A 144,179-nucleotide genomic window follows, 5' to 3' on the forward strand; every position below is an offset into this window, starting at 1 on the left:
CTGACATCTCACTTTTTGTAGACGCAAATATATTTCTGTGAAGCATCGTAGCTGACAGGAAGCAATTTCACATGAAGTTACCGAACGCGATGATCATCAGGAGCTTTCTCACCACCCAGACTTCCTTCGGTTGCTCATGCTGGCGCTTGTTTGAGCTGCGTTTACCTGGACCGGCTCCTTCTGGTCTGGGTTTTTATCTCAGACAGTGTTTCGGTCTGACGTTCACACGGCTCACAACAGACGGAAGAAACAGTTTGGTGAACATTACCCATAATATGAGAACCAAACAGGGGGATGCCCACTTTTCACTCAGGCTCCGTTGTGTTTTAACTAGGCCGTGCAGATTTTGTTACTGACCTGTACAGATTTGCTACTGACGTGGACACAAAAGTTCAAAGTTAAGAAGAAGTGGCAAATAAGGAAGCAAACGAATGCTAAAACTAAAAACCCTGGAATCTGTCCAGACCAGTGGTGCTCAAAGTTTTTTGAAAATTATTTCATCATAATTTCTTTTACATTTTTATCTGCTCAGTATTAAACTAAACAGGCAACATTTTAATGAAACAACCAACATTATTAAAAAAGAAGTTCCCTGTTTAAAAAAAGTGATTTTTCTTGATCTGGGACTTTTGTTGCCCTCACATTCTTAATAACAGGACAGGAACTGTGATCAGCCTTTCTTCAAAAACACTTGCTTTATGTGGTCAAGTTTAATGCACCCATGTCTGCTTTTAAATAAGTCACAGGATGTCCATGGTCCTGCTTGCAATGAAATTAAAACGAAGCCAAGACTACACGGCCCATAACATGCACAGTTTTGTGTTGTACCAAACATATTTCATTTTAAGAAGATTTTGACAGCATGTTATTTTGAAACGTTTAACAACAACAACAAAAAAAAAAAAAAAAAAAGGTTTATGCGCCTCAGTCATCTGTGCTGACGGGTCAAATTTGCATCATCTTCAACTGTGGCCACGTGTGACCTCCGGGCTGCTCTCTTGACAATCTGTAAATGAAATAAAAGTTCAGTTTAATACTTTTATTTATAGCCGCTTCAGCTGCTTTTTGTAACCGAGGCATCAAAATGACCTGGGTGTGTTTGGACGAACAAAACTGCTTTTCTTCCTCCAGTGTGTCCGGCGCATATAGTCCTCCTGTATTTAACAGCTTACTAACTAGTGGTTGGCGGCTGACATGTGGGGCTTGAGACACCTGGGCCCAAAGTCCGGATCTACTATTAAACCTCCTGTGATTCATGATGGAAACTGAGTTATCATTCAACCCTCTGGCACAGCGAAGCACGATTGGCGTCTGCGTTTATGAAACAATCTTCTAAGGAGAAGATCATTTTATTAAAGCCGATAAGTGAAAATTTCCTCTGGGTCTACTTGGGGCCGGGCCAGAAGGCGAGGACTCCACAACCACATTTTCCTTAAACAGCATGAGTGTTTCTCTCTGTCCAACTTTTCAGTCAGCTCCCAGAACTCCACACACACACACACACACACACAGCTATGAAAACACAGTACACATTTCACTTCCTTCTCATCAAGAAACATAAACGTTTCATTTATTTATTTATTTATTTTTCTTTCTTTTGTTTGAGTGATTTCTCTGGAGCTGCATAATAATTCTGAGAAACTTGTGAGTGAAAACGCAGGTTATTTGTCTTTTGAAACAACACAGTTCAGTTATTAAACCTTCACTTTTTCAACGTCAGTCTTAATCAGGCAGATTAAAATGACCAGTTCGGTTGTGCTGGTCCATCATGTACCGAGCCGTAAGCCCCTGACTAAAATCAGCACAGCGCCTTAATGTTGATGCTCTTTAGTGGAAATAAATCGCGGCACGCCTCCATCCATCACAAAGGTAATCAGTTCAATAATAGAACATCTGCCTCTCATAATGTTGTGTTCTGCTACTTTAGGAACACAGTGTTCTGCTACTGATTTTTATGTTTAATTTCTCTTGACAAATTAATTTTTGCCAAGGGATAAACGTTTCTCTGCGCATGAATAGGTTTTCTCTCTTAAAAACAGAGGATTAGGGGGAAATAGTGTTTGGAGCTGGATTTATTCAACGAGGATATAAGGTGGATTTTTTTTTTTTTTTCAATTTACAGATACAAAGCTGTTTCTTCCGCTTTTGATTATTTTTTTTTATGCTTCAGATCATTAAGTTAATCCTAGTATCAGGCAAAGATGCTATTTTTTAACTGTCTCTTTTATTTTGTGAGATAATCTCTTGTACTGTTTCAGACAGCTTCACATCCTGAGTTTCCTGCCTGTAATTAGCCTTTGCCACACCCTAATGTTGTCTACCTGACAGTGTCTCACTGTCTTCCTCTGTTTGTCTGTTTATGTTTCACCCTGTTTGCCAGTTTGTTTCTGCCCTTCGTTTCCAGCCTTTCTGCTTTATAATTCCACATTTTGCTGATTCTGGCCCAATTTTCTGCCTCTGTTTTTACCTGTTTTTAAAAGACTGCAGATTCTCTCCATTTTGCACCTCAGACTTTCATTTCTCTCCCTGGTGATAGATTTCAACCAGGTCCTTAATGCAAAAGTAATTACCTCCTTGTTCAGTCATGAATCGAAGGTGACTAATGTTTTTTTTTTTTTTTTGGACCTTGTGAGTGCTGAAGTCCCCCCGCAGAACGAGGGAGTCCCCAGTAGGAGAGCCCTCCAGCAGCCTCTTCAAGGACTCCAAATAGGGTGGGTAATCTGAACTCCTGCTTGGCACGTGAGCCCAAACAAGAGTCAGAACCACAGGCACAGCGGTGCCACCCCACAACTGTTGAAACGCAGTCAAGTGTCGGAGGCACCCGGTGAGATCAGCTTTGAACACTGGCCCCAAATGAAGTGTCATTTTCAGTGTTGCTAGTTTTGCAAAATGAAATATTTCCACAATGGATGAAGAGGAACAAAGATTCAACCAAACTGAGTCAGGGAGTGAAGAAAGGGATGAGATAGTAATGAATGTTAGAATACGATGAGAGTTGCATGCAAAGTTTTGTGTTTCGTGCAATGTTCAAATATGTTCACATTTCACATTTAGTATTTCATTAGTAGGAAATATTACATGTCTGCTGTCCTCCTAAGTGGACATATGAAAAAATCCTTGAATGAACAATTTTTTTAATGTTTTTTTTCCCCCTAAAATTTTTTTAATATCTTAAGAAAATCAAAAAGCCCTTGGAAAATAAACATTGACTGAAATGATCATAATTCATGCATGAAAGCGATATTACTTGAGTTCCCCAATTTTCGCAATAAGAAAATTAAGTCTAAAAAAAAAAGCAATCCAATCCATAAAAATTATACTGAAAAATTACCTTTGGCAGACATCTTTCTTATATGTTTTGCATTAAGCCTTCGAACAATATTGGCTTCCCTAATTTCACAAATTATATGGCAGAAAGTACAAGGTCTTAAATTTAAATGTGGTTGTTTCTGGCACAGGTGAACTTGCTTTTGGCAGAACAAATTGTATTAGTTTGTTTTATGAATACTTTTTTTGCTTTTTTTTTTTTCAGGACATGATGCCTTGGGAACAGAGACGAGCAAAATGAGCTCAGGCTCACTCTGTGTGGGCAGAGAAAGGCTGAGCTTAGGAGGAAAAGGACAAAAAGTCTGAAGGTGGTTTTGTTTGGACCAGTCAACCAGTGTAAATCTTTTCTCTCCAAAAGACCGCTTCTATATCGTCAGCAGAACGAACCGGCCAGACTATCTGTTGTTTGTGATGGGATCTTAGTGCAATAAGCAGATAACATTTCAAAGAAGGACAGGCTTTTTTCTTGCTTTTCCAAATTATTACATGATATGCTTTGTATCAGAAAAGTACTATTTCCATACAAGGACACTGCTCAAGTTCAGCATTGCAGAAGCAAACCAATAAGCCTGGATAGTCATAACTAATATCCAAAAGTTAAATTACAGAGAAAGATTAGACCTTAAAGCAACAATATTACATTCAACAAAGTTGTCCAAAGTAACAAGTGGCAGGGGGATAAAACCCATTCACAAGAAAGCGCATTGCAGAGCTAGGTAATACTGACCTGCAAGTGAAATATGTGAACAATTTCTTGTTAAATTATTTACGCTCTTTCAGCTTTTTCACATTTTGTTACATTACAAGTGCAAACCTTGATGTATTTCTTTAGTACTTTCTTTTTTGTTGGTGAAAATAGCCTAAATTTTGTTGTTTATGACTGATTTATAGAACCCGTTTACCGTTTATTGGTCTAGTTTTCATTACTGATTCACAAAATAGTAACTATATACAGTAACTTCATTTTGTTTCCTTATGTTAGCAACATAATAATGTTTATTTTATGCTAGACTGCTTCCATTTTTGTCTGCCAAAGATTCACCCCAGCAACAGCTAAACAAACAGTAAAGAAACAGTGAAGTTTATATCGCAAAACATCGATTTGGGTGTAACTGCAACTTGAGCTCTGATTTCCGCGATGAGTTAAATGCACACAAAGAGGCAGTCTCTGCCTATTCAGTTGTTTTTAATTGTTCGTTTTAGTACATAAAGGTCACACATACCAAGGACTCTAGGCTTTAGTCCCACTGACAGAGGGTTAAACGGTGTCACATCTAGGATTACAAACTTTTCAAAATGAAAATCCAATACTTCACTCCCCATTTTGTTTGCAGCATGGTTGGTGATAACACATGAAAGCATGAAGGAAAATGCAAAAAGGATTGTGAAAATAAATGCAATTTTTTTTTTATTGTTTTTTACTTTTTGCTATGTAAAATCTTTACATTATGTTTTACATGTTTGTCCCCAATTTGATTCAGAAAATCACAAACGCACACAAGTTATAAGCTTGTCAGACGTGCTCTCCAGACACTGAAAGCAGCACTGAGGGAGCTGTAAGAATTTCTACCAATCACTGCTTGTGTTTTACACGAGGCGACAGGAGTAGAGCTGCAACACAGAAAACACCCAGACTTATTTTATAGCTTTTTTGTTTTTTTGACACAATGCCTTATGGGCTGATAAAACCAAACCTGAACTTTGAGCAACATTTTCAAAAGGTAACTGGAAAAAAAAAAAAAAATCCAACAACACAGAAGTGGCAGCCTCATGACCTAAACTTACATTTATTCACATGGAACAGTTTTGTTTGTTTTTTTTTACTTTCTTTCCTGGTTTGTTTTTGTCAAAGGGCATGAAAATAAAAACAATATGAAAAGCCTTTCAGTTTTAGCCAAATACCCTCATTTACCTCACAGAAAACTGATAGATGAACTGAGACAGCAAAATCATTTTTATAAAGGCACATTGATGCAATTTCATCATCTCACGGTTTTTTTTTTTTTTGTTTGTTTTTTTCATTTTTGTTGTGTCCTATCAACAAATTTGTTTGGTTTCTATAATTTTGTGCAGGAAATTTATTATTACATGACAAAACCTCAGCATGCTCTTTGCAACGTACGCTGGTTGCAACGGGTGGTAACTTGAGCTGCAGTTGCCTTTCTGTCATCTTGAAACAGATTATCTATTCTTCCCTGACATCTGACGTCAGTAAAGCTGTGTTCTCCACAGAACTGCTGCTCACTAGACCATTTCTCTTTTCCACATCACGTTCTGTGAAACCTGAAACAATGGCTGTGCTTGAAATTCCCAGTTGATGAGCACTTTCCTAAATTCTCAGACTAACAGGCCTGGCAGAAAATTAATAAATACATTTCACAATTCATACACACCTAGTCATATTCACAAGAAAATATGAGAAGAAGAGTTTCTGACCAAGTCAGTCAGGCAAGTGGAGAGGTAAGAAAATGTCAAGGAGATGCTGGAAAATTGAGTCTATCAAACACATGATTTGAGACAACCAAATCTGGGGATGCTGGAGTCTTTTGGTATTTTAGTAAGCTAACATCACTGTTGGTTCTGTCCCTTTGCAGGACAGCTGCACCTGACCTTCTCTCGCTCCTGACTGAGCCTCCATCCTGTATCAGAGAGTCTGCTGACAATAGAGCAGCCGAGGTCTGCAATAAGACAAGTTCAGATCCGGACTGAGAGGAAGTGGAACGGTTGCGATTAGACAATAATTGAATGATTCTCACTCAGTTTTCAATAATTAGAGTCAAAAAGGAACGCATGCGTGTGTGTGTGTGTGTTTGCACAAGCAAACCATCTTCAGCATAGACTTCCTAACTTTTGTTGAGCGAATAAAACATGCGGCATCCAGTAACGGATATAAGTGTGCGAGATCACATATCTTTTCTGGATTAAGCTCGTCACTCAAGCTTCGGCCCACGCTAACATTGAATACGGTGGTGTAACAATCCCGGAGCAGATTTTATCTCCATTTCCTGAGGCTACCAGTATTATCTTCGAACAACTACTGAGTGATCTGTCCCCGAGCTTGTTCCTGGCACCCTTCATCACGCATTTCGCTTCTGCGTGTATCATGGAATGCATGCAAGTGTGTGACAGGGATGGATGGGACATTTCTTTTCCATGTAGGAGACCCCTGGGGAACTTCCTGTATTTTCGTAACATGGATGAGAAGCTGTTGATAACATGAGTGTGTGGGCGCTTGCAGGGAAGGTGACATTAGCGACAGCTCAGAGGAAAAGGAAGTCAATCAGCAGAGCGAGTGAGAGGAAGACAATAGTGTGGCATGGTTGCAAAGTCAAGTGGGAAATGTAGGAGTAAACACAATACGCACACACACGCACGCACACACACGCACACATCTGTACACAGGTCAGAGGAAGCGCAGACCCATTTCTTTGCAAGCATCTATTTGGACAGAGCATGTGCCTGCACATTTAATTGTATTTGCATTTGTGTGTGCGTGTGCGCTCGCTTGTGGGAGTACGTGCGTCGAGACACACAGTTGTCTTACTCGCACCTGACAGGGCCAGCAGTGAGTCAGCAGAGGAGTGAGATTGAACTGGTTGTCACACAGCTCAAAGTTGTGTTAACCTTTAAGAGAAAGAGCTGTGACGTCTTCCAGAGATCTGGGGACAAAAACCTTCTGGATGTCTTGTTTTCGTCTTCTGGCAAACAAGAGCATGTGTGAAATAATGTGGTCGAACCGGATTTGGAAACATTTTAATAGGTATAATCAAACGTTAGGGAAACTTCCGTCATTGTTTAGAGCTAAAGTATTTGCTTCCTCACATATTTCTCCTCTTTCTGCTTTTTATGTCAGTGTTTAATGACCAGAAACCAGTGAAGTCATCAAACACATGTTAGCATAAGACAAATATAACCCATGTAAATACATAATTAAGTTCTTTAATCATGATTTCATTTTGTTTCCTGTTTCTTAAGGAAAACCATCATTCCAAAGTATCCTGGTTAAAAATTAAAGGGTCACTTTTTCTTTCTTTTTTTTTTTTTTTTTTTTTTTATAAATGATTTACTGTAATAAACCACCTCTTGTGGTTTCCTAGCCACACTTAGACCTGATTTATGCCTGATCTACAGAATCAAGAAATCAGTTCCGTAGAAACTCTCTGATGCCAAGAAGCAGGCTAGAATATCTCAAAAGCCAACCCATAATTCACCATCTAATGGAAGATGAGAAACAACGTCTGTGGTATCTAAAAGTCTGGAAAAAGGTTTTCAGGCCATTTCTCAGGTTTTGGGACTCCAGTGAACCACAGCGAGAAGGATTAGCCGCGAACGGAGAAATTGTGGAACAGTGGCAATCCTTCTCTGGAGCTGGCTGGCCAACCAAAATGAATACAAGAACTCATCAATTACTCTTTCACTAGGTCGCAAAAGAACCCAACAGCACTGCAGCACTCGCTTGTTTCATTTGAGTCCATTGTGAAATGCTAAAAAACAAAAAGAGAGAGAGAGAAAAAGACTGGGCCAACCGAATGAAGGTGAAAATCACTGGGTGTGCAATCCTGGCACACAAATAACGTTTTGGAAGGATTACATCACGTCTGCAGTCAAACATGATGATTTCACTGTGATGGTCTGGAATGGTAGGAATTTGTATAAAACGACACTACCAAAAAAAACCTTTTCCTTTGTCATCACTGAGGAAAAAATAACTTTTTTGTGTACATTTGGATCACTGACAGTGGTGAGACCAGTAAACAGTGAGGGTTTACTGGTGTGACAGGACTGATCCATTGCTTTGGAAAGACCCCCAAAGCAATAAGGGAATATCGCTCCATTGAAGCACAAAGACCATCTTTAGAACTTAAATTAATATAAATCTATTTGCAGACGTTTTCAATAAATCAGAATATTATTGAAATTGTATTTATTTCAGTATAACAGCACAGACATAATGGCCTTCAAGCCATTATTTCTGTTAACTGTGAGGATTTTCAGCTTACAGTGACAGAAGACTGAGCATTTAACAATAGAACATTACATCAGATCAATAAAAAAAAAAAAAACATTTTTATACTTTAATCTGGGTTTAATGAAAAGTACCTGCTGAAGGTTATGTTTTAAAGGAGTCTTTGTTCTGACATTGATTAGCGATTATGACTGCATATATTTCTGTTTGAAGTTTTCCCATTTTATTAGTTCTCAGTGCATTTTGGTCATTATTATATCAGCACAGCAGTACGTCATGCAAGTCCAACTTATAAAGCAGGACGGACAAAAATCCTCAAGAGAACAACTCCTCTGTCTCAGGTTGATGTCATCCAGACACTGACTTAGTGCTTTTAAAGAACCTGGATTACTTTTGCTCTATTTCACAGCCTAAAATACATACTAACCACTACAAATGACACATATTTACATATATAGCAAAATGCATAACCAAGTTGACAATTTAGATAATTGATTATTTATTTATTTTTTTTTTTTTAAAGGACAACTTGTATTAATGAAAGCCGTTTTTAAGAGAAGATGAAAGCATGCTGTTTACAATTTCAAAAGTATTTACTGTTTTCAATATGACGACACACCTTAATGGTGAAGATTGTGCAGAGATTTGCAGATATCTTGTAGAAGTATGAAGATTTGCACATGAAAGGGTCTCCTCATGCAAGATTACAATGACATTTAAGGTCTCCCTTGAGTTACCACTAGTTAACTTAACTAATGAATTCATTAGTTGATTAATTAAGTTAACTGGTTTCCAGTTGGATGAATATTGGTGTGCCTCAGGGTTCCGTATTGGGCCCTTTTTCATTCATCATTTAAATGCTCCCTCTTGGCTAAATAATTTGCAACTATTATATAATTTTTCGTTGTCATGCAGAGGACACCCAGCTCTCCAAATCTAATTCCTCCCTTCCTCTTGGAATGTCTTATTGAGATTAGAGTTGTGGTTCACCTCTAAGGTAAGAAGTCAGAAAACAAAATTTTCCTAGTTTCTTCTTTATTATTGATGACTCTCATGTTCATCCTTAATCTCAGGTAAAGAGTCTGTGTGTCACACTTGATGGTACTCTTTCTTTCCTCCCCATGCTGCTACCATCCTTGTCCATAATCTTATCACTTCTGCATCGATTATTGCAGGTCTCTTCTTTTTGGTTTCCATAAACTCCAACTCCTGCAGAGCTCTCCAGCCTGGGTCGTACACATGATCCCAGCAGCTTCATGGTTGCCAATAGAAGCTGAGGAATATTGTAAAATTTTAACTCTCGCGTTCAACTGCGTCCACAACCTTTCCCGCCTCTTTTTTCCTGTGACCTGCTGCTCTTTCCCTCTCTCTGAAATCTTCTTCTGCTGCTTATTTTATTGTTCTTTTGTCATCCTGTCACCATGGGGAACAAAGCTTTCTGCCGCTGTTGCTGAATGCTTTGTGTTCCATATTGTCATTAGGTACATAGATTCTCTTTCCTTATTTAAATCACAGGTCAAAACACACCTTCTACTGCAGCTAATGGCAGTGGCCCCAAAGGGAAATATCTGGATTCATTTTTTTTTTTCAATAAAGTAGACCATATGGTTCTCATGGCAACTTGTCTTGAAGTGATTCCTGCTGATAATCTTTAATATGCTTGCTTAAGTCCTCTTTGGCAATCACTTTTCCATGCATTGTACAGTCACTAAATTATACTGAAGATTGTCACATAATTGTCCAGACATTTATGTTCAGCTGTATAGAACACACAGATCTCAATAAAAGACAAATTAAATTAAAAACGCAGAGAGAAGTGTAGGTTGACGTGTGCTGCTGTGCTCTTTCCTCGCATTCTGTTATGTAATCTGGCTAAGTAATCTGCACAGTATGCTGCAAGTTGTTTTGTTTGTAAGGTAAATTTCATCCAGTTAAATGAAGAATTACAATTACAGATCGCAAGCTACAAATGAATGGAATCTAATTGATTTTGTTGTAGTGTGGCCAGTATTTTTAATAGACAGCCAAGTATTGTTAATAAAACCAACTTTTGCTTTTCAGTCATGTGAAATTCTGTTGTCAACCTCATTAAAACAGTAGAAATAAAAGTTAGGTCTGTTATTTGAAAGACAGTATTGAGTCAAAGCACTTGTCTTCACACCACTCATGTCCTCTGACCACAATTTAAAATGCAACTCAAATAATTTCCAGCGCTATCAAATTCACCACATTTTCGTGGCCGTTCGTTTCTGTGAGGGCGAGTGATGATGTAAGCCAGCAAAGCAACACATTTCAACTAACAGAAGATGTAGCTAGAAGGAGCACTATCTTCAAATACGAAGACTAAAAAGTCTTTGTGATGAGATACAGCATGACATACTATCAACGTGACTGAGAGAAAAATGTGACAAAGTTGTCACGAGTGCATTGTTATTTATTCTTTCTTATCTAGTCGGTGAGGTCATCTGGCCGGGATCTTCTTATCTCTGTCACATTGGAGCATCTGTAATCCAACACCTGAAAAGAAGCCTTTCAAACTGGCTCCAAACCACTTAATTTTTCCCCTTTTTGATCTCTGTTGAGTCAGAGAGAGGAAGTAAAAATGTTGTTGCAAGACGAATACATGAAAGGCTTTTCACTTGTTCCAACAGATTCCTTACATGAAGCACTAAGCGATACTTGTGTTTAAAAAAAAAACACGAAAAGCATAAAAACCAAAGTGTAGCTGAGACATAAAGTGTGACTAACTGTGACTATTAAGCAAAAATGTGTGTTTGAACTCTCACAACAGAGAAAATGTTGAGGTTTTCCTTGTGTTTAAAGAGCCATTTATACCTGATGGAGCACGGGTGATTCACCATGTTTGCGTGATTACGTGTTTTTGGGAGTGCTTCGAGCGACATATAGAAGCCTTTAACCCCGGGCTAAACCACAACAGTTTTCCTAAAGCTGAAATAAAATAACCTATAAATAACAAAGATTCTGATTTCCCCTCTTAGAGGTAGTTCAGAAATCTTAAGTAAAGTTTTTTTTTAAAACTTACTTGAAGCGGATAGCTCTCTGAATGTCTTCATTTTTTATGAAACTTGATTTATAGGTTCAGAAAGCTGAAGCTGACAGCTAAGTACAAAACAATCTTAAAACATCACAGCATTTTATCTGAATGTTTTCTCGTGAACCTCTTAACCCTCGTAATCTTTGCCTTGAATGGTGATTAACAAAGAAATTAGTGATGATTTTATGTAGAAATGGCGGTCGGAGGTGGTGCACCGCCAGTGATCTTCATGTGTGAAACATTCTGAGAACGCAACATATAAATTGGTAATAAAAAAAAAAAATAAAGCAATGTCAATAAGATAGTATCTAATTTAATCAATTTGCTTGTTAGTCTTGCTTGAAAATGATTAATATGTTCCATTTTCAGTATTTCTTTAACACAGAAAGATCATTAAAGGACTCATCATCTCATCTTTGTTATAATGCTGTTCTATTTAAATAGTTGCCACACAGTTTTGTTTTTAATCTGCAACATCCAAATCCACCTTTTGGGGGGAAAGTAGAAGCTACAACTTGAATTAACAATGCAACTTCTGTGGAGTTTGGTGTAACAAATGCGACAAATAAATGTGCTTTATAGGTTTTTATTGCTAGGGTGTAATGGAAGACCAGGTAAGGAATATGAGGTAGATTCTGTTTGTTTGATTGGCAATGCTACACATAAAACATGAAGTTTTGACAGATTAAAAGATCCTTTTTAAAATACTAACCTATAAGCAGACATTAAGCAAAAACTTGTTATTGAGCTCACATTTAAAAAAAAAAAAAAGTTTGTTGATATAAGTATCGTGTTTTCATTAAGCTGAAAAAAAAATCATAATTACCAGAAGTGAAGGCTGTTAAACATCCATCTGTGTTTCACACAATGTGCTTTCAATAATATTCTAATTTACTGAATGGGTCTGTATATGATGCCAGCAGTATTAGTTATAATATTAGTTTATAGCCTTTGGCTTTGAGGCCAGCTTTTTGCCCTTTTTGGTACAAGAGCCCTTGAAAAGATCTCAAACATGACCCGGTGCGACTGAGGGGTGTGACCAATCAGCAGATAATGAAAATATATCTGATCTGTGGGTGTGTAGACGTCGATGTTTGACAAAGATAGCAAACTCAAGATGAGTGGAAAGTGGAAGAAACACCCAGCCTGCTACTGTGCCGCACATGTAGCCCTTAATTCCCAGCTACACCCTCTCTCTCTGCTGCCAGTGACGACGGTGCTCACTGCTCAGGGCGAGAAGAGCTCCTGGCTTTGCTTGGCTTGATGCAGGCAGCAGATTTCTGCATTCGATTCTGAAATAACAGAATCCAGGATATCCTGTGGTTAACCACCACGGCACGGATATTCGACTGTCTTACCCAAAGGACAATCCTCAGCTGTAACCCTGTTGACTCTGGCAGATGGAATATGGATGTTTCAGTAGATTTCATAAAAACAAAAGGTGTCTCCAAAAGCCCTTTGTCGGGGGAAATTGTGTGTATAGTTTGATTGGTAAACCTTTTGGCAGTAAGCTCTTCAAGGTCATTTAGGGCAAAAGTGTTTGCCAAACCAAACAATTTTCTGCACAGAATAAGTGTTTATGGACCAGGTGTGTGCATGAGTATGAATGTGTCATGTCTTACAGTGAAACCACCCACGTGACACAGGGTGAAACTTTGGTATCCGCGCCAGCCCAGCCCCGACTACACAATGAAGGCATCCTTGGAGATGGCCTTTGTTTACAGCTGGGTTGTCAGGGAGTCCTCCACATACATGGCAATAAGGAAAAGGATTATTTGCCTTGGCTGTGAAAAACGGCTCTAATCAGATCACCATCATGTGAACTCACTGTTTTCCCTCCCTTGCCACCCATCCCTCCTCATCCTTATGCTTTCCGTTCACCTTTCACCTCCTCATCTCAGGCCTCTCTTGTCATTTCAATGGAGAGAACAGCGCAAAAATGAAATTACTTAAATGTCTTGAAACACATGCTAAAAGCCCTCAGTGGCGGTGAAATCACAACATGGGCAATTGTTTTCTCCCTGGCTTTGGTTCATCTCTTTGCTGGCCAGCATGTAAAAAGAGACAGCATGAGATAAGGGAGATCCCTCAGGTTAGGGGAAATAATACAGCTCCAATGGTGATAAGCTGGTGAGGGTGAAGATTACGTTGCCGTTCGTGGCACAATCTGTCTCTTCATAGCTCTGGGTTTTCCACATGTTCCCTCCAGGAAGTGCAGCAAAGCACATGAGGGCTGGAGGAGGAGGAGGAGGAGGAGAAGGAAGACAGGAGATCTGAGGTAACAGCTCTGAAGGGTGATGAATCTCTGCTCTGCATTGTTCATTGTGCTTCAACATGACCACCCTGTTGTGGGGCTTCTCTCTGGAGTTAAGACTCAACAAAAGATGATTATGTTCTGGCATGGACAGGTTATGTTTCAGCCTGTTGCTGGTTCAGTGCGGGCAGTGTGGGTTTCAGGACAACTTTAGACACCTCCGATGAGTTAAAAGTAGGAAGCACGCCCTTTTGTGGAATTAGATAAACCTGTCTCTCTAATTCAGTAGCCAAACTATAACTTCTTTCCTTCCACGTTCATTGTGCTGCCCTTTAGCGCCCCACCTTGACTTTATCAGGTACTGCAGTATGTACCGTACATTTCTCCCAGCCCCTCCTGTAGTCTTCAGATTTCCTAGACACCTAACTTTTGGTATAGGATCTAAACTATACCAACTTGTGTTAATTTTTAGTCCAAGGTCTATTTTGAATGAAGAAACAATCTGCCACTCAACAGAAACATTTCAAAAAACATGTTTTTTGTTGTTGTTGTTGTTGTTGTTGTTGTGTTTTTTTAATGGCAATACCACTCTACTGTATTCAGTGAGGTAGATTTCCTTTAGAGGCTCTAATGAAGATTTATTTTCCTTGTTGTTACATACAAATATTTCAGATTGTCAAAATAATTCAAATATGACACAAACATATAATGTAAACAAAGAAATGGATAAAGTTGTATTCAAATGTTGATTTTATTAGGAGAAAAAAATTTATGTCTGACCTATTCAATCGCTTCAATAGACCCCATCTGACAATAAAGTAGAAAAAAAGCACTCAAAAAGCAACACACCATCCTCCAATTTAAAGAAAGTAAAAAAAAAAACATACTTGGGATAAAGTAACGTCTGTCAGTCTGGAAAGGGTCACAAAGCCATTTGTAAGGCCGAACTCACCTCAAGGTCAATGTTCGCACTTCAACAATCCGAAATGACTCCATGGTAGAGTTCCTAGGCTGCAACCACTTATGAACCACTTATGACCAAATGGCCTGTTTCACTTTATCTAAAAAACGTTATGATGAACAACAACATTTTTGGAAGCAGAACAGCCTAAACGAGAATGCCTGGTCAAGAGTTCATGACCATATTCTCAATTGCACTTAGGTTTTGCAGAAGGATTATAATCCAAATCAAACCACCAAATCCACTTCTATGTAACCACAAAACTTTAGACACTTTGGAAAAAACCATTAAGGTTCTATTGAAAATGCAACATTTTCTCTGTGAGAGAGATCAGCAATGTTGGTTAAGGTAATTAACAGACTAAATATTACCAAAGCTCATAATCTTTTCTTAAGGATTTTTCCACACTGACTTACTTTTAACAATGCTCTCTTAACCACCAAACTTCAGGAAGGTTATGTGTGCGTGCTGGCTGCAATTGTCTTAGCTATTTTTTAAGTACATTTGAGCGGAGTTGCACAGCCCATCTTAATCAAAATAAATGACATTCTGTCATCTAATGGCTTAATGTGCTGTAGACAAATGGGTCTGGAGCATTCCTCTGCCACTCCAGGGCAAAATAAAGATGGACTTAGTGGTTTAATTAAATAGCAAGCAATAGAGATGGTTTGAATTAGGGTTTGGACTGAGTAATTGGTTTCCCACATGCTTTACAGATTAGGGATTGTTAACAAGGTAAACAATGTTGACTGTAGGAAATGCAACTGAGATGACTCACTCTTATTTTGACAAACGTGACAATTTTATTAGCATATAAAATTGTGTTCCTACAGCAGAGTTGACTTTATTTATATCCTCATTGATGACAATTCTCGTGAACAGTTTATTTACTTGCCTCGTGCAAAAGGACGTCTTTTGTTTTGTCCCTCACAGTTTTCAGGAAGGTCATGATGCCAGACCCACCGGTGCCCCTCTCCTCCAGCGACGTGGGGGCTCTGCTGACCATCTCCCCCTCTGACTCGTGGCTGTTTTTGCGTAGCTGCCGAGCTTTGGCAGCAGGCACAGTGATAAAGCGGCTCACAACATTGATGTGGTAGCTGCGCAAGGCCAACAGTTTTGACACACAGTCATCAAATGCCTTGCTAAGGCCCTGGTTGGCCTGCTGCTGCACAAAACCCCTCAGGGATGGCTGCAAAGAGATGTCTTCGATCAGTTTCCGGTGGGCAGGTGGCATGTAGTTCCTCATGCGTGTCAGAAAGGCACCTGATTAAAAAGACAAGAGCAACACAGCGTATTGTTATTTCTAAACTTATATCGTCGTTTTATAATTGGTTGAGTTATCTTACGACTTTTTTCTTCATGTTTGACTCCTAGTAGTTCATCAAAGCAATGCAGCAGACTACTTTGTGCAGCGCTTCCTCCAGAAAACTTTACTGGTTCTGTCTGGACGCCTTCATAAACAAGGCCCTTCGGCATACATGGGTTGTCCTTCCACCTGAGGACGTACAGACAGATTTATCATTTACAACGCCTTGCAAACGTGTTCCTACTTGTTAAAGCTTTTAACATTTTCTCAGGTTACAAACACAAATCTTGATTTATTTCAATAGGATTCAACGTGACCAACAAGCGCAGAGTAGCAGATAAGGGTGTCATAGAAAGATAAATATGAATTGTTTTCCATACATTTTATGAGTAGAAATCATAAAAAGATGTCATGCACGCTATGAAAACGAACATACAAAGTTACAATGTGGTTCTTCAAGATCAAAACTTATTCATGTGTTAGAGTGGCCCAGTCAAAGTCGAGACCAAAATTTAACTGAATATGTGTGACCATGTAATCTGACTGAACTTGAGCTATTTTGTAAAATCACACCGGCAAAAGTTTTAGTCTCCTAATGTGCAACGCACAAAGACTTTGAGCTCTAATTTCAGTGGAAGATGAAAAACATGTAGGCCTATCATTTTCCTTTTGCTTCAAACTAATATCTACCAACGTAGCACAGAAAATCCCCCAAAAAACTTCAATGTGTGTTTTGGGGATTTAATATGAGACAATATGACAAACTTCGAGGGATATTGACCTGTTTGTAAAGCATCAAAAAGCATGTCTGAAATTTCTAAGAAGTTTTCAGAGAGCAACCGTGCGTAGTAAAATTCAAACAGACTTCTGTACCCAGACAGGAAGATCCTCATAACGCCGTAAAAGACTGACGGGTCCACATACACTGCGGGGGAAACAACATTCATCAAGCTATTTATGTGTGTGGCCAACTTTCATCTTTTTCATTCACTGTACATGTAATTCTCACCGTGCATTAGTTTAAGTGCATCATTCATGTCCTGTATGGACTGGCCAATGTTCTCCAGTGCTTTGGTCACAGCCTCTGAGTCGCTGCACCTGACACCATTGATGACTGTGGGAATGCTCTGTAATACAGTTGCACAACAGCTTTTGTCTGAAACTTCATGGCTTTCAAATGATGCTCAGTGGTGATTTTTTTCAGTCTCCCAGTCAGTCGATCAGTTACGACAGTATTTTTCACGTGTTATTGGAAGCAAGGCATTTGTGAGTCATCTTCACCCTTATTGCAGAAACTCCTGCAAGCTCCACCAGCAGAGTGACCAAGAAGAAACCTTTGACACTGTCACCACCTGGGAGTCTGACCAGCACCTCCAGGTTGCTGTTTTTAATACAAAGAAGCAAAGAAATGTGTAAATGGAAATATTACTGTGGGGCATCAGTAGAGGAAATTTCAAAGGAGAAATACTCACTCCATGTCAAAAGGTCTTGCATGTGAAAGAAACAAAAAGGAGGATTTTATTTTATTTTTTTTATGTTTTATTAATTTGTGTGGAATGTAATTAAAAATATCTGCGGGAAATGTCTTCCCTTACCCCTCTGGATCTTTCTTCCTCCAGTTAGCTAACGCTGCATCTGCATGGGTGAGAATTGATGGAAGTCCTAAGCGCAGTGACACCTCCCAGTAAGGAACAGCGAGGTTTCTTGGCAGCATCTTTAAAGGAGATTATTGAAAAGAATAACCTCACACACCAACCAACTGCAGAAGTGAAGCGAAATGAAACAGGGAAAAGCCGAACTGCATCACCTCCACTGTATCGTTTTCACCTTCTTGCCACACGTAGCCCATGGTTACCATGCCAAGGACCAGGTGGGCAAGCCTTAACTCTCTGTGGCTTTGGAGAAAGTCGGTGCTCAGCAGAGGCATCTGGAGAAGCAGAACAACCCTGAGCAATTGTTGGCTTTATTGCCACTTTATTGGTGGCTTTATTGTCATCTTTTACCTTGTTGACATGGGAGCGCAGGTCATGACTGTGCACAAGCTCTGGCACACGCAGGGCAATTTCCACCCATGGCTGGTAATAAGGGGGAAGGTTTTCCTGCAAACAGGAAAATTTATAATTGGAACAAATACAAATAAATACCAATTAAAATGGTAAAAAAAAAAAGAAAAAAAAAAAAGAAAACACACACTGATAAAATATAAAAACTTTGACATATTTATCTTAAAGCTGATGTTAAATGCTGATGTGCCGCAAGCACAAAGTGAAGAACGTGAGAACATTGAACACACGTGGTTTGCACCTTGGAAGAAAGGTCCATTCAACAAAAATAAAATAAACATGACCAAGATCAACTTCAACTTCTCCATATAAGTCAGTTTCATTTAATACTTGTTCCACATCACAGTCTTCTAACACATAAAAATATAAGCACCGCTTTTTTGTTTATGTGCATAAAAATAAATCAGTAAGAATGAAAGCTTATATTTTAAAGTTTTTTCCTGAACAGGGCTTGTAAGCAGTCATTAAGATCTCGCATTTCCTTGAGACTGTCTGGATAACAATTAAACAGCATGCAGCATAAAAGTTATTCCACCTACCAGCGGGTCTGGAAGCACAAAGCCCAGTTCTTCTGAAACATAGTAGGAGTCCAGCGAAAAAGGAGCTCCACGCTCTGACTCAGCTGAAGCCATAGAGAAGATAAGACAGGAATGAGCCTCTGACTGTCTGAATGGTGCAGGAGACTCCAACCTGACTGGACTGGACTCTGACACAAGCTTGTGTCATGAACGATTAATGCTTACACAACAGTTACCCCTGACATTTACTGTTGCACAATTCCAAGTAAAGCGTAGCAAATCAATAGCTGTCTTCATTTTGTGAATCATTTAGTAAAACTCTTATCAGCCGTCCTGCTGCTCCTTAAACATCCAAAGCTGAGAAGTTAACCGCAAGATCGATCATAATAATGATAATAACAATAATGATGTGGCAGATTAAATGCTTCAGAAGGTGATTATTTTGGAATTCAAAACCACTAATTTGCAAAGGTGAGTTCATTAGATAAGGGTTTAAAGAAAGAATAAGAAATAATACCTTTATGCTCATTTTAAAGTTTATAAAAAAAAGTTATCAAGAGTCCATTAATCACACTTAGAGCAGTTCTTATCAGCAGTGCTTCCTCAGCACAACAGATAAATGACTAAGTATCAAAAAGAACAGAATTCCAAGAACTATTCAGAGAGAATTGTGTATCAAATGTATTAAATAAGACTTAAGCAAAAGTCTGCATTTCCTCACCATTGGCATGAATATCAGAACAACGTTGGGCAGTTAAGACATTTGCGTCACTCTTTTTACAGGGTGCAATATTTATATAGCACATTAAACCTAAACGATTAGCACTGGGCTCCCAACTTTGAACTTCTTGCTGATTTTTTCTAATCCAAACATGGGCGTTGTTATACACGCAGCTTCAATAATACACACACCTCCATGAGTAGATAGACACTCTTTAGCCAGAGAAACCACTGACTTTTTGGAGTCATTAACAAGCTGCTGTTACAGTTCAGAGTGGATCTTTTTATCAGTTTTTCTTATCGTAAATCTGTTCTACTTTAATGTATTGGTTTTCTGACATGAATATGGCTTTTATGTACAGTTTATAATTTTTAAGTGATTGATTGCCAAGGCCTTCCCAGAAGTGTATAGTTAATTTACTTTATCTGTTCAGAAAGTAGTTTTAAGTGTCTGCACAACGGATGAGAGTGGAAACATATTTTAAAACAAAAGTATAAATCACTGTGTTTTTTCAACAGCCAAAGCTACTGTGTGTGTGTGTGTGTGTGTGCGCGCGCGCGTGTGTGTGCATACACGTGTGTGTGTGTGTGTGTGTGTGTGTGTGTGTGTTTATTGATAAAATTAAAATAACATTTTAGAACTAAACTTGTTAATTAAAACCTTTGTTTATTAGGCAGAGGTTTATTATAAAATCAAAGCCAAAATTAATTAACAAAAAACACAATAGCGAAAAGTGTGTCTCTTTTTGATTAGCCTGTGGATTTATTTTAATTGATCAAGTAGATTAATCATTAGTGAACCAACAGTACAACATTGCTGATAGGCTGCCTTGATGTGCCCTGAATACATCCAAAAGCACAAACAAATTACATGCCAAGTCTGAGCTAGACTGATAGAGCCATGCAGGCAGCGCTTGCTAATTTGTTGCAGTCCTGCTGATTTGTCCAAGTGTCGTCACTGACACTCCAGCAAGGAAAACATCAGTAAACTTGGTTCACTTGGCTCCGAACCATCCTACTCTAGCCTTTTTGGATTTTTTCTCCTAAACTTTTTTAGCCCCACCCATTTCTTTCTCTTTTCTTTTTGGCTTGTTGGCAAATTTAACCCTCTCCTCTTTCTTCTTTTGTTATATTTATTTTTTGAAATTTATATAAAAAACGATTTTAACGTGACATGCATCATAAGTAGATATTAGATCACCTACATTTTGCTCTCTATTATCATCGTGAGAGAAGAAAGAAGAAATGTTGAGTTGCAGCCCCACCTAGTGGAATAAATGGACCACCGCAGGACTTTTAGCACTTCATCTAAAAAATTTATAAAAAATAATAATTAAAAAAAAAAAAAGTTAACCATTAGTACTGTTTTGTGCTCCAGGAATTTTTGAACGGGCTGAAATAATGTCACAACATATAAAAATGTTGAAATGTTGTGTTAAAATATTGATCTGTTGAGGGTTTATCAACTGATCCTTGTTGAAATCGGCTTAACGTTGAAGCATTTCTTAACTCAAAATAAATCTGCTCTCACAGGAACATGTTGTGAATGCCCAGGTATAAAGGTCAACTGTAAAATGCTGTACTTGGTGCTGGAACAAGATTAAGATGTGTAAACGCCAGACTTCAGTCAGTCATTGCAACCTGAACGGAGCACAAACAGATGCTGAAGAAAATATCCTTTGCCTTTCAAACTCTCTTTGCTGAGAAAGATCAATTGGTTAGGCTTCTCTCAACTCTGTCAACAATGGCAGGCAGTACCTGTGAGTGGTAAGTTAGTTTTCTATTTATGTTTATGTTATTTTTATTTCTCCAACATATTCATAGGCTTGGATTCTGGAAATGAAAGCAAAGCTACATTAAGTAAAGTGCAGATCTAACTTTAGTAATTCACTAAATGTCAATTTTACATCTGCTGTTTATTGTTTGGTTTATGTGCCTTTCAGGTAGTAAAAATCATTTTTACATAATTTAGTGTGACTTCACCATCTCTTTTTATGCTTATTGTGACAGTTCTTATCATAATAAGTAAAAAACTACAATCTAAAACAGTGTGAGACTTAAACATGTGTGACGTGATTAAAAGGTCAAAATTATTGAGTTAACAACTTTAGTCTCTTATTAGAGTATGAAAAGCTGAATTTGATGGTATCATATTATCATTAGTTCTGAAGGGGACTGTAATTGGATGTAAAACTGATTATATATCTGAACTGACTTAAGCTGAATTTGAAGTGATTAGTATTCTTGTATAATTCTTGTATATCCTTTTTTCAAATGTAATGTAATGGAGATGGAGATGAGAAAGAAAGGGAGATATGTGGGGAAATATTTTTAAAAGGAAAGAGGGATGGAAAGAATATGAGACAACAACCTAGAAGTCTGCTTCTATACCTGCAGAAAGAGACAAAATGAAACCACAAACAACATATGTATATCAGTAACAACTACAACATAAGACAATACAAGATTATTATGGTGTATCTGACAACACCTGGATCTCAATACGTGTGAGTGTATATGTGTTTGTGTGGTGCATTGTAAGGACAATTTTCCTTGTACATGCAACACTGTGGCGACTGATTGGTCCTCATGGGGACCAAAGCCTGCTTCTCACTAGAAGAAGTGTCTTTTTTGGGTTAGGGGTGTGAATTGAGTTTACGCGTGGTTTAAGGTCAGATATGTATTGCTAATGGTTAGGTTAGCAGCAGCCCTGGGTAAGAGTCAGGGTCAGGCTGTAGAAAGGAATGCAAGTCAATATAAAGTCCTAAAGATAGAGAAACACAATGTATGTGTGTCAGTGGGCTTGTGTATATAAGTTTTCTTGATAAGACTGTTTAATAGTGTGTGGAGAGAAACACACTCAGCACCCAGGACCAGAGGCAGACATAAGATAGAACGAGTCACAGAGACCCAGAGACGCCAACACACCAGCAGCGACAAAAGTTGGACATATTCTCAGCTTCACTCGCCCTCGTATGGACGTCTACGTGTAAAAGCTCGAAATTTTGCACTCACAAATTTCGCCCGTCGCTTGGCTGGAGGAGGGTAAGCATTTGTTGAATGGAGACGGAGAGACTTCCCGTATGTTGAGCCCTTAAAGCCAAATGTTAGAATGTACACTCATTGTGCGTTTAAAAATGGCTCAGAAAATATACCTTACAGTTTGTTAAAAAATGAATTAAATAGTTGTAACAGCTGAAAAATGTGGGGTGGACATGTCCCTGTTGTAATGTGTAATGGGCCCTGCCACTGGGTCTGCAGATCCAAAATAAAAGTAAAATTTTTTAGTTTGTACATTAAATGTTTAGTTTGGGAAATAAATATTTAGTTTCCTAACCAAATGCTTAATTTCCAAGCTAAATATTTAGCTTCTAAGCTAAATAATAGTTTGTGAATTAACTATTTAGTTTGGAACTGTGGCAAATGTGAAATTATTACTTTGAAATAAGAACACCCAAATAAACCAGAATATTGCTCTTATTTTTTCATACAGTGTCACTTTTCAAATGGAACCCCAATAGAAACATTTTTCAGAGAATTAACCAGTTTGTTCTGGCGCACCTCTTCTAATGCAGCCCTGGGCAAACGCCCATATAGCCCTTATATATTAAAAAAAAAAAACGTCTCTGCTCGTATCTTGCATGCATCTTTGGACATGCATGTTTGTTTAGACATGCATGTTTGTTTGGACATGCATGTTTGTTTTCTTTGCTAAAGACAGCCTTGCAAGTGTTATGCGTTCTTACACTATTGCCCTGTATCTGATTTAGGGTTCACAGTGTACCGACTCTATCCGGGCTGCTTCAGGACAGAAAAATTAGATTTGTGCGACTTTAAAGTGGATCAGTGTTTTGTAATGATCCCCTCTTTTTTTTTTTCGTCCCTCTGTGCGCCTGCCTATTATTAGCTACGGAGGCCTTACAGTAAGTGCAAGTTGGCTCCATGACGGTCAGAGCTGCAGCTCTGCAAGCAGCGGCACATTTCAGAGCAGCGGTCGGGCTCCTTGCACTGCGGTCGCCTTTATATGCACTGATCCAGAGGGGCTTTTCACCTAAACGTCAGCGCTCGGTCGGCTATTTTCCAAGCCTCGGTCGGATCACCTTGCCCCGAAGATGAAGCAGAACACGAGCAGCCGTCAGGTGCGAGCCGCATCCGATGGAGCCCCGCTTTCCGACTCGCTCATCGACCAACCTAATGCAGCACTTCCTTTTGTTGCGGTAAGGAGGGCTCGTACGGCATTTGGTATGGCAGCGGAATCAAACTGGTTTTAATCCTTTATCATTGGTTTTGCGCTGGAGTCGCACGGAGCCGGATAAACAGGCTCAGGAGTCAGTGACGGGGCGTTACATAACGTGTAATGCAGCAAAGCCTCATGACTAGTTTGTCTCGGTGGTGGAGGGACAGTCCGCTCCTCATGGTAGGAAATCAACTACTTTATTCTCCTAATATCTGGTGGCGGAGGATGCGAACCGAGAGACTATTTGCATTGTGAATTATGTGTAATATCCGACCTTATAAAAATGATTAATTAATTTGAGAGTTGCGCAGTGTAGTGTTTGCTATTGCAGGAAGGGCATGTTGTAGAGCAATATTTCAGGCGGTGGATCTTCACAGAGGCCCACCTTAAGGTCAAATTGTTATGTGTCTGTGTGTTAATACATTTGAGTCAAGCAGGGCTGCAGCTTGTGTTGCTCATAGGGAGCCTGTTTTATGAATGAAACGAGCTAGTGACTTAAATAGCAAGAAAGCAGCCTTCCTTTTAATACTGGAAGTGGGGCATTGCATGCATAAGAAATTTTCAGTTTTTGCTAAAATAAATAAATGCCAGGAATCAGTCTTTGGAATGACCAAGAGTCAGCCCAAAGACCCAAGATGCTTGAAGAAGAGGATTACTCCTGACCCGGAGTCTAGGCAGCTGAGGTAGTATGAGGGGGGACTCACTTCATTCAGAAAATGGCAGTGTGATATATTAAATATTGATGACCTTTGGCTGCTAATTCTCACAGTTTGGCAAAAAAAATTATTCTGAGATTTAACGTTTAAACCAAGGAACCCCTTTACCGTTGGGGGCCGGTGTCTTGCAGATTTTGAAAGTTTCATCTTGTCTGAAATAGATAAATGAGTCGGAAAGCCTGGCTGGGAAAGTAATTGTTCCATTTGATCCAGATGCATTAGAGCAAGGATGCATCTAAAGGAGCTGACGCTTCTCTGTGACATTCTAAATCTAGTGAATTTGGACAGAGGATATTTCTTATAAAGCTGGACGTTTTGCTATGACAGAACTGACATTAAAATGGCATCACTATTTCCTCGATGGATTTACATTTTCAATATTTTCCAATAGTCATGGAATTTGTAGAGAGCTAAAAAAGAGAGAGATTGTTTATGCTTTCCAGCAAAAGTTTCGCTGTGTGTTGCTTTTAAAGACCGGGATAAACAAAGCGTCCTCTCTGTTTGTCTGCCGGTCACTTTAAGAATCAGTGACGGGAAACTTGTGAATGAGCACAGGGAAGTCACGAGACCGTTCATTGATAGCTCTGCAGGCTGACTGAGCAGTGCAGATGAAAAACAGAGTGAGAGCTCCTATACCATGCAGGATGCCATAGACTTCTGGATCTGAAAGCAGTGTTTTGTTTACGGTTTTGTAATTTCCTCAGGTCCCAGTTGACAGATACTGATATGGACTATGAGAGGCCAAACGTTGAAACTATCAAGTGTGTGGTGGTGGGAGACAATGCAGTTGGAAAGACCCGCCTTATCTGCGCCCGGGCCTGCAATGCCACACTCACTCAGTACCAGTTACTCGCTACGCATGTGCCCACAGTTTGGGCAATCGATCAGTACAGAGTATGCCAAGAGGTAAGTAGGAATGATAAACATTGTTGCAAAATAGCACATCGTAAGTGCCTGTTGTGCTTTGTCTAATTTCCAAAAATGTATGAACATTCATGCTTTGTTGCTGCTCAGGTGTTGGAGCGCTCCAGAGATGTAGTGGATGATGTGAGTGTGTCTCTCCGGCTATGGGATACTTTTGGAGATCATCACAAGGACCGGCGTTTTGCATACGGCAGGTGAGGAACTGCTAAAGGCGATGTTGGTGGGACTCATCCATCACAACTAACCAAAATAATTGTGGCATGTTCAGGTCTGATGTTGTGGTGCTGTGCTTCTCCATCGCCAACCCCAACTCTCTGTACCATGTAAAGACCATGTGGTACCCTGAGATCAAGCACTTCTGTCCCCGCGCTCCTGTCATCTTGGTAGGGTGCCAGCTGGACCTGCGCTATGCAGATCTGGAGGCAGTCAACAGGGCACGGAGGCCTTTGGCCAGGTACTGAGACTTAATGTTACAATGTTTCTTTGAATGCAAGCTTTTCCTATCAAAGAGATACAAATGAAACCAGATATGTGCATATACTGCATAAAAAGTCATCTAACCTTATGGCAAACTATTGTTGGGAGTTTGTGGAAAAATGCTCAAAACGTGTGCTCAAAATGTGTAAACTGCAATTCCTGCTTCTGAATTTGAATAGCAAAGTAATAAAAAAGAAACCGTCTTTTTATTCTGACAATTAAACAAAACAGAAATTATCCATGTAATGCTAATTTACCTAAAACAGGAAAAGTTTAATGTCAGATAGTGAGGAAAAACAGTCTTTTTTTGTTTGTTTTATCAGTAAATAAATCCGATTTTGGTTTCCCTCCTCTCCAATGGTCTTTTTCTCCTCATTTTCAGACCTATAAAATCCAACGAGATTCTTCCACCAGAGAGAGGAAGGGAGGTAGCCAAAGAGCTGGGCGTCCCGTATTATGAAACCAGTGTCGTTGCTCAGTTTGGTGTCAAGGACGTCTTTGACAACGCCATCCGAGCTGCTCTCATCTCTCGCCGCCATCTGCAGTTTTGGAAATCTCACCTCAGAAATGTCCAGCGGCCTCTACTCCAAGCGCCCTTCCTCCCCCCGAAGCCTCCCCCGCCTATCATCACTGTGCCACCTCCCCCCTCCACCACAGAAGAGCACCCGGCCAGCCTGCTGGAGGACCCGCACTGTGCTGATGTCATCCTGGTCCTACAGGAGCGACAGAAAATCTTTGCACACAAGATATACTTGGCAACATCCTCCTCAAAGTTTTATGACCTCTTCAGTATGGACACGCAAAATGAGGAGACTGAACGGCCTCCGCGTGGCCCCCTCTCTGGCAGAGAGCTGCTGATGCGTGCTGCTAGCTTCGATGTTTGCGAGAGCAACGACGACGGAGACAGGGCCAACCTACGGGCGTGCACGAGCGACGGCACCTTGAAGGACTCTGAGGGCGCCCGGCGCGGCAGGCTGCTCTCCTCATGGAGTCGAGCCTTCGTCAGCATTCAGGAGGAGCTGGTGGACGACCCTGTGACGTACACCCCCAGATTCATGACCGTCGTCCACATGGACCTGTCCATCCAGCTCGGACCTTTTCGAGCAGTGCTTCGCTACCTGTACACCGGTCAGCTGGACGAGAATGAGAAGGAACTCATGCAGATTGCGCACATCGCTGAGCTGCTGGAGGTCTTTGATCTGCGGATGATGGTGGCGAACATACTTAACAACGAAGCCTTCATGAACCAGGAAATCACCAAAGCCTTCCATGTACGCCGCACAAACAGAGTAAAAGAGTGCTTGGCTAAAGGCACCTTTTCTGGTGAGAGAACTTTGTTATATTTGCTTCCTCACTGCATTTGACACAGTTATGACTAAGGGCTTACCAGTGTTTCCCTATTGATGCTGCAGATGTGGTATTCAAGCTCGACGATGGGACGATCATGGCCCACAAGCCTTTGCTCATCTCTAGTTGTGACTGGATGGCAGCTATGTTTGGTGGACCTTTCGTTGAGAGCTGCACCAAAGAGGTGAGCCAAGGATAGACTGCATATCAGATGTTCTTTAAAGCTAGTAAACACTTTTCTGTTAAGACAAAATGAAATCATTGTTTTTACCGTTCAAATAAATTGCTCTGCTCTTGTGGAGTCCAGATTGTCAGATTTCTGTTAAGAAAGCCTTAGTAAACAAACATGAAAACCAAGATAAGTCAGGAAGAAAGTTGTGAAGAAGTTCAAAGATGGTTTAAGTTATAAAAAAATATCTCAGCACTTTTTAGAACAGTACCCAATCCATAATCTAAAGAGTTAAAAATGGACAAGTTGGGAAAGAAGAGCATTATTTGAGAGCAATTATTAGTTGTGAAGTCCATTAATGACATTAATAGGAAAGTGGGAAGAAGAAAACCAGTGTTGACAGAAAGAGATAAGAAACCCTGTTAATAGTGTGATGCCAACGTTGCAGATGACACAGCAAACATGTGGAAGAAGGGGGTTTGATGAGACTAAAATTTAGCTTACAAAAGACGATGTGTCATAACAGCTAACATTAAACATCACCAACCAAGAAAGATGAGACTAAATATGAGGCTATCCTGGAATGAAGTTTCTGAAAGCTTGCAGCAGTCTTTGTTCTGGTCTGGTTGGAGGACAACAACAGTAAACAAAGAGTCTTCCACAACAGATGAGAGTACATTCATGTGTTAAAATGGTCTAATCAAAGTCTAGAGCACCTGCTTTTCATAGGTGCTTTCCAGTCTGCCTAACTTGAGCTATCTTCCAAACAAGAACAAGTTATTGACTTAGTGGGGGTGGATATGAAATCCACAAAACTCAGAATTTTAATTGGAAGTGAAGTTTCAAATCATGTAATTTTCTTTCGACTTATTGTACACAATTGTATATTGTGTATATTAAAGTTCCAGTAAAATACATTAAGTTTTTAATGCCTTTAAACTTTTTGTAAGATGGCAAAAAGTTTAAAGGATCTACATACTTTTGTAAGGCACGGCAGGCTGACTTTAGCAGCACTCCACTGGGGAGCTGAGGGATAATTCAATTAGGGGACTCTAACTCTGGTTTAATACTATTAAACTGGCTTTGTGATCCAGACATACTGTAAATCTGTGTGGGAGATACAGTGTGTGTTTTCACTCCAAAGTATAGTGATTTACTAAAAGAAGAAGGAAAAACTTCTCAAAACAAAGATTATATTTCTTAAATCTATTTTTAGATGCACTGACCAATAATCAGCTTTAAGACAGTTTAATTAATGGGATACTTCTCATTTTTGCTTGTGTCACTGCTGCTGCAGGTAAATACATTACATAGTTAAACCCAAAATTATTCATACTTGTGGAAGATTTAGATTTACATCAATATTTATTTATTTATTCATTTATTCATTTATTTATTTATTTATTTATTTATTTATTTATTTATTTATTTATTTACCTAGAAGTTTGTATCTGATGGAAAACCAGATATGCATCTCAAATGATAATAAATCAAAGTAAAAGGAGTGTCTGTTTTGAGAATACAATAATAATGGCATGTCAAAAATTATATAAAGCCTTCTAAAAATGGTATGAACAATGTTTGTCCAATCTATAACATAAAAAAGTTGCATTTTTTCCAGCTTAATTACTAAAATGGAAATCAGTCTTTTCATATATTTTCTAGGGATCCTTTATTATCCTTAAGCATATAGACATTTATTTTTGAGGCTAAACTGAAAAAGCTTTGCATATTGCATTGTGTTATTTTTCTTTTTTCTGCATTATTGCATCATCTGTCGCCATTTCCTGTGTGAACCATTATCTTAGCTCCTATTTCTTTAAGCATTACTCCTTGAAAGGGCCAGTTAGATTTCTGCATAGAGTGAGAAAAAGCCTGTTTCTCACTCTTAGTCCGTTTAGAAGAGACAGAATCTCTATAGACATTCTGTCTATAGAGATATTAGGAGAAATAAGTCCTCTCATAGCAGATGAGCTTCTGGAATTTACAAATCGGCAGAAAATCTGAGCTCGTAAGTAACTCCCCGCCCCGTCTTTCTATTTGTAAGGTGCTGCTTCCCAACACGACCCGGAGCTGCATGCGAGCCGTGCTGGAGTATCTCTACATGGGCAGATTCTGCTCTCGGTCGGACTTGGATGCAATGGAGCTCATTGTTCTTGCCAACCGTCTTTGCCTGCCCCACCTGGTCGCTCTCACAGGTATCGCATTTGCTGTTGCTTATTTCCCTGCACTGGATCGTATCAGAAATAAAGCTGCATGCTTTTTAATTGGTCTCAGACTCTGAAGCGTGTTTCTTTTCAGAACTCTACACAGTAACAGTTTTGACGGAGTCGGCGATGATGGGGACGGATATCGATGGCGATGTGCTGATATACTTGGATATGGCCCAGGTGTGCTCAAGAAACTACTACCAAGAAAAAAAGCATTTACTTTACATCAGTTTCATGCAAAAATGGATACAAAATTTAATTAACTACTGAAAGTCTTTCAAGAAGCAGTTCAGATTATCTATAGCACCATATGGAGAAATATGTTGCAACATTCAAGTGTATTTTCAAAATTGAGGATATTTATCCTAATCAGAGGTCAAAAATCTCACAGTTTTTAGCTAGAACATCTGACGCTGCACTAAAATAACAATCTGACTTTGAATGTTGACAGTTCCACGGAGCCCAGCAGCTGACTGGATGGTGCTTGCACCACATCTGCACCAACTACAACAGTGTCTGCCGCAAGTTTCCACGTGAAATGAAGGCAAAGTCCACAGGTGCCACATTTAGACTGTGCTAAGATTCTGCTGTTGTCATTGTTTTTCTCATTCTTAACTTGGATTCTGGCACAAATGACTGCAAAGAATGAAGCTGCTGAGATTAATATCTTATTTTCTAAAGTCCTTCATTAAAACTAAATATTTTTTCAACTTTTAGGATAACTTGAAACCATCTTCTTAAAAAATCGCTCTACTGAAAATGTAAATTATTAATAAAAATGTATTCTGATGCAGAGAACCAAGACTACTTTGAGAAACATCGCTGGCCACCAGTTTGGTACTTGAAGGAAGACGACCACTACCAAAGAGCACGCAAAGAGCGTGAAAAAGAGGATTACCTGTACCAGAGACGGCAATGTAAACGCAAGTGGCTCTTCTGGAACCTTCCTTCCTCCCCAAACTCAAACTCACCCTCTGGATCATCTGCCATTATTTGACCAGGTGGTAAGGGCGGGGTCCAGTCTGGAGTCCATCTGTATGTTTGCAAATTGTAAAGGACACAATAGAAGACAAGCGCTGATAGCTTGGTATACTCCAAACATTCAGGCAGACTGTTTATCCCCCTGCCTCTGTGGGCATACGCTCCAGGTTTGCAAAGTCAGCTCAGAGTTGTGAATAAATTTAAAAGTATTACTCCTTACAATTTCAGACAAACCTCCGTGGTATAAACCGTCTTGACTTATGGCACAGTGGAACAAGTGCGAAGATCAGATCTCGTGGATTGCTAAATATGCCCTTATTAGAATTTTAAGTTTAATAAATACAAATTTGTCGGCACAGAACTTTCAACCTGCGGCTATAAATAAATACCAATAACCTGAGCTGACAACTAAGTGCTGCTTACCAGCTGTGACAACCAGCAATTCAACAGTAACTCAAGTCTCAGAGATAAAACACTTTGCCCTCAAGTGGTTGTACAATCTGTCAGATCGCATGTTGATCCTGATTTCAAACTGGAGATAACAAAAGTACGGCTTGTCTGGAAAGAGCAAACTACAGTAATTAATTTGGAAGTTTCTATGACGATCATGTCTACAAAAAAAACACATACACAAACACTTCTATTCCTGTTATTTTTGTATGTTTGTTTAACTTTGCAGAATTTGTACAATAAGCTTGCACAGCTTAACTTGGTATCTCTTGACACACGTACCACCTACATATGGTGATCTTTTGGTCTGTGGCTTTTTGCCACAAAAAGGGCTTAAGTTCACATGAATGGATACAGTGTCATCTGACACAAAGGCTTCCTGGTTCGAGTTGCTCCGTTCTTTCAATTGCCCCTGAATGCAGCTATCACCACTGCTATTCTAAATGGCTTTGCTCAACGTGGATTAATAGCACACATGTTCAACTACATGTCTCCATAAAATAGTCCTGTCATTTTGACTGCTGTCATCCTAAAAGGCAACAGATAATGTATTAATCATCAGAGCTGAAGTGATTGTATTGTTACTGTATTGTCTGTGGTGGGAACTTGTTTTTAAGAGATTTGCCCCTTTGAAGGTGATTGGTTATTTGAAATCTGTACATGGCAGAGTCAGTGGGTGTCAGTCGTCGTGTTAACTTACTACTGGATGATCTAATCCCTGCCCTTCAACATCACCACAACCTCTTTCTGAACTCCAGAGAGAAACATATGAACTTCCAGCGGCAGCATACTGCTGAGCAGCATTAGACTGTATCATGCTATGTCAAGACAGGCTGCAGAGGAGACAAAACCAAGACATTTAAGGTCGCTCAATTCAGTTTGTGACTATCAAAGCATCTTTCTGGATTTGTTTTGCACACCTTGCTGTATGTCATTTTCAAGATTGTCATCTACTGTTGCTCTTGATTGTATGATGGGCTGCAGAATGTTTCAGATTTGCAGGCATGGTGCTCAGAGAGGATGGGTAGTACTGTAAATTGTATTAAATATCAGATAAACTCTAATGTACTGCTGTTAACCAATATTGTGCACTGCTGGCAGTGAGCAAAATCTTACTGTATTACTCAGTAAAACTGAAAATAGACTTATGGAAATAGTTTTTAGTTACTGTGCAGCTACTTACATGATGTTTGAAATAACTGAATACTTATTGTGCTGACTTCCAGCTACATCTGTTACATACTTTACTGTACATGCAAATTATATAGGCAGGTAAATTTAACAATGGATTATACTGTATGTAAAATAGAGTTTCAAAGTAAAGTAGATATTCACATATATGAATTATATCATGAAAATGTACGTTACATCCTGAAATCATGCTCTGGTTGTACGAAAACAGACTTTTCATTGCAGCATTAGCTTACATAGTGTCAATTTAAAAAAAAAAAAGTTTTCTTTAATATTGTATGCTATTGTTTGTTCTTTTGACTGACTGGACGTGAAGGATCTAGCAAAAGTCTTTGTACCGCTTTCACCTTTTCACATGTCACGTTGCGACAGGCTTTAAGATATTTTATTGGTATTTCATCCGACAGGCAGCATGACAGTGTCTTTGAGGTGGGAAGAAACTGTCAAAATTCTTCACAACAGACTATTTCTTAAAAGTGTGCGTCTGTGTGTTCTCCCCTTATTCAATACCATGTAGAACCACCTTTATCTGCAGGCACAACTGCAAGTTTTTTTTAGGCTATTTCTCTCAAAGCCTTGCAAATTTTTGCCTTGCTAACATTTAAAATTTGCTATGATCTTAACTGTGCTGTTGCAGCTGTTGTAAGTTGAGTTGTCATCATGGAAGATGATCCCATGGGGATGGTGTGTTCAGGGTTATGTGCAGTGTTAGATTTACACAACACACTGCATTGCCATGGAGTTCAAATTCAATGTAAATTGAACTGGAGACCCTTCTACCACATGCTGGTTCAGGTCCCTACATGATGAGGCAAACTGCAAACAGGACCCCTACAGGCCTTATTAATGCATCTCGTCTGTAAAACTTAGATTAGTAAGATGCATTTATAATAGTTGTTCTGCTGACAAATGCTTCCACCTGAGTTGTTGATCTCTGCAGCTTCTTTGGAGTCATCATTGGTCTCTTTGCTGCTTCTTTGATTAATGCCCTCCTTTCTGTTTGTCAGCCATATCTTGATATATGTGAACTTGTTCCACACTGTTTCCATTTTCAGATTTTGGGGGGGAAAAAAAAAAATATATATATATATGTGTGTGGCGTTAGAGTAACGAGAAGGATATAAATGCATTCAAATTTTGAAAAGCATATGCCATTTTTCCTAACACTTAACAGCCCCTGTTATGTTTGTACCTGCTATGTGGTGGAATGTGAAAGAGGTATGAACACTTTTCATGGCGCTGTACATTCAGACCCCCATAAAAAAAACAAAACAAAAAAAAGAGATAATTTACTTAGTAATAAAACCTTGCTTTTATTTACTGCTGACCTTATAAATAAACACCATAGACAGATTGTTAAAACAGAAAACTTGATAGCTTTTAAAATGTAAGAGTTAGATAAGAGGTGAGGTTGGCGCTCTAAGTAGCAACTTTATGTAATTTTCAGGTTAGCTAATGCAAATTTAAAACGTTTCTTTGTATTTTTATTAATGCTAACATATCTTAGCACATGTTTCTTGATTGGAAACAATGTAGAGCTGAACTTTTGGTAATTCTGGATGTTGTAAACATTTTCGGTTATATTTAGTAGGTTAACTGCTGGAAGGTCTATAATTTTATATAATTTGCCTTGACAGTGTGACTGCACATTTTCATCGACATGCATTTCATTCCTCGGTGCATTGCATTTCTCAGTGATTCTTCTGTTGATGTTTTGCATCAACAACACCTCATGCCTTAATGTACAGTGTACTGTAGTGTATGGTAAAGAATGTAACGTCGTGTAACTGTGGTCACCAACTCGTTCGCTGTTATCTTAAGCGGCCTGGTGCTCCTTGGTGTGTATCTGTAAATGTGCACAACCCATAATTTGGATTTAAAGTCTGAAGTTTCATTAGTTACTCGACTTTGAATATTGCAATATTAAAACCAGAAATACAAACCTACTTTAATATCTTTACTCACTAAGGCCAGACTTTGATGACAAATCACCAAATTGTGACACTGACCATGAAATGAATGCAGGGATTTCACATTCATTTCACTGTTTTAAAGTTTCCTTACAAAGCTCCTACCTTTGTGTCTGCGTAGATACAAAATATTAAAAAATATACGGGAAAAGAAATTCAAAATATAAATGTTTGTTCTGGAATTCAAATGTTGCGTACCATAGCTTTTCGCATTAGAGCAATTTAATGCAGTACCTGTTTTGTACTATGCATATAGAAATGCAAACTTGCACTGCTTTGTAGCACAAGTTTTCTTCAAATTGCATTAGGTAAATCAAAATCAGGTAATAAAGAGATCAGATTAGATAAATTACAAAGAGACTGTCAGTCACCGGGGCCCTGTTCTATATGTTTGGGTGCTATATTTCAGCTACAGAAAAGCACAAACCAAAGGGAGCTTTAGGAGCACCAGAAATATGTAGAATATGCTGCACAATCACTACTGCATAGTATACGAGGCCTTGTTGCAAAACGGTAGAAAGGCAAATTTGAAACATGAACAGAAAAAGAAAAGCTACATATATGAATGTGTTCTCAGTGTTTGAAGTCTGGTTGACATTTTATATGATCTCCAGGTGTGTTTTTTGCTGTCGAGCTGTTTTTATGGTTTAGGACAGGGGTGGGCAATCCTGGTCCTCGAGGGCCGGTGTCCTGCAACTCTTAGATGTCTCCCTGATCCAACACACTTGAATCCAACAGCTGAATCACCTCCTAAGTGCAGTCAAGTTATTCAGAGTCCTGCTAAGGACCTCATTATTTGACTCAGCTGTGTTGAAGTTGAGATGCACCTAAAAGTTGCAGGAGACCGGCCCTCAAGGCCTGGAGTTGCCCAACCCTGGTTTAGGAGCTGTAAATCTTTAAAAAGAAGAATAAGAAGAAGTAGAAAAACAAAAAATCTGTAGCATGTGTTCTTGAAAGTGTGTATATAACATTTAAATAAAGAAAAATCTACATGTGCACATGTTCAGTGCGGGCACAGGGAAGTCGTCTGCTTTTTTTTTTTTTTATCTTTTCATCTTGACATCTGAAACTTGTGCAGCTCCATTCCACGTCATGCGCAGAAGCAGCTGCAGCTCAACAGCGTCTGTCGTCTCACTCAGAGAGGGGCAAATCTGCGGACAAACACGACACAACTTTAAAGTGATGGTAATGCTTACAAACATACTAACATGCCTGCTTTAATCCTAATGTGTGTATTTTTAGTTGGCTTACTCACTGTTGTTTGCTTCGCAGACACTTCCTACATTTTTCAGCCTCGAAATGTCAGGTGCGACAACAAGCAAGACAAGTGAAGGCTAAACTAAACATGTCCGAATTTAAGCGTTTATAACAAGGACACCCTTTGGTCAGTGAAGCTAATGTTAAAGCGAAAACTTTAGGTCGGTCATGTTCAGTTGAGTTATGACAAGTAATGACATGAAAGCGAAGTGCGTCCTTTTCACAGAAACAGCGCAAAACACCAATAGCATTCAGCGCGCTGTAGGCTGATTTATGCGCGTTTCACTTTGTTTAGAAGGAACATGAAGCGCTTTATGCATGTTTATTGTGTTGTTGATAAAGTTATGGTCTTCGGGGTTAAGAAGAGCACTTTCAATTATAAAGAGAATAGAATGGGAAGCCCAGAAATGTAAAACATTACTACATATTACACACACTTCATTAGGTACAGCTATCCAATTGATATCACAATCACATGGCAGCGACAAATGTATGCATTTCGGTAGCTAGCGTCGGGGAGGACGACTTGCTTAAGTTCAAAACGAACATCAAAATAGGGAAGCAAAGATCTTAAAGTGACATTAAAGTGGCATTGTTGCCAAATGGGCTAGACTTAGTATTTCAGAAACTGCTGAGGTACTTGGGTTTTTTATTTTTTTTTATCCACAAAAATCACTTACTTACAGAGGATGGTGTAAAAAGAGAAAATATCCAGTAAGAGGCAGTTGTGTATGTGGCATGCTGAAGTCAAAGGTCAGAGGAGCAGACAAGATGAATAATATAAGCAACATTAATTTGAGTGAATAATTTTGTTGCTGTTTTACAAATTTATGTTTTTCTGTAGGCTTTGCTCGCCTTGCTTTTGGGGTTATTTGTCTTCGTTTTGGAACCAGTCCAGGCAGACACAACACACAGCACCCTAGATCCTCTGGATGCTTCTTTTTGTCAGTAAGTACCATCAGATGCCTCCATGAACTCTGACTACAAAGTAATTACCATGATGCTTTTGCTAAATACTGTTTCATTTTTATTTTTGTTCATGTAGTAAATTGTATTTATTTATTTTTATTGTCAATATGTGGCTGACAAGAAACCAAATGTCTTTCTATGAATCTCCCTTTTTTTGCACATTTCATCGAAAAAGTGGCGGGCTGGAAGTAATCTATCCAGAACTGGACATTGACAAATGCCTTATGATTCCAAAGAACAACAAATTGAGAGAGAAAATCGGCACCGTTTGGAAAGCCCCGCAGATCTACTTCTCTGGAGCAGAGAAGGTAAGGATTGTGTGAGTTTCCTAACAGGTTTGAAGAGCATCAAGAGTTAACTAAATTACCCTAGAAGACCTGGGACAGTGGTAGCTTGGGATTGAAAAACCAAACTAAATATAAATTTGTGAAAGATGCTTAAAAAGAGTTTTGTGAGGTTGAAAATTGGAAAAATGATCACAAAGGTACGCTGCTGATTTTGAGTAACAAATGCATGTATTTGGGCTGAGTTTGCTTTAAAAATAAGCTTTGTTTACCCAAAATGGAAATGACATCAATTATGATCACTTCATATGTTTCTAGAAGGACATTTTCACAGCCACAGAACGTCAAGCATAATGGGGATGTTTATTCCAGATCGTAGACAGAGACCAGATCCTGAGGACTCTGGTGGAAATCCCTGGTCTGACACCTGAATGAGGTGGTTGAAATACATCTCATTCATGACATTAAGTGTATTTGTAGGACATGGGACAATGTCCTACAAAGTTTTGCTTACCATCTAATTGCTAGATTCAGGTGTGTTAACAAAAGTTGGAGAAAAGCAGCCCTCAAGGACAGGAATTGGAGACTTCTGATTAGGAGGAGTAATTTCTGTCAGACACTAGGTTTCCTTAGATAGATTAAAAAATAAATTGCCAATTTGAACAATGAGCTTAAATACATTGTATATGCAGAAACAGATTTCCATTCTGTCTGATTGGATTAAATTAAGGTATTTAGTATATGAATGGGATGATTTTTGCAACGTGCATTGAGACGACCTTTGTTGTGAATTAGTGTGATTGAAACTTGATTGAAATTGAAACTTGCATTTAACGTGCAACGTTTGATCACATTTGCAATTATATGTTTTAACCACTAGAGTGCAGCAATACATCAAATAAACAGTATCTACCTCAGCCTCAGATCTACTACTGGTAACCAAGTAAAAATATAAATAAAAATAAAAAAACGTTTCCAATTACTTCCTAAACTGTAGACATGAAATAACATGTGCATCATTTTAAAATTTCAACCAGTCTTCCTGTTTGAACAGCTGATGTTATACAACCTGTTGCACCATGCTCTTCTTGTTGACTGAGTATTGAACTGAATTAACCAGTGTTGACAGAAGGTGGCACTAGCAACTCTTTTTCAAGCTTCCCCTGAACCTTGCGAGTTGAACAAAGGTTACATTGCACACTTGTAGTTTCTGCAGTGAAAAATTTCATGTAATAGAGTTTAATGTTAGTCATTTACTTTAATAGGAACAATTTTATAATTGCAAAGTTAGATAAAAAACAATATTGGTTCCCGCTAACGTTTAAATTTTTAAACAGAAGTACAGACGATGGATAATACCTCTGCTTGTGTTTGTGAATCTTGTTTTGACATAGTTGCCTTAGCAGGTTTGGAAAGTTTAGGAGTTGTTTCTCCAGGCTACTTTTACGTAGCTTGAAGAAAACATCTTGCTTCAACTAAAACTAATTAATGTGTTAGAATTAGGATCAGATTAATGTGTAATTTTCTCAGTCCAGAGATGACATAAAAGAAAGTCGCAGTGCTATCTGCTGATTTTGTTTGTATTAAAAAACACTGAATTAACCATTCGTGCAGCTTATTTATTAAAAACAATTTCATGGGTGGACATGCACTCATGACATATATTCTTAGAAGTTTGGTAAACTATATTTAGTACATTCATTTGATACTTATTTATTTTTTCAGTTTTAGCATTTCTTCTGCTGAGCCTCGTTTTGTGTCCGCTGACTAATAGAGACACTTCTACGTTAACTGAAAGCATGCAGAAAATCCCACATCCCTCAAGTGGAAAAACTTCAATTGGAAGCCATTACGATTTAGGAGCTAGTTTTATGAATTCCAGAGCTAAGCAGTCTGGTCCGAACATGATCTATTGCCCTTCTCCTGCCCAAACTCCATTTGATCTATGGTCGTATTATCTATAATGCTGTCTTACAGGATTCTTTTTTAGAGCCAGAAACCGTGTCAGACAGCAAAACAGATTACATGTTAGATTTAATCAATACAAACTTTATTTACTGGCCTTTGAAATGTGATTCTCCATTTTCCCTGACACTCCTGTAAAGGCGCACTATCTGAAGGTTTGGGTTGTTATTGGTCTTCTTGTCCGCCGCACTTCTCGTCCACACAACATGCTGTTGGTTTCTCTCTGCCACTTAGACCTCGTACCCGGTAGCAGGATTCCAGAATAGTGGCCGCTTAAATCCGCCCACTGTAACACCCACTTCATTACTGGGACAGGATGCGTGCCTGCTGAGTAATTGTAATAAAACACAGTGGGCAGCAGTCCCATAAAACTGCCTCTAAATATGGACATATGACCAAAAGCAAAGGGTTGCAGAAGCTGCACATCTCCGAATCCAAACTTCACAACTGATGCTCAGCACAAGCACTTCTCTGTTTTAGAAGCCTGGTTTGAGCTTATGTAGCTCTTGTTTTTTTTGTTTTTTTTTTGTTGGGTTTTTTCCCCTCAAACGCCTCAAAATTATCTACAGTGCAATGTGAGTGGGATACAACTTGGCTGATGAGACCAAACTACATAAGAATATGGCTTGATTACAGTTTCATAAGCAAAGGTACAATGTGTTAATAAATGGTGGGGACATGCTTGGGATTCGCTGCTAAGAGCTGAGAACATCTAATTTACTTTGATATTTTAGTAGTTATAGATTTGATTAGTTTCATAAATCTTTCTTTAAGAAAACTTATAATTTTTTTTATTTTGGGTGTTTTTTCAACAACCGATTTTCAGGTTGCTGTGTTGCGAGGTCTGACCTACAGATTCTGATTTAGATTAATTCAGTCTTATTTTACCAAGCACTATTTCTTATTTCTCATTAAGAGAACCCATGTGCTGCAGGTTCTTTCATAGAGCTAACAGTTTTGAATCCAGCAGAAAATGAAGGGACTGCAAGATCCCCATTTCTTCTTTTCTTATTTGGATTTTTAATAAAGTCCCAGAAGTGCATCAGATAACTTGCTGTCGTTTGATCTGTTCATAAACTGAAAGTTGTAGCAGTTCTTAGCTTGATGCATTTAATGAACGGAAGACAAAAATCTAATTCTCTTTTTTTGACGTGCCGATAACTGACCAGTTCTAATCCCAGAAAAATTTGCCAATTAATCTTGTCCTGATTGACATTGTCACTCTTGGATAGTGCTGTCAAAGAAAAACCTATTTGTGATTAGAAATATTCCTTACTCTTTTAGATTCAACATTTTTCATGTTTTACTATGATTTTTTTTTTCCACCTCTATCTCATATTTTTTTCATCCTAAGTTCCTTTTTGGATATTCAGATTCACTAGAGAAAATAGACATGAGAGTTCATCATGTAACTAGAGGCTCTTTGGAGAGCAATCAAAGTTGGCTTGTGGACAGAAAAATCTTTAAAATAAAGTCGGGCTGCTGAAAAGAGAAAACGAAACATGAAAGCAAAAAGCTCTTTATAGGAAGTAACAAAAAAAAAAAACATGTTTGTCGATGTCATTCGGATGCCTATGTATTAAGTTCTGTGTTAAATGATTGCTTCTGCAATAAGACGAAAACTATAAAATCCCTGATTGAATTTATTTGAGGTAAAATATATCACTCATTTACATTACAGGTTTAAACCATTTCTGTAGCCATTGCTTGCATGTATAACTTGATTAAATTGTCCTAGAGGTCTAGCTGCAAGCATTGGTTCATGTATTTCACAGCTATGAGTTTAGAGTAATATTAAGTAGGTATCCAGAATGACTTATTTCATTTTAAGTGTGTGCTTTTTCATTTATGTCGTTTGTGTAAATAACACAGACCGCAATCCACCTACCTTTGCCAGATACCTCAAAATTAGAGACGTCTTAGGAGAGTTTTTTTCTTTTTCTGAGGAAGGACTGTAGCCACGGGGCAAATTCTTAGACATGGGGGATTTCAAAGCCTTGTTTTTGGGTAGACACTTTATGCATCTGGTGGATGGAATGAGGGTTTAAACCATTACTGCGATTAGAGCTGCGTCTCTATGATCTCTTGAGCTTGCTTACTGCTGTTAATAGCTGTTTCCTGTCTATTTCCTTCCATCTTTTTCACTTTCTCTCTATTTCTCTCTCTCTCTCTTTCTCTCTCTCCGTGAATGATTTTTATGCTTTGCTAAAACATGTGGGGGCGTTGAGAGAGGATTTAAATGCAACGATCCCCCTCCTCTTTTTTTTTTTTTTGGTGAATCTTAGTGCTCTTCTCTGCAAGCCACTGATGACGACAGGGCAGCTTTAAGCCTGGCAGTGCCCACGGCAGGCTGCCGTCTCAGCGCTGCCCACTCTCCTCTGTGTTGGCATGCCGGAGAAAGCGAGGGTGGGGTTCCTCTCTAACAGACCCTGTCATACCCAGGAAAGCCTACATGTCCACCCATGCAGGATTCCTGACAGGTTCCTCTTGTCAGGGATGTTGGAGCAATCAGGAAAAGGGTTTCATTTCTAGCAGGTGGTAGCCCTCAATCAGCCCAGAGTCGATTTGTCTCTGAAGGGCCTCCGTTCACACCTTTTTGTGCCACCTTGGGTCAAAGAGTAAAAATATTTTCTATAATATCTAATTGCACATTCAGTGTCATCAAGTGGGTGTTTTTGGCTCTGATGGATTAAAGAGGCATGTTTGGCGGGAATTCAGAGTGTTTTTTTTGTTTTTGTTTTTTGTTTTTTTCCCTTAGCTAATGTTGCCCCTTTGTCACTGTAACAGTGTTAAGCTGACCCGTATCCTGCTCCGTTCAATCCTGGCCCTGTTGCTCTTTAATGCATGTGATTTATGGAAGCTTCTGAAGAGGAAAGAATTACAACCTTCTGCTGCAGGAGCACTGGCTTGATTAAACATGTTCATCGCTATGAAGCAATAAACCTCCACCTTATTCTCAGACAGGAAAACAATTATTTGCCTCTTGCAAAGCCTCCGAGTGACGCACAGAGGCTCTCACTTAGTCTGTCACAGATCCGATAAAAAAATATATATATGTGCAAGCGTTTTTTTTTATTTATAGCCAGCATTTTGAACATTCTTATTTTTCTCACTTTTATCATGCTTTCTCCTTTTTTTTTTTTTTTTTTTTTTTTAAACCATACTAATGCATATGCGTCTTCTACAGTCACAATATATTTTATTCGGTGAGTTGGCATAATATTCTTTCTTCTTACCTTTTGACCCTAGAATGTAGACAGCTACACTTTCACTTTGTGCAATTGTTGGCAAAATTAAAAAAAAACAAAAAAAAAACAATTTAATATACATTTGAAACATTTTGTATGAATGGGAGGATAAAGTGGAAAGGCTCAAGGAATGCTTTCTAAATCGCACTAGTTAGTTTGATAACACTATGGGCATTAAAGATTGTGCACTTGCATATTTATTGTTTAGCCTGATGCATTAAAACTGTTGAACTAAGCTGCTGCCATGCTCCCATTTTGTCTAGAAAAAGGGTTTAAAGTGAATACTTACCACTACATCAAGAGAGAGTAAAATACATGGGTCATTATTTCAGTTTTCTTATTACTTTTCTTACTCTTTATCTATAACCTCACGATCTGGGGAATAATAGACAATTCCCTGAAAATAGATTAGCTAGTAGCATTAGCCACACTGTGATTCTTCATCAGTGCAGACAGAGCGTCCGCATATCATAGAATGATAATACTGTTATCGGTTCATTTCTTGAGCGCTACTTGTGTTAATTTCAGAGCCGTGGCACTTATGTGCAGTAAATATGGCAGCTTCGAGTTACTAAGTCTTTTCCATGTCATTGTTTGACATATCTAAAACTCAGATTCAAATTGATCAAACTGTGAATGCTGCTGTGTCAGATGTGTAGAAAGATGGGAGTGTTATTCACAAAAATCTGTATGGTTTTTCATTACTCATACACCAATTAATTACAAAGTCAATTTTTTCTGGCATTTATTAGTCATTTATTAAAAAATCAATATTTTTGTGAAAGAAGCAATTCAATGGATGACAATCATACCATTCATCAATATGATTAAATCTACTTCCATGTGGAATTATAGACATGACGGTTCCTTTAATGAAAATATCGCTGTAAGCTGTGCTTCATGATTATTATTCAGTATCCACGCAGACTCTCTCTTATCAGTTCATATACATTGACTGCATGAACTGTTTAAACAGAGATTCATAATCTGCATGAGAAGTGCTGCTCTGGATACTTAGACAAACACACAAGATTAAATTTCTATTTATATGAGCTACAGCATTCTTTGGTTTGGCAGAGAATCGCTGTGAGATCTGGAGATGACTCTGTCGTACTTTGGCACAGCAAGAAGCCTGCACCTTTTCTTTAATGTTTTCAGCTTGGAGAAATAGAAGTTTGCATTCAACTTTAAGGATTTTTTTTTTTGGTTTACCATCAATTTGACAACTATCTTATCTTCAGACTGTAAAACCTTAGATGCAAGATTTTCTACATTCACAGTGCCGTTGATAAACTATGTCTCTTGAACGTTTTCACAAAAATGTCAGTAAAAATTTCTACATTTCCACTCTAAACCCATGAGTTCACACTTTGTAGAGTCACCTTTCACTGCTCTTCTTAACCGTCTTTCGGTGTACGTCTCTAGCAATTTTGTAACTCTACACTGACATGTTTGCCTGTTTTTCTTTGGACAATTGTCAAAGTATAGTCAAAGAATGGACAGCAACGGTGGACATCAATTTTCTAGTCATATTTTTACTTTATATCTCTTGGTCTGTTTTAGTCATCCTGGATGGCCAACCTGCATCACACTCCCTCGTTTATTTCAGCCTCTAAGACGTTTAGTTGCACAACGTCCTGCTTTTAGATAAACTCATCTGCCCCATCAAATCTGAGCCGTTTTTCAGCATGATGCTGTCACCAATATGTTTCACACATATGCTCTATTCTTGCTTAATTTGTATATTAAGCAGCATCAGAAGGCCCATGGTGGTTTGATTTTTTTTTTTTCTTTTTAAGAGTGAATGAGGTTGTTATTTTCATTTGTAAAACTTGTTGAGGAAGCGGGTGAGCGGGGTGGTTAGTCCTCGCAAAGATTGGAGCATGATAATCACAATTAAATAAATCGATAATTGTGACAGAACAAAGAAGAGGTTTGGAGTTGATTGATACATGGACAGATGAGATTCACCGAGTTAACCCAGTGCGGCCCTCTACCACCATTAACTTGTTGTGTTTTAAAATAATAAAACGTGTTTATTAACGCTTTGGTGCAAAAAACTGATTGAAAATCTATTTATTTACTGCATGTTTATGTCTAAGGCTCAGATGGAACGGCACTGAAAGCAGCCCTTTAAACCATTCAGACTATGAACACAACAGAGACGCAATCAAAACTGTCAGATGACTTATTACCCCACGATAACTCAGAAATAGTCCAAATAGTTTAGATGTATTTTTATTTCTTTCCTACTTACGGAAAGTTTATGTTTATATCATAGGTTTGTTGTGCCTTTCTGTACTAAAGAAAAAGATATAAAACGTCAGATATTTCACAACGAGATATTAACATTCATGGAAAAACCTTACATAAGCTTGTATTAAAGCAGAAATTATGGTGGCTACCGTAAGAAAGGCTTACAGTATTCAATTATGCCGCATGAACTGATCAGTACATTATTGCGAGTGAACGCAAAAGTTTTGCAAGGGAACGCAAAAGAAAAACAAATTCCCCATGTCCCCTGGAGGGCTCCCCAACTTATGTACTTTGATATTTATGCCTGCATTTTTGTTTATGGATGATTCATTACTGGTTTAACGTTTGTATTTGAAGAGTATTTTTAACAATACCCTGTTTGAGTCTGAGTTTCACTGGTAGGTTGTATTGGACTTCATAGCTATACAAAAAATTAATTTCAGTAGTTTTAAAGAGGTAAAATTCAACTTTGTTTGTCTCATCCAAAAAACACCTTATTTTAGAATCAAAGCTGAAACTCGGAAGTGCTTCTACATAAAAGTTTTTTTTTTTGTTTTTTTTTTGTTTTAATTGTTGAGGTTTCATTTGTCCTGAATGGGAATCAAACTCTGCTGAAGTTTACTGACAGGGTTACTGAGGCACTCATGCTGAACGCTGAGGTAACTGACTTTGTTGTCAGTTTCTTTTGCTTTAAAACTAAGTAATCTCAAAGTTATAAGTGATCAAGTGAAGTTTTCTTAAGAACCAGATGCTTGGCTTAGTGGCATTTTGCCCAAAATGTTTTGTGCTCCTCATTTGTGGTCCGGCACAGGGTTTAGTTCCAGTTTTGTCCCAATCCTCTGATTCACCTTCTCTAAGAACAGCTTCAGGGCTTCTCATAATGCTTAGCTCTCTATAATGCCATCCCCCTTCATCTTTATTGTCTTAACTCTGCATGAAGAGACAGAGTTTAAGAAAGAAAAAACAGGTTATTGCGTGTTTTAGTGTGAAAGTAAAGCACATTTTAAATGTAGACCCTGTTGAGTTTGTTTTTTTTGTTTTGTTTTTTTTTTTGAGTACGTTTTTCACCTTGCATGTAAAAGCTTATTCCCTTTTCAGTTAGCATTATTCTTGTTTTATTATGTTTGACAAATATATTCATATTGATATTAAGAGGCAGCTTATGGGAGAAGAGATCAGCTCTATTGATGTGTTAATTGATCTGAGGGGAAGATAAAACTCCTTCCTGTATTAGTTTCCTGATGCTGTAGTTTTGGAAATACCAAAAATGGTATGCAAATTATTTTTTAATCCCTTTACACTATTTGTTTCATTTCGCCCTGACGTTTCACACTCAATTTCTTGCGCAGTAGGCTGACGGGCGGACACCCTCAGATTGCAAATTTTTAGATTAAAGAAACGGGGTCCTCATTTGAAGCTTCTCTTCCTTCGAATGCTCGACATGTGATACCTCAAAGTTTTTTCTTTTTTTCTTTGTGTATTATCAACCAGGCTTCAAACAGAAGATTAACAGAAAGGGAAAAACATTGACCTGTACAGTTAAAGCTATAACATAAGCTAAAGCAGGATAAGACAGCTGAGTCTAAGCTGAGAGAGGAGATGAAATTGTGACCAGTGTTTTATGCTTTTTTTTTTTTATTCTAGTTTTGTTGTCCCAAAGGTTGGTGTTTGAAATAATAAGGAAGAGGTGGGATGGTCTTAGATTCAAGAAGCTTAAAATGCAAAATCTCAAATAAGCCCAGTTTTTTTGAGCCAATCACGTTGCGTTTTGGTGGGTTTGTGTTGATCGTCTCAACTGACTCACACGCCGCCCCTCCCCAAATAAAAACACTGGAGATTTACGTTGCTTTTCAAAAAATGTATCTAGACATTTATCCAGCTTAATCTTCTTAACATATTAAAGTGATTTGCTTCACCCTGAAGTGGCTGAACTTGAGCGCTCAACGCCCCTCATGGCACTAAGACCTGAGAGGCATTGTGGACACCTTCGGCTCGTGAATACGGAAAAGGTGGGCTTCAGTCAACCTGCTACTTAGCTGTGGAGCTATTGCTGTCCTCCCTGTGTGTCCATTTTACTTTTTTTTTGTTCTGTTATTAGTCCAACTGTTGCACTCAGTCAGGGTTCTTAGGCACATGGCTGTGCCAGCGCTGCCCACACTGTGGTGTGGAGGTTTGGAGCTCTCAGCTTTTGAGCTGAACTGAAAGAGCTCTCTCTCCGAGTAGGTGTTGGTATGATGCTTTGTTTCTTTCTGTGAATGTCATGAAAGGTATGGATAATGAGAAAACTGAAGCACAGTGATGGCATGATTTATCTGGGTGCCAACTTTGTGCTCGACTTCAGAATTTGGCATTTTCAGATAGACGATGCGCTTAACCTTTTCCTCGGTCCTGATCTGAGAATCAGTTGTGACAGCTACAGTGTGGTTTTATTTAAAACATCATTTCGCAAGCCGGGGAGCTAAAAGGTCCTGGTCAAACTTGAGTGCTGCAAATGTCCCTATTTGGCATTATGCTCTGTGAATTTACCCCGGGGCATTAGTTTTGCCTGGTTTCATCAGCAGAGCTGTAGATTTACACATGGAGACATTCATTGTAGCTGCTGTTGGTCACCATTTATAATAATTAATGGTAGTTAGTTTAACATCTGTCAATTTACTTTGGAGCTGATGGCTTCATGCACTATTTGGTGGAACCAGAGGCATACAGAACCTTACAGAACCATTTGACCTCTTTCACATTTTGTCATTTTACAGCCTCAAAATATAATGTATTTTTTCAGGATTGAATAAGAACAACCAACAGAAACTACAAAATTATTGTAAAATGGTTTTCAACATTAAGAATACAAATCTTAAAAGTATGGAGTGCATTTGTATTTAAGTCAAGTCATGTTTATTTGTGTAACACATTTCAGTGATGAGTGACTTGCATAAAAACATAACAAAATTAAGAAAAACAAACTAAACATTAACTAAAAATAAGGGGAAGTAATAAGTTTGTAACTCGGACTATAATGGTAGCTCTTCCACAGTCTGTGTCCTTTAATCACTTTGACCAGGGCAGTCTCAGCACTGTGGTGAGCAAGGAAACCAGACCAAAAGATGTTACAGCGGCTTTTTCAGTAATGTTGCTGATGAATGGAACGAGGGACATTGTGTAGTTCTGCAGAAGTGATTGGTCCAGATTGTTTTTGTTTATCAGTGTTTGATAACTGCTGTTTTTAAAAGCTGAGGCACCGGATAAGAAGGATGAGTTCACTATTTGAATCAGATCATAAGGAAAGACTGTACTCCTCCCACACGGTAACAGTGATTAGCAATGACCTGGTGGAAACGCGCATCAGCTGAGCTTAATATACAAATTACTTCTCTACAGCTCCTCCAGAGTTACCAGTGGCCTCTTTACTGCTTCTATGAATAATGCACTCTTTGCCCAGTCTGTCAGACAGCAAACCCTAGTTAGATTTGCAGTTGTGCCATATTCTCTCCTTATTTTGAGATGATGGATCACACAGTGATCCATCATCACAAAATCATCATCATCACATAAGTGTAATAAACTTTACACTTTTCAAATTAGTGTTTGCTAAAATATTTCAAAACAATATATTCCTTCTTTTCACAATTTTACAGTACATTGTTTTTGTCTATCCCATAAAATCCCAGTGAAATACATAGAAGTTAATGGATGTAACATGAAAAAATGTGACTTATAAAAAACATGGTTGTGGATACATACGAATATAAATGTGAGCCACTTGAATTTATTTTTTACAGATAAACATTGCTAACTTCTAGAAATTATCTTTTTGTAGATCAAATTTTCTATCAATCCTCCTATTGTGGTTCCTAAACTGTAATATTGCAAGGTTTCCCCCAGAAAACCTGCTAAGCCTGATGGTTGGGCATTAGGCCAGTCATTCATCCAGCGGCCCGACAGGTTTTTCAATTAAAAATGTTTAAAGTTGACAGGAAATTTGAAAATATCACTTGATAATTATGCGTTATTAAAAGATTGGAAGATTAATACTTGAACGACAACTATAAAGTCTTAAAAAATGCAAACATTTTAAAGAATCTTAAAAAAATAAGTAATGCTTAGCCTGGTGGGGGTACAAGTAAAGCCTGGCAACCCGCCAGGCTTATAATACACTGGGGGAAACCCTGTATTGTATATTTTATTGCACAATGCTCCTGTTTTTATCCGTTTAGTTTTTCTATTACCACATGAAACAGTGTGCTTTATCTGGCTCACCTCCAGCTTTATTTATTTATTTATTTTTTACATTACATGTGGCCACATAAGCAGGTGTGAACCTCACACATTTGAAATGTTTACAGATAATGAGTGCTCACACCTGTTTGGAGAAAAAATACTTGGGTTTTCTTCATATGGTTAGTGATTTGTTTATGTCAGTCCACTAAAGAAAGTAATTAAATTAATTGTCTCAAGTAAGGATCTCTGTTAACATCCAGTCAACATATAGTAATTTACTGTGTTGCATTTAAAATGGGAAAATGGATAATTTCATTTGTCTGCGTTTTGCATGCACTGCAGCACATTTTATAACTATGTACTGTTCCTGTTAGTTCACATCATAAAATGATGTGTAAGTGTTCTGCGCTCTCTTCTCTTACACAAACTGGCAGCTATTTGACCCCTTGTTACTGGGACTGAATGTCTGACAGGTGTGATAATCATACGCGAAGGGAGTCCATACAAAATGCTGTTGAACCCAGCAGAACTCCACACATTCGAGCACTTCAAACAAACTACGAGTGGTTGCTGCTTTTTATACCACACAGAATAGAAGAAATTGATTGGAACTGGGAGGCTTAGCTTTGGGTTTCCTGAAACAATTTTTTTTTTCGTCAACAACTAGAGCTTAAATTTAGATCTCCCCCCCCTCGTTTTTGTATTTCTTATTTTTTTATGTTTTTATTTGTTTGTCCAAATCCTATTGAGTGGTGCTCCAGGTTTTTCCTTGAGTAAATAGTTGATATTATTGTGAGGTTGGAGAAAGGACTTTTTTTTTTTCTTGTGCACAGGAATGTAGATCCCCCCCCTCCCACCCCATGAAATCCTAATTGTGCCTCGGAGGGCTGGTAGGGTATCTGTGCTCAGCTCTGCTCAACAGGATTTGTGTCTGTGTATGTTAGAGTATGTCTCTTAGCTTGAATACGGATATAACCCTTTCATCGCACAAGCTGCTGATTTTTCATATTTGCCAATAGGCTGATCCCGTGCATCTTTATGTGGAACACATCGAAAGTTTTTTTTGTTTTTTTTTTTGTTTTTTTCTCCTTGAAATATTTGATATTTCTTCAGATTTAATAGGGAGTTGTCTGAAGGATGAGCCATATTTGAAAAATCTATCTCGCTAGACCAAGTTTAATCGATATTAAGTGATCAGATGGAGAATTTATAACGGGTCAAACCAGCATCTGTCCTTTCTCCTACTTGAATTATTGCTGTACATTCATCTATGCAAATCCAGTATAAGATCCTTTCTGGCTTCTGGCTGCAGCCGCGTTGCCTCTGGCTTTGATCTGCACGAGTTATCCAGGTTGTTTGACCAAAAAAAGAAAAAAGAATTGCAACAACATCTATATGGAGATTATTTCTGTAGTCATTAATTGCTACTTGAAAAGGGATTGAGGATTAGCGGTCCTTTACACTACTGTCACCTGTCTCTCCTCTCTTCAGTTGTTTTTTTCCCCTTATTTCAGTATCCGTGCAAGTTGGCAAAAAAAGAAAAAAAAATTAAAACAGGGTGATTTATTCAAATGAATCATCAACGCTGGAATTGATTCAATATGTGCCACATTCAGATGGGTGCTATATTATTCCCTAGGGGAGAGGCAAAGATGGAGCTGTGGAGCTGTTTTATTTGTGCTGTCTTGATCAGTGTGTCAGGCAGAGACGCTGAGCTTGTTCTCAATGAATGGACGAGCCCTTGAACCATAAACCTGTACCTCCTCTGATAACAGTTTTTGCATTGTGATGTAAGTGCCATTCTCTGTGATGTCCTCTCTGACAGCACTAAATATATCAACATGCACAAAATGATCTGTCAAAGGAATCATTTGATTTCAGCCTGTTCTCCAAACTAAGGATTTTTTTTTTTGAGCCGTGTTTGTATGCAATGCACCATACTGTGGATTTTGTTGAGGCTTCAAAGTAAAGCCCTGTATTGTGGATGTGTTTGTTCCTATTGTTCAGACTTATACTGTAGTTAAATGACTTTGCTGTGCTTTTGTCATTTATAACAACTATGAGCAATCTTCAAGGACTTCAGTCCCATGAAGAATCCAGTTTAACTGGTTATTCAAGCTGCATAATATCAGGAAAATATTTAGTTGTGGTAATATTGCTAAAAATAACATTTCATCTCAGTCATCCCCTCGGATGACTGAGAATCTACAGCAGCCTGAACATTTTCAGGAACAAGAAAGCACGTGCCCCCCAAACCCCTGCCAGATGTCAGTGTTCCTTGTTAGCAGGCTGCTTGATCCAAAGTTTCCTGTGAAATAGTGTTTGAGCATTGTGACAGCAGATGGGCTCTTTTTCTAGAAGAAAATGCTGAGGAAAAACCTAAACGTTGACAACAGTCTTGTTTAATTCTCAGATGTAAACCAGGAGATTATTTTCATGGTTGAAGAAAACCAAGCGTAATTTTGCGGAAAGGTTTGAGTTACAAACCACAAGGAGGCCTGCCAGCATTTACATCATCATCCCCTCATGACAATAGGACAAAGTGCTGGTTAGGTCCAACCCCTACGCTAGAATCAGCTGCTCCTGGGATGCGCTGTACCTTCCCTTCTGTCACTTTGTCTTAGAGACACATCTGAACAGCACTGCTTCACTCGGGCCATGGTGGTCCCTTTCAGACAGACGGCGGACTCTCGTCCTCTGGGTTTAAAAGTCTGGAGGTTTCTTTGCCGTTAGTGCACACTCAAAAAGGGTTGCTACTAGAAGAATAGCGCACATTAATGATGAGTGAATAAGAAATAAAGAGCATCTTGTTATGCTAACACAACATGGCTCACATTTCAGAAGGATAATGTATCCCAGAATTATAATGTTGCTTGATTTGATGGGATTCAGCATCTTTGGGTACTTTCTCTTAAACCCAAGCCCTCTAATGGGGAACGATTAACCAAATAAAAGTGTACTTTTGGGCAAATTATAAGTTCCTTTATATTGCCCACCCAGTGAGTAAAAGGGAGCATGAAGTTGGCCAATCACAGGAGTTCTTTCTTCTCTCCTCACTGATCTGCAGCTTCAGGAAATTATTTTCTTTTTAGATATAGACAGTTTGTCATTCAATCATACATTTAAAAAAATACAAATTGAAAGAAATTTTGTTGCAAGGCTTCAATAATACTAATTAAATAATAAAGTATTGATGTAAATATATATAATAGAGTAAACTAATGGCAGTTTAGTTTACTTATGGCATGAGGGATGAAACTGTCTTAAACTTAAACACTGTCGAGAATTGCTCTGCACATGCATCTTTTTAAACGCATTTAGTTTTCTCATTGGATAAAATCTTTTTCACTCAATTTCCATGTAATGAACAATCAATTATTAATCTTGACTTGTTTTAATTAAAATGAAATAAAAAGTTAAAACCATCATGATTTATTGTCCAAGTCTCAAACTCTGAGGTTGCATGCCCTTCAGTGCGATTTCTGCTGTTGGGACCTCTGACGTCTGAAATCGCCACATCTCCCTAATCGCTTCTTGAATTACTCAGAACCCGTGATGACATGGCCCCGATTGTCAGACGGGTGGGCTGGTGACACTGGAACACAGACGGTGCTTGTCTGTTTGAAATATTCTTTTTCGAGCTTCCAAGCCCTGGGCTGTCCTCTCTCCCAGTCTCTCAACACCCAGCTTCGCCCACTGAAATAAGACTTCCATACTGGAAAATCCGGCCGTTCAACTGGCAGTCTGGACTAGGTTCAGCCCACACGACAGGGACCCACCACCATCGCCACCACTTCCACCCCTTTAATAGGCACAAGAGTTTGCCACCCCATGTAGATGCCTTTTGGTCGGCTTCCACGGATGGCGTCAATAGCATCTTCCTACACAAAAGTGACTGAACGAAGGGCACACAAGAAAATGTGGGAATAATTTACACTTTCTCACTGTACTACCATCAGAAACCATAATTAATCATGATAGAAAAAAGGTGGAAGCCATCTTGGCTGGTGAAACACGCAGTGCCTGTGAACAGCCCTGACACCTTTAACAGCTCCATTGGCCAAATAGGAATGGGTGTCAGAGTGCTTACAACTGAGCTCCCTCCATGGCAGCATGTTTCCCTTCGTCTTCAGAATTGTGTCTGCTTCATGATGCTTTTCTGCGACAGCTCCGCAAAGTGCAACTGTCGCACTCCTTTATCTATTTTATCCGCACAATGTGAAATCATAGACAGTCTGTCGAAATAAGACCGATAACGTTTTTTTTTCTGTCTTTCACTCTTCAGTAGCTGCCAAAATAAAATGTGACAAACACAACTAGATTCGTTTCACAACACAAGTAATTTTTTATCATTTCCTATCTAAACTTGACGTTTTCAAATGCACATTTGCTGAAGCGAGTGGATATTTATTAACTTTGCATGCGTCTACTAAAAACCTCTCAGAAACTTGATTCCTAGATATGTTGCAGAAAAAGTGAGAATGTGCTCACACTTGAACTTTTACAGCCGTCTTGGTGGTAAAATAACAGAAAAATAGCAGATCTTTGACTCCTGGTGTGTGACATGGCTGACAGATTAATTATGGATATGAATCCAGAGCTGCAATTTGCCCTGTTTGACTTTGTGTTCTCAGCAGTCAAACTACACAACAAAAATATTTCCCTTTTGCCTCATTTAGCACAGACGGAGGCTCACTTTTCCGGCACCTGGCCACTTGCTACTTCGGTGTACCTGTTAGTGGTAGTTACTGTGTCTGAGCATGTGCATTTTGCAGAAATGCTTTCACAGTAGTGAGTAGGTGTATGTGTGTAAAGCCACCACTAGAAAGTGTTGAAAGCCTCAGCTAGCAAGATCGCATCCAGGGTGACTAATAAGCTTAACATGAGCACGGCTGTGTTCGCAAACATGGTGCGCTGAAAGAAGTCTTCAATGTTGAGAGAAATGCAGAAACGATTCCTCAGGCTGCTACTAATTCCTTCACCCCCCTCAAGCTTCAATCAGACTGTGAACCATCTTTCTGTTAGCAGTGGATTTATTGCAGTTACAAACTGCAGATCAGAAGTGCAAGACTTAAAAAACAAAGTTCAGGAGAGACTGCCTTTAACTGTTAGTTTATCGAGGAGCTGTGCATTTATTTATTTATTTTAAGGTTAGGGGCAAAATCGAATTTACTTTGAGTGGGAAACAACACAGTTGTACTGTAGGCCATGAAATGTATTTCATTGTCTCATCTTTCCTTCTGTCATGTGTTAATTTGATTAAAATACAGCATATTTGCATATTTCTATGATCAAAAGGAAAACAAGATTATGCTATTATGTAAACTTGTGTTTGTATTCTGCTCTGATTTCTCTTGAACTGCTGCCTCTTCATAGCTCATCCGCTCTTTCTGTTTGGCTACCGAGCAGAAATCTAGTAGCTGTGTGGCCCTAGAATATGCAGTTGTATCCACACGTGACTTTCCTCTGACCATGTGGCTCCTCAAAGTGTGGATTTATAAGCCACTTCACACTCCATCCCTGTGTGGGAGGACGCTGCGTTTAAAAATAGGCAGGTTTGGAGGTAGTGAGCGGCGCACACTACCATCTAAAGCGCTTGGTACAAAACACTGAACTATCTCTACACTCTGTGTATGTCATTATTTTGTGTCTTGTTGATCATCAATGATTAATCAGGGTCTGCAGCTGAGATTGACTGTTGTGAAATGTTTCCATTACCATGCAAAAGTTTTCATACTCATTAAAGTTTGACCAATTTTGTCGCATTACAACCACAAACTTAATTTTTATTTTTGGGGGATTTATTCTGAAAAGTGTGGCATGCATTTATATTAGCCACCCTGAGTCAGTTATACTGCTGCAAACAATGCAAGTGTTTTGGGGTATGGCTCTATAGTGGTGAACATTTAGGGACTTAAATCTGTTCTTCTTTACAAAGTAATTTAAGCTCATTCAGATTAGATGGACATCAATCTTTAGGTTGTGCAACAGATTCAGGTTCAATTTGTGTCTGGACATAAATGGGTCAATCCATTGTAACTACTAAATTATCAATACTCTTATCACAATTTGATGTTCTATTAGAAAACTTGTGGACTTTACTTTATATGACAGCCAATCTAAATAAATATGAATTTATTAACCACTTTAAATTACGCAGTGGTTGATCGGTGCACACTAGGCTTTCTCCACTGCAGTTGAACATCATAAATGAGTTTTATATCGCACTGTTCATCACATTATCTGACAGTTGTCTTCTTGGCAAAACCATATATTCACTCTGTGTGTTAAAATGCAGAAAACTGAGGTATTAATACTGCTTGTACTGAGCAGCAATAAGGTTCCTAAGGTGCTACAGATGAGTTGCGGGGGATGTGCTGTTATTAATGGCAATGAGGACCTTCACACCTGGAAGGTTGGTGACCTACAGGTGAGTGCCACAGCCTCCCTAGATTTGCCGTCTCATCTCTGTAGTCCTTTAGTCTCTTCTCTGGATTCAATTACTGCTACCAGGCTGACCTCTGACCCCCCTTTACCACGTTTAACCTCATCTTCTGACCCCAACAGTGTTAATGGCAGTAAACTTCCTCTGTGAGCATCCATTTTTGTTTCACTCATTTGTCTCCTGCTTCTAAATCAACACATTTTGTCAACAATGTCTTGTTTTATTTTGGATCATAGCTGATTGAGAAATTAAGTTACTGTAATACAGGTATATCTCAATTAACGAATTAACAAATTTATTTTGGTTATTCAATTGAGAAAACAAAACTCATACTTTCACTGAGTAATATACATAAGTGGGTTTTTTTCTGTTAAATTAAATGATTTAAATGTAAAGGAAGTTCCTTAGAAGGTTTGAATATTTCAAAAGACCAATAAGAGAAACTTACAGAAATAATACTCTACTTGAAGGAATCAATGAACAGGCCCGTTTTCTTGCCTAATTTATAGATGAGCAGCTATGTGAAAAAAATCTTTCAATTTTTGTATTGAATTACTTGCATAAACTAACTTTTCAATTATAGTTAAACTTTCTGAGATCAGACTGTTATCCTGCAAAAACAGAAACTGTTGCTTATATTATCCTTCCTCAGACAAATCTACTTCAGCTTTTGCTTCAAAGCTCCCATTTTTCTGTTTCTGCAGATTGATCCTTCACCTCACTCTAAGCTGCAGTCGATGGTTGTTAAGCCATGGCCGTCTCTTAATCACAACACAGATACCTGTTAATTACCAAATGAGTTCAAGTATTTTTGCTACTTAAACAGGGATTTGGGATCAATGCATTGCTTTGCTCTGGTTTCAGCACTGAGAACAGTTGATCATCAAGTTGCACATGGTTTGCTCTGCATGCAATGGCTAAAGCAGACACGGGGCAAAGCAATAGGCATATTAATGGACTTCTGCACAGATGACATAGTTTGGTGGTGGGTCATGGATAAAGTATAAACTTGTAAACTCACAGAGGGGCCTCTTCCTTCTCCCTCCCTCTCACTAACTCACCCTCACCCTTCGTAGTGTCATCAGTTTGCAGATCTTCTCTACGAGAGCAGTGATTAGCCATCTCTCTCACTCTCATCCCCAGCAGAGTTCACACAGAGGTAATCAAGTAGATTTTCATCCTTGGAGGCTCTGGTTTCCCCATGCCTTTGTTCTTTGGTATCTCCTTTTTAGCCAAAGTCCTATCTGTTTGATTATATTGTCATGGAGTATTGTAAATACATTTTTTGATACATAAATTTCTTTCGGTTACATTTAAATTACTTCAAGGCTCTTATTGAAGGCAGGTCCTTTTTTTTTCTTTCTTTCTACCACCAACCAGTGCCAGTGTCAGAGATTCCCAGTCTGCAGGGTTGATTTGAGCCGGCGGCGTCTGAGGTGTGGTCTTAGTGGACCGTTTTGCTGTGATCACAGCAGGCAGTGGGAGGTTAATCCCAAGAGAATGGAGGCTCAATCTTCCCCCGCCTCCAGTTTTTACCCAAGGCTCTCACATCCCCTGCTGCATAATGGCCCGGCAGAGTTCTGTGATACCTGAACAGATTTCTATTCTGCTTCAGATTCTCATTATTATGACATTTAGCCATTTGGGAGCTGACCCCCAGCCTTTCTGTAAACATGTAAATTAAATCTGGGATGTGCAGCAAAGTGAACAAAGATATTTTGTATTCAGTGTCTTGAAAAAGTCTTCACTCCCATTTGAAATTGTGCACAATTGGTCCATTACAACCACAGACATTACTGTGTTTTATGGAAATTTCATGTGATAAACCAACACAAGATTATATCTAATTAATTTAATTATAACCTTGAAGATTTGCAATTTTTTTTAAACTGTCATTCTGAGAAGTGTGGCATGCATTTAAATTCTGGCACTTTTACTCTAATATCCCTAAATAAAATTCAGTGCAACTACGTGCTTTCAGAAGTCACCTAATTAGTAATGAGGGCATCTGTATATGGTTATATACAGTTAATGCATGTGTAGTATATGTAGAGCTGTGAGGTAAGAAAAGGAATTTATTCTGATTTGGAAGAACAGTGTAAGATTACAAAACTTGACAAAAAGGAAGTGCTGTGAATAACTTCATATATTTATCATTGATACTGATCATATGAAAATAGAGTAAAGGAAAACTGGTAACTTACCAAAACATGGCTGTCCACCAAAACTGACAAGACAGTCGAGGGAACCACAAAACTGACATTTTTGGAAAAGTGTGAATAAAAAAGCCATTCAGTTTATATTTTGTCACAAATAATATAGAGTCTACAAAGAACACGGCTTTGTATGCAAAATACCATGTGTTGAGGAAAAATAACTACACATCAGCATGAAAATACCTTCCCCACTGTGAAGCCTGGTAGTGGTAGCATAGTGCTGTGGGGAGGCTTCAGTAAGGACTGAGAAGCTGGTCAGACAGTTGATGGAATAGATTTTGGGTGATCCTGGAAGAAAAAAGGTTTAACAATGGCGCCGATGTTCACCTATCCACAATGGTTTTGATAAAAGTATATTTATATGGCAGAATGGCCCAGTCAAAGTCAAAAACCAGTGTTTTTGCAAAGTATTAATTCATGTGGACTGAATCCAAAAGCACTGAGAATATTTTGAGGGAAAAAAAATCTATCATTTTCTTCCCACTACTTTGTGGTTGTAATCGGACAAAATAAGTTTTAGGGATATGAATACCTTTGCTAGACACCAAGTATTTAAGTGCTAGTTAATCCTAAATATTCGATTTAAATAGCTGCAGCGTAGGTTAATTTTACATAATCATCAAGGTGAAAATCTTAATGAGTAACTTAATGATCCCGAGGAGTAAGACAGCAAAACAAGCTCTGCATTTTAAGGGAAATTGTGTCCCTTCCAGGACGGAGCGTTTTGATATACATTTAGTTTGCTCTAGCCCTGAGAAATTATTTCAGATGGCAGAGTATGCATCTGTTTTTCCCTGGAGTCTTTCACACATATCTGTGTGTAATTAATGTGAATTTTGACAGATGGAGGGAAAAAAAATGTCCGCATAAGAGAGAAGGGTACATGCCACAATGTGTGAAGTGCAAGCTTGATGGGAGCTTCTTGTATTATATTCGCTGTCCATGCCAGCTGGACTAGCAGCTAGAGAAATGTTACAGGTAGAAATTCAAGCTTTAAATATATGCGGAAATCACAGAAATTCAACGGCCACCATAAATAGGTTGGTGTTTTTTTGTTTGTTTTTTTCTCTTGTTACTGATGGAAATTAATGTGAAGCACTTTTAGTATTGTACTAAATTTAGCTTCATAAAAATCTAAACATATCCTATATCATGTATCTGCATGCAGGGTAATTTTCATGAAATATCCAAGAAAGCGCAATTTTGTTCAATAGTAATTGTGACTGGAGGTCATTTTTTAAATTAAAAGCTTAATTTGCCTTTTAGGCTGTGTGTGCGTGCGCTGTTGTTTGAAACCGTGCTATTTCTGAAAGCATCGGGGTCTGACTTAGATATTAGTATAACTACATTATCACACTTTTTTTTTTCCTGCCTGGTAGCAAACATGTAAAAATGAGGATTACAACTCTGGAGAAGGCAACAGGTCATGGTTGGTAAGCTGCCCGGGGGGGTCACTGATATAGAGTCACTTTTGACAGGCTGTGGAGGAGGCTCTATTGTTACTGGTGTGTCTGGATGTTACCTGCAGGCACTATCACTGAGACTACAGTATTATCCTATTATTAGGCTTAGTTGTTTACGCATATTACTGCTTGTCAGGTAGGCAGAGAATCCTTCTGAAAATGAGCATCTGCAGAAAAAATACATGACTACTTCTTTATCTCATTCAAGTACATCGGCTTAGGATAATTTTCAGAGGCCTGTAAGAATGTCTTCATAGGACAAAACAAACATAAATTTAAGATTTCTGTTTACAGGGAAGCATTTGATCCTTTGAAAATGTTTTACCACACCGCCAACAGTGTTATTTGGCAGTCGGCATTAGAACGTAAGAAAAGCGGCACCTGTTTTTTTATGTGTTCGTGCTGATATCATTATGGTCTCTGCTTCAATTGAAAGTGCATATACTGTAAGAGGGACACTGTGTCGCTGTTTGTAGAGGAAGTGAACAAAATAAAAAAAGCCCATCATATGGTCTGGCAGATTTTGGGCACCAGACCAGGGATGACAAATGTGCTCTTGCAATAATTCAATCTGCTCTCATAATTCTCTAACTTTTAGGGACAGACAGAATGAAGATCTTTTTTTTTCCGGCAATTAAGCCGCCAAATCATCGTCCAATAACTGTGATCAAGTGTTAGTTAAGATGCTTTTTCTCTCCATTGACAGATTGAGGGGTATAAAGATACTTGGTGAGTGGCAGAAAGTTACTGTGAATATGTTAACGAGACGATTCTGGTGTCGCATCCAAAATGTTGTCATTTTGTTTATGTCACAGGGAAGATATTAAGTTTAAGTAATGACAGAAGGGACGGCGCTTGTTTGAGAAAAGAATAAGATGATCAGCTACAGTTGATGTTCTCACATATTTCTCACTTTTAAAATAGTTTTTTCATGTTAAGCCAATATTTTAGGCTTGACAGTTAAATTTGATAGTGAAAGAAAAGTCCTAAATCTTATTTTGGGAGGTTGTTGGAGAGATGCACTGATCTTGCTTTTCCTGGCTGATATCGATTCTGAGAATTTTCTCTCAGGCCAATAAACACCTAATGGAGGGAATAAATTTCTGCAGGTTTCTAGACAGAGGTGGCAGTTTTGAAGCGAACAGAAAATGAAGCAGTTACAGGATTTTCCATATTTGTGCATCAAAACATGCGTCCCTAACCTTTCATTACAAAACTCACAAAAGTAAATCAAAGTGCCTTCTGTTAGTTAATGTTTTCTTAGACTAAAGATGGTGGCATTTCTTAATTTTGATGCATTATTACGAATCAGTACCTCTGCTTTGATTGGTTGATTGATGAACCTCAAACTTATTAAAAAAAAGTTAATGACACGAGAAGAAACTCAACTGAATCAAAAAATAACTATAAACAGCACACTTAAGGCAATTATTAGAACCGGTTTTGAAGCCAATAAAACCATGCCTGCCTGTGTTTAAAAAGTAATAATGTGTAAATGTTTGTATGTTTACATGTAGAAAAAGATGTACGTCCTGGTGATGGTTGATCCTGATGCTCCCAGACGCTCCCAGCACCCTTCTTACTGGAGACACTGGCTGCTTGTGAACATAGAGGTACAGTAAGTCTCCCAGAACTTCTGCTCCTTCACCTCTTTGGTTTTGCCGATGGTGATACAGGCGGTGCTTTTTATTGGATTAGAAAGTCATACAGTATCATCGAAATTTACAAAGTTGTGTTTGGTTGCTTGCTTTTTTTTTTTTTTTTTTTTTTTTTTCCTCAAAGTGTGCATTTTCATAATCTCATGGTCTCATTTGGCACATCTCATGTTTACATCTGCATCAGGGCCGATCGTAAAGCCGAAAAATTATGAATGGTTTTTTAAGCCGAACTAGGTTACAAAAAAACGGTGCCAAGTTTGAAAATGTTAATTTTTCATATCATGTATCTTGTGCAATAAATGCCTGTGACAAAAGTGTGGGAGTAAGTCTTTCTAAATGGCTGTGAAAGTTTGCAAGGCCCTGTCAGCAGCAATTTCCCTCTGCTGCGCAGTGCCTGGGACGTGTCAATGCGAGCGTGTGAGACTGAGATTGGGGAGAGCAGCATGCGAGGCGCACACTTTTCCTCCCATAGTGCTCCAGTCCCTCAGCTCCCCCTTCAGTGGAGAGATCTTGGCAGAGTGTCCTCCCTTCATCTGTTCCCCCAGGCAGAGCAGCTCCCCCAATGATCCACACTTCTCCATATTTTACACCCCCGAAATGGGCACGGCTCCGATCCCCTTATTTCTCTTCGTATTTCACTCCTTTTTATCCATTCGCTTGTGTTTTCGCATTCTTGCATTCTAACGCCAAATGCATGTTGAGTTGTTGATTGCCTCAAATATTTTGAGGTTTGCAGACATTTTTTATAATCCCTTGGGAACTGGGAGATCAACCCAGTAGATTAGAAACTAGGGGTCTGAAAAGCAAGATCACAAAGCTGCTTCAGAGATGTATCGCTGCTCCCTTTAATTTTTTTTAAAAGACTTGGTTTTTAAACTGAGTGCCACATCGATTCAAAGATCCAAAAGTGTTGAATTTGCGAAGAGCTCACAACAGGTTTAAAATTAGCGTTTTTTGATTTGTTCTGCATAAAATTGCTCTCAGGAAATCATTTTTGCAGCCGTGCTGGCAAGCGCATTAAAGATCCAATGGTGTTTTTTTTCTCTCTCTCTCTCTCTCTAACTTATGTATATTAACAATAAAATCCCAGGTATGGATTCCCAGTATATCACAAAAATAAAGTTTTCAAAAAAACACTGAAGGAAAACAAGATGCTATATTTGCTTTTTTTTTAATACGAGTTGATAATATCACAGGTGGCACTATTAAATACTATGGTGCATGAGTGTGTATTTACATAAAAAAACACACACAACCCTCTTTCCTCACTGTCTTGTACATTAAATCAGATTAACCATGTTAGGGCAGTTAGTATTATCAAACTAAATCCAATTTGATAAATGTAAGAATAATAAATGTTTTTTTTTTTAATTAAATTTAGAACTTATTTTTTCTAAAATAGCTGGTAGAATTGCCTTTGACTTGGATCACACATTTTGAGCATCCTTCTACAGACGGTCAGAAGTTTAATGTGGCCCTTTCCTTCTGACAAAACTGGAGTCTCTGAGGTAGGTCTCAGGCCGTCCTGCTCACACACCCCGTCAGCTCTACTAATAAATAGTTGATGGTAAAGCAGAGTTCTGAATTTGTTGTCCTGATGCCACATTGCAACCGGCTTGCTTGTTTGCTTTGAGATGCTGTTTATTTGGAAAACTCATTTGAGCTAAAGTTAAGTGTTTGTCTCAAGTTTGAGATCTGAGTCCATTATTACACCTAGATCTCATCATAATGTATCATCTTCATAATTATGATAACTAATATTATTAATTGTTCTGACCTGAGCTATCTGGGACGTGTAGATAATACTTAAGAGGGGCCCAAGTTGTAACCTTGGGGTACCTCGAATGGGATTTTTGTCTGGTCCGATGAAAAGAAGAAGCCCGAGTTCTTTAGAAAAGACTCAAATGAGTAAAGCACTTTACCTGCAAATTCAACCCAGCTCTCCAGTTGCTTCAAAAATATGTCATGGTCTATAGTGTCAAATGCTTCTCTGATTCAACAGAACCAACATTGTGGTTCTTTATTTATGTGGAGGTCGTTGAACACTTTGAGGGCCGTCTCCATACTGTGGTGAGCACATTTATTTAGGTGTTGAAACACACCTTTTGCCATTATTTTACTGACGAATTTAAGGTTTGAGATTGGCTTGTAATTCTGTAAAATAAATTTTAGTAGCTAGTTCTTTCCTTGTGATTTCATCAGAGGCTGAGGTAGAAAAACCTTTTTGATATAGAAATGTGGACTTGAATAAAGCATGTTTCATACCTGCAAAAAGGTTGTTTTTAAAAGGTACTTTCAGTCTGACAAACAAGCCTCATTCGTTAAATTTAAACTTGTATCTAAAGTTGGTTTGGTCCATGTTATGTAAACAACATAGTAGTTACCTCAGTATTTACCTCATTTTAAGGACAGACTGGTATACTGCTAAAAGAAGAAACGTAATCATTTCCACTTCATGAAATTTCACCTTTAATTTTTATTCTCAAGCCTGTGAAGAAAGCCCGGTATATTCACCAGCTGTGAATAAACAAATATCTTTCAAGCCTTCAGATAGACGACATTCTCTCAAGCAATTCATTTTCCTGTCACTTGTGTGGGTGTTGACCTGCTCTGCCCATGTTGGATTGGCCAATGTGATGAGATGTTTTTCTGATTGTGACTGGTGGTTGGTCAGAAGGGTTAATGAGCCTTTTGAGTGAAGGCAGCTGTAGTGGGAGGTGTTTAATTGACCACGGTGGCCAGGTGACATGACACAACCTCCATTTTGTTTCAAGTGTCAATCTGAACACGTCGGATTTTGCTTCAAGCTCAAGTCTTTTGAATTTGTGAATGAACACATACATCAGCAAATTAATGAGTGCTGATTAAAGAATAATTAGTTCCGTCTTCTAAAGTGTAAAGAGTGCTGCGCGATAATATTCTCGGCATGTTTGTTGATTTTAACTCTGAGGTCATTGTTTCAAATGCCAAACGGATCTGTGTTTACTTTTTCCACAAGTCAAATGATATGAGCTGCAGCAGCCATATTCTCTTCATATATATTCATGGGTCCAGGGTCATACAACCTTGCCCTGGTTTGAAGATGTATCCATAATTACTGTGTACTCTTTGGAGTTGTAAAGATAAAGATTTCCATAATTCAGCCGAAAGCGAGGTGAGGTCAGCCTGGACCGAGCAGCGAGCCGCAGCACATTTAAGCCGATCCCTCAGTTAAAGTCTCATTAGAGAAGAAAAAGAAGCAACAAGGACACGCTGAAGTGCCTCGTGTGTTTGTGCTTTGCTCGCTTCTGCTTCGAGTACGAACACAACACATGGCTCTTCACTTAACAAGGCATGTGTTGAGGATCTCCTTGCTTTATGTCAGCCATGCCAGAACTCTCTGGAGAGCACGACTTGTAATATTTGAATACTTGTTGCCAGGTTCTGTGCTGCTTACCCACAGCATTATAGAGAACGTAGATGTAAATATTGCTTCCTGACATGGGATGATTTAATGGGCAACTTTTAACCAAATAAGACCCTTTGACAGGGCTGTTTTCTGTACAATATTCTCTATTAGATTTTTTTATTTGTCTTACAGAAGTTATAAAAATCTTTGCTGTCAGCTTTTATATTCGTCCATTGACATTGTAAGATGTCTTAATTTTATGTCCTATAAACTTATTGCCTTTAAAGATGTACAAATATATTTAAACCTTGGGGGAAGGTGGTGATCAACAAAACATTTAGCAATAATAAATCACATTATGCAAGCTACTTATTTCAATGGGAGGGATTTGTTTTAGAACAATTCTAAAACATTATTAAAGGTTTAATATAGAGCTATAATTATGGGCAGTACAAGTCTATTAAGTATTTTATTTTTTACCAACATGCATCTTTGGACTGGATGTTATGTTAATGACCCAACCAGAGTCCTGAGTTGAATCTGACAGAAACTGTGGCGACAGCTACAGATTGGGGTGATGGCAAAGAGGTCTTCCAACTTCCAGGACTCAATTATTTTCCTGGTAAATTCAACGAACGGTAAAACACTGCGAGTGTGAGATGTTTGCAACATGCAGCCAGTCTGAAAACAATGCTCTGCTCAACAAAACAAAAACAAAAATCTGGTATTTCTCACACATAAAAGAAAAAATAAGATGTAAATGTTAAACCTACACCTTGCTTTTTGCCATTTCTGCAGCTGTCTTCATCACTTGTTGCCTTGTCTCAGCTGCTTGTTGTAGGTCACAAACACCAGCATCAGCACATCTTTACAAGCATGCAGAATAACAATGCAGAAGTTACAAACAATAAACAATCATAATTTTATGTTTATATCAACTGTCAAGTCTTTTATCACATCTTTAGTTTGGTCTGCCAAGAACAATTTATTCCACCAATTAAGTGCAAACTGTGTGGCTGGATGTCTTGTCTTCTCTCACCAGCTGTCCACTTGCTTTTAGAATAACATTATTAGATGATGGATATGCATTTTCAATGCAGCTGCCTGTTATGATTGACCCTCTGAGCTACAAAAACAGTCATTTAGAATATTCTTCAACACGCACCCGCGTTTTCACATGAATTATGGACAATTACCAAAATAAGCGTACAACAGATTGTTGTCTCGCTCTCTGAGTCAAATTCCAGATTGTGAGCCTCTCCCTCTTTCTCTCTGCTCTCCTGGAGTCTAAATCAATACAGATGTTCCGGTGAGGACTTGCAGTAATAATTACTGCAACAAGCAAGTCATTTGGATCCGAATGAGTCAGTTTATATAAACATAACACTAAGAGATACTTTTTTCTCCTTAATGCAGTAGTAAAATTATCTCCCGTGCTCTTAAGAATAAAAAAAGATGTTCATTGCTGTTACATAGTATCAGGTTTTACTTATGTGTAACCTAAGACGTCCCTTGCTTAAAGGTGTGTCACTGCAAAATTAATCTTTCTTAGAATGTTTTCTTTGTGAACACAAAGTTGAAGGTCAGGTTTTGTTTTTTGTTTATACAATTCAGAATCTCCTAATCAGTTCTAGATAAGGTCACTTTAAGTTTTGTTTACTTAGCATATTGTGTGATCTTTTGGTTCCCCAATACAATCTATCAATGGGACTCAATCATATGATTATTGAAGGCCAGATGGACATCTGATTATTATAGTGCACGGGGGGGATATGCATGCTTTAACATCCTCTATTGTTGCAGCTCCCAAAAGAGGAAGGAGCCTGTGTTCTTCTGCAGCTCAAGCAAACACTAACAGTGGAGTATTGTGACGATATTAGACCAGCTGGCTTTGTGTTTGTGAATTCTGCGGCCTGCAGAGATCATCTGCTCCACACCTCAACATGTCCTTTAACTGCTAACTATTAGACGTGTAACCTCTTTACAGCTTTTAATTTGGTGCTAAACTCTTGAAATGATAACACTTTGGTTGTTTTGTCTCTTATTTTTAATATACACCGTTTGGTGATGAGGACAAAAGCTCTCATCCATCCCCCCCAAAAAAAAACAATAAAACTCCACAGTTTTAGTGTGATTAATAATTCCAATGTGTCAGATTTTGCTTAGCACCAGAGCTCTAGAATTGCATTTATTTTATTTATATAATTTATTTTATGTATTTTAAAAAATAAATGAGTGAAATGTGGCCATCATACACCTTTGAGCATGGCATGTTCTTGCATGTTGAAGACCATCACAAGTGACACTTTAAGATTTTTTTTTTTTAAAGGATCTTAGGAGCATAAAATGATTAGATTACATTTTGAATGTTTGCAGAAGCCCTGGAGTTTGTTTTTGCGAAACAGCCCATACATATTCTTGCATTGTTGTTTTTTTCTGTAACCGTACCTACTGTGCATGTAATGATTTTAAGTGTTAATTTTTCTGACAGACAGCTGCCCCCATATGGAAGCCAAAAACGGTCTCCCAGAGGCCAGTCGAACCACCACTAGCTGCACTGCGAGAACAAAGAAGCAATAGTATTATTCATAATTAAACTCTTATTGTGTGCTCTGCTGAATATTTCCATTCTTCTGCCTCTCTCCTGCTCACTCTCGTTCCCCCTCTAAATACTTTGCACCTCGTGGTGGGAACATCTGTCTGGCGTCAGAGTGGAGCCTGGCTGTGCAGATTGGAGCAGGTAGAGGAGCACATTGTAGCCCGGCTAATGATGAGAGTGTCTGCCCTCTCTCTTGGAGGAGACGCAAGCTGCTGCTTCACGCTCGCTCACTCCACTCATACGCCCAGGGAAACAGATTTCCAAACATATGCAGTATGTTTTTAATCCAGTTGAGCACTTCAATCCCCAGAAAACACAAATAACCTTACGGGACATCCATATCTTATGACAAGGGGGTGGGCGCAAAGCAAGTGAACAATTTTTCTTTTTCATGTGATTTTTTTTTTCTCTCCATCCCAAAGTTGCCAAACATGCTCTTAACCCAGGTTAACAGTTTGGTTGTTTATGGTTTCAGAAACTTTTACACAGAACTGCCTTCTTGCTTCAAATCATGTGATGCAACTTTATCAAATCTAAACTCCACTGACTGCACCTGTTGCCGTCCTTTGTTTAAATGTAAAGCTAGAGAATGAACGCGTTTTACGAACAGATTGTTGAGATTAGCATACATGCTAATTAAATCTGTTTATCTGATTAGTGAAATGTTGCTGGGGGTTTTTAATGTGCAGTACTTTGCAAAAGTATTTCTCCCCCTTGACCTTTAAATTTTGTCATATTACAACACCAAACTTCTCCAAAGTGTTTTTGTTGGATGTTATCTTATAAACCAACAAAACATCTTTATAAATTAAAAAGGAAACGGTAACGCACGGTTTTCCTTTCTTTTTACAAATAAGAATTGTGGCATACTTCTGCAGTCATCCCCCTTCACTTTAATACCCATAAATTAATCCAGTAAACTTAATTATCCACAGAAGGTAGTAAATAATGTTGTTCTGTACGTTGAGCTGTGTGCGATTAAATCTCAGTTCTGTAAACGTATCAAAGTTTCATTACAAAACATTAATGACCAAATGGCATCATGAAGACCAAGGACTACACCAGACAAGTTAGGAATAAAGCTGTGGAGATGTTTAAGTCAATGTTAGATTATAAAATGTTATCCTAAGTACTAGATATCTGATGTTTAATTTATCATTTGAAAAATGGAAAGAATGATGGTACGACTGCAAACTTACCAAGACATGGCCATTTACCCAAAATGATAGACTTAGCAAGTAGAGTGTTAAAAATGAGGGGATGAAGGAGCTCTGGCCAGTATGCCCTACCTCACTCCAGATGTAAATCCAACTAACATCATTAAATGAATTAACAGTTCATTGACAAATTAATTATGGATAAAAATATATATATCAGCTGAATATTTTACATAAAGGTATAAAAGTTTGTTCTACAAAGTCTCAACTATGGGGGCTGACTACAAATGCATGCAAAGCTTTTGAAAATATTTTTTAAAACATTTGAAAACCATAAATTAACTTGTTCCCACTTCATAGCTATGATTTCATTAGGTTTGTCTCATATATCCCGTGAAAAATACTCTGAAATCTGTGGCTGTAACATAGCAAAATGTGAACTGTACTTAAGGCACTGAGTTTGCAGCCCAAATGTTAAAATGTTAGCTTTCAAAGTGTAAAACTTTGATGTTAAGGTCTATATCAAATTGGCTTTCACAAAAATTAAAAGCAAGTACTGTTTTTTTTTGTTTTTTTTTTGTTTAACAATCAGAACCCTCCCTTGTTACAAGTCAACAATGGTCCTTAACACTAAAGCGCAGCTGGAGGTGCTTAACATTTGGAGCATGTGCTCATCCTGTCAACTGCAGCCAGATAAATGTCAGAGGTGGTGCTACATGGAGTTCAGCTTTGGGAAGTCATTCTTCACTAAACCTCATCAGATTTACCTCACAGCTGTTCATGTGCTTATGCTTGTTAGCTCCGGCCTTTTTTTTTTTTGTTGTACACATCTGTCTGTTTGAATGTACTTGCATCCAAGTTTTGTTTTTCTTTAATTTTTGAGATGACAGCTCGGGGCTTTCTGGCACTTCTTCTTACTTTCCGACATCTGGGCCCCTACCCTGACCCCCTATCAACTCCGTGGACAAACCTCTTCTAATATTATCGCGCTATCGCCGCTTATTAACAAACAGGTTCTTCTTCAGTGTGGGCTGCTGCTCTCACTGTTCTCTGCCACCTAAAGGGAGAATTACATAAGAATCCTCCGCTCAGTTGTCAGCTCCATCCCCCGTCCATATACTACAAACGCAAGTACATACACACACATTTACACACACACACACACACTGCGCTGTACAGTAGCTGATAACCTCCCAAGCCTTTTGCCATCTCGGTAAAAACTGACCTCCCCGCTTTGGCTGCTGTGGTGAGATGATTGAAGAGGTTTCACTGCACAGAGAACATGAGCTGCTGTGGTTTACAATTAAAATAGGGAATGCTGATCAGGGTTCTGGCAAAGAAACAATCACACATAAATTACAGTTTTTACATAAAGCCTGGTGGTGTGCTCGAGGAACCTATATTCCTGTTGATGCTCCTGCTTGATTTTAAGACTTTTTTTCTTAAGAAAAAGCATAGATATTGCATTTAAAGATTTGGTTTACTGTGCGTCATTTATTTCTAGCCCGGATATACAGAATAACTCGCATTCCAAGAAAACAAGGACAACCTGGAAAGCCCTCTCTGATCCAGTCTGTCACACTAAAGCCTAGTGGGGGGGGGGGAAGCACGTTGGACCTTATCCATGTAAAGAGCAGTTTAAAAAACCGCTTGCTCTGTACACATAAAGGCACTTCTTTTAATATGTGCCCCCTTTCTTCACACCCACGGCCATTGTGTATAAAATCCTGTTTTTCCTGAAAAGATTTCTAGTCGCAGCCGCAGACAATGTTCCCCCACACAAGCTGTCGTCTTTGTCATACCCCCCTCCCCTCCACTTCAGTCAGGAAAACAGGATCTTTGGCAGTCGGCCCCGTGTGCAAATTTTTTTGTGCGTTTGGAGGGTACAGGTGGAGGGGGCAGTGGGCTGGAAGGGGAAAGGAGGGGGATGTTGATGGAGTTAGCCTACCTGTTCCTCCTGTAAAGTGGTCAACTTTGAGTGATGTGCTGGAAGGTGTGGGCACAGGAACTGGAATGGGGTAGAAAGGGGCGGGTAAATGAACAAATGTCAGGGCTAGTGGGGGGCTGCCGGGGCTGTGGCTTTGGAATACGCTTCCTCTTCGGGGTGTCTCCTGATACGGTGCGGCGAAGGGGATTGAGTCATGCTGATAAAAACAACTCACTAACAATTATGCTCACCTAAAATAGCCCTTACTTAAGTATACAGCAAATCTTGCCAGTTAATTGTACACAAAACAAAGAGTTGACAAAAGACCTCCTGAAGCCAACATATTTTTCCTGTATTTTGGCATGCTAATTAAGTGTGACAGCCATGAATGCAAAGTTGGCAGATATTATGGTGGCCTGTCTAACTTCGAGTGCAGATTATGACTGGATTCTAAAACTATTACTAAAGTAGAGCAAGTGCAAAAATGCAGCTGAGGCTGAGTTGCGTGTTTTAGAAAGTGCCTAAACGGCTCAGATTGTGTATAATGAAATAAAAAACACTCACTTTGGGAACAATTGCTGCATTTATCTGCTAATGTAATTTGGTTCTGTGTGCATTGCTGTAAGAGTACCAAGGTTTTTGATATGGATACAAATCAAACAATGCTTGGCTTAGTGTTGGTATTATTAAATAATGTGCCCATTTCTTTGAATGCTACAAGTGTGTAGCATTGTTCACACTGAACAATAGATGTTGCAATTCTTTGCACATTACAATCCGTATCTGCAAGGGATTTGGTGATAAAGTTCCTATTATTCCTTGGAACAGTTTGAAATGACAAAAAATAAATAAATTAAATAAATAAAAATCCCCTTTCACCATAAAGAAACCATCTCATCCATGTTAGGCTTTCATAATTTAAGTAAGATCGGAACATTTTGTCTAAATAATTCTCCGGATTTGTTCAACTTGTGCTTATTGATATGCTCTCGGACTAACAACCAAAAAAAAAAAAAGGACCTCTGATCCTTGCTATTGACCATCATCATAGCCGAGAGGTTTGTTGCAATGCTGTATTTTTATGCTACACTTGGTGAGAAACCTGTTTACATTCCAGGGTGCCGTATAGTTCACTCCTCTCCGCGGCTCAGTCAGATTCCAAAGCGCTGTATAGATTTCTTTCAGCTGATGAAATTAAAAAGACAGTAGTGTGTGTGTGTGTGTGGTGTGCCTTCCAGCAACGTGATTTGCCTGCGAGTTCACGATACGGGTTGAGAGGGGAGTTCCTTTGGGGGGGATTAAATAGCTCCCTCTCTTCGTTCCCTCCTCCCCTGCCCTCCATACTTGCAGAACACAAACAGCTTGCAGGGCTGTGCAGTACTTGTACAACATGTTTTGCCACAGCGCTGCTCACAGGTAACAATAAGCTGAGGTCAGAGGTTAAGAGGGATTGTGGAGCGCGGATTGTTGTGTGTTCCTGTGGCAAGCACGGTGCACACACGGGCACGGGAAGCAGCACCCGACCGTGTAGCTGGGAGAAAGTGAGGGCGAGATGCAGGGAGCCGAGTTGTCTTTAAGGGGTTATCATCCAGAACAAGACCAACTCTGGTTACATGAAGATATGTTTTTGGTCTGTGCACTGTAATGCCAGAGCAGTCTGAGTGTGACTTCTTTTCCCTGCAAGAACAGAGAGTTACGTCAATGTCCTTGAAGAACTACACGGATTACCACTAATATTCCTGGTCAGTAATTTAATCAGCCCTCTTAAAAATGTGAAGATTGTTTAAAAAAAAAAACTTGAATTTATTAGCTTTCTACTCCTACTAAACGCACATCTCTTTTATCATAACACTTTTTTATCAACATCAGCTGTGGTGTTTCTGATCTGCTGGTTTCAGGTGCATAAAATTGAGGTCAAACTATCTTTTTTGTTGTTGTTGCTAATGACAATATTTATAAATCTCAGGAGCCAAAATTCAACCAAAAATTTATTTTATTTTACAAGGAGGATCAAATCTGTGACATTTCAGGTGACGTGTATTATGTTCCCAGACCTTCTCTGGCTCACGCGCACAGAGATTAATTTCCAAATACAGCAGAATACATCGGAGCTTCTTCCTGCTAGACCTGCTGCCTGGCAGGACTCGTTTCTCCCTGAGCCACAGCCAATTAAAGGTTTGCTATTACAGTACCTAGCAGAAATTTTTATATCTCTTGGACTTTTTCACATTTACACTAAATACTCAAATGTGTTTTATTGGGATGTTATGTAATGGACCGATAGAAACTAGTGCGTAATTATGAAGTCACAGGTAAAGGGATTTTAAAATGACGAAATGGTCAAAATACTTACTTGGCTAATGATTGTGCACACATTGTAACTCCCATTAGACGTTACTCAATATGTGTGAAATGTAATCTCAGTATAAACCCAGCTGTTCTGAGAAGGCCTCTGAGGTTTTTTGAACAAACAGCTTTATGAAGACTTATTACCAAATCAGATAGGTCATGAATAATGTTATAGAAAACTTAAGGGAGGATCACGATATTAAAAAAAAAAATCAAATCAAATCTGTTCATTCACTGAGCAAAATGTCCCTGTTGGGGCAATAATGTATTTACTCTATCCACTATATATCATGGAGTATTTTTCTGAAGTCTTTTGAATCTGCCATTAAAAATAGAAATAGTATCCATAGCTGCAAACCAGGAGGAACAGGGAAGCTGGTCACTGCTGATGGGAAGATGGATGGAGCTAAATACAGAGCGATCCTGAGAGCAAACCTGTTAGACGCTGCAAAAGACTGGAAACTGGGATGGAGTTTCACCTTCCAGCTAGAAGACGCTAAACGTGCAGCTACGGCTACAGTGGATCACAGCTTATTCTTATCTTAGTGGCCCAGTCAAAGTCTCAAAATCTAAATGAAATGGAAAATCTGGAACATAACTTAAAAAAACAGCTGCATGAATGTGGTAAAAAGAATTTACATTTTGATAGAATTTTTAAATATAAAAAATATTTTGCAGCGTCGTTAATGTAACTATAAAGTACTATTAGAAGGGATTTTACTACAGGCTTTTTTTTGCTCTAAACAATTTACTCTACAAATATTTAATCTTTGGTATAGACAGAAAGTCGGTGAAAGGTTGCCAAGATCAGGGTTATGTACTCACACTTTTTTTGTTCCAGAGAAAATATGTACTGCTCTGTTCAGAATAAACAGTGAGGAAATGCATTAATTGCATACCTGAAAAGCTTATTTAACATAAAGGACACCTGTATTTTTTTATTAATTTCTTGTTTTCCTGGTGCAGCATTTATGCACAGTTTGTAAAAATAATCAACTATTGCATATTAAAGCTGCAATAGCTGAATGATTACCTCATCTGTGGATGCATTCATAAAATGATTAAAGGTTTGTTTCCTAGAAATTAGGAGGAGTTAAGACACTGTTGTAAACAGTCGGCTTCATGAAAGTTTGAGCCCAGATTTTTGCTTCCGTCGTTTTGCACAATGCATATATGGGTGGTCAAGTCCCTGACACCTTGACTGAATGCACCACAGCCATGTTTCGCTTAGCTCAGTTTGTAAATGTGGAAACTGCTGACGGAGTCGCATGTTATTCACTCCAGCTGATAGTACTTAATGCATTTTGTGACCTGTTAAAATGAAATCCAGACCAATGGCGCATAAATTGGGACGCTAAAATATGTAGATTTTAAAGTAACGCTTTCTAAAGCAGCCAACATTCCTGCAAATGTATTCAGAACGAAAGCATACGTTTCATAACACAAATCAAGTTACTGTGCATTGCTGCACAGTATATGTTCCGTAAAAGTAGGAATTAATAATGAAGATGCTTTTTGGCCTGAAATTGCTATTCAAACAATTATGTACTTAGTTTCTTCCAACAAATGCATTCCACGTTATTGTTTTGCCTCATAGCAAAGCACCTAAAAGACTAAAACCTTTCATTCCAGCAAAGGCCGCTATTGGTCACCGTCAATAAAAGCATAAAAGCATTTATTTCCCACGTTTGTCAAATTAACAGCATACTCCATCTCCCATAGGACTTGTAAGGTTCATTAACCTTTCTGTGAAGTGGGACAGGTTTCCAGCAGTTACTATAACCTTTGTCTCCCTGCTGCCTCAATTATAATAGAAGAATTAAACATCCAACGATTCAAAACAGTAATTCTACCTCTTAAATCCCTTTGTACCGGCTCTCAGTTGTTAATGACTAAAGACACTGAATGAACTATAGAGTTATCAGCAGATGTAACTGGACTGGAGCAAATCGAATAGCTACACTTAACAGCAGGGTTGGTGCCTGTATGTGTGCAGTTTTTGTTTAAAAGACCAAACTGAGTATTTTGTTATTTTTAGGAAACGTTGCTTTCGTTTTGGATGATAAACGTACATCTACATCATACTGCCAAAAGTATTTTCTCAATTGTCTCCACACGCGTGTAATTGCATCTCAGTTGAGTGATATCTCAAACTTAATCCAAAGGGTTGTGTGTGATATTGGTATGCAGATTTAGCAGATTGGACTCTCTTTTTTTTTTTTTTTTTTTTTTTTTTTTTTTATAGAAGATATCCACATTGTTTAGGAGTGCATTTAAGGACATTTTTTTAGGCCATTTGTGTGGCCAGACACTGATGCTGGAAGAGAAGGGCTGACTTAGTGTTAATTTGCATTAGAGCTATTTTGCTTTGTGTAATGGTGTGCAGTCATGTTGGAATAGAAAAGCGTAATCCTAAGTAGTTCCCACGGAGTTAGGAGCATGAAGTAGACTTAATTAAAACAAAAATCTCAAGCACTTAACATCCCACTAAGCACTTTTCAAATCATCATCACAATAAAGAGAGTATTTCACTACTGCAAGCCTTGTCAAGACATAGGTGACCACCTGAACTTACAAGGCAAGCAAACAGAGCATCACCCAGGCAAAGAGGCCCATGATGAACTACTTGTATGATTCTGTTGACAGAAATGCAAGTTGTGTATTCCACAAATCTGGCCTTACTGAAAAGTGGCCAGAACACCACGTAAACTTTGCCACAAGCACATGTACGCCACACTTTGTAGATTTTTCTTTAAAAAAAAAGTCAAAACCCATGTATCATCCTATTTTACGTCACCATTAGTTGCCACTTTGTGTTTTTTTTTTTGTTTGTTTTTTTTCACATTAAATCTTGAACGCAGTCATTGAAGTCTGTGGTTGTAACATGACAAAATGTGACAAAGTTATAAAAAAAGGTTTGACTACTTTTGTGAGCCACTGTATTTAACAAATATACAGCGGTTTGTTAGTTAGTTCCAAAAGTCAGGATCTTTCACAAAAGGATTCAGCAACACCACCATCCTTTCAAAGTCAAGGGAACAGACTCACCTTGAAACACTTAAGTGCTCAATTACACGCCTGTTGATTCTCTTTAATTTCTTAATAATTAGATTAATTGAGTAGGCAAAGAGTTCGTTCTCTTGTCCACCTACTCCTTCCACGTCCTCCTCTCCCTCTCTCCTCCCTCTACGTCATGCACACACCCACAAGATATTGATGCTCATTTACTTTGTGTCAGTGTTCACACCTCATATTATTTTAATTGTCACGACAGTTTAATAAGCTTAAACTTCCTCTCCTGCCCCCTCACATCTCTGCCATCCCTGTATGTGTTAATCAAAATCTAGCATGTGTTTGTACACACCATCTTATTTTCAATCTCTGTGGATTTCTCGTCTTGCAGGCAGAAACCTCTGTAGCCATGGTAAAGATGTGTGCGTGTGTGTGTTGTAACGACGACGTACTCAGGCAGGGATTTTCCACTGCCACCCCCGTTAGTGGGAAGCCCTATTTGGGGACATGTCAGCGCCTTGTTTGCTTGTTGTGCTGATGAAGCTGGGGGTGGGGCGAGTGGGCAGCCTTGTTCAGGTTCCAGGATTCCCTTCAAATGAGTCAGCCAGCCCCCTCTCAAACAGACTGTTACCTTGGGAACTCAGGCTTGGGCTTCCCTCAACAGTACTAAAGTACAGACTCATCAGCACCCATACTCCCTTACACACACACGCACACACACTCTAAAAGGACCAGCACCGAAGTTAGATGAAAATTAGCTCAGTAGGTTGCTCACACACACACACACACACGCACACACGCACACACACTCTAAAAGGACCAGCACCGAAGTTAGATGAAAATTAGCTCAGTAGGTTGCTCTCACTTTGGCCGTTTCTCTCCCCCATTGGGTCCAATCTGCTCTCTGAGAATGAGATGGCCAAACCAGCTCAGTCTTTGAGGTGTGTTGCATGTATCGGTCTGAATATATGGATGAGATAATGAGCCTGGTAGCTACTTTCTTAAGTGAGTGATTCCAGTGATGGTGTCCCTTCCTGCTAATTAGCACGACCAAAGGATTGTGGGTTTGGTGTGTCAAGTGATTTCAGTGATGACTGGAGAGTTAATAACTGGACTGTTTATGTTTCCAACTTGGGTTCATTACCAAAGCCAAATGAGTTTCTGTTGTGAACCCATTAGTCCAGCAGGCTATTGTTAAGTGGGTTAATTTGTTGATCCATTGAAGCAAATCAAGGGTGACTTCCCCCACCGATTTTTCTCTCCCTCCTGTTCAGACCATTTTACCGCGTCCCGCTGATCTCCCACTGAGTTCGCTATCCTACTCAGATGGGTAGATCCTTTTGAGCCTTTTCAGGGGTTTAAAAATGGATGAAGCTTGTGAGAAAAATCTAGGAGCGATGTACTATTCAAAATGAATTCATAGACATAGAATGCAGATATATCAATAATCAGCAAATCTAAGTAATAATTAGGAAGCGCAAAGGCTTGACCTCAACCTGATGGAACACTTTTAGGTGCATTAGAGCAGAGGCATCAAAACAACCTTTGCCTTTAGTGCTAGTATCTGGCATCACACGTTACTTGCTCTACATTTCCCATAAACACACCATAAACTTGTAAAAAGCATTCCCAGAGTCCAAATTTTTACCTTATTTTTATTCTCATTTTTACACAAACGTGTACCTGAACAGGCTCCATAAAGATTGTGCAAACTGACTAAGATTAAGAAATTGTCTAGTGCCGTCTGCTGACATATTGTTCAACTTCAATAAGCTGTCAGCTATGCATCAATGCCATGTCTAGATAACATACAGTGCCTATAAAAAGCATTTGCCTCCTTGGATGTTTTACCTTTTTATTGCTTTTAAAAATCAATCATGATCAACAAAACTTGGCTTTTTTTGACAAAAGAATTTACCCCCCAAAAAACTGTAATGTCAAAGTGAAAACTGATTTATACAGAATGACAATTAAATATAAAATGTTTCACATAAAATATGTGATTTTCACATACTGACAAGTCAACTAAAAGCACCTGGCTGATCTAAAGGCCCGTGAAGGAGGACTAGGCTGAAGTAAATTAGGAAGGTAAAGAGGAACAAAACTACTTAAGCATTTATAGGCCAACATTGGGATTTTGAAATTCATTATGATTCAAAAGGAACCAATGAAGGGACAACGGGTTTGTAACTAATGTTCTCTAATGCCCCTTTCCGCTGGCTCTACTTTGGCTGCACCGCTCCACCCAGCCTTGCTCCACTCTTCTTGGAAGTTGTCTCCACGAACCCTGTAACGCATGCAGCTAGGGGGACGCCTCTTGGAGGTGGAGGCTTTGAACCACACCTCCACACATCTTACAGTATGTGTTGCGCTTCATAACTGTGCAACATGAGTCGTCGTTTTTTGAGACAACAGTAGAAGAGAGAGTTGTGCATGTTGCTGTTTTTTAGCCTAGTTGGGATTATTCTGAGATTGAAAATGCTGCGGATGCTGTCGATGTGGCGGGAAGAACAGTATTTATTAATTTAGAAGATGGCAGTAGTTATTTACCATCTAGTACCTAAACAGCCCTACCATGTTTACCAGCCAGATGCCGAAAAAAAAACAGTAGTGGAAACGCTTGCAAAGCAGCCCGAATAAAGTGGAGCCCAGCAGAGTACTTTACAGATTGATTGATTTTAATTTAAGTGTCACAGTGCACATTCATGAATGTACAGTGTTGTCTTAAATATAGTGGATTTAGCAAAATGATCATTTCCATCTGTGGTCCCATAAAACAAACGGTACATTAAAAATAAGAAAAACAATTAAAACAAATAAAAATTGTATATAAACTGAAAATCCTACTCCGACATCATTATGTTCGGCTTTCACAAAAGTCCCTGTGGCAAACATTAAAGTTGTGACAAGATGAGACAGAAAGTTCAAGGAGTATGAACACTTTCACTAGTCACAATTATTTGCATGCAATCCATCAATTTATGGCACAAGGAGTGTAATAGCCAACAATTATTGACGTTTCCGGGACTGCAACCCATAACACCCAAACACGTCTGAGAAGCTGTCAGGAACATCGTACATACTCTTTGCAGGTATATACTAGCCGGTGACTTTGAAACTCCTTTAGTTGCTACCAGCTCTAATAAAACCTGTCATAATATTATACCCTTCTGTAACTCTACATCAGTGGGTGAGCTATACTTAAGAAATTGTGAACCTGGTGACGATTCTCATAAGTGGGTAGTTTTCTTTAGCATTCTGTCTGTGGGCTTGAATTTAAGCAGAACCACAATGATATCATTGAACACCTCTGAAATACTGTTAAACATATGGATGTGTGCTGATATCACAATGAGAAGCTGAAGAGATGAGACTAGAGTCATGTGAGTGCACTCGGTTGTTGCATGACAGAGAAATGACATTCAATCACACATTTTCAGTTGAAGTTGTGAATATCTTTAGGCAGTTTCGACTAGCATGTTGTTTGTAAATGTATGATAATAAAACTTCACTTTGTCATTTTATCATTAAAAAGTCCCACGATTTCTGTCATCAGTGTTTAACCCTCATGCCCCGAGGTTTCTTCTCAGTACACAGACTCTTAATTCACAATAACCCTGCAAATGAATGGGCTGATTACAGCGAGGAAGAAGAGGAGGTAGTCATAAGCACTTGGCTTGAGCGGAATAGGCGAGGGGGGTGGTGGTGGTGGGGGGTGGCTGTGGCAGTACAAGTCCAGCCTCAGAAATAGAGCTGTGAACACCATCTGTCATGCTCTCTCTCCCCGTCTGTTAGCCTGACTGCAAGTAAAAGGGAGAATGATGCTCTGAGAACTGCATTAGAAGAACGTGGGTGCTGATTGTCGTAGGTGTGGGTTTACAGGCTAAGCAAGGGAGGGAGAAGTGGTGGATATTCAAGGAGGTGCATGAGTAACTCTTGCTGACAAAGGGAAGCACGCACCCACACAAAGAAAGAGAAGGGTTCTTGGGCAAGTGGGTATTCCTGCTGAAATCGCACCCCTGCACCCACCCACCGCCTCTTCGTGGACTCCTACCTACTGGCTCGTGTCGGAGGATTCCTAACGGAAGTTATGTTGACACATTATACAAACACACCACTCATCCTCCGGCCTCAGATTGAGGCTTTTTACCAAGTCATGTAACGTATTTAGTTTATTTTCATACAGGAAGAGACATTATCTTGCTAGCCACCCAAAGACTATAGCTGTGCGTGCCTCATAATTTATGCCTGTCATAAATTATGTTCCTAGAAATCTTACTCATTATATCTGATGTATTGGTCCTGAAACTGCTCATGAATACAGTGTCGGGATGTTATGTGACCCACAAAAAAAAGGCTTGCCAGCCATGTAGCTTTTTCTAGACTTTCGGCATTATTCATTGCTCATATTGTGTAGGTTGTTTGAGATCTTGTACCTTTGTTCAAGTCAGAGTGTGAAACGGTCAGTAAGACATAAAAGCAAGCTTTGCCGCAATGAGCAACAGAGGCAGGATGAAATATGTGCAACACCACAGCTGGAGACACAACAGTGGTATCTGAACAGGCTGCACCTACACTAAACAGAATATAGACTAAGAAAAATAGATCTTTTGGGAAAAGAAAATCTTTAGAATAACCCACAAAGCATAGATCCAATCTCTTTTTTTTTTTTTTTTTTTTTCTTTTTTCTTTTTTTTTGTAATGCTCTCTTTCATATTTGACTCTATGGTACTGTTTTCCATGATTGCTCATCTCAAGCGGCTCAGAGGTCTGGGTCAGATGTACAACAGCTTGCAAGAGCTTTGTCATCTCGAAGGCAATTTCCAAATGAACATGCTTCCTGTTGTAGTGTGCTGAGCCCAGCATAGCCGCTTTTTCAATGGTGAAAATAGAGCAACTAGATCCCAGTTTTTCCAGTGTCGATGCAAACTTACAGTTTAAGCTTAATCCCCTCTGATCACGTTTAAAATCAGTGGCAAAATGCCACATATACCGAATGTACATGCCAGTGCCAGAGAATCAGCAGCAAGTGCTATTAATCGTTGCAGAAACAACCCAATTATAGCATTATTTATTCTCTTGCTACACTAAGTAGACTCTGTTTGCAGTCAGCTCAGTGGATACAAAATCTTGAGGTCTGCTGCAAGTCACAACAGCCCAGCCTGCATTTTGATTAATGTGGCTTTTAAACACTTGGGCGCACTTGGAGTGTGTAAAACTGATTGAATTTTAATGTTGAGATCATAACAAATAAAACTGGACTGTAACATTTTTGTAAATGTAATGTTCTCAACCCCTGTATTTTTGTACCCTTCATCCTGGTACAGTGGAGCCTTGGTATCTTCAGGGGTTAGAGACCACAATCGACTGCGAATAGCTGAGATCATGAAATACAAAAGACTCCCTCCATTTTAAAAGCTGTAGCACATACTGTAATATGCGTTAATGCAGACTTTGGATACTGTTTTGGCAGTATTGCAGAAGCGAGCATCAACTTCCTTATCTCTGCTCCTGGGAGCATAACCAATCAGCACTAAGAAAAAAAAACAAAAAAAAAAACAAACGACACTCGTGGATTGGCAGCTTTCCAAAGACCATTCAGTAGTGTGTCAATTAGCATTGCGTCTGGGTATTTCAGCTTCTCAAGCTACATCTTCTTTAAATATTTTAGATATGCTGTGCAAAACAAATCATGAATAGGTGAGTTTGCTCTACATATAAAACATGATTAAATCCGTGTAAATGTTCTGGATTTATATAGCTCCTTTCCAGTCCTACTGACCACTCAAATGCTTTGCACTACATGCACCTTCACCCATTTACATTCATAAATGCATATGTTTATACACCAATACACAAATCAATGGGCAACCAGGGGCACATCAACGTGACTGGAAGAAACTGAAATCATTTCTACAACTTTGAATTGCAAGACAACTACGATACCAGTTGGCCTCTGCTGTGTGCCAACTGTTCTCAAACATATTTGTGTCATATGTTTGCCATATCTTCATTTATTCACTCAAGTCCCAGTGTTTGAACAATTTACCGGTAAAGCGCATTGATGCTGTTGCTACTTATCACATATTTTGGCAGCAGACTGCTGTGTGTAAAACAATGAATGTGAATGTAAGACCTGAAACCTGCCCTACGGTGTCCAAGGCCCGAGACACACTGCTTCACAACTTTTGTTTTCAGCCCTTTTGAGATATTCCAGGATGGTGTTTTGCTTTTGGTACAAGTCCAGCAATAGATATTCTTGAATCTCAAACAGGATCAATTCAACAGCCTGGCAGGAGTGAGTTTGGAAATAGATGTAGGTGCAAAAAAAAAATATGTGCAGGATTTGAAATTGAAAAGACTTTGCTTACTTTGTTTTTGTTACATATGAAATGAAACCGTTTTCTCACCGATTGCTGAAGGGATGTTCAGTCATTCAGCTTATTTGTTAAATCAGATGTTGTCCTGGGAAGACGTGGTTTGCACATCATAGCAGATTTGTTTGGGTGCCAAAACAAAACTATTAGTCTCAGGAACTGCAGAGCATGATGAGTTCCAGGCTTGGTGTTGAGCCGGTGGTCTTCTTCTGTTTTCCATAATTGCTTGCTTAGTTTTAGGTTTGTTTTTTTGTTTTTTACACAATAGACCCATAAAGATCACTTTAAAAGATTATCTTCAACTTTACTCCCACTGGCAAAAAAACTCTCTGTTGTTCATTTTAGAGGAAAATTCCTCCCACCCCATTTATGTCTGGGTGTGTCTGGGTTTTTTAACATGAAGTAATCAGACGGTGAAGAGAAGATGGAGTGAGAATGTTTCAGCCAATTTTTTCTTTATTATTATTGACGTGTAAAAATCTGTATTTATCTTTTCTGCCTGGTGACCTGGGTTATTTTAGACCCCAGTTGTTTGTTTTGCCTCTTTATTTTTTTAACATGTATGAAATCAGTTGTATTTAAATAACTCATTTAAGACAAAGAACACAACACATTTAAAGTGTAATAGTCTGCATGACTGATAACTTGGGTAATCATTTTTAAGTATGAATTTTAATTAATGGCCTTGCCCTTCATTGATATATTTTGAGCCTAAAATTTATGCACACACATTATATCCATATACCTGAGTCATGAATGAAAAATGACATTTGTTTTAAATATGAATAACAAATAAGTAGATTTTTAGACTTTGGGAATATTGCACCCAACATCGAAGACCCCAGAGACCATCACCCATGAAATCATAATGTCTTACAGAGTCCGTCACTCTGAAATCAAGCTTGGCTAAACATAAATCAAATGCAACATTTTCTGCAATTTATTTTGAAGTCTTATGGTTATCAGAATAAGTAAAGATGCATTTCTGCTGCCTGCTATAGACTTGTCTTCTATTAATTGGCAGAAATTTGATGTTGTATTCATTTGCTGTTATTTAAACTCCGTGTTCTTTACTGAAATTAAAAGGCCAAGGGGTGCCAGGGAAAACGAACGAGAGCTGAGCATTAAGATGTGGGAAAATGTTGACTACCTGTTGCTATGGCAATGGGTTTGGATCCTGCAGGCTGCAGGACTCTTGCTGTTTCTAAATAAAGCTATTTTTTTCGCACTGATCTGTGGATGAAGATACTCACAGCTGAAGCTAATCTTCTGAATTGTATCAGTCGGAGTAAACACTTAATACTTTCTGTGAAACATCCTCAACAGCCGTTATGGGATTATAGATAAGATGGAACACAATGAGGGGCACATGCTGGAGTACTGATGAAATCCTCAGTAACACTTGCAGGCTGATTTGAGCTGTGCTGATGTTGATCAAAGTTATAAGGCCAATAGATTTGGAAGAAACTGAATTACAACTGTACATTTCTTAATACAAGGTTTTTGCATGTGTCATGATGTCTTCATATCTGCCAAAATCATATTTTTGTCTTCTGTACAAAATGTGATTAGAAATCATAAAATAAAAATTTATGAAATATAAATTTTCCATGAGAAATGTTTCAATTTGTGTATGTATTTATCTTTACAAATATGTACAATCATTAATCCTAAAAAAAATTATAAACATGGTTGCTCCATTACCAAAATGATTAAGTCGACATACTGTAATATTAGTTTGTTTAGTCCATCTACTTTAAGAGAAGCTAAATAATATTTCTGTTCTCATATAAACTATGTTCAATTTGATTTGAAGTCATCAAGTAAACCGAAATGTCAATTTAAATGGAAGAAAAACGAGGGAAACATTCCTTTATAGTCCATCTTTTGTCCCAGATTGCTGTCTAGTAACACACCACCTTGATTCCCCTGTAGGGGGCGCCTGTGTGCAGAGGAACGAGGACACTAATAGGTGCTCAGACCACACACTCCTCGTTTGTGATGGGGACTTCCATTCTTGCTTCAAGTGGGTTTGGGGCCATTTCACAGACAACATATTTAGTCATTTTCCTCCCACTCAAGGATGCAGCCATCATGTAGTAAATACCCAAGTTTATTAAACAAACGTGTCTGTGTGTAATTTTTGCTGTGTGAATGGCCTTACTCTCTGTGTGTTTCCTGAGAAAAAGGGAGTTCAACATGGCAAATGCATAGTAAAAAAAAAAAATATATAAAAATATCTAAAGGCTTATGAAATTTACCTGAGTTTCTGATATGGTAATAAGATGTCTGTTTCTAGGCAACAGGAGATTAATATACAATTAATAATATGGGAAATTGGAAATCCTCTCACTGGTTTAATGTGCTTGGGAACTGTCTTTTGTCTGCAGTTTGTTCCTTAATTTTTAGACATTGATTTAACAACATCTCTTGTGTGTTTGACTTAAATTAACCAAAAAAATTGTGATGCTATTCTGCAGAAAAGCTTTGAGTAAATAATTTTTATATTTCAAACATTTAACATCATTTAGTGTTAGTTTGTAGGAACACTTTTTGTTTGTGATTTGCCTGACTGACGATGTGCTTGCTTTACCAGGGCTACTCGCTGGCGGAAGGAAAAATGCATGGAATGACTCTTACTGGTAAGACTGGAAAAATTCAAGTAAAGGAAACGGATTATCTAAAGCTTCTATTAATCAATTTTGTGGGTTACAGTTCATAAAAACCCTAAATGAGATTCTAGTTCAGTTCCTGGTCTACACAATAATGGGGAAGACTGCTGACTTGACAATCATTGACAACCTCTGCCCGAATGATGACCCGCAAGAAAGAAGCTGGCTATTCACCGAATTCTATATCTAACGATATAAGTGGAAAGTTAAGTGGAAGAAAAAAGGTTTAGTGGAAATCAGTTCAAGACTATTTGTACATGTTTTAAAAAAAACATAGCTTATCAAAGTTGTGTACAATAACCCTAACAAAAAATATAATTCAATAATAATTCCAAGAAGAACAAAAATCAAATAAAAGCCAAGAAAAAAATGGACAAAAATAACACAGGTAGCCAATGCCTTGAAACAATTATGAAGTGAAATTCTTTCAGGAGTTTGAGGGACATTCACAAAGTTCATCCATGTTGCTTGATGTCCAGTGTGACGTTTCCACAGTGAGTGATGATTTGGCGAGCCATGGCATCTGCTGGTGTTCCACTGAGGGCATATTCTGAACAGAACATGGAAAATAACTTTCTGTAGGGTTAACATGTCTGAAGTAAAATTGTTTTCCATTTATTTTTTTTTTTTTTAGTAAGCATAGTTGGGGGTTTAATTGTAAAATAAAAAAAAACACTTGATTTGATTTATTTAAAACTGGTTTTTAAAAACAACAAAAAAAGGACAGAGAAAATGTGCTCACATAACAAAGAACAAAATAATTAGCTTACCACTCCCTTTCTGTTTGAAAAATATCAATGTGTTTTATTGTTTTATTTCTTTTATATCAGTTTAAAGCTTTTTTTAACTAAATCAGAAAAATAAATGAAGTATATTTTTGAGCTGCAGCTGTAGCATTCCTACAACTGTCTCTGTATATGTAGCATTCATTACATCCTAATTATTTAAATTAAATAATTGCACAAGATACGGGAATCATGTCTTTTTTTTAATGCTTCTACATTATTTTTGAATGATGAAATGGTTGGTGATTTTATTTGTAGTAACAGGAAGTTTGACAATCATAAACTGTTATGATTTTTAAATACATATGCTTAAGCTATTTGCTGCTTTTTTTAACCATTCTTTAAAGTAGATTTAGATTCAACTTATTATTTTGTGTTTTAAAATAGATTAATCAAGCAACATCTCTTAAATGCACTCACATGTATATGAGAATATTTACATGGCCATTAGCCAAAACACGAGTACGAGAAAATTGCACACAATTCAGGGTCAGAGTTTTATGGCTATATGGCTGCTATTAGTGTAATGCCATCTAAAAAAAAAAGGCAATCCATGCCAGGGTTTTTAATGACTTATAGTCGATACAGCAGCTCAGCATTGCCAGCTCTCCTGATTCTGGTTCTTTGTTTTGCAGATTACAATCCACCGACGCCGCCGCAGAAGACTGGTTTCCACCGTTACCAGTTTATGTTATTTGAGCAGCCTCCTCACACAAAGATATCACTCACTGAAAAGGAGTCTTCCCGAGGTAATCACTCTGCATCTTTAGATCGCAGAAATGTTATCTACAATGACTGTAAATTCTAACGTTTTGTTGCTGAAGATTACAGCAAGACATTCAAACTCATTTTCTCTCATGGTAACCACAACAAATCTCTCTTTCCCTTGATGAAAGAAACGTTGTGGATCAGACACATCAGTGGACTTGTTTTGTCTGTTCTCACAACTGTAAGGTTTTATTGCATCACTTGGAGTTATTTTTGGTGGGCAGTTTTTGTTCGAGTGCATGAACCCCGACAAAGAAAATGTTAATGAGGTTAGTGAGCGAGTCTGCGGCTGTGCTAATGCCCACCAGGTCAAGACGAGTATTACCGGCTCCCACGCACACCTGCATGAGTCCGCCTGGCCGTGTGTTGGTAAACCTGAAATCCCCACTCAGCGGTGTCGGTACACATGAACGTACGGTTCAATTTGAACATTAATTATTGTTGATATCATTACCATATCTTTGTTTGTCTCTCAGAAGTCAGTCTTGTTTGTGCTGCAGAGCTTTTGTTTTCTTTCTTGTTCGAAAATAACTTTTCCACCGTCTGAAGTCAGTGGGAAGGTGCGAAGCAGCTCTCAGATGAACAGCACAGCAGCTCGCAGGAGGCGTGTCTCCCTGTCTGTTCTACTCGGGTCACAGTCGATGATTTGAGGGGAGATCAGGGCGGTTGGAGACTTTCAAGCGTGGTGCCGGTGAACAAGTGGAGCTGCCAGTCTCTGCTGTTTGAAGTTTTGACAGCTTTGTCAGCAAACAGTCCAAGCACATTAGGCTGAGGTGTGTTTGATGTTTAAAGTTTTTGGGAAAAGAAATGTCAGAACAGATGAACTTTTTTTTTTGTATTTGTGCTACACCCAAGTCACATTTGGGTAATTTCCGGTAAACCTTCATCACATTGTTAAAATAGAATGTTTCAAATATAATGTTTGTCATAAAAGAAAAAATACAAATAGTCTGAACACCCCGCCATCCTCCAATTACCCACCACCCCAATTTTGAAGCAATTGCAGTTAGCGGATCCACCCATCCTTAATCTACTGGATGAGTTTAACTCCTGTTGTCGCACTTCCTCTCTCCTGCAAAATCTATTCAAGGGAAATTTAATTAAGGAATTCACTCTTGGATAATCAAATGTTTCATTTGAAGGGTTTGTTCTTGAGAGAATAACTGTCCATATGAAGAGAGCGATGGGATTGGATGTTGAGAAATAAAGGTAACTCATGTTTTACACACACATCTCGGATCATTAAAAAGGTAAATTATTTTTAATGATTCAATTCAAAATGTGAAACTTGTATAGGTTTATCATTTAATTATAGTGTTGGTGAAATTCAAAAATGTAATTTGCCAGAAAATTTTACTATGCAACACTTTTGAAAGAGACTTTTCTAAATAACACAATCATATTGGTGACCGCTTACTGTCCAGAAGAGAGTCTTTATTATGCTTTGGAAAGCCAAAGACGGCATTTTAAAAAGACGCTGGTTGTTCAAAGTGTGGATAAGAGACATATTACCGGAAAGCTGAGTGGAAAGAAAAAGTGCAAAGCTCATTTAAGGGTTTGTGGCAATTTCACCAGATATGGAGTGCAGCTGGAGTGTTTACTTTAAAAGCACCGTATATCAAGAAAATGGATAACTACTGTGGCATTGCTTTTGTTAAGTCAATCTTAACGCATTGGGTACTTCTTGTTTAGCCAACTTGGACACCAGTTTCTGGTGGGAAAATGGTGTTAAATGCAGAACCGAAGTTCAGCCTAACATAGGAGTCCTTATTCTCTGTGTGGGAGTGGGCATGGTGGACCAGGATGGAGTCTGTGTGAACCGGTTCCACCTCTATACGTAATATTGTGAGTCCTCAGCTACGTTGATGGTTTGCTTCCGATGTGTCGTCCCCAGCCTTTTGAAGCACTTTGTAGAGACAGGAGTGAGTGTGGCTGGGCAGTAACCATTAAGACAAGATGTTACAGAAGACTTTGGTACAGGGATGACTATGGATGTCTTAAATCATGGTACAGATGGTAAAAAAATGCCAGCTAAAGCCTACAAACTCATACATTGTTTCTTCTTAGATCAAATTTACAGAAATAAACTTTTGAAACTTGTCCATTTGAGTGTAATTGATAAACTACCCAAGTTTTACTTTTAGAATAAAGCTGCTGAAACAAATTAACTTTTCAATTATATCCCAACAAGATGCACCTGTATTTGGTTTTGAATGCATCTTTCTATTATTTTACCTGCTGTATTGTCATTAGCCTCCACGACCATGTGCGCAGTATGCACACCAAGACGAGAAGAACAGAGGGAATCCCATGTCTCCCACCTCCTCCGTTAAGTATGTTCACTTATTAGCATCTGTCCTCCCTCCATGTGGTATGACACACAGAGGATTCTTCATAACCGATGACATTAATTGACGTGATTTGTGAAGGAGAGCATTTAGTCGTGGGTGGAGGACTCCTAATGATCGTTTTCCACTTCCAGTAGTGGAGTCATTGACTCAATTTTATTTCTGATTTGCCGTCTCTCTTCTTTTCATCTCTGACCATCAGTTAAGTAATAAGCACTGGCCAGAGGGGACTGAACAATTAGAGGTGGAGCAGGGGCTGTTGTGAGAAACCGTGGGAGTCTGCTTTGCCTCCAGGGTTAAGGTTATGAATGTGGGTCAGTGAACTGATGGAGACAGCTGGTTTGTTACATAAGGATCTACATGGGGCTGCAATCTTGGCACTGGGCACAGGGGCGTTATCCTAGGGAATCCCCATTGCTCTGGCTCAGGAACGCTGTCCCTGACTGGAGACTGCCCCTGTGCCAGGGTGGGGGGTGGAGACGGGGGCGCAGGCGTGGGCGCTTAGGCCCTCATGATACTTGTCAGGCACTTGGCAAGCCCTTATTATGTCCTGCTACTGTTTGGTGCCGACATGTCAGTTTGTCGGGGGAAACAGTGTTACAATGCCGGGAGGGAAAACCCGAGGCCTTGAGAGCGGCTGCCTAGTGTTTCAGTTTACACGATACACTCCGCATACACTGTTCACACATCCAGCCGTCCATCTCCTGACCTTAGCAGCCACTCTAAATGTGCAGATCTACCGTCTCAAAAACTGTTTGAGATTATTTGCTTGGAAAAAATAGAAACTTATAAATAATACATCGCTTTGAATCCCGCAGCCGCTTTTTACTTCATTTATTTCTGATGGATTGTAAAAACAAGGGTGACGATCATGTTGTATAAAAGAATGGATCAGAGAGGAGTTAGCTGCTGGATCCTACACGTTGCTCATCTTGCTTCCCAGAGCCTGTACTGCCAGCTCAGCACACTCTGCAGTAATTGAAGCCATTTGCAATGTTGTAGTGTGGTAATGGGCAGATCCATGTCTACCACCCACCCACAGCCTCTACCATTAATCAGAGCTGCGAGGAGTCAAGAGAGCCAGGATTTGGTTGCTATAGCAGGCCCAAGTTTTAGGCTGGAGTCAGCTGCTTTAAAGTGACATCTTGACATCTTGAAGTTGACAGGTTTGGTTTAAAGGTTTTAAGTCCTTCAACTCACAACTTTGATCTGAAACATTTATCGAAAGCATATAGAGTAATCCTTATCTGTTTTTTTTAACACTTGCATTTAAGAGCAAGGACATAATTTCACTATAGCTGATCTGCACAAATGTGTGCATCCCTGATAAAATTTGACCATTTGAGGTCAGATCAGAACTTTCACTTGTATTTCAAATGAGAAAATGGCACACAAGATTAAATCACATACACTAAAAACATGGGGAAATAGGTTGCTAGTGTATTAAAGTTAAACTTAACTTTTTTTAAATTACAGTTTTTTGGCTTTTAGGGTACCCTGGAAGGCATTCTTTGTCATTTAATTTTTATTTTTCCTGGGATTTGAACAAGTAATGTGCAGTTGTGAAAAGAAAATATTGCATGTTCCTTTATTAGTATTATTTTTGCTAATAAAAATTTGACAAATGTGGCAAACATCTGTATTCAGTCTCTCTACATGAACATTGTCCTGTAGTTTGTTCAGTATGTCTGTGTGAGTCCGTGAATATAAATTTTTAAGATTTGCAGTTGGATTTAGAGCTGGGATTTGATTGGATCACTAGAACACATGAATATCCTTCGATCGAAATTGCTTTGTTGTAGCTCAGGCTGCATCTTTGGTGTCATCAAAACTGCACAGAATGTTTATCTCATGTCGCCAAGAGTGAATTGATCTTTTTCACTCTAGCAGGGCTCAAGCATTTCTGGTGGATTTTTTTTTCTCATCGAAGACAACTTGGTTCTGAAAATTTGCCCCATAGCCCAGACATACAATGCATGTTAGAGATTGTTGTCAAATGTTATGAACAGCCAGTCTTTGCCAGGAAGTCCTGCTGCTCTTTCAGTGCTGCCATAGCCCTCCTGGCAGCCTCGTCTCTGCGTTTCCTATCAGTTTTGGAGGAACGTTGTGTTCCTTGTTCCATTTCTGGTGAGATGCACTTGTTGACAATTGCAAGTGTTGTGCACAGATCTATTTAAATTTCCTGATTGGCATTTTTCAGTGATAAGATCTGTTGAGGAAAGGCTTTCAAAGACAACCTGCAGTAGTTAGGAAACCCAGGGAAGACAACCTAACGTTTGCTTAAGAATCCACCAAACTTTATTTGACTAGGTTTGTCTTTTTTGCAAGCCCACTACAAGATCACAGCTACACAGTTACAATACAAAATCGTGCACATGCAACAAATTTGCTAGTACATTAATTGAATTATCTCAAAATGAGAAACTTGGGAAAATCGTAAGTGTACTAAAAAAATAAAGCTTTATTTCAGTTTTTACTATTTAAACGAGTACTATTGCCATTAATTGCACTAATGTTCTAAGTACTGTATTAAATGCAATTTGATATAATGGAAAATGCATCCTTATTCGCTTAGTTTTATGCAACAGTTGAATTTTTGAGTTCCTATGCTGGTTCATATTGACCAGAGCGATGTTTTGGTTTTTTTAATGTAAAAACAACTTTAAGTTTGGTGATTTGGGTATTCCCTGGAAAATTAGACTTGTTCACCTCGCAGATCTAATAATCTACAGCATTAAACTGGCAACACATTGAGAGTTAAAATCAACAGACATGTTGAGTTTTCCCAGGTTAATCCCTCTCCAGCGGTTTTCTACACATCCAGAGATATTGTCTTATGGCTGAATCCCGACAGCAACAAAGTTCCTCATCCTGAAAATAAACACTGCAATATTCCTGCATCTATTTTCATAAGAAGAACCTCAGTCAGGCTCTTACTCTGATATGGCTCCTTTGACTTTACTGCGAGAAAAAAGATTACTGGATTTTGAGTATATCTGAGACAGTGTAAGAGGTTTAACAGGGACACCGCCCACACCACTAAATGTAGCAGTTCTCTGTCACCTCGCAGCAGTCCTGATCTTTCTGCCATACCCAGGCAGAGATGCAAGGTGGAAACAAAAGGAGAGGCAGGAAGATGTTAACATCGCCCTCAGGTCCCACACTATCTGTCCTTTCCATGAGCATGCAGATGGGAGAGGCGGAAACGTGTCTCTGCACTACAAACAAGCACCAGCCTATTTTAGGGTCACTTGTAAGTCTAGACATTCGCAAGGTACCAACCAGCGCGATAGCAGCGGGTACTGAGAATTTACTTCGTTTTGGAATGAGCCCCAATGATTGCACAGCTTTAGACAGGATTATGTGTGCAGAGTCTTACAATCGCTGCCTGACTTTGACTCCAGTACTTTTTAGAGAAAATGTTGCTCAACACCGCTGTAAGGCAAGAAAACAAAAACCCAGATGAAAAAGTATTTTTGCTTCATTATCATAATAGCGAAATCTACAACATGACATGTCAGATATGTCCCAGTATTTTATGTAAAGTTCATCTCCGAGCTGTCTCCCCTTCTGCAGTAGCTGGGGGGGTGAGCGACCTCGTCATGGACATGCCGAGGAGTTTGGGGATCTGCAGAGGCGGTGCATTATCTGAGACTGAAGCACAGACCCATAAGGGTCTGCTGGGGCCATGCCCTTTAATGCAGACAGGTCACTTGACTCCATTGCCCTCTCATGATTATTGGTGGCCTCCCTGCTGGCAGTCTTCATTCACAGAGATGACCTGCTGAGATCCAGGTACTCATCTGCTCATCTCCCAGTTATTATTCATCCTCTTTCCCCCAGCTGAGCTCAGAACCTGACCCGAACTCACAGCCACATGGAAGTGTCAGGTTTTGAAACTAAAAAAAAGTGTGACGGGTTGGGAAAAAAATTGTTTAGGTATCGCTCCACAATGCAAATTCTGCTTATTTTTCAAAGCTCTCTATAGCAATTAATGATTACATTAAAAAGATAACATGCAGAATATATCTAATATCAATTAAGTCTTCTGATTTGTGCCTTTGTTAATGGTGAGCTACACCAATCAGGCATAACATTATGACCAACAGTGTGTTATTACACTCTTTTCTGACCTGTGGAGGGATGGACTCCAGAAGGTTCCTGACTGTGTGCTGCGGTGTTGGGCATCAAGATGTCAGCAGAAGGTTTTTCTACCTATAGTGCATCTGGGTGTAATTTGTTCCTCAGATAATGTACCCAGCAATCAACATGATGTAAAAGTACACAACAATAGAAGTCACTAGATAAATGTCAAATAAAATAAAGGACAAGTACCTCGCTCTGACATTGTTACAGCTATTTTATATCTACACCATCAGTTCAAGCCAACGGTTCATGTGGAAATAGAAAAATAACTTTTGCATCTTTCTTTCCCTCGAATGTTTTTTATTTTATTTTTATTTTGTATGTCCATGTTTCTTTTGCATGCCTGTGTATAATTTAATCATGTTCAATATTAATATTTTTTAAAAGATGTTGCTTCAGTGAAGAACAAGGGGTCAGTAGGAGCATGCTTACTAACCTGGAGCTATGGAGCATCAAACTACAATGAATTGTGTATTCTGACACCTTTCCATCAGAACCAGAATTAACTTATTTTTCAATAAGACCTAGCAACAAATCTGCTTTGCTCGCCACTTGCATTAGTGAGTCCATGACTCACAGCCGGTCTTCCTTTGAACCTCTTTTTACATATTCTGAGTAATGCAGACCAGAATCACAACAAGGTTGTTCTCCCATCCCACTTCTGTAAACCAGTGACTGTCTCACCAAGGAAAAATGCATTTCATTAAATTTGAGAATGATGCAGCCATTCTAAACCTTCTAAATGGGGAAAAGCATCATCGTGGGTCCATTGTGGTTGGGTCAGTATTCTGATGTGACTTTAGATCAACACCTTGAAAGCGCAAGGTGGGTCCCTGCCTAGACCCTCACAGATGGTGACCCTCACTGGTGATATGGATTGGGATGCTTGAATTTTGTTTTGTTCAGATATTGTTGCAACAACAATAAAAACAATATCTTTACTTTTGTTTCAAATCTCAGCTCGGATGATGGCCCTTTTTAAAAGTTTTATTGATTGGTTGGATGTTTTGTATCACTGCCTGGTTTGCTCATTTGTCCATAACCTGGATATTTGTTTTGTTTGTACCTGCTGCTATCTGCTTAACAGAACAAAAACCATAAGTTTTTCTGCTCTGGATTTTTTTTTTTTATTAGAACAGATTTGTTTTTTAGTTGTTTTGTTTTGTTTTGTTTTTTTTTTTTTTTTTTGCCACAGCCTGCTCAAATTGGACTCATTTTTTTTGTGTGTTTTTGTGTGAGCTGTCTGCAAATCTATTTTCCAGTAGGGAGAGCTGCAGTTTTGAAAATGCTCTAATGCAGTCGTGTAGCCAGTAACATAGTCACACTTGTCAAATTTGCTCAAATCATTGTTCTAACATTCTGCTTCTAACTCATCAACTTTGAGGACTTACTGTACAGTTGCTATTTAATATAGTTTAAACCTGAGATTTCTCTCCACAAAAAGACAATCTTTTTCCCTTCAGAGTTTGACATCAAATCAGACTGAATTTATACCATCTTAAGCCAGGAGTAACAAAATTTCAACTTGCTGAATTGAAATTATTGAATTGAATTGATAAGAGAGCACCTACATACAGTGTAGACATGAGCAATAAAGCCACTCGAGGAGGAAGAAGCCATTTCTCTAAAAACAAGATTTAAAAAAGCAAGATTAGTGTCAGCAAATACATAGGACAATTTTTGAGACATGCCTGTGGTCTGATGGAACTAAAAAACTAGTGTCTAGAAATAAAGATTATTATATTTGGAAGGAAAAAAAAGGGGGAAGTTTGTAAGCCTGAAAAAGTAATCATCCAAACTGTGAAGTAGGGGGTGGCTGAGTCATGAAGTGGAGGTGTTTTGATGCAGGAAGGACTGGAGCACTTCACAAAAAGTAACGTGATGAAAAAGGAAAACCCTGTGGAAATATTTCAGTAACATTTCTGAGCCTGGGCCAACTTTCAAACTTTCTTAAAAATTAATGTTCCAAATAAATGATGTCCTCAACCAAATTGGCTTGCAACAACAAAGTCAATGTTTTTCATAGCAGTCACCACACTTGTGTGTGAGAAAGGCAGCCTTCAAACAGACTCATCAGGAGGAATGAACCATAAGGCCCAGCAAACTACTGGGAGGAACTTGTAGAAGAGCATCTAAAATCTTCAATACTGACAGATTTTGGTAGTAAAGATAATCAATGGCTCTCATTTCACCTGTCAGAGATTATAATTGTATGCTTGATCATTGTGCGTTTCTAATGCATGCTGCTGTCTGATGGCCAAAAAGTGACACCATATATATATCAGATGAAGCAGAATGTTAAAGATGACTTTTGTTTGGGTTTTTTTAATCCAGGCATATTGAGATTTGACCCTATTTGAGTCCATTCTCTCTATGGATTTGGACCATTTCAGAAGCTGGCTTTTTCAACTTCCCAAGGCAATTCTTGAACAGCTGTTAGTCTAATTACCGCACACATGGAAATACCAGAATGTCCCCGATTCCCTGGATTACAGTACAAAGCATCAAAGCATTGTCTGATGCACATGCAGACATATGAAGATGCAGACACGCGCTCTTTCTTTGTGGAATCTGTTGAAGTTTGCAAGTTTAAAGCACACAGGGTTTTCTTCTTGGAATCATAGTTGTGAATTTGTCCTCTTTTTTTTTTTTTTGTTAAGGGAGGGAAAACTGCAGGGAATCAGTGGTTGTCAAAATCTTAGAAGTGATATTGTCATACCAGCCGGATGGCCGTCTGGTGTTTGTTTAAAAGGGGAGGGAAGAGAAAAAAAACAGTCCAGGCGATTGAATCATATCATCTTGCCAATACGTCCTTGCGTTCCCACCTCCATCATTACAGCAACATGTTTTATTTTCAGCAGAGCTGTTCTCAGTGACTCACATCCCAGAGCCATGTGTTGCTCAGTTAGGCCTCAGATCCCTTAAACACAGACCAAGTGGTCAGAAGAAATGCTCTCATAATGCACCAGAGAGTGCACTCGGAGTACAGCTCATTTCTGGAGTGTTTTGCTGGACTGAAAGCAAACCTTAAGTTTTTTTTTTTCTCTCAATTCTTTTGCTTAAATGCTAATGAAAATCTGTGTTTTGTGTCTTCTGCACCTCCAGGTAAATGGGATTTTCAGGCCTTCGTCAAAAGGTTTAACCTTGGGGAACCAGTGGCTGCCTTGCAGTTTCTCACCCAGAACTTCGAGGACTAACGGATGCTGAAATACTTCTATCAGAAGAAGAATACAACAGTACAATTATAGAAACTAAACTGTTTCTTCATTTGTATTGTTTCCCTGCTTTCCGTGCATTAAACAGCAAAAATTCTTCAAAGCTTGCACCAGCTTCTATCTTATCGTCGAGTTCAAGAGATATTTCCTCTCCGTGTTGCTCTAGCTGAAGGGTTTTTGATGTCGCCCCGTATCTCTGGTCTCGTGGTTGGGAGCAAAGGATTCGGGAGATAGAGTTCAACTTCACTGGGGATTTCTTAATAGTTTCCGAACACGGGCGACAAGAGAAGGAAGACGGCCCTGATATCACAACTTTGTGTGGAAAGAGTTTTTCTAATTCAGGGGCCGGAAACACGTCAGGGCCAAAAAAAGGAAGTGGGAGGTGAAACCGAGACCGCAGCTCTGCCGGATGCTGCAGTGGAACTTGAACTAAAATACTCTAGAGTGACAGGACAAGGGGGAGGGGCTGTCAGGCATGTCATGCACCAAGTTAAGGGAACTTGCTGTTTGTGTCATTGTTTATCATATTTCCATTGACCACTCTCACCCCGACTGGAAACAATGAGTTACTTTCAGGTATTTGGTTTATCTGAAGAAACAGCTGCTGAGTTTTCGATATTTCCTTCAGTATAACTTCAGGACAATGAACCCGTTTTGAACTTGAGAGAGTTGCATAAGAGCCTCACCTGGCAAGTCTGCAGAGGATGGTGTGGGTAAACTTTTCAACCCATCCACACTAAAATGCTCTTCAGACTTTACAGGTCTTTGTAGAGGATGGGTCAGAGTCCCGTCCCCCACCCCCATGAAGAATATTGGTTTCTAACCAGCAACTCTCCTCCCGGGAGCGTTTGTATCAATACCCCAGATGTCTGAAAAAGGGTGGATTTACTTGAGTGACTTTGATGTTGTGATGATCAATCTTTAGTTGGTGGTTTCATTGACCCTAGTTTGGTGTCTCATCAGTGGGATAGGCAGGAGCAGGTAAAGGAGGCTTTTGTGCCTTTGGTGGATAAGCCAGCCTTGGTAACCCCCAATGTGCCCTCTACATGAACTCTGGAAGATCATTGATCAATTGTCCAGCATGTGCTTTGTTTGCCTCCCAGACTCAGCAGTCAAAGCACCCAAGTTCACAAACAAAACAACCAAAACAATACACACGGGCCCACAGTGAGTGAGAGTGAGAGAACCCACTGCTTTTGAACGCACAATAAGTACCCATCGGTTCGAGTGTTGCTCCTGACCTTGATTTGCTCGTCTTATTTGACTTATAAAATCACATTTCTAACAACTGGCAAGTGGAGGATAATTCCACACTCATTGTGAAGCATGCCAAGTAGGAGAGCATTCTTCCAAAAAACACCTACTTGAATCCATCAGTACAAGACTGAAATGCCAAGATGTGCACTTCCAAATGCACTGCATTTTTTTTCCCTTCTCCTTTATGTTTTAGAGAGATCCTGCCAAACCAGCTGGGTTTTGCCGTTCAGTTTCCTCTAACGTGTTTATTTTTACTCCAAATGTCAAGAGTTAAATGTTATGATTAATAAAAATTGACAGTTATAGTTCAGTGCTGGAGAGTATATACGCTTCTCACTTTTCCTGATGTGAATAAGGCTTTCAATATTTTCTTTAATGAAGTCAATATTACCGTAGTTTATCATTTTTATAATCGGATCAGTTGTCTCATTGGCAAAAAGTGATCCAATATGCAAGATAATGCTAAGGATTATTTCATCATAGTATTTCTGAGTTACTGCATGTTATGAGTTGTGCTAGAATGAATTTAAGAGGAACATCTGATCAGTTATTATTCATATAGTTTATATTTCCATATCTAATTGCACATGTTGGATGCAGTTTGAATTCCTCAGGAGATTTGATTCCCGTCTCAGAGTGAAATTCTTCTTTCATTCATCCATGTTACTGGATAACTAAATCTGTTTTTTTTTTATCTAAGCACATATTTTTATCCCATCATATAAAACCCCATAAAGAAGGTGACCTTTAACATGTCTTCTGGTGAAACTATTGGAAAGTTGCAACAAAAGTGTGGCCGAAAGCTTCTAATTTTTTTTTGTTTTGTTTTGTGCGAAATAAAACAAAACTTGCTTCCTTTTGCATTCATTAAACTCGACTAGCATCTGTGGTTATTCAAATCTAATTCATAATTTTGCTCCTAAATAAAAATCACAGAAAGCACTGCTATGCTATGCTATGCTGTATGCATACTCCTGCTGAACCCCTGCATACACCTGATGCACAAAGTTTGCAGCTGCTGGACAAAACCCAACACTGTCAAACAAGCTACTAGTTCAGTAGTAAGACCAGGGTTGTCCTTCCACACCCATCAAATCTTGAGGACTCCGAGCCTCTTTAGAAACTGCCTCTCCTCCTAAGATCTTTGATACATGTGGGTAACCTGCACGGTTTCAGCACCTGATTCGCTCTAACAGGTTTGCTTCCAGAATTTCCCCGTTTCTCTTCCATCCATCTTCCTATCAACTCTGACCGGTTTCACTATTCCTGCTTAAGAAAAGCATCATTATGGCCCATCTGCCCTATTCCTTGGTCTTAATGATTCTGTTTGTTCAATGATGTCATCTAGCTGATGAAGTAGGCTGTAAGCTGTGTTGAGACTGAGCTTGAATTACACTTAGAATGACTCCATTTACTATATAAATGTGTTTTTGAGGTCATTGTTAATACTGTCATTTTATTTCAAGGAAACAAAACAGAGCGGGTGGAACACAGCAAAAAAAGTGAATCATTGTCTATAACTATACAACACTTTACTGTGTTGTAAGAAAATGTGTAAAAGTCCAGTGGGTATAATTACTTTTTCAAATCACTGTACAGGTACATCTAAACAAAATCATGGAAAAAATTTTAGATTTTGTGCCATTCATTTCAGAAAGTGAAACTGTTTCATTGTTCGAAATATTTAGAATATTTTGTTTGAAATATTTTGAGCCCTTTATTACTTGTAGTCTTGGTGATTATGTCTCAAGATAATTAAAACCCAACATTCGGTGACTTAAATATTGGAAACTCATGGTTTCACACCAATTATAACTCAAATGTATCTGCACTGATGTCCTAGAAATGGTCTCTCATTCTGGGTCAGTCACTGTTGATTTGAGGTGCCTTTGGTGTTGGTCAACTGTTTTCTAGTCAACCATAATGTCTTAAAGCACTTCATGTTTTCTGCTGCTGACAAGATTTATGAAGATGCTGATTTCATTTTCCAGCAGGACTTGCCATCTGCCCAGACTGCCAAAGGTACCACAACAAGGTTCAATTACCATGGTGTTAAATTTGCTTGACTGGTTAGCAAACTGGCCTGACCTGATAGAGAATCTATCAAGAGGGAGGCAAGAGACACCTGACCCAACAAAACTAATGACCTGAAGGCTAATGTCAAAGCTACTTGGGCTTTGAATACACTTCAGCAGAACCACAGGCTGATCGCCCCTATGCCATGCCGCACTGATAAAGGAATTTATGCAAAAGAAACCCCAACCAAGTATTCAGTACAAGAGATGCATACTCTTTAGAAGTCTAGCATTCCCGTTAGCATTCTCAATAAAATGGATATCCTATTTTATTAATCTTGTATAATAGTCACAGTTTTGAGGCACTGAATTGTGGGTTTCCATCATATATAAACCATAATCATCAAAATTATACAAGTAATAAAGGCCTACAATATTTTACTCGATGTACAAATAATTGAGTTTCACTTTCTGAAATGTGACAAATACTGAACTGTATGATATTCAGATTTTTTAGATGTACATTTATGTCAACATCTCTTACCATATGTGACCGCTATCGCCTTTAAGTCGCCTTTATGTCTGATAAATGAATGAACCAGAAAATTAAGGAGAAAATCCACAGTGTAGAATCATTTAAGTATTTTTGAATGCATATTCTCTATTTTTATTTCATTCTACATTCTGAATAAACTCGTAGATTACGTTGGTGGCCAGCGTTTTAAGCAAATTCTTGGTTGTGTTTAGTTTTAACTAGATGATGGTGGTGAACTTACTGCACTCAGTCAATATAAAATGAAGCAGTATTTGGTCAGTTGTTTCTCCAGGTGGGTATGTTTATATTTCCAGCTGTTTCACCAACAACATGGGATCATTTTAGCCAACTTGATTATATGTGGAAAGAAAAAAAAAACTAATTTGACTATACATCCACAGTGCCTTGGAGGTTTTCCACAGCACTTTAAAATGGGCCTCTGCTTCCATGGAATTCCCATATGCAAAAGAGCTGGGCGATGCGCGCTGAGCCAGGTCACGCCACAAGCCATTGACAAACAATACAGGCCCTCCCCCTTGTGAGCCATCTCAGTCGAGGAAACGAGCCTGCAACAGGTAAGTGTTCCAGCCGGGGTGGCCAACTTTCCGACCACAGAGATGCACACACTCTCGCCCTCCCCAAGGAAAAGCTTCATAGTACAGAGAGTCCCAGGCCACACCTGGGGATTCTCTGATGGTTTGCATCCATAAACATGACGGGGAACACCGCTGTTTTTTTTTTTTTTTGAAAGTCTGTGTGACAGTATGGATCAGGTAGCAATTCTTATTTACACAGAGTAACGGGAAGACGAGGCAGCAACTTTAAGGACCTAAAACACACACCGACACACACAAGCCATGCGATTATTCTGCAATTATTTATATGGTCAAGTTTTTCTTTTATTTGCTTTTAGCATGGACTTGTTGCTTTAATATTTTAAATACAGTTTTAATAAGGATCTTTGCTTTATGTTGGAGTACATTAAGTCAAATGTTTGGACAAAATTTAAAACTAAAAATATATTTATGTGAAAATAGTAATATCAGCCAGGCTTTAAATATGCAAACATTTTAGATTAAACTCATGAGGATGCTATTGAATGCAATTAGATTTTTCCCACATATAGAGGTAAAAATACAAATGATTTGGTTTCACTGTTTTGTGATCCATTACCTTTGATTAAAACAAAAAAAAGTAACAAATAGTAGAACTGTGCCCCACACAAAATACAGATTATAATTATCTGTAACATATATTAACAGTTATTATTTTGACTCATAGATTCAAGCATGAACGTCAAAGAAATATCCACTAAATTTAATTTAATTTTCAGATGCTTATTGCACAGAACTTATCTGTTTGATGTTCTGCTTTTTAAAAGTTACACTGGGGCTACGGGAAAATGTAACAATAGCTTGTTAATTAGCCCAACTATTTGCAGTTCTTGCCAGTCTCTTCAGTAGATGTATCAGTCATAGTTTGTCATCTGTAGTTTTAAACAGTGTTACCTTAATACAACTGTTGTCTGGTATACCTTGAGTTTTCAAAACATAAAAAAAAATCTGTGCTCTTTGTGACCAGAAATGTTTACACACTCGGTAGCTGTTTCTCAGTCAGCTGATTGGCAGTACACTGAAATACTTAACAGATTTGAAACTGTAACTTTAAACCATGAGATAGCCTGATATGGTTTGGGGATTTTTTTTTTTTAATATAGATATTTTCGCAGTGGGCAATTAGAGATGGAAATACATTTGAAAAAAAAAAAAATCATGTCTAGGTCAGAATGTTGCAAAAAAAAGATCGGGCTGTTTAAGAAAAAAAACTTTAGTGTTGTCATTCTACTTTACCTAAAGTGATCAGACCATACTTGGCTACTACAAGAGGCACGCTTGAGTGTAAAGACTTGCGTTTGGTAATGAGACAGGATCAGCGACTGCTCTGTTTGTGTAAGCCCCCCAAACACCAAGGATGATTCAGACTAATTCTCCCACACACTCTGTTTACACTTATGCTTCATTGAGTATTATTAATTTCTTAGGTCTGTGTATGCAAGCACTGACATGCCATTCAATATTTTCTGAAAATATTCCAGAGGCCTTTGTTTTGTTTGTCTTTTTTTATAGAAGTTAACGACATATGTATAATACAAAATTAGAAAATATTCAATAATCTCTTCACCCCAATTTAACCACTTGTCATGACTAAATAAAGTTTTTTTTTTCACATTGGTTATTTGTTCCACCAAGTTTTTTTTTAGTTTATTTTGTGTGTGTGTGTGTGTGTAACCAACTAATTTATAGAGGGGGCTTTTCTCAAATTCACCAAGTACATGGTTTTGTTTGTTTTTTCACAGTTTGCATGCTGGTTAAAATGCGAACCATGACGTGTCGTCCACTGTCATCTTTTTAAGCGTCTGTGGCTTCCGATCACTTTTCCACTACTACTACTACTACTACTACTTCATCCGGAACTCGCATGTCCAAATACAGACATGAATGGGCGGGGCCGGACACTGCCTTATTTGGAGTTTCCACTCTGCCGGTTACTTGGACTCCAAGTCAAAGCAAGCCTGTGCAAAGCTTTGCAATATTTACAAGCGATTAACTCCGTCAATTACTGTCTTTGTTTGACAATGATGCTGCTTGAAAAGGAGTTTGGAAGCAGCTTTCTGCAACACAGCGCCGCATAAAGTGTGTGCAAGTTCACAGGGAGAGGGGGAGAGAGAGGGAAAGAATGAGGGGGGAGGGGGGGATGGGAACACCATTATCCAAAGTTCTGTCTGAACTTTTCGGGACAAGATGAGGCTTGATTGTAAAGTCAACAAAGCACGTTTTAATATCACGATATAATATATTGTGGGAAGATAGTCGTAAATTATGGATAAAGTTCATTGTGTGAGTGACATGCTTTGTAGCCACAACACTCTACAGAAGGTACCACAAGAACTGAAAATAATCAAGATTATGTGCTGCCATTATTTTTACAAGGCCAGGGAAGAGGATGCAGCTGGGCGCGCTATCTCGATTTTTGTAAACTTAGATATCTCCCTCGGAGTCTTTTGCCTCCACTATACTTTCCACTGACTGACGCGCGGAGAGCCTGCTGATGGGCGCCCATGTCCATATATGGTCATCTACGTCACACAAATGTTCCATCCCCCTATTTAACACGGGTAGACTGGAGTCCCCTATCCAGCTCCAATAGAGCACGCAGAGCGGCTCCTCTTGTTCAAGCAACACCACCATCATCTCCTCCTCCTCCTTCATTGATTCACAGACTTCAAATTCCCTCACAAGCAGCCTGTCAGCTTCCACAGTGATCAGATTAATAACAATAGGCTGCGAGCGCTCAGAGGAGAGACAACCGGCGCCGCGCGTCCTCCGCGGGATACTTTGGATAGCTACAGCTCCGGGATCCATCCTGCGCCTGCCTCCTGCTACCCTTCGCCCGAGCAGCACCTGTGCGTTTCTCCGTGTGTCTACCTGGATACCTGCGCGCTGTCCTCTGTAAATGTCGGACTGAACATAACTGCTATGACAGGGAAACTAGCGGACAAGATCCCTCTTACCATGAGCAGTTTAATAAACACGATCCCCGACAGTCTCTACCCGGAGGAGGACATCCCCACCTCTATGAATATTTTCACCAGCACGGAGTCTATAAACCACTATTCACAGATGAACACAGGTAAGATTTTTTTTCCTCCCTCGAATTTACTAGCTCTGTTAAAAATGAAGCTCAAAGTGCGATGAGCGGGGATGGCAACAGTTGTCTTCGGACTTGGAGCACCTGTTTGCGCTCCCACTCTGTTGCGCACAAAGGCAGATTCCTTTAGTAGCCCACACTTTAGAGAGGTCAGGTGTGTAAATCACTTGGTATACCCATTGAAACGTAGATATAAGTAGTTACTGTTTCTGATTTTATTCATTTTTTTGTTATTGTTTGAATGTTTTGAGTCAGTATTCCGTTGCCGAAGCGTCAGAATATGAATCACAGCGTGAAAACGCAAACGAACACAACTCATTTCACAACTAAACACGCGGTGATGAATAATTCTAAAAATAATAATAATAATAATAACAATAGCAATAAAAAAATCTGGAAAAGAAGATGTGTTGTGATTTAATTTCTCAAAATCTGAGAATTTTTTTTTATTTTTCATGGAAGAGTTTTTTTTGACGAAGATTGCAGAAAATAGATTGACTCCTCTGAATGAAATCGGTAAGTGTGCCACTGCGGTTAGTCCATAGTGTCTCAGATTTGATATCTACTAGCAAAGGGGGGGTCAGCTACTTAAAACAATGACTTTCATTCACAACTCTATTAACACTGTTTTAGTAGGCGTGTGTGGGAGCTTTCTCCTATGTGAAACACGCTCAAAGCGCATGGCCCATGCGCCACCTTATATTTCAGAAATTATAACAGCGGGCATTATTAATTGCATTCGCTTATTTATTTTTTTTAAATAAAACGGTTTTTATACGTCTGTTTGTTTAAATTCTTTCTATTCATTTTGACGCGTACGATGATGCACTGTACAGGCTAATAATATTACAAGAAATCTAAGAGCTAAAGCTTAATCTTTTAAATGAGAGAATAATGCTGAGAAAAATACAAAATCTCTAATTTTCTACCCGTTAATCTTTCAATTTAGCGACTTTCACACGCGGGTTTATTAATCAGAAGTTCTCACCGCCATAAAATGATGGAAACACACGTAGTTTTATTTACCAAGACATAGCCCTCCTTGATTTATCACAGACGTGTGTTTGAATTAAGCATGCGCCAGGTGTTAAAAGAAACATGCTAATTTTAGGCTTAAAATCCATTAAAGTCAAGTGAATCAGGTCATAAGCCCTCTACATTTTTATTTGTTCATGCAATAAAATATAATTATCTGCTTTATTATTGGCTGTAATATTGGCTGTAATCTGTTTCAATTTAACAGAAACAGAGTGTTTCTGTTAAATTGTTAATTCTTGCTAAAGTTTACATCAGACAGTGTTAAAATGGTTACTTGTGAGTATTTATTTAATGTAAATAGAGATTAAGCACTAACTGTGATTTAAGAGGAAAAACAGGTGTGTCAATACGAAGAAAAAGAGTACAGACCTTATTTTGTGCCTAAAATTTTATTTCATTTTCAGGTTAAAATTGAAAAAAAAGAGAAAAAAACAATCTATAAAGGTAATGATAAAAAACAAATCTCTTAAGATTTACTTTATTAATTTAAAATCCACAAATAATAAAATGATCCCTGTTTTTTCACAGGTCAAATAATATTTTCTGAAAATATTTTTGTATTGCCTTATTGCTACATGATTTTACCAGCCAAATTTCAGTGGCTTGTAATTGTTGAGAGCAAACATGTCTATATGGATTCATGCAGAGTATAATAGGTTTTCATTTTAAATTCTTATTGTGAAAGAATTATGCTTAAACTGCAATACATTTACCTTTTTGAGCACAACCGTGCCACAAATTCATCACTATTGATAGGTGTGGTGTGCAATTGTTGTTCATAGCATCTTTGATAAAGAAAAAGAAAGAAAATGAGCACGAGCGAGTGTGTGTGTGTGTGTGTCTGTGTGTAAATGCGATGTTATAACAATAATAGGAGAAAAACATAGAGGAAACACTGAAATCTCCTTACAGATGTTCCTTTTTTTTTTTTTTTGCAAATGTGTCTCAAATTCCTGAGCATTCTGGATTTGGCGTCTGCCCTCATAATCCTCCCTGCTGTTAAGACATCAAATCTTGCCATTCCTCTTTGGCTGTCCTCCTAAGGGACACAATGACTGGATCACAGGGGGTGTTTAGGTCTTGATTTATGAGAGCTTGTGGGATCTGCAAGAGAGAGAGACACCACTCTCTCAGAGGCAGCACTCAAGTCACTTAACTTCCAGGTCTGACAGGGCTCACGTTTCTTCTTGAACTGTATGGGATTTTTTGTGATTATTCTTTTATCTTTTGTCACCTTTTGAAAAATATGCAACAAGGCTTTATTTTGGGACAAACCAAGAACTGCTAGAAAAAGTTCATTTGGCAAAAATAATGTTAATTATCTAAACTTTTTTTTCTTAGCTTTCTTCTTGGATGATTTTAAGTTCATGTTTTTAGAAACCAGGAGGATATTTTGCTCATTTTCTGTGTTTTTTAATCTTCTTTCATTTAGATAATATCATGGATCTAGGCATGGGAAGCGAGAAGACAAGCTCAGACATACAGTATGGATCCAGCTTCCAGTCCAACCGCAGTGGGCAGACTGTCACGTATCTGGGGAAGTTCGCCTTTGACACTCCTCCTTCAGGTGGCATCGGTGGCTCTGGCTGGTGCCCCGACAACAACATCATAAGCCTCGTCAGTGCGGGCATTTTGGGCGTCTCTCCATCACCCGGCACGGTAACGACGCAGACGCCGTCCTCTGCAGCAAGCATGGGTGGACAATCGTCAGACATGGAGCAGGTATACGGTCCTCCGCTGCCTGCCTATTCCACCTGCAGTGACCTGTACCAGGATCAGGTCTCCTTCCACCACAGCCCCGCCACCAGCACGGCTCTCGCCTACCCTGGAAATGAATATCACTCAACGTCCAAAGCCCCCATGGATGGCAGCCTTTTTTCCATGATCCCTGACTACAACCTTTTTCATCATCAGGGAGAGGTTGGTGTCATGGAGCACAAACCCTTCCAGACCATGGACCCTATCAGAGTCAACCCTCCGCCAATCACGCCGCTGGAGACCATCAGAGCATTCAAAGACAAGCAGCAAATCCACCCGGGTTTCATTGGCGGGCAGCAGCACCCACCCCAGCACCATCCGCCACCTCAGACTCTTACCCTCAAACCCATCCGTCCTAGGAAGTACCCCAACCGTCCCAGCAAAACGCCTGTTCACGAACGGCCACACGCCTGTCCTGCGGAGAACTGTGACAGACGCTTTTCGCGCTCAGACGAGCTCACGCGTCACCTCCGCATCCACACGGGTCACAAGCCCTTCCAGTGCAGAATATGCATGAGGTCCTTCAGCCGGAGCGACCACCTCACCACACACATCCGCACGCACACGGGTGAGAAACCCTTCTCCTGCGAGTTTTGTGGACGCAAATTTGCCAGGAGTGACGAGCGAAAGAGACATGCAAAGGTTCACCTGAAACAGAAGGACAAGAAGCAGGCGGACAAGAGCAGCGGGGCGGCCGGGAGCCACAGCACGCCGCCAGGCTCCTGCGGGGGGCCAGCGGTGGGAGCGTCATGACCATCACTACATGCACATGGACTAGACCCTAGCCAGAGATTATACAGAGACCTGGGAAGTACAGATCACATTCACTATGAAATAAATAGGTGATTCTCTTCTTCTTTGTTTACACTCTGGCTCTTTTCAGTTCCTTCTATTTTGAGATGGACGTCTTTAGTTTAGGTCAGAGGGGAAGGGCTGCTTTCCTCTTGTCTTTTAAAAGCAATTCAGAGCCTCAGCTACTGTAACATAGTGTAAACACAGATATGGGCACTTCAGCACATTCTGCCACAGAGATCTTTGTGTATCACTAGGTTCTGAGGTGGATGTGTCATTTTTACAGAAACTGTTTTCATTGAAAGAACGTCAGAATGCATGAGAGAGGCTGAAGAAAGGAGCTCAGTGAGAAGGTGTATTGTCTGGGATGTATGCATTAATATCATTAGGCTGTTTAAAAGTGCAATTGGTTATATTTGTGTATCATCATGATTCTATTAATTGTGGCCCGTGACTGTATTTTTTTGATATTTTTGTTCAAATGTAGTGTGTTTTTTTTTTATATATTTGAATGTTTCTTTTGTTTTGTTGTTTTATAATTATTATTTTTAAAGAATGTGCCAAATGTATTGCAGTGATGCAGCCAACGTTGTTCCTTATATTTGTTCCTGATATTTGCCAAACCCAGGAGTGGCATCAGCTTAGCACAGCTGTGGAGACAATAGAAAGATCAGATTCCACACACCAGATTTAGACGAATCTGCACAGTTTGTTTGAATCCAGGTTATTCCAGAATAGGTCACATGAAGCAAATCCCAATGTCTTGTCCTGTTTCGTGCAGAAACATGTCTGCAGCAACTGATGCCTTTGCCAATACTTATTTATTTTTAGTCACTGTGAGACACCCTGTGTGTTGTTTTCCTCCTTTTTAAAACGTGGTTTGACGTTGTGTTACCCAATGTACTTTCTGTTGCTCTTTTTTTTAATATAAATGCTCAATGATACTGTTTATTTTTCATGACTTCTGCAATATGCAATTGAGTACACAGACATATGCCACTCACACACAAATTAAATCATCTAAGAGCACCGTTGTAGACAGAACAAACTATTTAATTAAAAAAAAAAAAACAGTGGGTTGCCAACGAGACGTTAAAGAGAAGATGAATATGGGCCTTGGCATGTCTTCTCATTTTGTAACGCTTAAACTACCAAAAGATGAGCAGAAAACGGTAAGAGACAAATAATTTTAAAAAAATCAACGTTTACATATTTTTAATTCAGAGACTGGACTGCAAATGTACGTATCCTTCTTTTTGTACAGTATACAAATATGTATGCAGGTAGCTAAAGTAGAAGTTTCACTTTTGTACTAAAATGTCAAATGCACTGCAGTTCAGTATTAAATTGTGCATAAAAGTGCATTCCTTCATGCACACTATGTAAATACAGACGTCTGCATTAACAAGAACTCTCAATTGACTGAATGCTTGTGCAGAAAGTGTCCTAAGATTTTCAGTAAAATATAATATTTTATTGTCAAAATGTTGTAGATCCCTGCAGTATAGTGCCAGATATGTTGTCCTACCTTCCACTGAAAAAAAACTCAGAAAGACAAAAAACAAAAGGATGGCACCATCTGTATGCTTAACAAGGGAGACCAGTTAAAAACAGCACTAATGTGTTCTTTGAATAAACTGCTTTTTTTTAATTTATTTTGTGCATCTCCATTAAAGAAATATTGGTTATTTTAATTACCACAGCCTCTCGGCAGTATAAAAACACTGGTTATTTGTAAGACATTCTCCTAAATGACTGAACCTATTCATAAACAAAATACATTACGGATCATGCAAATAATTCTCACTAATGACTCCTCACTTACTTTACTCAGTTTTAAACTGAAAGAAAAAGGTACTTCTTTTGTCTTTTAGCAAAACATTTTCTGTGAGCCATCAATGACTTCACTTGGATCCAAGTATTTCCGTTAATTATTATTAAAGCATATTTGATTTAAGAAAAAAAAGTTAGTTTTACAGGAAAGACAGTTTGCCTTACTTTCACGGAGTTTAAACACTTAAGATTGTTTTACAGGCTTAGTGACAGACATCAAAAGGCATATTTGTGCAATTCAAAGACTGTTTTACATAAGTAATTGGAGGAAATCAATTTTAAAAATTATGAAAACTATAAATAAGAAAGGCAGGAGATGCTGTGATACGCACGTTTGACAAGCAGCAAAGGAATCACACTAAAAGAAAAATTGGTTGGACTGACTTTGTCAAACAGGAAGCATGCTTCCTGACGTTCTTTTAAAACCTGATTCTTAAACTGTATTTTCAAATTTCAAAGAAAACAAGTTTTACTATTTTTTTATTCAACTGTTTTTTTTGTTGTTGTTTGTTTGTTTTTTAACATATTTTATTATTTCATTTGTTGTACTTTTTGACGGAAGAAAACTGCTTAAAAAACAAATACTGTACCCATCAGCACACACAACGACTGGACTAAAGGAGTTTAGGAACTGACTAATGCAGAGGTCAAAGGAAAAGTGCAGACAAACAGTGCCACAGAGAACCCAGTGCATGCAGTAAAGAGCTCTGAAGGCCATCCATTCTTTTTCCTGAAACAGTTTTTACTGCTCTGCTTCCTGGCAAGTATCCACTTATTTTCCAATTAATTTGGCCTCAAAGGTTGTTTTTTTTCTAAATTCATCTACATGGTTAAATGAATAGTCCTCCTTGCACTTATGTGAAAAGTTTAAAAGTTTGGACTGCCTACAGCTGTAAATCAATAGGTGTGTAGCACGGAAACCTATAGCTCCACTGCATTTGTTGGACTTTGGCCAAATAAAGTTTCTCCTTCCGCATATGAAATATAAAACCTGACAAACTAACACAAGTCTACAGCACCAAATTGTTTGACAACTATTTTTCCAGAATAAAACTGTTATGGACCAGGTTGTATCTGGTAACAAGCAATAACCATATAGGGATCAGAAGACAAAGAATAGACACAACATAAAAGACAATAACAAAAAAAAAAGCCTGTCATTAATGCTAGTTATTCAATGTTATGAGTTCAGACTGAAGATCATTTAGACCTTATTTTACCAAAAAATATTTCTATCATGTTAGAGAACATTATGCTTCTGTTGCTTTGTGTTGAAGAATGATGAAAAGGTAGGCAGGGATAACAGCAAGAATATATCAACATCCAAAATGAAGCCATGTAACAATATTTAATCAACCCCACTGTGTCTGTTACACTTTGTTTTGTATGTGTTTTTGTAAATTTTGTAAAACTTATATTATCCCTCCACTACTTGCACTACTTGCTTTCTCAATAGGTTGGCTATTACAACACAGGCTGCACAATTGTCTTCTGTATACCAATTACTGTAATATAAGGAGGCCATGAGAATTCATGAAATAACTGCTAAACTCAAAACCAACTAATTTAAATGTAATTTCTTTCCACTAATAATTCATTATTTTATGTGCTTAATACTCTGCTGGCCAAAAGTAGTTGGCTGAACGGTTTTCAGCTCCATGATGAATTTGTGCCAACATCAGCAGCCATCATTACGCTGAACTGGGTTGCAGGGTTGGCTGATCAAAAACAATCCATGACAATAACTCCAAAGGAGCAACAAATAAACGTAACCCCTGTCTGCTTGTAGCTGAAGGCAACCTTGTGCTAATATTTGTGCATTAATGTTTGATACAGATTTTGTGAAATTGGCCCTGTGCCAGGCACTGAGCTTTGCCTCACTTAAAAACTGAAAGAAAAAAAGAAAAAAAAAAANTTAAGGGAGGGAAAACTGCAGGGAATCAGTGGTTGTCAAAATCTTAGAAGTGATATTGTCATACCAGCCGGATGGCCGTCTGGTGTTTGTTTAAAAGGGGAGGGAAGAGAAAAAAAACAGTCCAGGCGATTGAATCATATCATCTTGCCAATACGTCCTTGCGTTCCCACCTCCATCATTACAGCAACATGTTTTATTTTCAGCAGAGCTGTTCTCAGTGACTCACATCCCAGAGCCATGTGTTGCTCAGTTAGGCCTCAGATCCCTTAAACACAGACCAAGTGGTCAGAAGAAATGCTCTCATAATGCACCAGAGAGTGCACTCGGAGTACAGCTCATTTCTGGAGTGTTTTGCTGGACTGAAAGCAAACCTTAAGTTTTTTTTTTTCTCTCAATTCTTTTGCTTAAATGCTAATGAAAATCTGTGTTTTGTGTCTTCTGCACCTCCAGGTAAATGGGATTTTCAGGCCTTCGTCAAAAGGTTTAACCTTGGGGAACCAGTGGCTGCCTTGCAGTTTCTCACCCAGAACTTCGAGGACTAACGGATGCTGAAATACTTCTATCAGAAGAAGAATACAACAGTACAATTATAGAAACTAAACTGTTTCTTCATTTGTATTGTTTCCCTGCTTTCCGTGCATTAAACAGCAAAAATTCTTCAAAGCTTGCACCAGCTTCTATCTTATCGTCGAGTTCAAGAGATATTTCCTCTCCGTGTTGCTCTAGCTGAAGGGTTTTTGATGTCGCCCCGTATCTCTGGTCTCGTGGTTGGGAGCAAAGGATTCGGGAGATAGATTTCAACTTCACTGGGGATTTCTTAATAGTTTCCGAACACGGGCGACAAGAGAAGGAAGACGGCCCTGATATCACAACTTTGTGTGGAAAGAGTTTTTCTAATTCAGGGGCCGGAAACACGTCAGGGCCAAAAAAAGGAAGTGGGAGGTGAAACCGAGACCGCAGCTCTGCCGGATGCTGCAGTGGAACTTGAACTAAAATACTCTAGAGTGACAGGACAAGGGGGAGGGGCTGTCAGGCCTGTCATGCACCAAGTTAAGGGAACTTGCTGTTTGTGTCATTGTTTATCATATTTCCATTGACCACTCTCACCCCGACTGGAAACAATGAGTTACTTTCAGGTATTTGGTTTATCTGAAGAAACAGCTGCTGAGTTTTCGATATTTCCTTCAGTATAACTTCAGGACAATGAACCCGTTTTGAACTTGAGAGAGTTGCATAAGAGCCTCACCTGGCAAGTCTGCAGAGGATGGTGTGGGTAAACTTTTCAACCCATCCACACTAAAATGCTCTTCAGACTTTACAGGTCTTTGTAGAGGATGGGTCAGAGTCCCGTCCCCCACCCCCATGAAGAATATTGGTTTCTAACCAGCAACTCTCCTCCCGGGAGTGTTTGTATCAATACCCCAGATGTCTGAAAAAGGGTGGATTTACTTGAGTGACTTTGATGTTGTGATGATCAATCTTTAGTTGGTGGTTTCATTGACCCTAGTTTGGTGTCTCATCAGTGGGATAGGCAGGAGCAGGTAAAGGAGGCTTTTGTGCCTTTGGTGGATAAGCCAGCCTTGGTAACCCCCAATGTGCCCTCTACATGAACTCTGGAAGATCATTGATCAATTGTCGAGCATGTGCTTTGTTTGCCTCCCAGACTCAGCAGTCAAAGCACCCAAGTTCACAAACAAAACAACCAAAACAATACACACGGGCCCACAGTGAGTGAGAGTGAGAGAACCCACTGCTTTTGAACGCACAATAAGTACCCATCGGTTCGAGTGTTGCTCCTGACCTTGATTTGCTCGTCTTATTTGACTTATAAAATCACATTTCTAACAACTGGCAAGTGGAGGATAATTCCACACTCATTGTGAAGCATGCCAAGTAGGAGAGCATTCTTCCAAAAAACACCTACTTGAATCCATCAGTACAAGACTGAAATGCCAAGATGTGCACTTCCAAATGCACTGCATTTTTTTTCCCTTCTCCTTTATGTTTTAGAGAGATCCTGCCAAACCAGCTGGGTTTTGCCGTTCAGTTTCCTCTAACGTGTTTATTTTTACTCCAAATGTCAAGAGTTAAATGTTATGATTAATAAAAATTGACAGTTATAGTTCAGTGCTGGAGAGTATATACGCTTCTCACTTTTCCTGATGTGAATAAGGCTTTCAATATTTTCTTTAATGAAGTCAATATTACCGTAGTTTATCATTTTTATAATCGGATCAGTTGTCTCATTGGCAAAAAGTGATCCAATATGCAAGATAATGCTAAGGATTATTTCATCATAGTATTTCTGAGTTACTGCATGTTATGAGTTGTGCTAGAATGAATTTAAGAGGAACATCTGATCAGTTATTATTCATATAGTTTATATTTCCATATCTAATTGCACATGTTGGATGCAGTTTGAATTCCTCAGGAGATTTGATTCCCGTCTCAGAGTGAAATTCTTCTTTCATTCATCCATGTTACTGGATAACTAAATCTGTTTTTTTTTTATCTAAGCACATATTTTTATCCCATCATATAAAACCCCATAAAGAAGGTGACCTTTAACATGTCTTCTGGTGAAACTATTGGAAAGTTGCAACAAAAGTGTGGCCGAAAGCTTCTAATTTTTTTTTGTTTTGTTTTGTGCGAAATAAAACAAAACTTGCTTCCTTTTGCATTCATTAAACTCGACTAGCATCTGTGGTTATTCAAATCTAATTCATAATTTTGCTCCTAAATAAAAATCACAGAAAGCACTGCTATGCTATGCTATGCTGTATGCATACTCCTGCTGAACCCCTGCATACACCTGATGCACAAAGTTTGCAGCTGCTGGACAAAACCCAACACTGTCAAACAAGCTACTAGTTCAGTAGTAAGACCAGGGTTGTCCTTCCACACCCATCAAATCTTGAGGACTCCGAGCCTCTTTAGAAACTGCCTCTCCTCCTAAGATCTTTGATACATGTGGGTAACCTGCACGGTTTCAGCACCTGATTCGCTCTAACAGGTTTGCTTCCAGAATTTCCCCGTTTCTCTTCCATCCATCTTCCTATCAACTCTGACCGGTTTCACTATTCCTGCTTAAGAAAAGCATCATTATGGCCCATCTGCCCTATTCCTTGGTCTTAATGATTCTGTTTGTTCAATGATGTCATCTAGCTGATGAAGTAGGCTGTAAGCTGTGTTGAGACTGAGCTTGAATTACACTTAGAATGACTCCATTTACTATATAAATGTGTTTTTGAGGTCATTGTTAATACTGTCATTTTATTTCAAGGAAACAAAACAGAGCGGGTGGAACACAGCAAAAAAAGTGAATCATTGTCTATAACTATACAACACTTTACTGTGTTGTAAGAAAATGTGTAAAAGTCCAGTGGGTATAATTACTTTTTCAAATCACTGTACAGGTACATCTAAACAAAATCATGGAAAAAATTTTAGATTTTGTGCCATTCATTTCAGAAAGTGAAACTGTTTCATTGTTCGAAATATTTAGAATATTTTGTTTGAAATATTTTGAGCCCTTTATTACTTGTAGTCTTGGTGATTATGTCTCAAGATAATTAAAACCCAACATTCGGTGACTTAAATATTGGAAACTCATGGTTTCACACCAATTATAACTCAAATGTATCTGCACTGATGTCCTAGAAATGGTCTCTCATTCTGGGTCAGTCACTGTTGATTTGAGGTGCCTTTGGTGTTGGTCAACTGTTTTCTAGTCAACCATAATGTCTTAAAGCACTTCATGTTTTCTGCTGCTGACAAGATTTATGAAGATGCTGATTTCATTTTCCAGCAGGACTTGCCATCTGCCCAGACTGCCAAAGGTACCACAACAAGGTTCAATTACCATGGTGTTAAATTTGCTTGACTGGTTAGCAAACTGGCCTGACCTGATAGAGAATCTATCAAGAGGGAGGCAAGAGACACCTGACCCAACAAAACTAATGACCTGAAGGCTAATGTCAAAGCTACTTGGGCTTTGAATACACTTCAGCAGAACCACAGGCTGATCGCCCCTATGCCATGCCGCACTGATAAAGGAATTTATGCAAAAGAAACCCCAACCAAGTATTCAGTACAAGAGATGCATACTCTTTAGAAGTCTAGCATTCCCGTTAGCATTCTCAATAAAATGGATATCCTATTTTATTAATCTTGTATAATAGTCACAGTTTTGAGGCACTGAATTGTGGGTTTCCATCATATATAAACCATAATCATCAAAATTATACAAGTAATAAAGGCCTACAATATTTTACTCGATGTACAAATAATTGAGTTTCACTTTCTGAAATGTGACAAATACTGAACTGTATGATATTCAGATTTTTTAGATGTACATTTATGTCAACATCTCTTACCATATGTGACCGCTATCGCCTTTAAGTCGCCTTTATGTCTGATAAATGAATGAACCAGAAAATTAAGGAGAAAATCCACAGTGTAGAATCATTTAAGTATTTTTGAATGCATATTCTCTATTTTTATTTCATTCTACATTCTGAATAAACTCGTAGATTACGTTGGTGGCCAGCGTTTTAAGCAAATTCTTGGTTGTGTTTAGTTTTAACTAGATGATGGTGGTGAACTTACTGCACTCAGTCAATATAAAATGAAGCAGTATTTGGTCAGTTGTTTCTCCAGGTGGGTATGTTTATATTTCCAGCTGTTTCACCAACAACATGGGATCATTTTAGCCAACTTGATTATATGTGGAAAGAAAAAAAAAACTAATTTGACTATACATCCACAGTGCCTTGGAGGTTTTCCACAGCACTTTAAAATGGGCCTCTGCTTCCATGGAATTCCCATATGCAAAAGAGCTGGGCGATGCGCGCTGAGCCAGGTCACGCCACAAGCCATTGACAAACAATACAGGCCCTCCCCCTTGTGAGCCATCTCAGTCGAGGAAACGAGCCTGCAACAGGTAAGTGTTCCAGCCGGGGTGGCCAACTTTCCGACCACAGAGATGCACACACTCTCGCCCTCCCCAAGGAAAAGCTTCATAGTACAGAGAGTCCCAGGCCACACCTGGGGATTCTCTGATGGTTTGCATCCATAAACATGACGGGGAACACCGCTGTTTTTTTTTTTTTTTGAAAGTCTGTGTGACAGTATGGATCAGGTAGCAATTCTTATTTACACAGAGTAACGGGAAGACGAGGCAGCAACTTTAAGGACCTAAAACACACACCGACACACACAAGCCATGCGATTATTCTGCAATTATTTATATGGTCAAGTTTTTCTTTTATTTGCTTTTAGCATGGACTTGTTGCTTTAATATTTTAAATACAGTTTTAATAAGGATCTTTGCTTTATGTTGGAGTACATTAAGTCAAATGTTTGGACAAAATTTAAAACTAAAAATATATTTATGTGAAAATAGTAATATCAGCCAGGCTTTAAATATGCAAACATTTTAGATTAAACTCATGAGGATGCTATTGAATGCAATTAGATTTTTCCCACATATAGAGGTAAAAATACAAATGATTTGGTTTCACTGTTTTGTGATCCATTACCTTTGATTAAAACAAAAAAAAGTAACAAATAGTAGAACTGTGCCCCACACAAAATACAGATTATAATTATCTGTAACATATATTAACAGTTATTATTTTGACTCATAGATTCAAGCATGAACGTCAAAGAAATATCCACTAAATTTAATTTAATTTTCAGATGCTTATTGCACAGAACTTATCTGTTTGATGTTCTGCTTTTTAAAAGTTACACTGGGGCTACGGGAAAATGTAACAATAGCTTGTTAATTAGCCCAACTATTTGCAGTTCTTGCCAGTCTCTTCAGTAGATGTATCAGTCATAGTTTGTCATCTGTAGTTTTAAACAGTGTTACCTTAATACAACTGTTGTCTGGTATACCTTGAGTTTTCAAAACATAAAAAAAAATCTGTGCTCTTTGTGACCAGAAATGTTTACACACTCGGTAGCTGTTTCTCAGTCAGCTGATTGGCAGTACACTGAAATACTTAACAGATTTGAAACTGTAACTTTAAACCATGAGATAGCCTGATATGGTTTGGGGATTTTTTTTTTTTAATATAGATATTTTCGCAGTGGGCAATTAGAGATGGAAATACATTTGAAAAAAAAAAAAATCATGTCTAGGTCAGAATGTTGCAAAAAAAAGATCGGGCTGTTTAAGAAAAAAAACTTTAGTGTTGTCATTCTACTTTACCTAAAGTGATCAGACCATACTTGGCTACTACAAGAGGCACGCTTGAGTGTAAAGACTTGCGTTTGGTAATGAGACAGGATCAGCGACTGCTCTGTTTGTGTAAGCCCCCCAAACACCAAGGATGATTCAGACTAATTCTCCCACACACTCTGTTTACACTTATGCTTCATTGAGTATTATTAATTTCTTAGGTCTGTGTATGCAAGCACTGACATGCCATTCAATATTTTCTGAAAATATTCCAGAGGCCTTTGTTTTGTTTGTCTTTTTTTATAGAAGTTAACGACATATGTATAATACAAAATTAGAAAATATTCAATAATCTCTTCACCCCAATTTAACCACTTGTCATGACTAAATAAAGTTTTTTTTTTCACATTGGTTATTTGTTCCACCAAGTTTTTTTTTAGTTTATTTTGTGTGTGTGTGTGTGTGTAACCAACTAATTTATAGAGGGGGCTTTTCTCAAATTCACCAAGTACATGGTTTTGTTTGTTTTTTCACAGTTTGCATGCTGGTTAAAATGCGAACCATGACGTGTCGTCCACTGTCATCTTTTTAAGCGTCTGTGGCTTCCGATCACTTTTCCACTACTACTACTACTACTACTACTTCATCCGGAACTCGCATGTCCAAATACAGACATGAATGGGCGGGGCCGGACACTGCCTTATTTGGAGTTTCCACTCTGCCGGTTACTTGGACTCCAAGTCAAAGCAAGCCTGTGCAAAGCTTTGCAATATTTACAAGCGATTAACTCCGTCAATTACTGTCTTTGTTTGACAATGATGCTGCTTGAAAAGGAGTTTGGAAGCAGCTTTCTGCAACACAGCGCCGCATAAAGTGTGTGCAAGTTCACAGGGAGAGGGGGAGAGAGAGGGAAAGAATGAGGGGGGAGGGGGGGATGGGAACACCATTATCCAAAGTTCTGTCTGAACTTTTCGGGACAAGATGAGGCTTGATTGTAAAGTCAACAAAGCACGTTTTAATATCACGATATAATATATTGTGGGAAGATAGTCGTAAATTATGGATAAAGTTCATTGTGTGAGTGACATGCTTTGTAGCCACAACACTCTACAGAAGGTACCACAAGAACTGAAAATAATCAAGATTATGTGCTGCCATTATTTTTACAAGGCCAGGGAAGAGGATGCAGCTGGGCGCGCTATCTCGATTTTTGTAAACTTAGATATCTCCCTCGGAGTCTTTTGCCTCCACTATACTTTCCACTGACTGACGCGCGGAGAGCCTGCTGATGGGCGCCCATGTCCATATATGGTCATCTACGTCACACAAATGTTCCATCCCCCTATTTAACACGGGTAGACTGGAGTCCCCTATCCAGCTCCAATAGAGCACGCAGAGCGGCTCCTCTTGTTCAAGCAACACCACCATCATCTCCTCCTCCTCCTTCATTGATTCACAGACTTCAAATTCCCTCACAAGCAGCCTGTCAGCTTCCACAGTGATCAGATTAATAACAATAGGCTGCGAGCGCTCAGAGGAGAGACAACCGGCGCCGCGCGTCCTCCGCGGGATACTTTGGATAGCTACAGCTCCGGGATCCATCCTGCGCCTGCCTCCTGCTACCCTTCGCCCGAGCAGCACCTGTGCGTTTCTCCGTGTGTCTACCTGGATACCTGCGCGCTGTCCTCTGTAAATGTCGGACTGAACATAACTGCTATGACAGGGAAACTAGCGGACAAGATCCCTCTTACCATGAGCAGTTTAATAAACACGATCCCCGACAGTCTCTACCCGGAGGAGGACATCCCCACCTCTATGAATATTTTCACCAGCACGGAGTCTATAAACCACTATTCACAGATGAACACAGGTAAGATTTTTTTTCCTCCCTCGAATTTACTAGCTCTGTTAAAAATGAAGCTCAAAGTGCGATGAGCGGGGATGGCAACAGTTGTCTTCGGACTTGGAGCACCTGTTTGCGCTCCCACTCTGTTGCGCACAAAGGCAGATTCCTTTAGTAGCCCACACTTTAGAGAGGTCAGGTGTGTAAATCACTTGGTATACCCATTGAAACGTAGATATAAGTAGTTACTGTTTCTGATTTTATTCATTTTTTTGTTATTGTTTGAATGTTTTGAGTCAGTATTCCGTTGCCGAAGCGTCAGAATATGAATCACAGCGTGAAAACGCAAACGAACACAACTCATTTCACAACTAAACACGCGGTGATGAATAATTCTAAAAATAATAATAATAATAATAACAATAGCAATAAAAAAATCTGGAAAAGAAGATGTGTTGTGATTTAATTTCTCAAAATCTGAGAATTTTTTTTTATTTTTCATGGAAGAGTTTTTTTTGACGAAGATTGCAGAAAATAGATTGACTCCTCTGAATGAAATCGGTAAGTGTGCCACTGCGGTTAGTCCATAGTGTCTCAGATTTGATATCTACTAGCAAAGGGGGGGTCAGCTACTTAAAACAATGACTTTCATTCACAACTCTATTAACACTGTTTTAGTAGGCGTGTGTGGGAGCTTTCTCCTATGTGAAACACGCTCAAAGCGCATGGCCCATGCGCCACCTTATATTTCAGAAATTATAACAGCGGGCATTATTAATTGCATTCGCTTATTTATTTTTTTTAAATAAAACGGTTTTTATACGTCTGTTTGTTTAAATTCTTTCTATTCATTTTGACGCGTACGATGATGCACTGTACAGGCTAATAATATTACAAGAAATCTAAGAGCTAAAGCTTAATCTTTTAAATGAGAGAATAATGCTGAGAAAAATACAAAATCTCTAATTTTCTACCCGTTAATCTTTCAATTTAGCGACTTTCACACGCGGGTTTATTAATCAGAAGTTCTCACCGCCATAAAATGATGGAAACACACGTAGTTTTATTTACCAAGACATAGCCCTCCTTGATTTATCACAGACGTGTGTTTGAATTAAGCATGCGCCAGGTGTTAAAAGAAACATGCTAATTTTAGGCTTAAAATCCATTAAAGTCAAGTGAATCAGGTCATAAGCCCTCTACATTTTTATTTGTTCATGCAATAAAATATAATTATCTGCTTTATTATTGGCTGTAATATTGGCTGTAATCTGTTTCAATTTAACAGAAACAGAGTGTTTCTGTTAAATTGTTAATTCTTGCTAAAGTTTACATCAGACAGTGTTAAAATGGTTACTTGTGAGTATTTATTTAATGTAAATAGAGATTAAGCACTAACTGTGATTTAAGAGGAAAAACAGGTGTGTCAATACGAAGAAAAAGAGTACAGACCTTATTTTGTGCCTAAAATTTTATTTCATTTTCAGGTTAAAATTGAAAAAAAAGAGAAAAAAACAATCTATAAAGGTAATGATAAAAAACAAATCTCTTAAGATTTACTTTATTAATTTAAAATCCACAAATAATAAAATGATCCCTGTTTTTTCACAGGTCAAATAATATTTTCTGAAAATATTTTTGTATTGCCTTATTGCTACATGATTTTACCAGCCAAATTTCAGTGGCTTGTAATTGTTGAGAGCAAACATGTCTATATGGATTCATGCAGAGTATAATAGGTTTTCATTTTAAATTCTTATTGTGAAAGAATTATGCTTAAACTGCAATACATTTACCTTTTTGAGCACAACCGTGCCACAAATTCATCACTATTGATAGGTGTGGTGTGCAATTGTTGTTCATAGCATCTTTGATAAAGAAAAAGAAAGAAAATGAGCACGAGCGAGTGTGTGTGTGTGTGTGTCTGTGTGTAAATGCGATGTTATAACAATAATAGGAGAAAAACATAGAGGAAACACTGAAATCTCCTTACAGATGTTCCTTTTTTTTTTTTTTTGCAAATGTGTCTCAAATTCCTGAGCATTCTGGATTTGGCGTCTGCCCTCATAATCCTCCCTGCTGTTAAGACATCAAATCTTGCCATTCCTCTTTGGCTGTCCTCCTAAGGGACACAATGACTGGATCACAGGGGGTGTTTAGGTCTTGATTTATGAGAGCTTGTGGGATCTGCAAGAGAGAGAGACACCACTCTCTCAGAGGCAGCACTCAAGTCACTTAACTTCCAGGTCTGACAGGGCTCACGTTTCTTCTTGAACTGTATGGGATTTTTTGTGATTATTCTTTTATCTTTTGTCACCTTTTGAAAAATATGCAACAAGGCTTTATTTTGGGACAAACCAAGAACTGCTAGAAAAAGTTCATTTGGCAAAAATAATGTTAATTATCTAAACTTTTTTTTCTTAGCTTTCTTCTTGGATGATTTTAAGTTCATGTTTTTAGAAACCAGGAGGATATTTTGCTCATTTTCTGTGTTTTTTAATCTTCTTTCATTTAGATAATATCATGGATCTAGGCATGGGAAGCGAGAAGACAAGCTCAGACATACAGTATGGATCCAGCTTCCAGTCCAACCGCAGTGGGCAGACTGTCACGTATCTGGGGAAGTTCGCCTTTGACACTCCTCCTTCAGGTGGCATCGGTGGCTCTGGCTGGTGCCCCGACAACAACATCATAAGCCTCGTCAGTGCGGGCATTTTGGGCGTCTCTCCATCACCCGGCACGGTAACGACGCAGACGCCGTCCTCTGCAGCAAGCATGGGTGGACAATCGTCAGACATGGAGCAGGTATACGGTCCTCCGCTGCCTGCCTATTCCACCTGCAGTGACCTGTACCAGGATCAGGTCTCCTTCCACCACAGCCCCGCCACCAGCACGGCTCTCGCCTACCCTGGAAATGAATATCACTCAACGTCCAAAGCCCCCATGGATGGCAGCCTTTTTTCCATGATCCCTGACTACAACCTTTTTCATCATCAGGGAGAGGTTGGTGTCATGGAGCACAAACCCTTCCAGACCATGGACCCTATCAGAGTCAACCCTCCGCCAATCACGCCGCTGGAGACCATCAGAGCATTCAAAGACAAGCAGCAAATCCACCCGGGTTTCATTGGCGGGCAGCAGCACCCACCCCAGCACCATCCGCCACCTCAGACTCTTACCCTCAAACCCATCCGTCCTAGGAAGTACCCCAACCGTCCCAGCAAAACGCCTGTTCACGAACGGCCACACGCCTGTCCTGCGGAGAACTGTGACAGACGCTTTTCGCGCTCAGACGAGCTCACGCGTCACCTCCGCATCCACACGGGTCACAAGCCCTTCCAGTGCAGAATATGCATGAGGTCCTTCAGCCGGAGCGACCACCTCACCACACACATCCGCACGCACACGGGTGAGAAACCCTTCTCCTGCGAGTTTTGTGGACGCAAATTTGCCAGGAGTGACGAGCGAAAGAGACATGCAAAGGTTCACCTGAAACAGAAGGACAAGAAGCAGGCGGACAAGAGCAGCGGGGCGGCCGGGAGCCACAGCACGCCGCCAGGCTCCTGCGGGGGGCCAGCGGTGGGAGCGTCATGACCATCACTACATGCACATGGACTAGACCCTAGCCAGAGATTATACAGAGACCTGGGAAGTACAGATCACATTCACTATGAAATAAATAGGTGATTCTCTTCTTCTTTGTTTACACTCTGGCTCTTTTCAGTTCCTTCTATTTTGAGATGGACGTCTTTAGTTTAGGTCAGAGGGGAAGGGCTGCTTTCCTCTTGTCTTTTAAAAGCAATTCAGAGCCTCAGCTACTGTAACATAGTGTAAACACAGATATGGGCACTTCAGCACATTCTGCCACAGAGATCTTTGTGTATCACTAGGTTCTGAGGTGGATGTGTCATTTTTACAGAAACTGTTTTCATTGAAAGAACGTCAGAATGCATGAGAGAGGCTGAAGAAAGGAGCTCAGTGAGAAGGTGTATTGTCTGGGATGTATGCATTAATATCATTAGGCTGTTTAAAAGTGCAATTGGTTATATTTGTGTATCATCATGATTCTATTAATTGTGGCCCGTGACTGTATTTGTTTTTTGTTTTTTTTATTTTTGTTCAAGTGTAGTGTGTTTTTTTTTTAATATTTGAATGTTTCTTTTGTTTTGTTGTTTTATAATTATTATTTTTAAAGAATGTGCCAAATGTATTGCAGTGATGCAGCCAACGTTGTTCCTTATATTTGTTCCTGATATTTGCCAAACCCAGGAGTGGCATCAGCTTAGCACAGCTGTGGAGACAATAGAAAGATCAGATTCCACACACCAGATTTAGACGAATCTGCACAGTTTGTTTGAATCCAGGTTATTCCAGAATAGGTCACATGAAGCAAATCCCAATGTCTTGTCCTGTTTCGTGCAGAAACATGTCTGCAGCAACTGATGCCTTTGCCAATACTTATTTATTTTTAGTCACTGTGAGACACCCTGTGTGTTGTTTTCCTCCTTTTTAAAACGTGGTTTGACGTTGTGTTACCCAATGTACTTTCTGTTGCTCTTTTTTTTAATATAAATGCTCAATGATACTGTTTATTTTTCATGACTTCTGCAATATGCAATTGAGTACACAGACATATGCCACTCACACACAAATTAAATCATCTAAGAGCACCGTTGTAGACAGAACAAACTATTTAATTAAAAAAAAAAAAACAGTGGGTTGCCAACGAGACGTTAAAGAGAAGATGAATATGGGCCTTGGCATGTCTTCTCATTTTGTAACGCTTAAACTACCAAAAGATGAGCAGAAAACGGTAAGAGACAAATAATTTTAAAAAAATCAACGTTTACATATTTTTAATTCAGAGACTGGACTGCAAATGTACGTATCCTTCTTTTTGTACAGTATACAAATATGTATGCAGGTAGCTAAAGTAGAAGTTTCACTTTTGTACTAAAATGTCAAATGCACTGCAGTTCAGTATTAAATTGTGCATAAAAGTGCATTCCTTCATGCACACTATGTAAATACAGACGTCTGCATTAACAAGAACTCTCAATTGACTGAATGCTTGTGCAGAAAGTGTCCTAAGATTTTCAGTAAAATATAATATTTTATTGTCAAAATGTTGTAGATCCCTGCAGTATAGTGCCAGATATGTTGTCCTACCTTCCACTGAAAAAAAACTCAGAAAGACAAAAAACAAAAGGATGGCACCATCTGTATGCTTAACAAGGGAGACCAGTTAAAAACAGCACTAATGTGTTCTTTGAATAAACTGCTTTTTTTTAATTTATTTTGTGCATCTCCATTAAAGAAATATTGGTTATTTTAATTACCACAGCCTCTCGGCAGTATAAAAACACTGGTTATTTGTAAGACATTCTCCTAAATGACTGAACCTATTCATAAACAAAATACATTACGGATCATGCAAATAATTCTCACTAATGACTCCTCACTTACTTTACTCAGTTTTAAACTGAAAGAAAAAGGTACTTCTTTTGTCTTTTAGCAAAACATTTTCTGTGAGCCATCAATGACTTCACTTGGATCGTAGTATTTCCATTAATTATTATTAAAGCATATTTGATTTAAGAAAAAAAAGTTAGTTTTACAGGAAAGACAGTTTGCCTTACTTTCACGGAGTTTAAACACTTAAGATTGTTTTACAGGCTTAGTGACAGACATCAAAAGGCATATTTGTGCAATTCAAAGACTGTTTTACATAAGTAATTGGAGGAAATCAATTTTAAAAATTGTGAAGACTATAAATAAGGAAGGCAGGAGATGCTGTGATACGCACGTTTGACAAGCAGCAAAGGAATCACACTAAAAGAAAAATTGGTTGGACTGACTTCTTTGTCAAATAGGAAGCATGCTTCCTGACATTCTTTTAAAGCCTGATTCTTAAACTATATATTCAAATTTCAAAGAAAACAAGTTTTACTATTTTTTTATTCAACTGTTTTTTTTGTTGTTGTTTGTTTGTTTTTTAACATATTTTATTATTTCATTTGTTGTACTTTTTGACGGAAGAAAACTGCTTAAAAAACAAATACTGTACCCATCAGCACACACAATGACTGGACTAAAGGAGTTTAGGAACTGACTAATGCAGAGGTCAAAGGAAAAGTGCAGACCAACAGTGCCACAGAGAACCCAGTGCATGCAGTAAAGAGCTCTGAAGGCCATCCATTCTTTTTCCTGAAACAGTTTTCACTGCTCTGCTTCCTGGCAAGTATCCACTTATTTTCCAATTAATTTGGCCTCCGAGGTTTTTTTTTTTTTTTTTTTTTCTAAATTCATCTACATGGTTAAATGAATAGTCCACCTTGGATTTATGTGAAAAGTTTAAAAGTTTGGACTGCCTACAGCTGTAAATCAATAGGTGTGTAGCACGGAAACCTATAGCTCCACTGCATTTGTTGGACTTTGGCCAAATAAAGTTTCTCCTTCAGCATATGAAATATAAAACCTGACAAACTAACACAAGTCTACAGCACCAAATTGTTTGACAACTATTTTTCCAGAATAAAACTGTTATGGACCAGGTTGTATCTGGTAACAAGCAATAACCATATAGGGATCAGAAGACAAAGAATAGACACAACATAAAAGACAATAACAAAAAAAAAAGCCTGTCATTAATGCTAGTTATTCAATGTTATGAGTTCAGACTGAAGATCATTTAGACCTTATTTTACCAAAAAATATTTCTATCATGTTAGAGAACATTATGCTTCTGTTGCTTTGTGTTGAAGAATGATGAAAAGGTAGGCAGGGATAACAGCAAGAATATATCAACATCCAAAATGAAGCCATGTAACAATATTTAATCAACCCCACTGTGTCTGTTACACTTTGTTTTGTATGTGTTTTTGTAAATTTTGTAAAACTTATATTATCCCTCCACTACTTGCACTACTTGCTTTCTCAATAGGTTGGCTATTACAACACAGGCTGCACAATTGTCTTCTGTATACCAATTAGGAGGAGGCCATGAGAATTCATGAAATAACTGCTAAACTCAAAACCAACTAATTTAAATGTAATTTCTTTCCACTAATAATTCATTATATTATGTGCTTAATACTCTGCTGGCCAAAAGTAGTTGGCTGAACGGTTTTCAGCTCCATGATGAATTTGTGCCAACATCAGCAGCCATCATTACGCTGAACTGGGTTGCAGGGTTGGCTGATCAAAAACAATCCATGACAATAACTCCAAAGGAGCAACAAATAAACGTAACCCCTGTCTGCTTGTAGCTGAAGGCAACCTTGTGCTAATATTTGTGCATTAATGTTTGATACAGATTTTGTGAAATTGGCCCTGTGCCAGGCACTGAGCTTTGCCTCACTTAAAAACTGAAAGAAAAAAAGAAAAAAAAAAACCTAACATGATTTCAATAACATGTAGATATTATTATAGCAACTCATGTCATCTTATGGACTACAGGGTGGCGTCAGGGATTCAGCAGTGAAGCTGGTGTTAAAACAGAGTCGATGCTCACTGTTTTCTGTTGTGCTGTGTTTCCTTTCATTACCAAAATATCCTTATGTTTGCATGTGCACGGAAAGTGCCACCCAAACTTTCTGGTGGTGGCACTCCCTTTTTTTAAATTTTGCATGAAAAAAGTCACATGGGTAAAAAGGAACAAACCTAACAACAATGCAAGATGGATTACTGGAAACACATTGGGATAACTGTTCTGTTAGCTTTTTTGTTAAAGAAAAGGGGTCTTGTTCAATGTGTTGTGGATGTCTTTTGCCTATTTAATGTTTTATTACCTTATAATAAGGTCATTTTATGAGGAGCTGAATATTTAAATTAATTTTACTATATCTTTGTGATAGGGAGATGTGCTCCCCTGTTTACCTGGCACTTCAGTTTGTTGTAATGCAAATGTTTTGTTATTTCTATGTAAGTACTTGAATAAAGAAATATATAACTTGCCTTGTGCTTTCCTGGTTCTCCACGTTTCCTGCAAACACACACACACACAATTAAAAGAACGTCATAAACAAACCATTTGATAACAAAACAATTATTTTATGAGTTAGTATATTCAATACGCCACATCTATAACATTTGCTTAGCTCTGTTCATTATATATATAAAAAAAACAACCTCAGAGGAAACTGAAGCGTGTCGGCTGAAGTAACTTCCTGTTGAACGCTCGCCAATGGAGTGACGGAAAGCGATGTTTCTGAGGAGATAACACTATTAACCAGGCCCAACGGAATAAAAGTCACTCAAAATGAACTGGTATGTATCTCTGCCACATTCTAGACGTGTTGCTTATGAATAAATTGTAAGTCGAGCCATTTTCCGTAATTACCGAGGAGCGAATAATCGCCTGGGGCTCCGGCTATTTCCTGGAAGCGCTAGCCAAACTACACTAGCAACGGAGTTAGCTTTAGCATTTAAACTCCGTGACTCACAAATATAACCTTTTCTGGTTGGGTTTATCCTTGTTAATTTGACCTAAGGTAGTCTAAAGCACATAAAACACTCGTTTATGATAGAATAGTTTCTAGCTGTATTTAGTGTCGTCAACTTTGATTGACTCTGTAATAAGTGTTTACCTAGCTATTATTACAGTGTTTCTTAGCCAACAGTTCCATACTGGTAACTTAGTACTCGACAACGAATCATATAAATATATAAACAATCTCCAATATATTAATAGCTATTAATATCTTGGAGATTGTGCGTCTGCTGGTACCTTCAAGTTTTAGGGATTTAAAGAAGTTCAGGTAGTGTTTCAAAGAGAATGTACATTTGTTGTATCTAGTGGTCAGGGCAGCAGGATCGGTGCAGACCCATTATGGTTCTCGGAACCCACTGTCCTGTAAGTTTTAGAGATTCTTTTGTTCATCATACCTGAATTATATTGAGTAGCCAATAACAAACAGGTGCTGAAAGTAATGGCACACAGGTGAGATAATTAGAGCATTTGACTTAAGTTACCATCCTTATGCCAACTTAAATACCACATTAGTGTAAATGCAGTGTTTCCCCTCTTCCTGATTTCCTATTGTTTTTGTATCGGTGTCATACTTAAGTGTTTCAGAACATCAAACCAATTTAAATGTTAGTCAAAGACAACACAAGTAACAGCAAATACCATTTTTAAATGGAGGTGTCGAGGGCGTAATCCAAATTCCACACCACTGTACGTGTGAGTGACATGTCAAAATTATATTTTTTGCTGTAAAATCACAATAATTATTTTATCATGATTTCCCTACATAACATTTTAGCTCTTAAATAAATTTTAAAAAAAATACTACACAGTGTTTCTTACTATATTCTAATAAATTTGGACAATTTCTCCAAATGTTGCCAAGAACTATCAAGATTTAAGAAAATATTCTCATTCTTGGGGTATGCATTACAGTAGGAACATTTTATGCAGAGGTAATTTAACAATTCATTATAATTTTTCCACATCAGTGTTATCATGATTAGTTGTAGCTGTAATAGTAGCAATGTTTTTTTATAATTTCATCACTCTTTGACAAACACACTCAGAATGTCTCCTATATTAAATGAATTATGTCAGGGATACATTATAGTCTAACTCTTAACACACAATTCACCCAACATTGTGACTGTTATTTTATGACCAGAGAGCAAACTGATTGTCTTTATGCTATTTAAAGTTTAAAGTGCTTTATACCTGGATATGGTTGTTATTATGAAGTGCATTGATGCTATGAGTAGTTATGTAAATAGTATAATTATCTTGCATTCAAGTGTAATCAGACCCTTGGTTACAGTGCTAACAGTCAAATCCGAACACCTGGTAACAAGCAGCTCCGGGAAGAGAAAGGCTGTCATCCTCAATGCATCGCACCAGTCATTTGAGGGACGCCTATTGGTCTCCCGAAAAACGATACAAACCTGGATCAATCTATGAATTAGAATACCCTGGACCGAACTTGAAAGTTGGACATTGTGCTGCTAGCCCTTAGCATTAATCAACAACTCAAAAGCAGAATTGAGAGCGTTGTGCAACACAAATAATCAAGCGACCGGAACACGGTGCACTTAATAGTAAAGCATAATTTATCAAAGCTGCAAGGCAGATAATTTGCCTCAAGGAATTTTAATAATCAGGATACTTGAATCATTTGTAGAATTGATACAATTCTCTTTGATACAACAGTGTAGTTTCTGTATAGGTCTATCTCTGCCAGTTCCCGATCGGATGGCCCACAGTGTGAAAGTGTTTTGCCTCTATACGTCACTGAACTCGATCCATGTAAATGGAAATGGATTGTTAATAATAAAGTGAGTTGAAGCAAATTGAGCTTGGCAATGTTGCACTTCTTTTGGTTTGTGTCATTCACTCTTCATTATTCATGAATGCTGCACAAGTGGAAACAAAGAGAAACAAACCTTTTTCCATACAATTGTGACGTATATGCATAAGAACTAACTTTACAGTGTTGTACACATTCTTGGTGTCATGCCGTCATTCACTTCGGCTTAACAGTAATGACTGGCAAGCAGGACTTTTGCCATCATGTACTGCCAACCAGAAGGTCAAGAGTGGACAGCTCTGTCACTGAAAGGAACCCTTTATTGTCACTGCTGACTGATGCATTCCAGCATGGCCTGCACACTAGGGTTTATGACGTAAGAGGTTTGACTTTGGGGTCATCATCAAAACAATTCCACTTCCCAACATCTTCAACCAGCCCTCTGTGCTCCATGGAATATCTAAGGTCAAATGATGCCGTATCTCTCTAATGGTGTACACATTTGCAGTTATAGTGAAAAGCCATTGGGTTTTCCAGCTAGTACATAATGTGTCCCCAATAAAGAAGACTGTTACGTCTTTGTTCTTGCCTACGTGCTTACGTGACGGTGGTGACGTGTATCCTATTACAGCAGACATCAGATACCTCTTTAATTGCTTGTTGGTTAACTTGTTAATGGTTCAAAATGAATCAAGGAAACATTATACTCTCTTTTTTTGTTCCTGAAGAAAAGCTGCACAAAATATTACCAGAAACACTGTATATTAGAGTTCTTAAGTTCTCATGATTGAATATTTATTTCCATTTATTCTTGTTCATATTTACATAAAAAAGCTAACTGATGGTAGAGACGAAATGGCTACCTTGGTTCAAAGTATACCCCTTTTTATAATGAATTGACAGTTAAAACCCTGTTCATTTACCACAATGCTAATATAAAAAATTCTGGCCTTTTGATTTTTCAACCAACAGTGTCAGACATTGCGATTAATAGATGTTTCTTTGACATCTATTAATCGCAATTAATAGATGTGATTTTTTTTTTACAAATATAAAAAAATTGTTGCATATGCTTAATAAAAGTAACCCTATCGTGTTACATTTTCTTTCAATTGCATAAATACAGGGAAACTTAGATTTTTTAATCCATCCATCCATCCATCCATTTTCTGAACACCCTTGTCCCTCAGTGGGGTCGGGAGGGGTGCTGGTGCCTATCTCCAGCTAACGTTCCGGGCGAGAGGCGGGGTCCATCCTGGACAGGTCGCCAGTCTGTCGCAGAGATTTTTTAATCAAGGTTGTCATACTCTGATAATCGCCCACTAGACCATGACTAAACCAGTTATCATAATTTAGAAACAATACATTCAGAATATTGCTGAGAGTGGATAAGTGACTGATTGAAATCATTAAAAACAGTACAGTTATAACAGCAATAATAACAATAATTTCAGTTAGTTATAATGTACTTTGCATACCTTATGACACTGCTTTGAAAAAGACAGCGATAACTCGTGATGATCCAAAGTGCAGTTACATCTCTGGCCAACAATTTGTTTAACTTAAAATTAGGACTTCAGAATATTGCAAATATATCAGAAGTGCAATATCAGTATCATTATTACTCGTGGCTGATATATTCTGAGTGTTATGAAGTTGCATTTTTCATTCTAATGGACAGATTCTCACAGCTGAAGACACTGGACACAAACAACACCATCCAAAATGCTAAAGGTCAGAGAGTGTAGGAAGCATAGTTGAGAAAGTAGGTATATATTGCACCTGACATCGTCATCGCAGTTTTTACCAATATTATTGCAGTCGCAACATTTTCTACTATTGGGCAGCCCTACTCAAAATATTCCTGTGTTAAACTCTGTTGTGGCTTATTCTGTGTCAGTTGTTCTTGGTTCACAAGACCAGATTCACAAATGTTTCTCAATGTGGGAGGCCCAGCTGAAATATTGTTGTGTTAGTGAGCTTTAGAAATGATCAGCAGAGTCTGCAATCCTCCTTTTTTTATCACATTCTTTCTGTTTGCTCTTTTCACTTTCAAAGCACATTTCACTCTGTTTCTTTTCCACATATTACAGTTTGAGTTTCTTTTGTTTTTTTAAAGAATCACTAACAATCTTAACCAACAAAATTTTTAGGTAAAACTAAAATTCCGTGTCTTCTTTGTGATCAGACTAACACTAAAACCAAGACATTTATTGTTTTACAGTGCTTTGATAGAGCTTAAAGGGATGTTTGCAGTTTTCCTATTTAATTCTTCTAAACAGTTCAAATGCAGTTTCGGAGTTGGATTTTTGCAATAAGTACTTTTAGATACAAAACTCATCCAGCAGGAAAATATTTTAGTTCGTTTTTATAAAACCATAAAATTTCTTCCTTGATAGGTAAAATTATTATTGTTTATTTGTCAATTAGGAATTTCTGTATTAGACATAGGATCTAGGAATAAAATTAATCTTTCTCGTATACAGGTTATTGTTCCAAATATCTTCAAAATATAAAACACAAAAGCATTTCTTTAATTCACTTTTGTCATATTTCGTAGCTATTACAAAGGGTACAAGTCATCGTTTAAACTAAAAGGTCAACAAAGTTCTCATGATTCATGAAGACGTGACATACATGTGGTGAAATTGCCACTTGGAGATACCTAAACTCATGAAGTACACTGGTTATTATTAGAATCTGTATATAGCAACAGTTGGACTCAATCAATGAGATTCCCAAATGGCGGTTTAGCTTCATCTCTTACATTGGGAAAACTTATTGCAACATAGGAAGTGAACGTGGGAGGTTGATGTCATCTCTAGTTTCGGGAGAACGCTACTTGGTCCCCAGCCAGCGTTTATACTCAAGCCCATCTCTGCCAAATTATGTCGCTGTTGTGTTCAGGAATGCCCTACAAATCTAACAGACGGCTACGCTAACATGACACTGTTGTATATCTTTCAGGTAATCAGAAAAAGGTGAGTCATGTGAAATGTAGCTGACGAATTTCATGAGTTTTTTCCACAGCGGCTCACGCAAACTAGAGTAACAGCAAGTGAACCCACTTTTTTTTTCAAATAAAAACAAAAACATGTTTATAGTGAAATGACTAATGTATTAGTTTAAATCGTAACTAAAAACAAGAGGAATACAAATAAAATCCAATGGGACCCATAAAATAAACGGTGCTTCCAAATGAAATATTGTCCTCACTCATACTTGAAGCATTAGTGACATCAGCATACTGTTTTGGCTGCATTAATTCTGCTGTTGTTTGACCAAGTTGACCCATATAATTTGACAAAAGCTGTCTTCAAAAAGCTCTTTCTCACTGAAGCGTATTCTGATTGCACAACGAGGCCTTACATCACACCCTCACTTTTCCATCTCATTAATCTACACACCTTTCTTCTGACGCAGCTGCTGCCTCTCCCTGCCTTTCACCAGCTACTGGCCATCGTTTAGTGTAGATTTTACACCATTGGTGGCATATCAGTGAAAGTGTGCAAAGACCTTTGTAAAATGTGTTTTTATTTTTACCTTTTTTTTGTGAACCTCAAGAACACTATGCCTGGCACCAGCTCATTAAGGCAAAGGACAGAGTTTTGAACTGTGGATTAACAATAGTGTTTTTACCAAGAACGGTTCCGTTTCTTTTTCTTTCATCAAAAACAGCCCCAAGGATCTCTTTGTGGTTCAGTGCCTGTATATCAGATGTTTCATTTTATTATGAAAATTGCATGCTTGATACAATTTGCGCAAAAACACAAAATGTTGTGCTGTTTCTTGGCGCTAATTTCCACTGTCTTTTTGAGTAGTAGCTCATGGGTTCCTGCCTGACATTCAGGAGAAGGCATAATACCCAAATACACAATAAGCATCTGTGTTTGATTGCCAGCTGGGGTCATCATGCAGCGCAACCACACAGAGAAGAGGGTACAACCACTTCTGTTGAGTGATATCCATTTGCTGTGGAAGCCAGATGTGATCAGCGATGACATGAAGTTAATGTACATGGCACTGACTGCTTGTTTGAGAAGAATAGAGATTAACAGCCTCCTACCGTCTGCGTTAAGGAATCCTCAGACCAGTGCTGACCTCTGCTCAGACATCATGTCGCTGATGACAATCTTAGCATTCAGTGATCTCACCTTTTTGGTGGTCATTTTTGTCTGTCACCTCTCATTGCTTTTTTTTTTTGTGTCGTTCCAGGATGCCGTTCAAGATTGGACAGCCGAAGAAACAGATAGTCTCTAAAACTGTAAGTCTCTAAAGCAAACATTTAACAGCTGAAGTGTTGTTATTTATCTGTTTAGGTAGTTCTTTTAATTTTCACTAATTTAAAAATATATCACACAAATATTGTCATATTGGAGCTAGAGGAATTTTTGGAAAGCAATTTGTCAGAGTCATGTCAGGGCGACAGAGTTGATTACCTTGAAGTTGCACCGAGTGGGTGTTCCCCTTAGTAGCAAAACCACTTCCACTGTAATGGGTCTGTGGCCCAGCAGTCCCTGTAAGACTGGGTTTCCAGCTTCCTGTGCCATCCAAGGTAAAAACCATGGAGTGGGTTACACACAGCCCCGTCAGATGATCCACTTGTGACATTGTGTGAACTATTTCCTGTATTGTTTTTGCCCCTGTGTTTAAAGTCAGAAGCCCACAAAACCACAAGACAGGAAGCCATTATGGTTGTGTAACTTGTTCGACATGTTTCAAAGTGGCGATGGACAAGCCATCCAAATGCCTAATTAGAACCAATTTGCATTTGTGTGTAAGTCAACTCAGTATGTCCGCCTTCTTCAACAATGCTGTCTGGCGTTGGCATTCTGGTGTGACTAGAAATAAAAATAAAATCTATAATAGCAACTAGAAATTTTTCGGTTGACCACCTAAGTAGTATTTAAAGAGAAATTATATTAAAAAACAATAATGAAATAATTATACAGGTTTTTAAAATCTTAATTCACAGGTTTAATAGTGTTTGAGGGTAGATTCAATTAATGTTGTCACCATTGCTAATGACAGATAAAAAAAATTAATCTATCATTTTTAAAAATATAAATCTAGATGCTTAATTTCCAATTAAGTTGTCTTTTCCCCGGGCGTGTCTAATGCTCTTGAATGGGCTTGGGGGAAACAACTACAATACATGTTTAAAATGAGTTAATAATCTAATCTAAATTGCAGTAACACCTTTTGAATGCCATACATAACTGCGTCATTAATTGTTATATAATTTCTATAGGACAGTCATAGAGTCAGGGTACACCATACTTGGTCCCAGTATGCGTAGCATCGAGAGAACCGTCTAAAATTATGCGACAACTGGAGTGCAGAACCTAAAAACAACTAGTATTATTAATGAAGGAGATGAGTGTCTAAATGGACAAACTTTTCTTTATTCAGACACATTTGTCCAAAATATGCTGGTAAGGAAACATAAATGCAACTAATTCCAAAGAAAGTATTGATGATGTATTGCAAAGTAGCAAAATCAAAAAACTTGTATATGTGATGATTGTTAACCAAACTGTGTAAAGTGATTGATTTTTAGCTGCTTGATGAATCAATCTATTTTTCTTCTAACACAGTTAAAGTAGCTTGTAGACCACCAGTATACTCGATATTTACTTTTTTCTTTCTTCTGTTCTGAAAATTCCTGACAAACTTCATCCTGTTGTAGTTTTTGGTGATTAAATGTAGCTGACTGGTAGACCTGTATATGTGAAAATTTGTCAACATTAATGTTTTTAGTGGACACATTTGTATGAATATTTCTTTTTTTTAATTTCTTAAACCTTTTAACAATAGTTGCAGCTGTTTTTTCCAAACCGCTGTAGGTGCAGAGTAGTCCCTGGCTGTATTCTGCAGCACTACTAGTGTGTTTTTTTTGTGTGTTTGCGTGTGTGTGTGTGTGTGCGTACGCTGCATACCAGTTTATCTTCAGTCATTGTTCCATTCAAAGCAACCAAGGCAGATAAAGCGTCTGTCTCACTGTTAAATAAGCCAGGTTATATAAGCTTTCAAAAGTGGTTTTAAAGTATTCATGTACTTTAATTTAGGTGGAAAAATAGCAGTTTGGACACTCTGTCTGGCTTTGTTGCAAACCACAGAAACACAAGTACCATGCATGACCATATGATGAGATCACCCCGTAAGGGCCGCTGATGAGCAGACAGAAGTGACAATGAACTGTAGGTTTTTTAAAGCCGCTGAATGCCAGCGTCAGAATCAGATCTGGTATCCGTCCGCTACGTTCTCCAGTGGATAAATGCTTCAGGTTTCAGTTTTAGTTTGCTTGATAAACTCTCTGCCTGTATGTGTTAGTGCGCAGACTTCACTAAGCCGACCACTTCGTTTTTATTTCCATCGGTTTTAATCGCTTATCCTTTTTGATGTTAAATTTACATCTTAATAAATTAAACAAACTCATAAACAATAAATACAGGTAATAAAAATAAATCACTGGCAGGTTGCATGTAATTTGATGCTACAGTTTTTTCTTTCTTTCTTTTGAAGTTACACTTATTACTGAACTAAGGACATTGTTTGCTTATATCCCTTTTGGTCTCATCATATTTAACATTCTGAATTTCCACTCAGGGATTTTTGTCATCGGGAGCATGATATAAAATGTGTAAACCTTCATTCAACTTTTTATTTTGTGGTACATAGTAAATGTACCAGTTCATTGTAAAAAGTAATTCAAACTGAAATAAGACAGTCTTGTTAAAGTCAATGGGTTTAATCAATTGTTGGAAAGATTAGGTGAGAAAAAATGCTTAGCCAGCCATATTATGTTATAATTCAACTTTAGCTCTTCGTATGTATCGCTTGTACTTCATTGGAGAAGAAAAAAAAACAAAAAACAGATCGAACACGCAGTTGAGTGCCTCATCAATGTGTATTTGTAATTACAAGACAGTCACAGAATGATCTTCTTGACAGTATCACTACTCTCCATTATTTTGCTGCACCCACTTTCCAACACTAGCATCACATGCACACTGCAGTTTGGTTAACTAAGCACCTCTTTCACTAAATTAAAAGCGTAATATTCAAAAAAATTATTTTAACATGTCTCTTTTCTACATATCTGCACTTGGCATGACAATGAACTATACCCAGATTAAAAGGTTTAAAATCTGTTATAGAGTCATTGAATCTGCCCTATTGGTTTAATTAACTTTTGATACTATTATACTCTTTTTCCCATTTTAAGTTGACTGCCTCTTATTTCTTTTTTAGGTTGAAAGAGACTTTGAGCGCGAATATGAAAAGCTCCAGAAGTAAGTTTGCTTATACAAGCACTGTCAATAGAGAACGTTATTGATATTTTATGTGTAGCATTTTTATCTAGTTGGATTGTATCATTCTAGTATTACTTTTATTTGCAGTAACATATGCCTGTTTTGTTAATCATTATGATTAAAATTATTAAGGGCAAGTTTGTGAAACAATGTTTTGTGCCATTGCTTTGGTGAACGGTGGTTTCTTGCTCACCAAATCTATCTTATTTATATTTTTATTACTGTTAGTTTTCCTTTTTTCTGCATGAAATTTTTATTGGCTAAATATTTTCATTATAGTGTCAAGTTTGTAAGCATTTCAAAAGTATTGTTCAAATTTGACTGGTTTTGTGTTGTATACATGATGATGTACAAAGGTTTCTGATCATTTTACATAGTTTTAAAAATTATAATTTGTTAGAAGTCGCTATTTCAATGTGTTTATGAAACTGAAGAGACAGAAATATATAACACTTAAAATCTCAAGATCACTGCATGCAGAAACTCCCTGAGGGCCCTGAAAAATGAGTGGGAGCACAGCTTTCCACTCAGGTTTTGTTGAGTAGGAGGGCCCTTTATCAGGAAGGTGTGGTACCAATAAACCTTATAGATGAGTCAGAGCAGCGGGCATGTGCAGACATTTAGGTTCTCCACCCTAGAGATCCATATCAACACATCGCGGTGCATCCATGGACTACAGGCAAAACACTTTCTGACATTTATCCTATCTGCATTTTGGCAAGTCATGCCTGCCTTGTGCAACTTTTTGAATGGTTATCAGATAAAAAATGTTTGCTTTTTTTAATAATCATATTATATTTTTTGATAAGTATATTTTATTGGTATTTGTGTTATGACATTTTTAGTAATGTTATACTATAAGTTTGATGGAATATAAATTTTATAATGATTTGCTGAAAAATCAGTTATTAAAGCCATATATGTAGGCACATATAAAATAAATTAGATATACTGCAGTATAACACTGGAACAATAGGTTTTGAACTTGATTTTGACCTTTAATTTAGTCTTTTAAATCCAAAATGTCTTGTTTTTGTTTGTAGCCTGACATATGGCATACATGAATGTTTAAATCACATCCAGTCTGATGCAGCAGCAGGTTATACCTTATTTCAGGAAATATTGACAGCAAGGCTTTAAACAAAAGGCCCTTGCTCATCATAAGGGGCTCCAAAGATAACATTCCTCTGTCCCAAGCTATGTTGAATGAGAGTTTAACTCCACCTACCGACTAACTAACAAATGATGACAGTAACCATCCAGTCTTAAACAGAGCAATTGATAAAATCAGGATCCATGATGATGACTTAAAATAAATCTGACATGCATTTCCAAATGTTTTTGAATCTCTACTACATTGGATGCCACCCAGGGCATCGGTGCTATAAGTGCTTTAAAATAAGTGCAGTTTCATAAAGATTGTGGCTGCACAGGCCTACCATGGGTGCATTGGTGCAAAGAGTAGCAGAGTTACCAGTAGGTCACCCTATTAGCACCTTCTGGAAAGAGAGTCAAGGCGTTCACCTGGTAGTCATTCAGAAAGGGTCTCTCACTGTCACCGAGTAGAGAGGACAGCAGTATTGTGGAGACGTTGCAATGGAGGAGGTGGTAGAAAAAGGCAAAATTGTGAGTGTATGGACACTGGTCTTAAGCAGTTCTGGCTTATTTACACAACAAAATGGCTTTACCCATCATCCTGCAACTTCAACTTGAATTCCCTAGCCTCATATTTTGATGCTTTTCCATTGCAGGAATCTTTTAAGGAAGTCTCGTAGTTTTCTGTTAGTTTTTCTCCTGGCTACATTCCCACTGTAGGAACCTGACCAAAAGAAATACATCCCCAAAACGACCCTAAAAGGAAGGCAGCACTTTTCGGATGAACTCTTAGCTAAAGTGAAGCCTTGTGGTGGGATGGTGCTAATTATGTTTAACTGGTTGAATGTCCACAGCATTTAATCTCCTGGTTTTTTCTAACTGGAGTTCATATTCCCTGCTAATTTTCATTAGCGATATCCTGCATTTTTATTTGCAAACAGCATTTAAACCCATCCAATCCCTGCTGAATATCACACAGACAGGTTACAGAGGTTTCATTCAAGTACAAAGATAAAATCTGCCAACCTTAGTGAAAAGCTTTAATTAAAGGAGCCAAGGACTTTTGCTTTCAGGGTAAATGCACACAAAAGAAGGTAACACTCTCAGTAAGGCATTTTCAGACTTTTAACAGGTAAACTAAGAATAGTTTTTAGCGTTTATGTTCTGAAATGCAGATTAACGTGATCACATCTCACCAGGATTGTGGATTATTTTCACATTTTAAGTGGAGCAAAAGTAGTAGTACAAAATTTCTTTTAGTTGGAAGTGATTTGAATTTGACGTCGGATCGTAAACGCTATTGGGGTATAGAATAAAGATCTTGTGACATTAATTTCAAGAATTCATAGTCAAAATGTGCCTTTTGGATTTCTGACCTCAAGTTGCTCTGTTTCCAGTTTAAAGAATAAATAACTTTTATTAGATTAGATTTTTCTGTTTTTCTTCTTTGCCTTTAATATTGTTGGGTGCTTATAGTTGTTGCATTTAAACAGATATATGATGAAGGCAATATTTCTTAACGTTTATTGCATTGTCAGTAGCAGGTGGAACTCAAAATACTTGTAATATATTGGCTGTTTGGAAAGATTACTCATGGTTTCTTGTTTTAATGCTGCTTGGTTGTACATTCAGATGTCCTCAACAGGTGGTTAATCCCTGTTAAATTTTCACACAGGGCTGGAGCCGTTTGCTTTTTTAAAATTTGTAATTGAATTCATTGTTTAACATAGTCTCTTCTGTTTGGTAAGGTTATCTTTCTCTGACATGAAAACTTGATGATGACCTGAAAGAACTTAAGTGTGACAACGAAGCAAGTACAGAAGAAATCTATAATCAGTCAAATACCTTCACACAACACTGAAAATAAATAATTAACAAATTATAATGATCTTATAAGTTTTTTTTATAATTTATGACTATATTAAGCACCTGCTAATGTGTCGATTTACCTTTCTATGGAATTATCTATCAGCTGCTGGATATTTGAAGCTCTAAAATTATTTCCTCCATTTTCAAGATCCAATTTCTCAAATCTTTTGCATTTTTTCTCATGTTCTTACACCATAAATCCAACATTTTAGGCTTGCAGTTATGGTGTTCTTCATTTTTATGATATAGTCCTATAAATAGATGGAAGTGAGCCCCGACATCATTGCATTTTTTGTCAAATCAAGAGAAGTGATGTGATATAGCTGTCTCTTGGGAGATCCTAAACCCCCTTTTTGCCTTAATTGATATAATGAATGGCATGTGTTTTCATACTCACTAGTCTGGTAATTGCCTTTTTTAACAGCATCAGTGTAATATGTGGAGTGGAATGATTGAAGATGTTAATGTTTTAGAGCAGAAATGTAGTTTACAGTGCTAAAAAGATTCCCAGTACTGGTAATTAGCCAACAGATTTTATGTGGAGGCAATGAAATGTTTAATTTTTTTTCTTGAACTATATTTTGTTTTAAATTAGTTTCATTTTCTATGTTTCATCTGTTTTGATTTATACATGAACAAGTGAAAAGGAACTTATTTTCTACATAGATTTTTTTTCCTGCACACTTGGTCCCAGATATAATTTTTTATTGCAGTAGATGAGGAGTTATCTGATAAATGTTCTCCTTCTTCTCCAACAGGCTTGAGGATCAGACAAAGAAGCTTCACAAAGACATGAAGAAAAGCACAGAGGCTGATTTAGGTGTGTTCTGGTAAAATACTTGTCTTATCATTGGAGTTTTCCATTCAGATCCATCCACTTGTTTCCCAACGTACTGGATGTTGCTTAGCAGGTTTTACCAGGATCGTAACATGCAAGTGTTTTTTTTTTTTCTTTTGTTTTTTTTTTTCTTGTGGTGTGCTAACGACGTGACAAATAAAACAAAAGGTGCTTCCGTCTAAATCTTCCTTTTCAAACTCTTCTACAATCTTGTTGCCATTGTATTTCATCTTACATTTAGTGCACTGCTCAGTTTTGGCTTTGATTTGTATATCGTCTTTGCAATCATTTGTTTTTGCACTTGTCTGCAACAGCAACCATGTTTACTCAACATGTATTTGCTATTTTTTTTTGGTTTTGGATTTGTGTGTTTGTGAAGTAGCAGTAGAAATGGCCTGTGGTAAGAAGTCGGTTGTGGGGGCGGCAGAGCAGGAACGGATAGAGGAGCAAGAACCTCCTTCATTTCCTCTCCTTTGTGCTCTGGAATATGGATGTTTGCATCATCAAAGTGTCATAGCTGTCAGGGCCTCATTATTGTTAATGGATTCCATGTGCTGCTTAGGTCCCATCTCCACCAACTTTTAACCCAGCAAACAACCAGACCTGCCCTGAATGTCAGCACTGTAATAAACAGATGACTGTTGGTTATGTTAGCCATCCTTTCCTTTAAGGTAGCGATAGTCTCAGCTTTGTTCACACATATATGATCAGGGGGAAATGTTAGGGTTACATTTTGAAATTACAAAGGATTAGTAAAGCTGCAATGGTAAATTGAGTTTCAGAAGTACTCATAGCACTCATATGTTCACATTTTGTCACATCGCATCCTCAAACTTCAATGGTTGCTCTGATTAATGCTCTTCTTGTGTGTCCTCATAACTTCAGTAAAATACATTGAAGTTTGTGATAGTAAGTTTGATCTGGCATGAATATTTTTGTAAACGCCCTGTTTATTCCAGTGAATCCTACTACTTAATTGTCCATGAACAGACTCAAACTCTGCTGACCTGGTCTGCAGCCAGTAGTTCTTGTCGCATTCAGCAACCTCTGTGAACTCGGACTACCATTGCCAACTCCAGTCCTAGGCGGTTTTGTCTGAGTCTGCCCGTGGAGCAAGTGACTCAGTACAGAGATGGGTAAATAAACATGGAGGATTGCCAAAATGGAGACCTGGCCACCCAGCTAGAAGGGAAAATCACAGGGCAGTGACAGCTGCGTGGCTATGACTAAGTTTTAACAGAAAAATGTTTACATCAACCACCTTGTGTGAGCTGTTTCATTTTTTTTCCATTCTGACATTTTATATATATATATATATCTATAAAAAATACTAATAATTTACCCAAGTTCTCCTCAGACCATCTTTTGAATTGACTCTTCTATAGTCTCAATTAAAACAACCCAGTGAATGATTATTCAAAAATGGGACAGCAGTTATTATAATCGTCTCCGGGGCAAAATGCAACAAGCATAAAGCTAGTTTCAGTGCAGGCCTTCTTTTCACCTTGTAACCCCTGTGCACATTTATCATAACAGCACCAAAAAGCCACCAAACCAGTTTTATTTGTATTTTCTTCTCCACTTCCGAGCCAGAAGGAAAAAACGCTTTTCTCAGCAGCCGTAGATGGCCTCATGGAGACAATCAACCAATGAAAACATTACAAATGCAATGCTTAACTCTTTGTTTCACTAAAGTTAAGTTTATTAAAAAAGTTGGATTAGCAGTGAATAACATAAGCTCACTATCACTTTATCTCCCCACTATTTTGATATCACCACCATGTAGGCCTATGCATCGCATCCCTGCATATCGCATCGCTGATGTCGCATTGCTGATATCGCAGATATTTTCCATCAAACCCATGCACAGTAACTTAAGTATCAGTTCTTAAACGCTATTGGTCTTTCATTATCACCAGAAATTATCAACACATCCAGATTTATCGCTTAAATCAGACATTGAGATTAATAAACAATGACACACTGCATGTTGTAAAAAGCTGTCCTAATCAATTAAAATGGAGACCGGTTTACAGATATAATGAAATGGGATTTGTTTTTGTAAACTCTCTCCCTGCACTTTGATTTTCTCCAAAAACTGAAAATAATGACGGTGGGAGGATGAAACATTTAGTCCAAGAGACATTTTTAGTGATGTGGTAATCTGGCTCCATGCTGGTTCTTTGGCTCCGGGAAATCAAACTGGTTATTTTTATGTAACCAGTAAAGAACTGACTAAACAGTCCTGGTTTTTAGCACTGGAGCGAGCCTCTTTGGTAGAAAAGAGAAAAACCCTAAAAGAAGCCCTAATCTGAAATGTGCTCTGTGTCTTAACAAAGTACCATGTGTGCAGATTAACAGTAAATTTTGCTGTGAAGAAACATGGCAAAGATTCTTGGTGAACTGGTGAATATTCAAAACGGCAGGCAGGCAGCCCTGCCAACCTCTGATTTTTTTATTTTTTATTTTTACAATGGGGGCAGCATTGTTGCCATCTTTCTTTTGCTTTCACTGAAGCCTTTAGATACCCTCCCACATACAGGATTCATACACTGAAAAAAACGCTTAAAGCCTTTTTGACACAGTTATTTGGCAATGTTTTAACAGTGTTCTCTGTCTTGTGCATGTATGGCTGTCAGCCATGTCTAAAGCAGCAGTGAAGATCTCTGCAGATCTGCTGAGCAACCCACTGTGTGAGCAGGACCAGGCCTTCCTCGACTCCATGACTGCTTTAGACACAGCCATGAAAAGGATGGATGCATTTAACCAGGAAAAGGTGAGATTCATTCCTGCTAAATTTCCCTTTTTTTACATTCTTTGTCGGCTTTGTCTTGGCATTCGCTATTAAAATGACAGTTTTATCGGGTGTAGTATTTTTGTTAGACATGCATCGAAAACTGGACAGCATTCTGTTAAATTTGGATGTTTTTATATTTATCTATATTGTGTAGCCCGTGGGCTAAAAACTATTTCTCTGTGTTTCCTCCTTTTGTGTTTTGTGAAAAGAATCTATCGTATTGTGCTTTAAAAGCTCAAGGTGTTGGTTATCAGCTGTGAGACTGATGTTTGTGACTCACCGGTGTCCAAAATAACTCAACAACAATGGTGGGGCTTTGTCTAGGGAAGAAAACCTGCTACAAAACTCATAGGAATTATTCACTGCCTATATTGTTACTTCGTATCTTCTTCCTATTTATATATCATCAATTAAAAATAATGGTGGGACTCGATTAAAATTATGATCTGGTTAATTACAGGGTCTATAATTAATTGATTGCATTTTCATCAAAAATTGTTGGCAAAATGTGCAATCTACTATTTAGGTTATGCAATCATCAGATGGGTGCACAGAGCTATCCCACCCATTCAGTTTTGAAGTGTTTTTGGAACACATGATCATTCATGGAAATTCTTTTAAAAAATTAAATACTTCTTTAGAAATGCTGACTGTGAACGCTGACATCAGCGTTGAGGACGTCTGTGCTTGCTGCAACATGTTGTGCATTGAGTTGGTGTTTTTAGGCTTGAATAGCCATGGTTACAGGCTAACAACTTAACTTCTTTGACGCAAATATTAAACGCAAATATTAAACCCCAAAGGGTCAAGAGAAGTGACTTTGTGGACCATCGCTGTTTGTGAACATCATATTTGCAGTTTATACCACAATATCTCTGATTTGAAACATTTTATAGGTCTTGTATAATATTCAAGTTTTCTGAGAAACTGAATTTTGAGTTTTCATTAGTTTTAAGCAATAATCTTAATACAAATTTATAGCCCTATATTTACATAATTTGCAGATCTGGAAAATATATTTGATGTGTGTTCTCACCGTTTTCCATAGTTTCTTCACAGCTAATCTGAGATTGATAGATAACTTTCCACTGCATAGAGTAGTCTTGGTTGCCCTTCCACAGTTTTATTTCCATTGACCTCTTCTTTATATTTGCCCGGCATTCTCCAGTCTGTGATTATAATCATTGCCACAGGTACTTATAATGTGAATCATTGTAGCAGTGCATGTGTGCATCCTTAAGGCAGTTCTCTCTGAAGGGTAGACACTTAAACAGCAAACAATACAAGGCAGAGAAGGGGAGATCATGGAAAGGTATGTATTTTTATTTTTATTTTTTTAAGCTTTGTTTCTTGACTCATTGCCCAGCCAGAAGGTGTTCAGGGCTTTTCACATTTGTTATCTTAAAATATTTCCTTTTGCTTCCATATTTTACTGTCAGCCAGAATGATTTCATACTGCAATGGTTAACCACAGGGAGAAAATAATTATCTTTGCAAATAGTAGATAATATAACTCTTGCTAGAAACCATCACGTAATATTACAAGAACCATAGACCCATATGTCACCTGGAAATGTACATATTTGCTTTTGAGGGCGTGGTATATTTTTGGTGTTTGTCTTTTTCCGTTTTGCTTCTGGAAAAAAAAAACAGTGATAACATATTGGAGGGAAACAAATCAGTACAGCAAAGCAGACACTTTTTCAGAGTTTGCTCTTGACCTTAAAAGTCTTAAAAATGTATGTATTTAATACTTTTGGTTAAAAATGCCTTACAAATGTCAACTTCATTTTTGTAGCACTTTAAGCAAAGTGCTACAAAAAAAACTGTTATGCAACCAGTTGCTGTGCAGCAGGGATTAGACACAACTGAGAGTAAAAAAAAGTAATGCGTCATCAAAAGAGTAAAATCACACTGTATTTGGTAGGATTAGCTCAAATTTAGGATAAAACTGATTTGTAAAACTCTATAAAATACACTAAAGCACATAAAATAAAAAAAGGAAATATTAAATCAATATCAGCAAGGGCTCCCTCACCTCTGTTTGTCTCTTTGAACATTTAAAAGCATCTTATTGCTTGAGTTCACTGATCTAAACCAAACCTGTTTGTGTAAAAAGTGCTGTCTGGATTTTTACATAAAATGGGTTGTGTGGTTTTATTTTGATAAATCTAACAGATGTAGAGCAACAACAACATTGCAGGAAGGGATTTATCAGCACACGATGAATCCTCTGTGTGAACCAGCCAACGAAGCTGCCTTATAGTTATTTGTTGTACAACGTCGCTCTTGTTATGTTATCCAATACCATCTTTCATCTGTTATTTGTTGACAGAGTTGTATTTATTTTTCTTAAGACAGGGAAGTTAAATAAATTATTTAAGTTAAATAATTTCATATGGGCCTTAAATTTAAATTTTAAAAATCTTATTTATTTTTAAGTCTACTGAAACCTGCCGTAACCAGGAATTGCATCACAAAGTTAAGTAATGTGATTTAACTTTAGGATGTAATCCAATGTTTTTGGTAAAATGTCAGGATTTTTTTTGTT

The 144,179-nt window shown here is 38.4% G+C and overlaps 6 protein-coding genes and 1 long non-coding RNA gene across 12 annotated transcripts in view; 5 read left to right on the forward strand and 2 right to left on the reverse strand.

Annotated features, from left to right (window-relative positions):
- The window catches only part of LOC107837865 (uncharacterized), a 15,922-nt gene extending 10,803 nt beyond the window's left edge, over window positions 1-5,119 (reverse strand). Inside the window, exon 1 of the long non-coding RNA XR_001663918.1 lies at window positions 5,109-5,119. This is a non-coding gene — a long non-coding RNA (uncharacterized LOC107837865). The remainder of the gene's footprint in view (window positions 1-5,108) is intronic.
- A 9,834-nt stretch (window positions 5,120-14,953) lies between these two features.
- On the reverse strand, window positions 14,954-18,884 carry ido1 (indoleamine 2,3-dioxygenase 1). Its single transcript, XM_007563282.2, has 10 exons — window positions 18,472-18,884; window positions 17,873-17,968; window positions 17,677-17,796; window positions 17,465-17,583; window positions 17,342-17,356; window positions 17,151-17,250; window positions 16,879-16,996; window positions 16,743-16,794; window positions 15,910-16,058; window positions 14,954-15,826 (listed from the first exon to the last, which is right to left on the reverse strand). The coding sequence occupies exons 1-10, from the start codon at window positions 18,562-18,564 to the stop codon at window positions 15,447-15,449; spliced, it is 1,242 nt and encodes a 413-aa protein (XP_007563344.1). The 5' UTR covers window positions 18,565-18,884; the 3' UTR covers window positions 14,954-15,446.
- A 4,079-nt stretch (window positions 18,885-22,963) lies between these two features.
- rhobtb2a (Rho related BTB domain containing 2a) lies at window positions 22,964-31,745 on the forward strand. Of its 2 annotated transcripts, none has more exons than XM_007563302.2 (10): window positions 22,964-23,387; window positions 24,828-25,029; window positions 25,138-25,241; window positions 25,316-25,501; window positions 25,907-26,847; window positions 26,937-27,055; window positions 29,088-29,238; window positions 29,342-29,430; window positions 29,702-29,807; window positions 30,045-31,745. In XM_007563302.2, the coding sequence occupies exons 1-10, from the start codon at window positions 23,326-23,328 to the stop codon at window positions 30,245-30,247; spliced, it is 2,163 nt and encodes a 720-aa protein (XP_007563364.1). In that variant the 5' UTR covers window positions 22,964-23,325; the 3' UTR covers window positions 30,248-31,745. The 2 variants fall into 2 exon arrangements, with proteins under 2 accessions (XP_007563364.1, XP_007563372.1); XM_007563310.2 differs by lacking the exon at window positions 22,964-23,387 and adding an exon at window positions 23,395-23,587.
- Window positions 31,746-34,720: 2,975 nt separating this feature from the next.
- LOC103145754 (phosphatidylethanolamine-binding protein 4-like) lies at window positions 34,721-94,669 on the forward strand. The gene is made up of 7 exons (XM_007563328.2): window positions 34,721-35,027; window positions 35,944-36,047; window positions 36,244-36,376; window positions 59,678-59,773; window positions 83,224-83,269; window positions 84,720-84,833; window positions 94,452-94,669. Exons 1-7 carry the CDS (start codon window positions 34,842-34,844, stop codon window positions 94,541-94,543), a joined length of 771 nt encoding a protein of 256 aa, XP_007563390.1. The 5' UTR covers window positions 34,721-34,841; the 3' UTR covers window positions 94,544-94,669.
- Window positions 94,670-101,538: 6,869 nt separating this feature from the next.
- On the forward strand, window positions 101,539-107,614 carry LOC103145763 (early growth response protein 3-like). 3 transcript variants are annotated; one of them, XM_007563339.2, is made up of 2 exons: window positions 101,539-102,058; window positions 104,547-107,614. In XM_007563339.2, the coding sequence occupies exons 1-2, from the start codon at window positions 101,905-101,907 to the stop codon at window positions 105,623-105,625; spliced, it is 1,233 nt and encodes a 410-aa protein (XP_007563401.1). In that variant the 5' UTR covers window positions 101,539-101,904; the 3' UTR covers window positions 105,626-107,614. The 3 variants fall into 3 exon arrangements, with proteins under 3 accessions (XP_007563401.1, XP_016532759.1, XP_016532763.1); XM_016677273.1 differs by lacking the exon at window positions 101,539-102,058 and adding an exon at window positions 102,494-102,592; XM_016677277.1 differs by lacking the exon at window positions 101,539-102,058 and adding an exon at window positions 103,948-104,308.
- Window positions 107,615-116,949: 9,335 nt separating this feature from the next.
- On the forward strand, window positions 116,950-122,622 carry LOC103145770 (early growth response protein 3-like). 3 transcript variants are annotated; one of them, XM_007563353.2, is made up of 2 exons: window positions 116,950-117,469; window positions 119,958-122,622. In XM_007563353.2, exons 1-2 carry the CDS (start codon window positions 117,316-117,318, stop codon window positions 121,034-121,036), a joined length of 1,233 nt encoding a protein of 410 aa, XP_007563415.1. In that variant the 5' UTR covers window positions 116,950-117,315; the 3' UTR covers window positions 121,037-122,622. The 3 variants fall into 3 exon arrangements, with proteins under 3 accessions (XP_007563415.1, XP_016532750.1, XP_016532754.1); XM_016677264.1 differs by lacking the exon at window positions 116,950-117,469 and adding an exon at window positions 117,905-118,003; XM_016677268.1 differs by lacking the exon at window positions 116,950-117,469 and adding an exon at window positions 119,359-119,719.
- A 2,981-nt stretch (window positions 122,623-125,603) lies between these two features.
- The window catches only part of LOC103145784 (bridging integrator 3-like), a 29,313-nt gene continuing 10,737 nt past the window's right edge, over window positions 125,604-144,179 (forward strand). The window contains exons 1-5 of the mRNA XM_007563370.2: window positions 125,604-125,710; window positions 131,929-131,977; window positions 134,968-135,008; window positions 138,752-138,813; window positions 141,471-141,607. Of these exons, the coding sequence (XP_007563432.1) occupies window positions 125,703-125,710; window positions 131,929-131,977; window positions 134,968-135,008; window positions 138,752-138,813; window positions 141,471-141,607 (297 nt within the window). The 5' untranslated portion in view covers window positions 125,604-125,702. The remainder of the gene's footprint in view (window positions 125,711-131,928; window positions 131,978-134,967; window positions 135,009-138,751; window positions 138,814-141,470; window positions 141,608-144,179) is intronic.

Source organism: Poecilia formosa, unplaced genomic scaffold, assembly GCF_000485575.1.
Source record: "Poecilia formosa unplaced genomic scaffold, Poecilia_formosa-5.1.2 Scaffold5, whole genome shotgun sequence".
In the NCBI taxonomy this organism is placed as follows: domain Eukaryota; kingdom Metazoa; phylum Chordata; class Actinopteri; order Cyprinodontiformes; family Poeciliidae; genus Poecilia; species Poecilia formosa.

Bases quoted from the DNA above. Each gene is read 5' to 3' on its own strand.
- ido1 (XM_007563282.2), bottom strand. From the start codon at position 18,564: ATGGCTTCAGCTGAGTCAGAGCGTGGAGCTCCTTTTTCGCTGGACTCC. The intron at 17,584-17,676 runs GTGATGCAGTTC...TCTCCTTTAAAG, and splicing joins GTGAAAACGATACAGTGGAG to ATGCTGCCAAGAAACCTCGC. The intron at 16,059-16,742 runs GTACAGAAGTCT...GTACGTCCTCAG, and splicing joins ATGAGGATCTTCCTGTCTGG to GTGGAAGGACAACCCATGTA.
- rhobtb2a (XM_007563302.2), top strand. From the start codon at position 23,326: ATGGAGCCCCGCTTTCCGACTCGCTCATCGACCAACCTAATGCAGCAC. The intron at 26,848-26,936 runs GTGAGAGAACTT...TTGATGCTGCAG, and splicing joins GGCTAAAGGCACCTTTTCTG to ATGTGGTATTCAAGCTCGAC. The intron at 27,056-29,087 runs GTGAGCCAAGGA...TCTATTTGTAAG, and splicing joins TTGAGAGCTGCACCAAAGAG to GTGCTGCTTCCCAACACGAC.
- LOC103145754 (XM_007563328.2), top strand. From the start codon at position 34,842: ATGTTCAGTGCGGGCACAGGGAAGTCGTCTGCTTTTTTTTTTTTTTAT. The intron at 36,048-36,243 runs GTAAGTACCATC...TCATCGAAAAAG, and splicing joins CTGGATGCTTCTTTTTGTCA to TGGCGGGCTGGAAGTAATCT. The intron at 84,834-94,451 runs GTAATCACTCTG...CTGCACCTCCAG, and splicing joins TGAAAAGGAGTCTTCCCGAG to GTAAATGGGATTTTCAGGCC.
- LOC103145763 (XM_007563339.2), top strand. From the start codon at position 101,905: ATGACAGGGAAACTAGCGGACAAGATCCCTCTTACCATGAGCAGTTTA. The intron at 102,059-104,546 runs GTAAGATTTTTT...TCTTTCATTTAG, and splicing joins CTATTCACAGATGAACACAG to ATAATATCATGGATCTAGGC.
- LOC103145770 (XM_007563353.2), top strand. From the start codon at position 117,316: ATGACAGGGAAACTAGCGGACAAGATCCCTCTTACCATGAGCAGTTTA. The intron at 117,470-119,957 runs GTAAGATTTTTT...TCTTTCATTTAG, and splicing joins CTATTCACAGATGAACACAG to ATAATATCATGGATCTAGGC.